The following is a 144,179-nucleotide window of genomic DNA, read 5'->3' as shown; positions in this document are numbered from 1 at the left end:
TTATATGTATATGTCACATGTGTGGTATGTTATTACACAGCAAGGTAACTACAGATAATAAATAATGCATGTTTCAAAAAGTTAGGAATTTTCTTACTTAAAGAAGTGGTAAGAAAGAATATATTTGTTTTAGCTGATTTATTCATTAAGCATTATATACATGTAGCACATCACACCATACTCCATTAATAAGAATAGCATTTATATATCCAATGAATTTTTAAAATATTTTATTATTTTTAATTCTATATGTGTTGGGGGAGGGGTATGCATGCATGAATACAGGTACCAACAAAGGTTAGAAGTGTGGGATCCACCTAGAGGTGGTGTCACAGGCTGCTGTGAGCCACCCAGCTGCCCAATATGGGTGCTAAGAACTGAACCCTGGTCCTCTAAAGGAGCAAGAAGCACTCTTAACCACTGACCCATCTGACTCCAGCTCAAACATGACTTTTTTATTCTCCTTATTCATTCAGGTTCTATTTCCTTTCAAGGAATCTTTTTTTTTTTTTTTTTTTTTTTTTTTTTTTGGTCCGAGTATTCTTTTTCTCCTGCCAGATCATCCATTTACTGCGAAAGATGTCTTAGAATAATTCATCCAATGAAATCTACATGAACGGACTGGGAGTGGGATGGTGGTGGCAGAGGGCAAGGAGTAGGGCATGAGAACATAGGGAAATGGGAGGGTCAAGCTGGAACAGGGATAGAGTGGGAGGGCAGGGAGGGAGATACCATGATAGATGAGGACATCATGGGAATAGGAAGAGGCAGGGTATCAGGGAGACTCTCAGGAATCCACAAGGATGACTCCACCTGGGAGTGCTGGCAGTGGTCTAGAGGGTGCCTTGGACTGGCCTACTCTGGTGACCAGTCTAGTGAATACACTAAACGTCATCACAGAGCCTTTGTCCAGTGACTGATGGAGGCAGATGCAGAGATCCACGGCCAGGCGCTAGGCTGAGCTCTGGGAATCCAATCCATGAGAGAGAGGAGGGATTCTGCAGGCAGGGAACATCAAGATCATGATGGGAAGACTTGCAGAGATGACCGGCCACACTAATGGAAGCCAATGAACTGTAGACTAGTGACTGTGGAGCCCCCATGGGTCTGGACTAGGCCCTCTGGATATAGATGATGGTTGTTTGGCTCGAACTGTTTGGGGGGCACCCAGGCAGGAGGATCGGGATCCATCTCTGGTGCATGGGCAGGCTTTTGGGAGCTCGGTGCCTATGGTGTGATGCCTTGCGAAGCCTTGGTGTGGTGGGGAGGGGCTTGGATCTACCTAGGCTCAGTGTGCTGGTCTCTGCTGACTCCTCATGGGAGACCTTGATTTGGGGGATGTGGGGATGTGGGGTGGCTTGGGAGGGAGGTTGGAGGGTGGGAGGAGGGAGGAGGGGGGAACCTGTGGGTGGGATATAGAGTGAACAGAAAATTTCTTAATAAAGAAAAATGTAAAAAAAGAATGATTCATCCAAACCTTTTCAGTTTTCACAATCAGGTGAGGCCCATGGTATTATCTGTTGCTTGATTTATTTGGAAGAAGTCCTTCTGTCAAGTGTGTGCAATGCACTAAAACCTAGAAGAATGCTGTAGGATATGAATAGGGCGCTATGTGAGAGGGAGCATGACTGTTTGGTCCAGAGTTTCAAGGAGCAGGTACTATATGTGCCCAAAAAGGAACTGAGGACTGGCGGAGTGACAATATTAAAGTGAATGGCCCTTGAACAGCAGTACCTTTAATGAGTCAGTCTGTGGCCACCTGCCCAGTATCCTCATTCAAGACAGAGAAACGCTGCTCCTTTTTCTCTTCTAAAACTGCATTTAAGGCCAGGAAAAATAGCTTAGTGGTAGAACACTTTCCTCCTATGCATCAAGCCTATAACCAAGCACAGAGGCACAGGTCTGCAGTCCCAGCACTGGGAAGGTGAGGCCGAAGATTGGGAGCACAAAGTCATCCTCAGCCATAAAGCAAGTTCAAGGCTGGCCTGAGATGCATGAGAACTTGTCTTAAAAATAAACAAATAAATAAATACTTCACTAATATCCAAAAATGATGATTTAGTTTAACAAATGAATTAAAAATTAAAGCATTTGGGGATTTACCACAGTGGTGGAGTTGACCCTGGGTTTGGTTACCAGGGGGGGAAAAAAAAAAAAGAATGCCGAATTTAAAGCGTGCTTGAACCTCAGATATAGATCAAGCAAATGCAAAAATACTATTATAATGAAAAAGAAAAGAGGACTAAAATATACCTTAGTGGAAGAATGCTTGGTTAGCATGCACAAGATCCTGAATTGAAACCCTGGCACTGCCCTTTCAATGAGGGAAGGAATAAAGCAGGAGGGAATTGCTAAAATGTAATATCTATTTCTATAGATAGGCCTTTCCATATTTCACTGTTGTGTGCTACTTTGGAGTACTTCAGTACCCACAAAATCTTAAACAAGGGAATTCTGATTTAAACTGATTTAATAAAAAGCTGATTAGCCAGTAGCCAGGCAAGAAGTATAGGTGGGGCAAGCAGACTAAAAGAATTCTGGGAAGAGGAAGGCTGAGTCAGGAGACACCAGCCTCCTGTCCAGGGAGCATCATGTAATGGCACACAGGTAAAGCCACAGAAAATGTGGCGACATATGGATTAACAAAAATGGGCTGAGTTTAAGTGTAAGAGCTAGTCAGTAGGAAGCCTAAGCTAATGGCTGAGCAGTTTTAATTAATATAAGCCTCTATGTGTTTGCTTGGGTCTGAGTGGCTGCAGACTAGGCGGGACACAGGAAAACTTTCACCTACACTAGAAGCTTTCCATCTTGGCTATCCTGGCTGGCCAGTCAGTTCTCAGTATTCACCTGTCTCTGTTGGGCATAGAACTAGTATATACACCCATGCTTGGCTCTTTACTTGAGTACTGAAGATTCAACTTAGGTCCTCATGCTTACAAACCATGTGTTTATGCCCAGTGAGCCATACCTACAAATCTTTCAGACTGCTTTTCTCACAGTTTCTGCCTCAAAGTGTGACATTTCATAGCTTCAGAAAATCCTCCTGTTGGGTACCCACCCCTCACTGCTGGCGATGTCAAGGGTCAGAGCTCAATAGTGTTTCTCTGAAGAAGTAAGACTTTGGTAAATTATGCTCAGCCTCTGGAGTCCTCTATTGGTTCTTCTTTAAACCTGAAACCAAATTCTGTAAGAATGGCATTTCGATTTTTAATTGCAGCCTCCTCTACTTTCTTGTGCTCAACTTGAGAAACAAATTTGGCATAAAATTTGAAAATCTATCCAACTGGCCACAAAATCTGCCTGATCTTCCTGCTATAAATGTGGAGGGTTTTTTATTAGTAGGAAAACCTGGCTGGCTGGCTCTTTTTTGAGATGAGTTGTCAGTCTCCCAGGAAATGTCTAAGTTTCATATGCAAATAGATTTCTGGCAGACACCCTATCATTCTGCCAGATCTACCCAAGAGATACAGGCCACATGAGAATAGACAGGTTAGATGCAAGCTGCTCCTGCCAAGTTACATTTGACTAATATACTAACGCCTTCCTGGAAAACCTTAGACAATACTACGTCAGAGTGTGTCTGAAACAACATGCAACAAGATTTAAATTTAATTTTTCTTAGTCTCTAAGCATCACATAATGCCTCAAGGCTGAGATTAACTAGACTCATGTAAACTCACAAGTCTAAAAAAATAGTTTATGGATAATTGATAGCATAGCATATCTACTGGAATGACCAAAATAAAACATGATGATGCCACATGCCGGTGAGAACTCGGAGAAGCTGTGTCTGTCTAGAAAGTAATGTTGGTAGTGTCTTTGTTTCATTTCTGTTGCTGTGATAAAATATCCTAACAAAATGCAACTTAAAGAAGAGTTTGTTTGTTTTTTACTATCACAACTGCTGGTTACAGCTCATCATTTGGGGGAATCTGAGACAAGGGGATCTTAAAACAATTCTTCACATCACATCCACACTCAAAAGCAGAGAGAATGAATGCATACATGCTTATTTGTGCTCATCTTGTTCTCTACATTTGTACAGTCCAGGATTCCCTGCTAGGTAATGGTGCCACCTGTGGTGGGCAGGGTCTTACCACATGAATTAATAAGACAACCTTACACACACACACACACACACACACACACACACACACACACACACGTCCTATAGACATACCTATAAAACAGCCCAATCTAAACAATCCTTCTATTGAGACTCTTCTTCCCAGGTTATTCTGAACTGTGTCAAGTTGGCAATAAGTGTGAAGAGATGGGAGGCCATTCAGATGGACACAGGAACTGGATTAATCCCTTCATCCCTCTCCAGACTGTGTGTAAAAGAAGGGGTATGATAAGAATGAAACTTTTAAAGAGAATTCACTTTTGAAAGATCTTGAGCAAGAAGAGGAAGGATTAGGATGTACATAAGAAAGTGAATGAAAAAAGTATTAAAAGTGCTCACAGAAGACAAAGGCCCATGCCAGAGGGAAGTCTCATGATTCCTTCCCTGTTGACACTTTCTGCCAATCCACACTGAATCACTCTGCTGAACCAGAGTAGAGCAGGGAAGAAATATCTCAGAACCAGACCAGAGGCTCAGGAGCACCCGATCCACATGTAACGTGTCCTCCAGGCAAGAGTCTGACTCGAGTTTTTCCTAATGGCAGGCCAGGAGCAGGGCATCTAAGGAGCCAAGGTACCCTTCCACCAAGAGTACAGCAGGAGCCCCAAGGGCATGGCTAAGAAAAGCAGTTGACCAGAAAACTGTCTCAAGGAGATGGTAGCACTCACAAGAGCAGAGAGGTGTGAGTCTTGTCCGTCACTTCAGGGTTGAGGTGCCAGAGGGAGACTAGAGAGCATCTGAATAGCAACAATGTGACTGCAGAGACAATATATCCAGTGGCCAGACCCAGAGTCTGTATACAGGGACAACATGGCCTATTTTTCTCATCACTGACCCTCAACATGTTCTTAGAAAGGCCCAACACAGCCAAGAGAAGCCATGAGCAGAATAAATAACAAAATGCAAACTGGCCAGTGTGACCTGCCCCACTTTCCTGCAGCTATTCAAACTTGCGTCAAATATAACTCAAGTTAGAATTAGGTAGAAAACGGGAGGATTTGGTTCAGATGGAATGAGGTTTTTAAACCTGAAAGCATCTCACTGAAAATGATCAAAGGGTGAAGAGATTTGCCTGAGACATCATCAGAAAAAAAAGGATGATGGGGTTCACAGGCAGATCTGAATGGAAAAATCAAGCTGGGTCCTTTCAGTAAACCACAGGTCCTTGAAGTTTTTCCTTGGATCCCTTGAGCAGTATTCTGCTTATGCCAAAAGCATCCACCACTGCTGCACTACATTGCCTGGTCCCATGTGTTTTGAAGGGATATATATCTCTCTTCAAAGATAATCTCGTTTCAGAATCTATGAGTCAGTGAATCCGGCATTGCAGTGTTACAAAATCTGGCTGTTTTTTAGTCTGACCTTTACCAATTAGTCTGATCTTTGGGTTTGCACCAGATCACACTGGTCTGGTGCCAGGCAATACTGCACAAATGGGAAACGTAAATATTTTATCTGGGGGGGGGGTGGGAGGTGGGGTCCTGTTTATAATATCAAGATCATAGAGTGAACGTAATTTCAGTAACATTTGAATCATTATCTATTATTCCTCTCTGGAAACTTCCTTTGTGAAACAAACCCTTTGCACTGACCAGAATAGAAACTGATCATCAGAGGAGCCTGATAGATCAATTATCCAAGAAAAGCAGTTTGCTGAACTCTTCTTAAACCAACCTGTTTTAATGAGCAAGCTCTTTGAAGATGACTCACCGCAAGAGCGACTTCACATGAGTTACTAGGAAACCTGGACCTTTCCAGAGTTGATTTCAGTGAGTAACAGAGGAAAGGCTTGGCAGTTCATTTCAACATGACAGACATTATTTACTGGATCGGGGCCCACCATGTCCTATTTGTAGCCTCTGCCTGCTTCTCCGGGCAGACCCACTCACATTCAAAGGGCATCGGAACTCGCACTCTCCCACCCAAACTCTAAAAACCCTTGCTTAGTCAGCTTTCTGATTGAAAATCGGCTTAAGGAGGAAACAGTTTTGAGTCATGCCTACAGCTCAGATGACCGTGTCCCTTTGCAGTTAGATTCAAAGGCCCACTCCACCATGTCTTGGTTTCCTTCCGGCAGCTATGATAAATGACTCTGAAAAAGGCAACTTAGGAAAGAAAGATTACTTAGCTCACAGTTCCAGGTTACACCCCACCATGGTGGGGGATGTCAAGGCAACGGGAACTTGAAGCAGCTGGTCATGTGACAGCCATAGTCAAAAGCAAAGAATGGTGGTTTCGTGCATGCATGCTAGTCCTTGGCTCCCTCCCTCCACATGTAACACAGTTCAGAGACCCCTGCCCAGGAAACAGTTGGCACCCACAATGGGCGGAGCTTCATCTGAACATAAAGACAATCCCCCACAGACATGCCTATTGCTGAAGACACCATACACTTCAGACACAGTGTTCAGAAGCCCCTGAGAGGGAACTGGACTGAAAGCCTCCTCCCTGAGGACTAATTTTCATGATACCAGGAGTGCCCTGAAAGCTTCCAGAGGGAAGAAGCAACCAACAGTCCTACCCAGCTATGGTGCCTGTGAACCTCAGCAATGTGGAGCATGGCACAATAACCATAGGGGTCCAGTAGTGGCATGCATATCTTGGACTTAAGACCCTCTCAACAAGTACCCCTCATCTGTCTTCCTATTGGCCATAAGACATTAACTCTCTATCAGTTGTCTTAGAGTGCATACATGACTTTTTGAATTTTTGAATGACTCTCTGGTCACAACATCAGTTGTGACCAGAGAGTCATTTTGACACCACAACATTTTGGTGTCAAAAACAAAACTCACTCAGGTGGAGTGTTAAAACCTATGTACATATACATTGTGTATATACATCATATACATATTACGCGTGTAACTGAAGAGGCCTAACTTAACGTTAGTGCAGCCAAGACAGGCTGCAGAGTAACAATACTGGGACTAGACCTCACCATTACAATAACCAGGAAAAACCACAAACTGTACCCTGCAGGGAACCAATCAGAATTGAGACAAACAAGTACTAGATGCTTGTGTAGTTCTTCTTATTATTGCAAAAAGCCTCCTGTTAAAGATGTATGTAGCTGGGGCTGGAGAGATGGCTCAGAGGTTAAGAGCACTGACTGCTCTTCCAGAGGTCCTGAGTTCAATTCCCAGCAACCACATGGTGGCTCACAACCATCGGTAATGAGATCTGATGCCCTCTTCTGGTGTGCAGGCATACATGCTGTATACATAATAAATAAATAAATCTTAAAAAAAAAAAAAAAGATGTATGTAGCTGAGTAGAACAAGGGAGAACAAAAAAGAATTAGAAGGAATCAGAACTTAGGAAGAACTAGAGCTGTGTATGGAGAGAATAGAGCTGTAACAGAAGAATAAAAGAGCATGACCCGAACAGTTTGTGCATGGATTTATTATAGATAAGAAATGTTTCTAAGTCTCGCTCCTGAAAAGCATTCGCTTAGCAAACTGGAAGCATCCTGAGAGCTGGTCTTTTGAGCTGTTATATTGATGTCTCTGGTTCTTGTTGCCACTGAAGGCTGTGCAGAGACCTGTGATCTGGGATGCCACAGGGAGCCATGTTGGTGTCCGAGGGCCATGCTGCCATGGAGACTATGCCAATCTGGGTGGCCTGTGCTGCCACCTGGGAGCATGGTGACATCTGAGTCCAGACTTCTGCCAAGGACCATGTCTATGTCTGTTTTCCTACCACAGCTGGGGTCTGAGTTGATGTCTCTGGCCTGTGATGCCACCGGGGGCCACACAGATGTCCAGAGTCTAGGTTGCAACCTATGACTATGCTGGTATCTGAGGGCTGTGCTGCCACCAGGGCCAAGCTGATTTGTGTGGCCAGTGCTGTCACCTGGAGCCATGGTGTCTTCAGGACCAGGGCTGCTGCTGAGGGCCATGTCTGGGTCCATGGCCCTGCCACAGCCAAGGTCTGTGTTGATTTCCATAGTTTCTGAGACCACAGAAGGCTGTATCAATGCGGGGGGTCTAGGGTGCCACCTATGGCCATATTGGTGTCCAAGGGCCATGTTGCCCAATGATTGAAGTGGCCTACATTGCCAGCTGGTACCCTGGTGATACCCAGGCCCAGGCTGCTGCCTAGGGGCATGTCTAGGCCCACGGCCCTGCAGTGGCCCAGGTCTGGGGTGGTATCCATGACTCCTAATATCACCAAGGGCTCTGCAGATGCCCAGGGTCTTGTCAGCTACCTGAGACCATGTTGGTACCTGAGGACCATACTGCCACCATGGCTGTACTGATCCAGGTGGCCTGTGCAGCCACCAGAGTCATGGTGATGTCCAGGCCTGAGCTGCTGCTGAGGGCTGTGTCTGTGTCCAAGGTCCTACTGCAGCTGGGGTCTGTGTTAGCATGGAGGTCATTGGAACCATGCTATACTGAGTCAACCCCACCCTTCACTGATCTTGGGATAGTGGCCCTGCCCCTTGCTGGATACTGTAGCAAGAGAGCTAGTCCCACCTCTCAGGGAAGAGATGCCCTTACTCCACACTCAGAAAAAATGGCCCCACCCCTCATCACAGATGTGCATCTCACCTGGGCAGCATACTAGAGCTGACCCTGAGGGCCTGAGAGCAGGAGAGCTAACCCCACCCCTTCTCATCTGCCATGTGGTGGCATGGACGAGAAAAAGATGCCCTCTCCCCCTCCCCCATTACCACCTGCAGCATGTGAGAGATCTGGCCCCAGGGTCCCAAGAGTGAGAGAGCTAGACCTACCCCTCACCCCCTGCAGCACACAGGAGAGCAGGCCCTGCACCCTGCATGGACAGCACACTAGAGCTGAACCTGTTGTCGGGTGTGTGGGTGAGCCAGGCCTGAGGGCATGAAAGCAGGAGAGCTGCCTCCTACAGCAGTAGGGAGAGAGGGCCCTGCCCCTTGCCTAGACAAAACAGCAGAGCTGGCCCTGGCAATACAAGTGAGGGGGACCCAGATCTGAGGGCCCGAGAGCAGGAGAACTGGCCCATCTCCTTACTACAGGCTGCATTGGATGAGCTAGCTGAGGCAGTGCTGGAGAGATCACCCAGGCAGTGGTGATGACAGAAAGTTGGCAGGCTGATCAACCCGCCTACCACCCAGGCCCAGAACCGGGGCTATGAGTTGGCCCACCCCAGCATCCACTGAATCTATGAACTGCTGGAGCATGTGAAGGGGAAGAACCTACAGATGCAAAACATCAGAATTTCCAGGACACAGGACAACAGGATATCCAAGAAGAGCCTCTGAAGGAGCTTATCAAGCTGTGGATGGGGGCAGGGGCGATGATTGGGGGGCGGGGCTGTGGTGAGACGCCTCTGCAGGAAAGCAAGCAAGAAAGCAGAATCAGAGCCCAGAGGAAAGCCTTCACCAATCCTCACCAACCTGCTGAACAAAGCTGCCCAGAGGGAAGCAGTAGAAACTTCAGGAAGCTCAACTCCTCACAGGACCAGAAGAGCCCACTGTGGAATTCAGGGGATCCAGAAACTACCAGGAAAAAGCCTTACAACCCCTTCCCACAGAACACCATGAGCACTGAGGCTGTAGAGACTAACTGCTCCCCTGACTCCTTCTCACGGCACCCCATGGCGCCTTTAGAGTCACATGGACCAGAGAACTCAATCTTTCCACTCAGCACAGTGTACCAACAAGTCCCTTCATCAGCGCTATTCTTTTATTTCTTACTTTCTATTATCATTTTCCACTCTTACATATATGTTCCTCCATGGTGATATTGTATTTGTGCTGAAATGTGATTTTATTTGTATGTTAATAAATAAAGTTGCCTGGAGATCAGAGGTCATAGCCCTTAAGCAGAAATCTGGCAGTGGTAGCACACGCCCTTAATCCCATCACATGGCAGCCAGAGTCTCTGTGTGGTCAAGGACACAGCCAAGCATGGTGACACACGCCTTTAATCTCAGTATCAACCATAGAGACCTAGAGGTCTTTATAGAAAGGCAGTGACGAGGAAGTCATGTGGTTGGGTTTAGAGCCAATGAGAAGGCAGAACAGAAAGGCAATAAAAATACAGGACACAGGAAGAAGGTCTCTCTCTCAGGGGAAGGATGGCAGTGACTGGTAAGCTAAAGGCTATTCACTCTGATCTCTTGGGCTTTTAACTCTGTATTTGGCTCTGTGTTTCTTATTTAATAAGACCATTGAGAATTTTGTCTACATTCCTTGATGGGTTTGCCTTTGTGTGTTGTACAGTTATGTTCGAGGATGTTTGCTTATGTTTTCCCATCCAGTTGACTCTAAGACATTCCCTATTGCACTTATCAGCCATATACACTTCCCCTCTTATTCCTACATGTTTTTCACTAATCAGTAGCCCTTCTTGATTTTTTTTTCTTTTAAAAATCAGCCTAATACTTAGTCCTATCCTTACCACTCTACTCCCCCGACTCCATCCTTAATACCTAGTATCTGAGAACAGGGCTAATTATCCTTGGTTTTTTAATGTTCAACAGTTATTAAAGTCCAAGGGACCACTGTTGTTATTCGGCTAGTACATCTGCATAGTGGCAATGTTCAGTAGCTGGGGTTGTTCTGGTGGCTAATATCCTCCTCAGGAGATAATAGAGTTTACACCAGGAATTCAGCCTCTAGACTGAGGAATTATCTTCTGTACTACATACTGTACCATGTTCAAGTCCTGCTCGGTTGTTGCTTCATTTGAAACAATTTAACTGCTTAAATAAGTAAATAAATAAACAAACAAACCAAGTAACAAAATAATACCATATGCATAAATCCCAATGCAGTATGATAAGGAACATGAAAAACCAAGATGTTAACTGTCTTAGTTAGGGTTTCTATTGCTGTAAAAAGACACCATGACCATGGCAACTCTTACAAAGAAGGGCATTTAATGGGGTGACTTACAGTTTCAGAGATATTTTTAGTCCATTATCACCATGGTGGAGCATGGTGGGGTGCAGGTAGACATGGTGCTGAAGAAGAGCTGAGCATGGAGAAGGAACTACATCTTGATCCTCAGGTAACAAGAAGTGAACTGAGTTACTGGGAGTGGCTTGAGTATATATGAGACCCCAAAGCCCACCTCCACAGTGACACACTTCCTCCAACAAGGCCATACCTACTCCAACAAAGCCATGCCTCCCAGTAGTGCCATTGTCTATAAGCTTATGGGGGTCAATTACATTCAAACTACCACATTAACTCATCCAAAAAGTATTAACCATGCAATAATGGCATCTAGAATGATTTAGATCAAATCCCAACAGAGAACTCAAAAGAGTGACTATGAGTGTATTTCCAGATAATACATGAATAGTATATCTGAGCTTGGAGACAAAGCAGAACACCTGAGCAACTCAACAAAACAAAGACAAAATAAGAAGTTGCCAGTGGGAATTCTAAGATAGTTTTGGCACACTGAAGATAACAGGGTACTTTGCTTATTAGGTGTCTTAGATTGCTTTCTGTTGCTGTGAAAAAAAAAAAAAAAAAACAAATTAACTTGGGGGAGGAAAGGGTCATTTGGCTTACATTTCCACATTATGATTCATCACTGAGGGAAGCTGGGGCAGGAACTGGAACAGACTGTAGAGGAATGCTGCTCACTTTCTCTGGGTTGCTGAGGTACCTTTCTTACACAACCCACTCATCTGCCCAATGTGTGCTGGGCCATTCTACATCAATTAGCAATTAAGAAAATGCCCCCACAGACCTGTCTACAAGCCAATTTGATGGAGGCAATTTCTCATTTGAGGTTCCTTCTTCCCATGTGTATCAGATTGACAGAAGCTAACTATGGCAACAGGCACAGAAGAAGGAGGAGAAAAAAAAAAAAAACTTGTCCTAAAGGCATTAAAAATCTTTAAAAGAGTCATTATAGAAAAACTGACAGAGTCAGTTTAAAAATGCCAATCTGATTTTAGGAGTCAGTTAGGATGCCAAATAGACAAGACCATAAAAGAACTTCTCCTCATTATATTATAATTAAAGCATAAAACATACAGAACTGACAGACTAGGAGAGTACAGTCAAAAGTTTCCTCAGGTCCCATCCAGCCCCATGGAACCATGTTTCTCTTGTCCCACCTGGGCTGAGGTCCCACAGCCACTTATAAAATAATTACTCAGAGGCTTATAATAATTATAAGTGCTTGGCCATTAGCTCAGGCTTATTACTGACTAGCTCTTACACTTAAGTTAACCCATAATTCTTATCTATGTTTAGCCAAGTGGCTTAGTACCTTTTCTCAGTTCTGCCTTGTCATCTTGCTTCCTCCGTGTCTCGCTGGTGACTCCTCCTCTGCCCTTCCTCTTCCCAGCATTCATTTAGTCTGCTTGTCCCACCTATACTTCCTGCCTAACTATTGGCCAATCAGCGTTTTATTAAACCATTGTACAAGAGCATTATCCCACAGGAGGAGAGTATGTTTAAAGCAGCATGAGAGGATACCAGGTCACATATAAAGGCAGGCCCAATGAAATAACAACAGATTTGTCCACTGAACCTTAAAAGTCAGGACAGCCTGGAAAGATGTATTTCTAATTATGAACAATATTAACTGCCAAATCAAACTATTATACCCAACAAAACTATCTGTCACATGGAAGGAAAAATAAAGACTTTCCATGGTTAAAAAGGACTACAGGAATTTATGACCCCTAAGTTAGTTCTTGAAGGGCTACAGAACATACTTGAAGGAATCCTTCACACTGAAGGAAAAAAATGCAGCTACAAGGCCACAGAAAAGAATAAACCATGCAAGAATAACAGTTAAGCAAGAGAATAGGGAAAAAATCCAACCATTACAAAAATCAACAAAATAGCAGGAACCAATATATTATTATTCAATAATAACTCAGAATGTTAATGGTCTCAATTTCTCAGTCAAAAGACACAGACGAGTAAATGGAATCAAAAAGCAGGACCTACAAGGAAGAGGGTTATGTGTACAACAACACCATGGTCCATGGTGGCAGGAGGCAAAATCAGTTACCTCCCTCTCTGGTCTTCATAATGACCCCAATTGTCTTAGTTACGTTCCTGTTTCTGTACAGAGATATCATGACCAAGGCAACTTATAAAATAGTATATTGGGGCTCATGGTTCCAGAGGCCTTTCATCCATAATCATCGTAATGAGGAGAATGGCAGCAGGTAGGCCAACATGACACTGGAGCAGTAATGAGAGTTTACACCTGATCCATGAGGGGGGGGGGGCAGACAGAGATTGAGAACTCTAACTGGGAATGGCATGGGCTTTTGAAACCTCAAAGTCCATCACCAATGACACACCTCCTCCAACAAGGCCACACCTCCTAATCCTTCCCAAACAGCTCCACCAATTGGAGACCAGGCATTCAAATATATGAACCTATAGAGGCCATTATCATTCAAACTATCACATCAACAAATTAAGAGTGTTTGCAAGGATCCAATCAAGAGACACTATGACTTAAAATGTTTCTTGACTCACATTTTAATGTGACCTTACATTTTAATCACAAATGTAGAAGATAAAAGATACAGTAATAACATCTATATTCCACTATATAAACCATTTTTGAAAAAAAAATATGGAACTTTCCCTAGAATTTCATTATATATCTGATGCCTCACTATCTATCATGAAACTCAGAGCAGGAGATCTGTACCATATTGTATTAGCTTGTTTTCTATTGTTGTGATAAAACATTGATCAAAAGCAACATGGAGAGGAAAGCCTATGTCCTCTTATACTTCCTTGTAACAGTTCATAACTGAGGGAAGGCAGGACAGGAACAAGGCAGGAGCCTGAAGGCAGGAACTGAAGCAGAGATCATGGCACTCTCATCCAAAAGGCATCCTGCAGTTCTCCAAGCCTCCAGTCAGGGTCTGGTGAGCAGTGACTCCTCTGGCAAGTTAAGTCAGCACCAGAGAAGGTCTATCTTGTCACTCTCTGTGTCCCCCAAGACTATGACTTGGCACCATCTTGAGAGGGAAGCTATTGTTTAATACAGAGCTACCAAGGGGACCTGATGCCATGGAATGATTCACAATTCAAAGGGCCTGAGAACTACCTGGATAGCCCCAGGGTAGGAGAGTCAGAGAGGCAGTTGTGGCTAGGATGGACATCCTCGTGGATAAGTTCATGTAGCCAGCAGCTGTGAAAGGTGCAGTGAGATGTAGCCCTATCCTGTTGCTAGTCACTGAATCCATCACGGGATGATGGTTGTGGAATGTGATAGCCGTGGGCCTGAGGTCACGGGGGCCAACCTTTAAAGCCATCTTTCATTATACACTCCACCAGAGGACTGAGAACTCTGAAATTCTAGCAAAGCACAAGACTTACATGACCTCATCCCTACATCAAGATGTTCCATGCTAAGCAGGTTTTGAAAGTATAGAGACTGGTCATCTCAGACAGGTCTGAAGGCTGTAGTGGCTCCCCCTACTTTCAAGAGACTTAGAAGACAGCCCCTGGCTAGGGCATTAGCCACCCCAGAGGGGTATAAACTAGAACTGATGGGAGCATGAAAGAACCTGGGGCTTTCAGGCTATAGAGTTAAGTGTGGCTCTGGTGGGCATCTAATGCTTGACTGATTAGGACTCAGCAACAGATTGAATGTACAAAGGGCACCCAAGGAGAAGCTGAGCCAAGCATTCTCCCCCAACCCTCAATTTCTGTAGAACTCATTTTTTTTCTGTTTATCTTATTTTTAGTAGTATTTTGACTTTACTTTTTTAAACAGAAATGTTTGTTTTTATTCTCCTTTTTCATTTATAAAATATTGTTGATATGTTTTTTCTTTATCAATCAATTTTTTGTTGTTGTTGTTGTTTTCAAGACAGGGTTTCTCTGTGTAGCTTTGGAGCCTGTCTTGGAACTTGATCTGCTGACCAGGCTAGCCTCGAACTCACAGAGATCCACCTGCCTCTGCCTCCCAAGTGCTGGGATTAAAGGCCTGTGCCACCACTGCCCAGCCAATCAAATGTTTTTATCTTGCCATTTTCTCTTGTTTTTATTCTTTTTTCTTTTTTAGCCTTACTTCTTTTCATCTTCCTCTTTCCTCATCCCTTTCCTTTATTTCATTCACTTGTTATTTTTACTTTTACCCTAAATAATTTTAAATTTCACAGCATATTCTATTTAAATTTTGACATTTTCCATTAAATAGTCATTGTTTAATGGAGGTGTATTGGTTGGCTTTAATCGATTAAAAGAAAAGAAAAAGGAAGAATTTACTTAAATTTATTAGAACTAGTGGATTGTTGAAAAGTGTGTGTGGTGATATTTCAAACAAATAAAATTTGCCTGAAGATCAGAGGACAGAACAAGCCACTAGATTAAACGTAGAAGCCAGGCAGTGGTAGCACACACCTTTAATCAGCACTCGGGAGTTAGAGGCAGAGATCCATCTGGATTTCTGTGAGTTCAAGGCCACACTGGGCTACACGAGATTAATCCAGTCTAAAAGAGAAACAGAGCCAGGCAGTGATGGCACACACCTTTAATCCCAGCACTAGGAAGGTTGAAACAAGTGGTACAGCTGGGCAGAGAAAGGAATATAAGGCAGGAGGAAAAAGGAGCTTAGACTCTTTCAGGCTGAGGAGTTGGTGAGGTAAGAGGTGGTGGTCGTGGCTTGCTCTGCTTTTCTGATCTTTCAGCTTTCACCCTGACATCTGGCTCCAGGTTTTTATTAAGACCAATTAAGATTCAAGCAAAGTGTGTGTGTGTGTGTGTGTGTGTGTGTGTGTGTGTGTGTGTGTGTGTGTGTATAACAGCATACATGTACAGGCCAGAGAACAACTTTTTGGAGTTGGTTCTTCCACCTTCCCAGGGTCAAACTCAGATGCTCAAGCTTAGGGGGCAATCCCCTTTACCTGCTGGGCTTTCTATGCTGATAGAAGTTTTTTGTGTGTGCAAATGCACTTAGAACAGTTTTAACTTCTACAACAATAAAGTGAAAAGTGTATTTGGTCAGTTCTTCATAAGTCCGGAAAATAACAGAGGAGCTGAGCCGATGTGAGAACTTAATTCTCCTTGCCATTTCCTCTGGCTGTGGGCTGAAGAGAAGTTTCCAGCAGCAGCTGTTAAGATTGTTTTCTACAGGGGCCTTCTCCACCACAAGTGAAAAAGAAACTTTGTCCATTACCATGGAAAAGAGCAATTGGGGAGTGTTCCCCTGCAGGGGTGTTGCCGTGTTGATGTTTAACTTAGTAGCTACTGTGTTTCATCATTCTCAGTTCCTGCAGTCTAAAGTTTTAAATAATCCAGTCTATAATTTTTTTTCTTACAGAGCTATAAGCTGATAATGCTGCTTCTCTTTCCCCTATAGTTATCCTGTTGTTCAAGTTAGAAACAGAGATGTAAAAACTAGGAACAGTGGTGCATGTCTGTAGTCCCAGCACTGGGGAAGAGGGAGAAGGGCCAGATGTTCAAGGTCCTCCTGGGGTACATAGCAAGTCTGAGGCTAGCCGGAAACACATGGGACTCTATCAAACACTGAGTGAGGACGGTTAGGAAAAATGGTTTTTTAAAATATCATTATAGGAAAAAGATATTTTTGCTTTCCAGCCAAAAATTAATAATGGAGAAATAGTCTGAACTATCTCAAGGCACAACCCAGTAAAGATATTTCTTTATCAATTATTTACTGAGCATCTACTTGCATGCCAGGTACTGTTAGGTCCTAAGGATAAACTGCTGGCACAAATCAGGCACAGATCCTGCCTGTTCTCACTGTTATGGGGTAGCAACTAGAGGAGACTGCTGGGACATGGGTCTAAGCCAATTGAAAGTCTCTATTAGTTGGACAGCAACCACACTAGGTATTGGGAATCCCACTGTAGCCCTGAGCCTTTCTCAGGGAGAGCTTTCAAGCAGAAAAAACATGCCCTGGGTTGACATGCTTCAGTTAACAAGAACGGCCAGAAGCAGAACTACAGATACCAAAAAGCAAGGTTAGTACATTTAGAGAGTTCCCCAGAATGAGAGACTTTGATGGATTAGGTCTTTGTTTTTGTTCTGGCAGGTGGTACTGTGTGCTGAGTTTTACAGCCTGAGTGGTACTTCCATAATAGAGTCAGGTATGCTAGTGTCTGTGGCCCTGTTACACTTACAAAGCTCACAGGAGAGGAAGTAGCTCCTAATTCAATAGTGAGATATATGGCTCTTAATTCAATAATGCCATATATATCAAGAACTAGAATCCCTAAATATCTGCTGTGAGGAAAATAAAAAGTGATCTCTGTACGATTTGATAGGCATGCAACTGCAGAATTGCCAAGTTCCCCAACCACCCCAGAATAGTCTCTGTATGCTTCTAAGGTCGAATAGCATAAAGGAAATTTTGGAAAGAGAGTGGGGGAATACAGCACTCCAGCGGGTGAGATGTGAAAAGTTTAGCCCAGTGTCAAAGGCTTCTGGAGTAGAAAAGTGAGAAAAGTTAGGAGGTGGACCATCGGGAACAGGTTTCTATGTGGTTCATTGTAGAAACTAAACATGTTGTACTCCCTTTTATACTGGAAAGCTTCGTTCTCTCCCACACATGTAAAGATGTCTTAATCTTCCCATGAATTCTTCATGCTAGGTCATACTTACTCAGATTTATTCACACGTGATTATATAATCATAATAATACTGTGAAGGGGGAAAATCTGGTGATAGTAAAACAGGTCAGGGAAAATACAAATTAACTCTGGGAATTCTAGAAGCCCCTCTCTGTGGAGCTGGCATTTGATATGGGGGCTAAAGGATGAGCCTGAGCTCCCTAGCTGAAGGAAGGTGATGATTCAATCCAAGAGAATATGCACAGATGCTCTCACTCAGCAAGATGACACTCTCAATTGGGTGCTTGGAGTAAAGAGAGTGGAGGGACTCTGAGAACACATCTTAGGAAAGGACAGACCGAGAGGAGCCAGAAACGGAAAGAGCCTTTACAATGTCAGAATCTAGGTATCTACCCCAACAGCAAGCCATGAAATGGCAGCCTAAGATTCAGGTTTTCATTTGCAAACAATCACAATAGTTTTTAGCTTAGATTAGAAAATGAAATGGAAAAGGGAAACTGTGGAGAGAGTTTTGCAATAGATCCAGTCGATGTGGGAGCAAATTACCTGAAATGGTAAGAAACTAGTGTCTGGAGGTGATGATGTTTATAACGAGATAAAATGTTTAACAGACCTTCTTCATGAAAGACCTACTTTGTCCTAGGGATTATGGGCAGTGTGAAGAAAAGGACAAACAACACTTGTTTGGAGCTTCAAGAACTGGGCGTATAGAAGTGACTCACTGAGTTCTGGGCAAATGGAAGAAGCCAGCTGGGATTCTTGTTTATGTACATAGCTGAAGGATATGGACCATGTATATAGTCCAGGTGTGGAGGCATGGGCCAGTAAACTTTGCTTTATTTTTTTTTCCTTTGAAGCTACATAGCAAGGCTGTCTCAAAAAAAAAAAAAAAAAAAAAAAAACAGCCAGGAGAGGAAGAGAAGCATATTGGACGTGGAAGCAGGAGGATCAGGAGTTCACGTTTAGTTCCAGCCACATAGCAAATTCAAGTTCAGCTTGGGATAGATGGGACTTGGCCACACACAGAAACACCCACCACTACTGCTGCCAGCAAACAGAAGCAGTGGTTTTTTAGTAAGACATTTAGTTATTTTTATACATTTAACTTCAAATAATTTAAAAACGTTTTTTCTTTTTTTCCAGTTTACTTCTTTTTATTTAATTTTTATTCTTCTCTCATACAGTACATCCCAACCACAGTTTTCCCTCGGCCACTCTTCCTCATCCTCTCTCTCCCTCTACCTCCCCTCCCTCCCGAATCAACTCCTCCTGTTTCCTTTAAGAGAGAGAGGCGGGCAGGGGTTTCTTGGGGATGTCAACCAAACATGGTCTAACAAGATACAATAAAACGGGGTACAAACCCTCATCTCACAGCTGGACAGGGCAACTCAGTATGAGGAAAAGGGTCCCAAGCACAGGCAAAAGAGTCAGAGACACCCCCCCAAGTCCCATTTTTTGGGAGTCCTACAAGAACATCAAGCTACACAACCATAAGACATATGCAGAGGACCTAGGTCAGACCCATACAGAGTCCCTGTTTGTCTCTCCAGTTTCTGTGAGCCCCTATGAGCCCTGCTTAGTTGATTCTGTGGCCCATGTTCTTATGGCTTCCTCAACCCCTCTGGCTCCTATAATCCTTCCTCCCCCTTTTCTGCAGGGTAACATTGGCTCTACCTAGCATTTGGCTGTGGCTTTCACTTCAATTTAGTATAATTCATTCATTCAGTAATAGCAAGGTACAACTAGGAAATTTACAGCCAATTCCTAAATGAAATAAAATACAGATTCTGTGTAGGGGTGTTTCATCTTTGTGGAGATAAAATTCTATAGCATAGCTGTGATCAAGCTATGCTACTTTTTTTTTTCCTTTCAAAACCAAGAGCCAGGCTTGGTGGCAGGCATTTCAATTCAAGCTCTCCAGAGGCTGAAGCAGGAGAATTGCCACAAGTTTGAAAACAATCTGGCTTACATAGTGAGAATCTATCCCCCTAATAATAACAACATGCCCCAAAAAGAACCACTACCAAGACTTATGCCAGTTACCCATCCAAGTTGGTATAAAGAGTAACTGTTATGATAAAGCCCTGTGTTGTTAATTAAAATTTTCTTTTGACAGCTGTTATTTTAATGAATTTTTTTGTATTTATTTATTCATTGAGTGTGTGTGCTGTGATGCACATGTGAAGGTCAAAGAACTTTTTCTCCTTCCACCATGTAGGTTCTAGGTATTAATTCTGGTAGTACAGTCTGTTGACAAGTGCGTTAGCCCTCCGAGCCATCTCGATGCACCACGGGTAACTTTTCATGTATCTCTTTATTAAATGGTTCTATTCAGTTTTGCTTCAACCTTGGTGACAAAACTGTCCTTCTACAAACTCTCCAAAAGGTAACTATGAATAGGGTACTTGGAAGGGCACTAAGGCAGGAAGAGTTGGTGCTGAAGGCTGTTGAGATTAGCTAGGATAAATACCACTTCTTAGCCTCTGCTACAGTCAGCTAATGCAGATTTCCAAACTGGAGGTGTCATCCTTAAGACCTGTAAATCCCATGGTAATTGAAAATGAACCCATAGGTTTTCCAGTTGTGTTTCAGGAGTCATTATTGTTAATGATCTGAAATTGCAGATAGCTGAGTTGAAAGTGAATGCTGGGTTAAAAGTTGGTAATGGGATGGGACAGCCTGTGGGCACAATACATGCAGAAGTGGTAAATGTCTACTAGCCGATCATTCCTGTCTTGAAATGCTTGCCACATGGAGCTGGAAACAAATATAACTGCCTATGCACTGTTTGAATCAGCGTTGCCTGCATGAGTCTCCATGTATACCTGGCCAATCTTTTTCTTATTGTAAACTTTGAGCTGGGTAGGAAGATATTTTCAATATTAAAATATATAGCTAATTCTTACATTCGACAAACTCATCCAAATTACTGGAAGTAAAACCTTCAGTTTTCAGCATATTCTCATATTTCAGTACTACTGGAATAGATGACTTATGTCTATGGCTGGGTATTGGAATTTTCCCAGGGGCCTGCCCTGAGAAGATTCCTCCCAGAGTCCTAGGGAAGATGCTATGGCCAGCGTGTGTGTGTGTGTGTGTGTGTGTGTGTGTGTGTGTGTGTGTGTTGGGGAGGTATCTGAGGGAAAAGAATCTATGTACACCATGCTGTCTGTCCATTTTATTTCTCTAAGACAAACTTCTATCTACACAGCTTCAGTTCTGTTCTGACACTCAGCTCCTCTCTGTCCCTTTTTTCCCTGTCCTCTCATAGCCCTAACTGAATTCTTATGCTTACAATGTCATCTTCATCTTCAGTTTCTCCATCCATGCTCATTTCTTCTTTTTTAACTCTCCTGGCCTGACCCAATCTTTACTCTCTGCTAAAGCTCTGCCTTATTCCTTCCTCTCAGGCCATGCACTCTGCTCTGACCAGGAATCCTGCCCCAGCCTTCACTGCACCTGGTTATGCAAAAAACCCTTTTGTCATGAGTCAATAGCTCTGGAATGCCACTAGTCCTGAAGGAAAAGGATGGTCTGAGCTTCATTTGCACAAGAAGCAAAGCTATGCATCTACATTCTGCCTGTCTCCTAGCCTCTGTAGGGGTGTTACCTAGTCCAGATCAGCAGTAGGTCTGAGAAGCTTAAACTGTTTGCTGTATGGTCTAGGAGTATGAGAATACAAGAAATTAATATCATCAGGAAACAGCTGATATATTAAAAGCTGAATAACATCAAATATTCCCTGATATTTGGACTTTCCTCTAGAAGGATTCCTTGACCCTTCAAAGTATAGCTTTATCATATATAGCTGAATCTCTATTTTATATACTTGCAGCCTGTAGCAGATGGGCAAAGATCAAAATGACAAAAACTACTTTCTAGTATCTGCTCTTTATATTGAGCCCCTGAAGGTAGTATAAATCAAATATATATAGATAGATAGATATAGATATAGATAGATAGGCTATTTAAAAAAGCTGCAATCTGTGTAACAAATGGCATCATATTGATATAACGGAAAATCAAACTCATAGCCATGTTCTAGACAGCACTTTTACTCCAGGGACTCTGACTCACACAAAATGTGTGCTGCTCTAAACTGTGATGGTATTTGTTATTTTGGTATATGTTATTTGGTATATGATGGTATTTGTTATTCATGCTCTTTGAGCATGGTCAAGAGGTACACACTGCTACAAAAGGGGATTTTGTTCAAGGTGCCTGTGGAAGACAATGGAGAAGAAAAGAGGCTTTCCAAAAAGGACAGCAGATGTCCTTTACCTGGAGATACAGGTGGGTGAGACACCTGCCATGGGTGCTGGAAATTGAACTCCAGTTCTGCGACAGGCCCCCAGACCCCTCTAGACCTTAATATGACTGACTCTATTAAGAAAGTACCATTCAGGCCATGAAATTCAGCACACATTCACTTGCCAAAAGTAAAACAAGGACCTAAGCCATCCAAGTCTATAGTTCTGGGAAGTCTCTAAATGTACTAATCTTGTTTTTTTGTTGTTGTTGTTTGTTTTTTGATTCTGTAGTTCTGCTTCTGGTTGTTATTGTTAACTGTTATTGTCAACCCAGGGTATGGTTTTTGTACTTAAAAGCTAAACTCTGTCTCGAAAAACCAAAAACAAAAAAAAAACAAAAAAAAAACCAAAAAAAACCAAAACACCTCACCCTGAGAAAGGCTAAGGACTACACTGAAATTCAAAACATCCAGTGTAGTCATTGTCCAGCTAAGAAAGACTTTCTATTGGTTTAAACTCATGTCCAAGTAGTCTTCTCTGGTTGATACTAGAGAACCCACAACAGCTCTCTACAACAGTAACAATCACCTTTTTTGAGATTATAATTATTACATCTCTTCCTTTATTTTCCTTCTTCCAAACCCTCCCATATACCCCTTCCAGCTCTCCTTCAAATTCATGCCTTATCTTTCACTAATTGTTACTACATGAATATATGTGTATATATATATGTATGTATATATGTATATATGTGTGTATATATGTATATATATATATAAACATATATGTATGTATGTATATATACATATGTATTCCTAAATATAACCTGTTGTCTGTATAATAATACTTTTATGTATGTTTTCAAGGCTGAGCATTTGCCACTGGACAACCAATTAGTGTCTCATCCCTGGAGAAGACCACCTCTCTCATCCTCAGCTTTCCTCAGTTGCCTACAGTTTTTTATGCAGGGCTGAGGCCTCCTGGGCTTTTCCTTGTCCACTTGGGTATGTCCATTGGTATTATCCTTGCTCAGCTTATGTTGGGCAGTCACATTGGTGAGACCTTATGAGTGTGGCTTCTGATATTACTAGAAGAAACAATCGCACAGCAAGCTCCCTGATCCTCTGGCTCTTAAAATCTTCTGCAATGTTCCCTGAGCCTATGTGTGGGAGTGTTTTGTAGGCATATCCACTGAGCCTCTCTCCAGCCCTCAAGATATATTTAAGAGAGATTTTGTTGGCAAAATTAAAGATGCACTTCTTCAGGATCCAAAAAAAGATTGGGTTAATTAATCAGAAGGACATGACATTTATAACAGAGATGAACAAGATTAGGCATGGAAGTTAACACTAGAGACTTTGCAGATTATGAATAAATGTAGTTACTTTGACAATCTTGTTATAATATTAATGGGGGACTTAGATGTTTCCTATCACCCAGAGTAGTCAAAGTGATGCATATATAGGCATATATATATCTATATCTATATGTATTTTATACACAGATATACTACATACTTGTAAATTGCAGCTAAAGATGAGACTTTAGTTGTCTTTCTTACATTTGATTTCTAAATATTTTTTTAGAAATATTATTATTATTATTTCTAATATTCTTTTTTGAGACATGGTCTCTCTACATAGCCTTGGCTGTCCTGGAACTCACTAAGTATACCAGGCTGGTCTCAAACTCACAAATCTGCCTGCCTGCTGGGATTAAAGATGTGTGACACCACACACAGCTAAATATGTTGCCTCAGGTATTAAGTTCCTTAAGTACTTATTCATCTGAGAAATTCAAGAATAAAATTCAGATAATAAATTAATGATGGATATTAGAAAAATGAAAAAGCAAAAATTCCTAACCAAGAAAAATTAATTATACAATGAAATGAACCCATATTATGCTGCTTAATTCACAAATGTGAATATTTTCATAATTGTAATATGGCAAAACTTGAAGGCAAAACAAAAAATATTGCATAACTAAGAAGAGGGAAATGGAGGGAGACTGAGCTAAGAGATAAATCTTTGTTTTTCACAGTAAGATAGCAGATATTGTCAGTATTTGTCAACTTTAAAAAAACGGCCTGTGCATGAAGACAAATGCACAAGAAATATCTAAAGGACTGAGTAGCCCTTAATGGTGCAGAGGGCAGCTGCTGTTTATAAAACCTTCCAGAAGACCTGACTTTAAAAACCATGCACCAACAGAACTGATCAGAATTAATGTTAAGCTTTACTTACATTTATTTTCAAGTCTAAAATCTCAAAATCAGACATAGGAGAGACTCTGAATAATGCCTCGGAAGAGTACTACACAGAGCTGCTCTGGCCTTCGATTGTGTTTTGTTCCTGGGGATTGAACCACATGCTGGGCAAGCCTCAGCTGATCATACAGGTCAGAGGACAACTGAATGCCAGTGGCAACCTGCCACTGACCTGGAGCACTGATGGGTAAAATAGGTCATGGTCAGAGAAGCAGCTTGTGAAGTTTAAAATAGAAAGTCTGTAATTGTCAACAAAGCAAATGAAGAACAAACGACACAGAAAAGTGAACACATGCTGAGTCTAGACTCCAGCCTGGGCAAACCAGCCAGGCAAAGGGGCAGCACTTCAATACTCGAGAGTCTGGGAAATTTTATCATTGCTCTATTTGGTTGTCTTTCTTTGGCTCTTGGTATTTTAATTACTACAGTCCAAAGGGGACATTTTAGACTGTGTTGAAAGTACTTTAGTCTACACTTGTTTGGTCAGTGTACAGAACTTGAGATACTGAGATACAGATCGATGTCGTAAAGGTTTTTCAGGAATTAGAGAGTTGGCTCCGTGGTGGAGCACACCAGGCCCTGCGTCCAAGCACAGTAAGGGGTAGGGGTAGACATGTATTTTTTGGCAGCTGGTACCCAAACCTCAACACATTTCCTGAAGTCAATGTATGTGTTCTGCGGAAGCTTTAGAAGGTTCAAGAAAACTGCACTTCCATACTAGACTGCATGTTCTTCCCCAGTTCAGCAAGCTCTTTCTTTGAACTAACACTTCCCAAGGGTGCTGAAAAGACCCCAAGGATTCACTGAATCTTTTCAGGGGATCAAGAATCCTCCCCTTTCCTAAAGACTCTGTGTTAAAACAGATTCCCCCACCCTGCTTTTCCTTTCGAGACAAGATCTCATTATGTAGACTTGAGTTGGCATGGAATTCACTATGTAGACCAGGCTGACCTCAAACTAAAAGAAATCCTCCTAACTTTGCCCACCAAGTCCTGGAGTTATAGGTATGGACCACCATATCTAGCTCTAGATGTATTTCACATAGTGTCACTTTTCCTTTACAAAAATATAAAATGTGGGAGATTAAGAAAACAGGGTAGCAAGACCCCATATTGAAGACACCACTCCCTTTAGATGCAGAACAGAGAAACCAACTTCAACTGTCCAGGGAACTTTCTCCCTGCTGCCTAGCTTCTATAGCGCTAGATGCAAGCTGCTGGGCTAAAAAAGATATCAATGGTTGAATCTACACTGGAATTTGCATGATACCATACTGAACCTCCAAGCAAGATATGCTCACTGGCTCAGTAAAGGCACAGTGGTTATGAGGATAACCAATCGTGTTCTAATTAGATATAAAGCTTACTCCAAAGGAGGAAATTCATGCCTGGTACTGTAAACCTAGTCAAAAGCCAAGAAAGGCCGCTAGCCCTAGGAAGGAACCTTAAGTTTTATTAAACAGCCATACTGTCAAACTCCTTCTCAATGTTTATACTCATGGGCTTGTGTTGCCCTCAAGGTTAAAGGAACACTGCAGAAAAGGGGGTGGGAAGAAAGAACTGGCCAATGGGGAGAAGTGGGAAATACTGAACTCAGGGCATGACATAACTGATGTATTTATCTATGCACAGCAGCTGTGATTATCTGCATAAAATCAAACCAGTCAAAATTGCAGCATAGATGACCCCACCCTTGGCAGAGAAGCTATTTGTAATTGATGGCTGATGACCTAGGGAGTCACTCTGCTTTGAGGACATGGATGCTGGAGGTACTAAGGGGGAGTTGGGAGGAAGGTGGTAGTGAATGGATATAAAATAAATTGTATGAAAAATATTTTTTTTTTTTACAAAATCAATGACATTCTTACTAAAATTAGTGTGGAAGCTACTTTTCATTTCATTTTTAAATGAGAGATGAGTCTCATATACCCCAGCTGGCCTACAACTCACCATGTTTCCACTCCAAACTGCTAAGATTACAAGGGTGCAACCTTTGTCTGGTTTATATGGTACTGGGGATTGAACTCCAGGTTTGCACATATTAGGATTAAAAAACAAAAACAAACAAACAAAAAAACCAACCGAGCTACAGGCTCACACAAATGCTGCATTAACAAATAAATGGACTATCACTAAAATAATTGATTACTAAAGTGCAAGGTGTTTACCCACCAACCCCACAGTTCCCCAGTTTTCTGGAGTGTGAGCAGCAGGGAATATTGGATAGAAGGATTTAGGTTGTGGAGATAAACAGATAGAAAATAAAGTATAGGCCGGCCTCATCGTGCAACGGTAGTGTGTCTGACTCCAGAAAATAAAGGATAGCCTCAAGAGGGCCTGGAACCTATCCCAATGAGCCCTGACTGTCTCTGCCCTAAGGTATTTATAGAAACGCCAAGGGGTGGAGCAAAAGACCTCTCCGCAGCACAGCCAAGTGCAGACCATCTCAGACACCTGCACTCAGGCCCGTGGTCCTAATCATCCTCTCTCTATGCAGACCTGCTGGGTAAGGCCATGAGGAATCTGAAAACGGGCTCCCACACTAAAGAATGCTAGAGATATAGCTCAGTATAAGCCTGAGTCCTTGCCTAGCATGGACAAGGCCCTAGGTTCAATCTACAGCAACACAAAAAGAAAAAAGTGAAGTTTTTCACTAAGCTTTGGTGATCTCAACAAGCTCCCCACAGCTGCAGTCTCACACTCAAATATCACTGCCTCCCACTATGTGGCAATCTCTGCCAGCTTGGGAACTTCCAATAACACTCAGTAATAAATTCCAAGTGCCATGCAAATGTCTGCAGAGCAGGTACACTACAAATATCGAAAAAATTAATGCTTCCTGGAGATGGCCCAGTAAATGGCTTGGTAACGTTCACTTTAAAACTCTGTACACTTGATGTAATCATGAACATGCCTTTGCTACCATGTAATGTAAAACAGGTACTATGTGAATATGCGTTGAAAGCATGAATAACTTACAAAAACTCAACATCTTCATTTTCTTCTATATTGTTGGTATTTACAATGACCTTCTTCTGTATTTCCAGGTTAACGATTCAACAACTACAATTTGTAAGCCCAGCTAGAATGGTTCTCTAACCTCAAAGATATCATCTTCGTCCTTGCAAAACCTGTAAATGTCAGATTAAATAGCTGAGAAATGAGGTCACAGGTGACACCCATTCAGCTTTCAAATAGGAAGGCTATCTTGGATTATTTGGGTGGGCAAATGAAATCACACACACCTTTAAGTGTAAGGGCACCAGAAGAGGTCTGGGATGGTAACATAAAACTGGGCCTCTCTTCTCTGCCTTTAAATATGGGGAAGTGACTACGAGCTGGGAGTGTGGGGGATGTCTTGAAGCTAGAAAAGGTTAAGTAGATACTCTAGTGTAATGGTTATTTTCGGTTAACTTGACTACATCTGGCTAGGTATACTTGTGAGGGATATTTTTTTAACTTGAAGGAGGAAGATCCACTTTTATTCCAGGTCTTTTGAGGTGGGAAGAAATATCTTTAACCTTTGCCACTCTGCTGGCAGCCTTTTTATAGCGCCCTCTGCTCGCTTGCTCTCACTATAAAGTCTACCCCTTCATTAGCCATTAGAGCCTACTTCTCTGGCAATTCTGACATCTACTAAAGACCAAGTGACTTATCTAGTCTTGTGGACTGACTGGATTCTTGAACTTTGCGTTGGTAAATAGCCATTGCTGGACTAGGTGGATCACAGCCTATAAGCTGTTCTAATGAAATATATATTCTTTAAGTTCCTTTCCTCTAGAGAACCCTAAAACATCTAGACTCCCCCAAGGGGCAGACTTGTGGCTGCCTCCCTCTTAGATGTGTATCCCTTTCACAGCAGGAACAACGGAGCACTGCAGTTCGGCCATGTGGTTAATGTACACTAGCCCGTCTGTATGGACAGATGTGCGGGTACAGTTGTCTTTCCTATTCCTGTTTGAGTTAGGTTGCTGAAAGGGGGTTCAGGAATGCAATGGAATGAATAGAAAGGCTATAAATGTTTTTGCTTCCCTCTCAGTCTCAATTTTCATAGCACAACTACTGAACACATGTGACGGTGAAGGAAAGCAAAGCTTAACCCACATGTTAGTAAAAGCCGATTTCCTGACACGTGGAGTAAATAACCCATTTCTTCACAATCACGTGAACAATGATTAGCCTTAGGATTCGTCTTGTGTAAGGACTTGTCTTTTCCCTAGCAAGTTAACTTCCAAAATAAAAGTAGACCAAAGTTAAAAATACTTTATTTAAATGAAAACCCTTCATTTTAGAACTTTCATGATGATGATAAACTTCAGAGGCAAAGATGAAAGAAGTATATTGTAATCCTTGCAATTCAGACAAAATGTTTGACTGCTATTTTTCTCTAGTGAGAATAGCAAGGTTAATTCCGTTTCAAAAACCTGGTAACGCCCCTTTATGAACAATTTTCTTAATTTTTGTGGAGTTACTGGCACTCTTCTTCACCGGTACACGTAGGTAAGAACACTGATCGCTCTTGATTGGGTCTCAAGTGTGAACATCATCTGGCAGCTACCGTAGCTTTATGTTTTAAACATCAGTACATGATGTATTTCAGGGTGTAGGTAAGTTTAGATCTGAAAGAACAACAGTCTTGTGTATTTTCTATTTCAAGTCAAACTGGCATATTCAGTTTTACAGTTGCCCTACAAACCAATCATTTTACAAAAAAAAAAAATTTTTTTCAAAATACATTTCACTTAAAAGTTCTGCAGTTTTACAATGATTACTGAGTCCGTATAACAAAGTTTGATCATATATAAGTGTTCAGAGTCATAACAGCAACTAAGCGGGCTACTGCAAAGCTCCCTGCTGACGGTCCTAAATACTAGCCCCTTTAGAAGTGGTAGCCTCTTTAGAAGCGGTACGTCTAGGATTGAAAAACATCCATTCCTCTTAGGTAATGTCTGACATTATGTCTCCGTATCCTTGCTGAGTAAAAGAATAATGTCTCAAGGAAAAGAAGATTTGAAGAACCTCTTTTACTACTGAATTTCAAATCACACACACAAAGTAGGTGAGAAATTCTTTTATCATATTTAGAATCAAAATATCCCTTAAAATATTTACATTTTACAGTAAAAAGGATAGCAAAACACAAGATCATGTACAAGCTTAAGTATTCAAGTTTCTGAAGAGCCAGAAAGGAAAGGAATATGGCCTACCACAAACTGCAGTACATGGTAAGAAATGCCTTCAATAAGTACAGATTAGAGCAATAAATGGACTCCTTGAGCTTCCGATTCATGGTCAAAAGCTGCCCAGCTAGATGATTAGTATGGTCTGATTAGGAAGTCGCCTGGCTTTTGTTGCTCCTCTACATTTTCTTTAAAAACAGTGCAATTGAAAACAATGTACAGAGCACAGATTACTTTCAAATTAGTCATTATATAAAGGACATTCACTAGAGGCAGTAAATATATTCCATAGTTAACCATATTTGCCAATTAAGGAATAAAACTAAAATTTCTAAGCCTTTATTGCATTAATAAAACAATCTTTGAATATACAGCATTGTAAAACTTTTAAAAATAGTAAATTCCTGTAAGTAGGACAGTGGTGTGAAGGATGGTGGGCACTGGTGCAGACAGAGCACGCTGCTCTGGCACAGTTTACTGCTCTGCAAACCACCAACAGTGGAGATTGAAAGATGGCAGTCCTACCAGGCAATCTTATAAAGATACATAACATGGAACAGTTTTTTGAATGTGATGCTGAAGCAGCCTGCAAACTTCACCTTTTGCTTTTTGCTCTGTCAGTGTGGTCCCTGTCTTTGTGGTACCTCTCTCTGTCCTTCTCCCCTTCTCTGTGTTTATTCTTCTCTCGTTCCTTCTCCTTGTCCTGGTCCGGTCTCTTGTCTGCGTTCTTACTCTCTCTGCCTGCTTTCCCATCTGTTGCTCGATCACTATGGGATGCCCGTGCCCTCTCCTTATCTTTGTGCCCTTCCTCCTTGCTTTTCCTATCTCTGTCTTTTTCTTGGCTTCGGTCTCTGTGTCTGTGCCTTTCAGATTCCTGCTCCCATTCTTTGTCATGACGCTCTCTTTTCACATGGTGGGAATCACTGTAAAATCTCTGACGGTCCCCTTTGCCCCTGTTAAACGGCCTGTCTAGTTGTTGTTGGTCTTGCCTACCCCAAGGGTCACTATGGCGCCTTTCTGGTCTCCGAATGTCTTTGACCTGATAAAAATTTTGTGGGCCCATATACCTTGATGCTTGTGAAAGGGGCCCCATCATCCGTTGTGGTTGGCCTGGGAGATGAACGGGTGGCCAAGGAACCATGGGATTTTGAGGAAAGCCAAAGCCTGGAGGGGGAAGTAACGGAGGTGGCAAATGTGGTGGAAATCCAAACACACTTTGGGGAGGGAAGTTTGGAGGGCCTGGAAATGGAAATCCAGGAGGACTAGACTTGAGATGCTGGAGACTGGGCTGCTGCGGCCTCATAGGTGAAAAGTTTGCACTTGCCCTGGGGCTGGTACTCCTAGAAGAAAAGTTGATGCTTTTAGAAGGAAATTCTGATTGGCATGTACTTCCAGCTTCAAATTGAGATGATCCTGTAGTCGATCCTCTTCTAAACGGGTGGATGGTTTCAATATTTTGTGTTAAAATATCCTCCTGTGAAGGATTGGCTTGCTCTGTCTGTGAAGAACTGAAGTTTTCTACTGAGGATGAGTTTTGTGCAACCTCAGGATCATCGTTCTGCTCTCCGCAGGAGGTCTTCTCTACAGAAGACAGCTTTCCCTCCCCACTGAGGGGCTCTGCTAAGAGCTCCTGGTTGTGGGAGGGACCAGGCAGAGCAGGCCTGTCTCCATTCCGGCAGCTCTCTGCGTCTCTGCTTTCTGAGGTTGCCTGCTGATTTCGGCCTGCTGCTTGCCTGGGGTCCCTTTTCAGATTGATAAACTGTGGGGACCTCGTGTTAGCGGCAAGATTTTCACTGCAACTCACATTCCCATCTATGTTTCCCTTTCCTGTACTAGGCCTGCATGCAGAATCACTTGAAGTCCGATTATCTTGCACATTACTCTCTTGATCTTGGAGCAACTGTCTTTTTAATGTTCTCTCTTTGTTTTCCACAGTTTCCTCTTGTTTTGATGGAATTGATAAATTTGTTAAGAATGCTTCTGTAGAAACATCTGGCGGTTTCCCTCTCAGACTAAGACTCACCAAAGGCCCTGGAGAATTGGAAGAGGATCCCACCAACGAAGATTCTTCTACTCCTGAATTTTTACCTGTAGATTCTGAACTATTATCTACTTTAACTTTTATCTCCTTGGCTTCACCTTCAGTTACTTCCACTTTATCTACTTTCTCTACTTTTGGGTTGGTTTGATCACTTATAAAAGGAATTTCTTTAAGGGTGCTTTGTTCTACAGCTGGCTGAGCCTGCTCATATACTTGACCAGTGGTGCCCAAAAGGCTCTGGAGTATATCATCCACAGGAAGAGGCTTATTGGCTAATTCCAGAGTAGAGGGTTGATTTTCCCAGCCTATGAGGACCCCAGGAAGGAACCTTAAGGGTTTTGGTGGCTCCTGCTTACTGACTTCCAGCAGAGGTTCGGCTGTTGTTGGCAGGTCTTCCTGAAGAGGCTGTGGGGCCTTGTTTCTCTGCTTGTGTAACACAGTTGTAAAGGAGTTGAAAAAGTCATTCTCTTCCTCGGCGGTCTCCTCTGTGGAGGACTCCATTTTACCCTTTTTGTCAGGTGGCAAGGCTACCGGGGCGGTCTCCGGAGTCTCAGCGGTGTGACTAGAGCCGACACTAGCACTATGCTGCCGCTTCAGCTTCTGACGAATGATTAGGCCCAACAACAGATTAGGTCTGTGCAGCTCAAGTCCTGGAGAAAATAAACAAACACCAACAGTCATTTTCGATTCTTTCATAAAAGGGCACATTTTACAAGCAGTTCATTCCAAGGTATTGAATGGTGGCTAGCCCTGTCACGCCGTCTCTAATGGTCTGGATTCTAAGACCAAAAGCAGCCATTCTTTTTACTCTGGACTGACCCCTCCCACTGTATTTCAATCTTATTCTACTACCAAAACTTATACCTACCAGGTCCATCAAAAGGCACAAGAGGGTGTGGAATTTTATCTGCAGCACCCAAAGGAATAAGGTACATATCTTTAACCTGCTTCATGTTGTTAGCAGCTACACCATAACGCTTTCTGCTACTGAAGTATGCAAACAGCAAAGTGTAAGAAATTTGATCTTCTTCAGTTACTGGTGTGAAGCGAACCACACAGATTTCCTATTCAAGAGAGTAACAAACAATTGCTTAGAATAGTAACCTAAAATGTGGCTTAATTTTAAATACAGCTTATTATTAATTAGTACTAATCTAGTTTCAAGTTTTATGATGGCTGTCAAGTAGCAGTCCCCAACTTAAATAGAAACTAGAATACTAAAAGGAAACAACCTCTAAGAAAATACAGTTCCTGGTTCATTAAGGATTCTGTACTATTTGAAGGCTTTCCATAACAAATTGAAACCTGCCAGAGATAGTGGCATATATCTACACACCTGTACTCCCAGCCACTTGGGAGACTGAGAGGCAGAAGGATCCTAAGTTTAATGCCTGCCTGGGCTACAGAGTGAGTTCAAAGTGAGTCTGGGCAGTTTAGGAGATACTGTCTCGTGATAAAACTGGTCTGTGGAAACAGCTCATCAGCAGAACATTTGCCTAGCTAGTATGGGTAAGGTAGGGACACAGAAGAGGAAAAGAGAAGGGAAGGCCCAAGGCATTTGGATACAGTGAAGCTGTTCAAGGCCACACAAATTATCAGTGGCAAAGACAATGTTGAAATCCAAGTCTTTTTGTATCTGCACAATTCCTGATTTCCAAAGACACAACCTCCGGAGAGCAGGCTGTGTTCTAAGTAATAGTGCCCCACACTACTATCCAACCATGTCATAGAAAATGACCCCATATTGTGGGAGATACATCCCAAGATCCCAATAGATGCCTGAAATCACAGATAGCACTGAACATTATATATTCATTCCCTATATGTACCTATGATACCAATGATAAAGCTTATTAATAAATTAGACACAGAAAGGCATTAACAGTAATGGAAAATACAATGTATTAAAATTGTTAGTATCACTAATTTTATGTTTTGAGGCTATTAAATAAAATAAAGATTATCTGATGATGGAGATGGCTAGCATGTGGGTAGCACATATAGTCTGAAAGCTAGACAGACTGGACATGGTGATTCACATCCTTGATGGACAGAGCAGCATGGAAAAATATTTCTTTCATCATACACCTTAGAACTAAAACCTCAGAGAGTGGAAATCAATGATAAGCGAGGGCTTACATACACAAAAACACACAAGCCTTGTAATCCAGCCTACAGAGCCTAGACACAGGAATGAAGAAGACTTGGTTCTGACAAGACTCCAAAAACAAATACACTGTATAACGTTGATCCTGTTTTTAAGGTGATTGGCTAACTCAATCATTTTGTTGCCCATCTCTGGAGTTCTTGGCTTTATTTTAAATAAAAAGATACTCATAATTTTGTTATTTCTTTAGTAATGGAGGTTTCTTCCTAAAGGTTTTCATTCAAAATGGCAAAGGCCTGCTTCACTACAAAGTCTAATACAACACAAGAACAAGAAATATTAGTGAGCTAAGCTATGGCTCTGCCTCCTAGAAATTATACACGGGTTTTACATCTCCAATCTGAAGACTCAATATAATATAAATGCTCTCAACTCTAAAACTTGGGGGGGGCCAACATTTAGAAAATTCCACACCTGCCTACATGTGATAAGATACAATCAAAACATGGTTAGCTAAAAATATGGCATGAAATTACCTTGAGTCTACGTTTATAAGGTTTATGTAACCCATAAATGCACTTCCCATTTTACTTAAATCTCCACTCCCAAGGTATCATCTTATGTATATGCTAACATTCCAAAATTCAGGAAAGTTCAAACTCTGAAACATTTCTGATCATAAGAATTTTGGATAAGGGATATCCAAAATGTCTTAGTAACATCACAATACATATAAGCTAACTATTCTTATGTTTAAATCAGTTCAATATGAATGCATGCTATAAAGTACTGGGCAATAATATATATACATATGTATATGTATGTATGCATATACACACATATATTCCATCCATATATATATATATATATATATATATATATATATATATACACACACACACACACATATATATGGAAGTGATAGCAAACAATGTAATAACTGTTTTGTTTTATTTTGCTATGTAGACCAGGCTGGCCTCAAGAGATCTGTCTGTCTCTACCTCCCAAGCTTAGTAACCTTTTAATTGTCTCAAAGTACTGTAACATTATTATCAGTTTAATTTAAAAACCTATATTGGAAAAAGAGATCTTTCAGGGTTTAAGACTTTCTATTTTGGGACACTCTAAAGAAAAACAAGAAACTTCTACAAAGAAATTATTTAAATTATTTCTGTGCAGTACCATTCTTTATGAGTTTAAGAAACTAAAGAGAACTATTACCATGATAGAGGCTGATTATTTCCCAGTTTACAGTCTCCTCTTCCTGTCACTAACAAATCTTAATTTTTGGCTGGCACATGGCCATCCAGTAGAGATTACATTTACCAGTTTCCTTTATAGTTACATATCACTGTTTGACTATGCTCTTGCCCATTAAATTAAATAAAATTAAGTGATGATTGTCATTTCTGGGGTTTGCCTTTAAAAATAACTTGACAAACAGCCCCCACTTCTCCCCATCAGTTGCTGATAAATGAGCTTTAAATGTTTTTGCCTGATGAAGGCGAGCACTCTAGGAAACAATAAAGTGACAGAAGTAGCCTGGTTCCCAAATGATCCTCCCAGACCAGAGCCCCAAGCCTCATAGCATCCTAACTGGCAAAGGAGGACAAGCTTCTGCAGTATCTGAACCACTGGACTCAGAGTGCAGGGTAGACCTCAACATTGACTCAGACACCTTTTCTTCCACAGTGCTGACAGACAGGGCTAGGAGGATACACACCAGCAGCAGAGAACGAAGGGAATGTCACATGGCTCTGAGCAAACGGCTGGACTTCAGTGTGTGTTCCCATGTGCAGTCCACGGGTCAATCAAAGTGTCATTTCTAACAAGATGCTCCATATTGTTCTAAAAAAGTCTCTAGCTGGGACCTGGGCTCTAATTAGGCTTGGTAACTGGCCAAGCACCAAAACTCCACACCTCTGTCTCTCTAGTGCTGAGATTATAAATGTGTGTGCATCTCCACACCCTAGATGATTATGTGTGCTGGGAACCAAACGAAGGTCCTCACACTTGCATAGCACCCGCTTTATCAACCGAGCTGTCTATCACCTCCCAGGCTCTTTACCTCCATTTTGTAAGACAGATTATACACATTTCAAACTTTTATTAACTCCCTTTTCTCAAGAAACACTGGATCCTTGTATAAGACTCTAAGCAGTTTGATTCTGTAAACATTTCACATATTGGTATTGTTAAAAAGTTTACGCACCTTGGTTCCTGATGCTTTTATTTTTTCCACGTAATCCCAAACTGTCTGTGGTGATATCCTGCCACCTACTTGAATACTATCTGGTAGATCCTATGGTTAAAAAAAAGGAAAAAGAAAAAAAAATCAACAAATATAGGATATCTTCATTACAATATCCATGATTCATACATATTCAGCTTTGAGAATAATTTGAATGATAATACAAACAAGTAAACAGGGCTAAGAGCACAGTGGTAGAACATGTGCTTAGCATGTATAAGTCTCAGGTTCAGTCAGTCTCCATCAGAACACACAAAGAGTAAACAATTGCAACAGAAAATGAAACACAGCAGACAGATAGCAACTGAGCTCATCTCAAATGCCAACTTCAAATAAATAATATTGAAAATGTAATTTACTAAGGAGGGAAATGTTAGGCTGGGTGGTGGTGACACATGCTTTTAATCCCAGTACTTGGGAGGCAGAGGCAGGTGGATCTCTGTGAGTTCAAGGCCAGCCTGGACTACAGAGTGAGTTCCAGGACAGCCAGGGCTGTTACACAGAGAAACCATGTCTCGAAGAACAAAAAAAAAAAGTTAGATACAAACATAAATACAGTCAACACTAGGAAAAATATCTGAGGTCATGCCAGGTCAGAATAGACAAGCACAGGAAAAAGAACCAGCAGCCAACCCAGCACAAAGCAATTAAAGAAGAGCAGCACACTCCGGGACAGTCAGAGGCAGGCTCTCTGCTCTTCAGTGGTTGTCAGGGGTAGTAGGCAGGGGGATTCTTTTGTTTTATTTTTCAAAACAGGGTCACACTATGTAGCTCTGGCTGTCCCAGAACTCACTATGTAGACCAGACTGGCCTCAAACTCATAGAGATCCTTCCGCCTCAGTCTCTTAAGTGCTGGGACTACAGGCATACACTACTATGCCTGGTGCTTTTTTTAAACTTTTTTTTTTTGAGGTATTCTTAATTATTAACAGCTGAAGTTCAGATATTAGGCAACTTAATTACAAAAATATTTTTGCAAAGAGAAAATTATACACACATATATATATAATTATTTAATAGACATTTATTCAGCATATTCCTTTTTTCTCTGAAGACCAAGGAAAATCATAAAAGTAGAATTAAGTTTAAGTTTATTTAACTCCTTAGTTGCTTTCAATATTTTGAGATTTTAGCTCTAATAAAACTAAGTAACTAAAAAGCAGAGATGAAGTTCAAGAAAGTAATAACATAGAAACTGTGGCACTGAGAAAAATAGCTTCATTCAAAGTCCAGGACCTAATTATCCATGTAAAAGAATTACCTTCAAAATGATCTAAAGAAAAACTAAAAATCCAAGACTTTTTTTCCAAAAGACCATCACTGGCCCATGAATTTTTCTCTAACAAAATTCACATTCCTAAAAAATGATTAGCTGAGTAAATCCTGTAACAATAGCATTGTGTATTAACTAAAACCACTGGCAATGTAAAGGACTATGGCTGTAGCTAGGTGGCAGAAAGCTTGCCACGCACACAGCGCCCTGGGATGGGCACCTAGGACACTAGAAGGAGAGAGAAGACTGAGACAGACCCAGTACAATTTCAGCCTAATCACAAGAAAGCTCACCTTAACATTACAGAGAATGGTCATGACTTAGGCTTGTGAAAATCCGAAATGAATTGTTTAAATAACTTTTGTTTTTTATGATCAGAAGACTAAAAATAAATGAAAAGGCTAATCTAACAAACCAACAAAAATAAAGTCTATAATACATGTACACTGGTTTTGTCTCCTTTGATGTAGTTGTTTAAATGTCATACTTGGTCCCTAATTACAGTATTATTCTACTACTGTTTATTTTCTACTAGTTAACATTTTCTTCCTTTGGATATACAATCTACCACAGGAACCACTACAATGATTGGTCAGTGGTCTCCTGAGACTGCCAATTAGATGTAAGCTTTACTTTCCAGTCTAAACAGTGACAGAGACAGTACTATGGTCCTGAAACATAAACAATTCCATTTTTTTAACAATTAAGACATCTTTTCGATAGGCTAACTCTGCCATAAACATGGCAGTCTTTTACATAAATCTCTACTTAAAAACAAACTTGAATAATCATGGAAACACTGGTTTTTATTCTCTGTCTCAGTGAAGTATGTTTTAGAAAAAGTAAGGTATCTAAGTTTAAAACTTTCAGAGTACAGTTTTCTACTAGTCTGCAAATTCATTTGTGAATTAATGATTTCATTAATTGAGCTGTTTTAAGGCTCATTAATAAATGGGTTTACAACTTTTTAAATTATTATTAACCATATGTCTCCCTGCCTACTGCTTTCAGAAACACATGAACCCAAGCAAGGAAAGGCAGAAAAGTTCACAGTACCTCTGTCAAGTACTCAGGGGATCCAGATACAGGGTAGGCTTTAGTAACAAACTTTGCCACCGACGGCATATTGATAAAACCTTTCCAGATAAAGTTCAATCGAGCCAGGAAGGTAGACTCAACTTCAACAGTTCCAGGCATCTCTGGACTAAAAAAAGGATACTAAAGTTAACAAGGCAAGCCAGATGGCTCAGTGGGTAAAGACACTTGCCACCAATCCTGAGGGCCTGGGTTCAATCCCTGGAACCCACATAAAGGTGGAAACAGAAAATCAACAAAACCAAGTTGTCCTCTAACCTCCACCTCAGTACTATAGCACACATACACAAATAAATGTCGTAAAATATCCACAAATCAGTCAATTTCTACATAGTCATTCAAAGTATTTTATGTCAAGACGACTATCAATAAAAGTATAAATAAAGATCAATAAAAAGTTTACATTTTCAATTTATAAATTACAATTACAACCACACAGTCATGATTTACAAATCATTCCTCTGGGCTGGTAGAAGTAGACTACGATCCACAGACGTGCAAGCATACAGAAAGGGCTGTATCCCCTACATTGTGGGAGCAGCGTGTTTAACTCACTTGTCTCTGGTGTGGTTATAAAGAGTTACTTGTTCTTATTCCATGGGTCTGGGGTTTTGCCTGCATGTTTGTCTGTGTATCATATGCATGTCCATGGAGGCCGGGGGAGGGCGTCAGAGCCTTTGGAACTGTAGTACAGATAGTTACGAGCTGACCTGGGGAAAGCAGACCTCTGGAAGAGTAGCCAATGCTCTTAAATGCTGAGCCATCTCCCCAGCCCATAATTAAGAGTTTGAAAGTTGTTACTTCATCTCTCAAATCTCTTAACTCTAAAATCCACTCAAAATAAAGTAACTTTCAGAGTCCTATTCACTTATCTCAAAGGGCCTGTTATAATATATATACATAGTTTACTTTCTGGAAAGTCCCTAGTATGTCACTTATCTTTCTGCACACTCGTAAGTACAAGTAAGCAATGGTTATAGAATTATGACTGAGAGAAAGCTACCGTGGCGTAGGAGAGAACGTTGATTTGGGAGACTCTTGTTTCTCCTCCTCAAAGAATTCAGAAGCCAGAATATTTGTAGTTGAAGACAATGCATCTGCTAAACTTTCTGCTTCGTTGTCTGAATGTTTACGAGCTCCTCCAACAACAACTTTCACGTTTTTTGGAGAAAGATCATCTACAGGTGGTGCCATTCGACCTGAAGCCATAAGACACCAAAACAAACTTGTTACCTGCAATTTTAAAATCTGCATTCATTTTTACTTTCTAAAGTGATTTCGTTTCTCTGGTTCAATTACTAAGTAAAACATTTCCTGGGGTAATATCTACCTATAATGTTTTCTCACAGCAAGCTGTTACACTAATTCTAAGAACCAACAGTAATTGTTCCACAGAGAACAATTCCATCTTCCAAAGAGGCCTAAGCTAACTGAAATGCAATTTCTAGGACACTCTAGGGTTCTACCTGTACTAACTTAACACCCCCTTTGACCATTTTGTAATTATTACCAATGTTTAAATAGAAAACATCACATTTGTAAAAGAGGAGATGAAGGTGTTTGTCCTCACTTATTAATGTGAAAAATCAGCAGAAGAATGTTAACTAGCCAAGCATGGTGGCATACACCTTTAATCCCAGCATTGGGGAGATAAAGGCAGGTGGATCTCTCTGCGTTTGAGGCCAACCTGGTTTACAAAGCAAGTTCCAGGACAGCTTTGGGGGGGGGGGGGGGGACCACGAGACTAAAACAAAAACACTGTAATAATCTAAAGTAAATCTGATTCCCTGATCAATTTCTATCTAAAATACTGAGAGTTCAAAAGTAAAACAATTCTGTATCCTACCTGTTCCTAACAGTAAACACATAGTGCAATGTTAAGTTACTAAACAAGAACAACACTGTAAAGTATAGAAAATGACGCTAATTTGGGCCTATAGCATCCAAAAGGAGAAACACACAAATAAAAAAACTCAAACATTCTGAAAATGGGCAAGTCTAGTAGTCTTTAACAAATGTTTCCTATATGCTACTGTTAAATGTATATTCCAAATGTATATTCCTGTAAACATGGAAAAGCACGGCTGTGCCTGCTTTTACATTTGTAAAAAGGATCTAATTTCATAAAATAGGAGCAGGTAGATGCTGCACCATACAAACTGGGAAAACAAAACCAACCCAAATTACAAAAACAAGTAAAGAAATACTCTTTATACAATGAGCGTTAACATTAGAGTGAGCAAAACTCCCAACCTATGCATATCTTGCAGTTCAGATCAAAAAGATGCTGTCTGTGTTGACTAGTGGTATCTTTAGATGTGGAGTCAACCTCTTCTTTTTGTTTTTCAGTTCCTTCTGGCTTCTCCAATGACTTATTAGCTGAAGGTTCCTAACATAAGTGAGAATAAAAAAAAGTTTTAGCCAATAAAATCTGGCATCAATTTTAAAAATCAACTTGTTATTTTATAAACATATTTTCCAAAGTAAAGCCATTATGTTCATAGTTTTTTACTTTCTTTAAGAAAAAAATAAAAGCCAGGCATGGTGACACATGCCTTTAATCCAGGCCAGCCTGGTCTACAGAGTGAGTTCTGGGACAGCCAAGGTTATTACACAGAGAAACCCTATCCTAAAAAATAAATAAATAAATAGATAAATAAATAAATAAAAGATAGATAATAGATAAGTAAAAATAACAATTAGCATTTATTATTTAGAGCAAAAACTCAAAACAACTCATCAAAGCTTTTAATGAGTCTTCAAATTATTGTTTTTACTGGTATTTGAAAACAAGGAAACTTAAAATAGACTATCTCCACCTTGTTCTACTTATTTCTCATTTTTCTATTATACAAGAGAAAGCAAATCTTAAGAAAAGTTGCAATTGTTCTCAAATTACACTATTTACAAAGCACCGGGGAATTACTCTATCAAATACCCTCAGGATTCTAGCAAGTTTTTCAAAAGGAGCCTATAATGAAGACAATTTTCTGCACACTGAGAAAAATAAGCTCATAACAATCAATCCAATAGAAAACAGACTACTTTAAAATACACGACTTAAAAATAATGTTCTGCTTTAAAAACACGAAGAAAGCTTTCCTTCATCTTCATGTTCTAAGCTGCAAAACAGGACACATCTGTTCTTCACCTGTATTTCCATGGCCGCTTCCTGTTCTTTCATTGGGGCGTCACTCTCAATTTCTATTTCACCTTTGTGAGTTATTTTTGTGATTGGTCGTCTTTCCACTTCTCTTTGCTCTTTCTCAATCATCTCTATGGTCTAATAGAAAATATTTGAAGAAAATATTTAAAGTATGTGCTTTAACTAATGAGGACTTACTTACCTAATAAATTATTATACATAATTAATTTATAGCTTGTCTGTCATATAAAATACAAATAAACTCTATTAAATGTTGACAAGTCTTAAGAATTCAACTCTATGCCTGAGCCAGGAGAGGCTCACATTAACATTCTGCAAGGAGGCACCTGAAAGGCAATGTTCCGAGTAGGAATCACAGTATTTATACTTGAAATCTGCTTGCACACCTGTAAGTGCAAAAGGAAGCAAGAACTAACTGAATTCATCTTCCTCATTTGATGTTCTAGTATATTCCTCCAATACCAGCTTATTCAATGATAAAAACAAAAAAACTGGTAGCCCCTTAGTACTGTCTCCTGGCCTGCTTAGTAACACTAGTAATTAACAGCTATCATAAAGAAACTCAGCAACAACATATGAAAGTTAGCAAGTATAACAGGAATACAAGATAGTGGGGGGGGGGGATGTCAAATAGAGCAAGGAGGAGTAAGGATTATAAAGAGCTGGGGATGCTGTGAATGTGTTGCTTTGATTGATTGATAAATAAAATGCTGACTGGCCAGTAGCCAGGCAGAAAGTATAGGCAGGACAAGCAGAAAAGAGAATTCTGGGAACAGGAAGGTTGAGTCAGGAGACACTGCCAGCCGCTGCGATGAGTACCAACATGTAAGATACTGGTAAGCCATGAGCCACGTGGCAAGGTATAGATTTATAGAAATGGGTTAATTTAAGATGTAAGAACAGTTAGCAAGAAGCCTAAGCCATTAGGCCAAACAGTTTAAATAATATAAGTGTCTGTGTGTTTGAGTCTGAGTGGCTGCCGGCCCAGGCGGGACTAGAGATAGCTCCAGCTACAGTAAAGGTCTGTCCATTCATCTCTTGTTTGTTAGTTGTAAAATATACACTAAAAAAGTCACATAGGACCAGTGAGATTGCTTAACAGGTAAAGGCTCTTACCACATAAACCTGCAAACCTGACTTTGATCCCTAGAATCCATGGAAAGGCAGGTGGAGTGATCTGCTCACAAACTTGTCTTTTGACATTCACAAATAAATGTGCCATGGAATAACGCCAACTCCCCATTATCACAGCAGAATAATAACAAATAAAATAACTTTTTAAAAAATCAAGGAGGGCCGGGTGGTGGTTGAGCACATCGTTAATCCCAGCTCTTGGGAGGCAGAGGCAGGCAGATCTCTGTGAGTGAGGCCAGCCTGGGCTATAGACCGAGTTCCACGACAGGCACCAAAACTACACAGAGAAACTCTGTCTCAAAAAAACCAGGGGAAAAAAAATCAAGGAGAATGTCCAAGAAAAGAAAAACATGGGCTCCAATGCAAAATGACACTGGTAGACAATTTTTAAACTTCAGTTTGGCAAGTGTATATTTGGAATGTGCAGAGAAAGATAATGTTAAGATTTTTTTCAAAATAAAAATGAGGCAAGATTAAGTAAGATCAAAGCAAAAAAAAAAAAAGATGTACAAATAGACATGATAGATGTACAAATAGACATGAAGACCTCTTGACTTTGAGACCACCTCTGACACAGACCAAGGAGGATTAATGTCTATGATGGAAGCAAGCATCATTGGCAAAAGAATCAGGTAAATGAGGCAGGGCAACACAAACACATATAATCATTATTTCTTAAAACAGGCAGCTAATATTGGGCACTATGGCTAAGTCATATATTCCCTGAGTGCAGGTGGCCATGCCTAGCACTCAGGGAGTGCTGGGGGAAGGGACTACAAGTTCAAGGCCAGTCTGGGCTATACAGTGAGATCTTTCCTCAAAAAGAAAAGAAAAAGAAAAGAACTTTTTAGTTAATCTTTGAAGATTGACTTTAAAGACACTTCAAGTTTAAATTGCAACTGAAAATTCTTGGCACCTGTGACTTTGAGAAATTTTTAATTTCAAAATGAGGTACGGTTCTCATATTACAACACTCCAGTTCAGTCTGCGACAGTTAACACATAAACATAACAACATCTCTGTATATTTACACATGGCTATTCAATTTATATCTTCTCAATAATAAATTAGTTCTAAAAATTCTTGACTTTCTTCAGAAAGTTTGCCCATGGAACTTGATAGTAAAAGATTTTAAACTTGTACCAAGTTTTAGAATTAAACCAGCTGATTCTTTAAAATTTTAATGTTCATAATACATTTGAACTGGTTACAGAGAGTATAGATTGGTTAACACTTATTTTCCAGTTCCCAGAACCTACATGGAGGCTCACAACTGTTTGTAACACTAGTTTCTGGGACCCAAAGCAGTGCTGGCTAGTTTTATGTCAACCTGACACAAGCTACAGTCATCTGAGAGGAGGGAACTCCAACTGAGAAAATGCTTCCACAAGATCAGGCTACAAGCAGACAAGCCTGAAGGGCATTTTTTTATTAGTGATCAATGGGAGAGGGCCCATCCCATTGTAGGGACACAATGTGGGGACACCCCTGGCCTGACAGTCCTGGGTTCTAGAAGAGAATAGGCTGAGCAAGCCAAAAGAAACAAGCCAGTAAGCGGCACCTCTCCACGGCCTCTGCATCAGCTCCTGCCTAGGCTTCTCTCGGTGGACTCTGACTCGGGATATGTAAGCCAGACAAACCGTTTCCTCACCAAGCGCTTCAGCTCTAGTGTTTTATCACTGCAAGAGAAACCCTAAGACAGATGCCCTCTTCAGACACTGCATGAATGGGAAACACTTACATACAGGCAAAACATGATACATAAAATAAAAATAACTGAATCTTAAAACAAAGACTTTGATAGCCAAGCCAAACACAGAGTTATGGATGTCCTTACGTGTCTGTTTTCCCTTCGTCTCCACGCAGCTAACTCTTTAGAGGCTAGTTCTTCAGGACTCATTCTTATAAGATGATCAGGGGTTACTTCTCCTTTTAGGACTTTTTTAAATAATATCTACAGGATTTTAAAATGAAAAGAAAAAGAAACACAAACATTTAGAAAGAAAAGAGAGCGGTGATATGTGAAATTCTAATAAACTTTGAAGCATCTTTTAAGCCTGATTTATAAACACTCATAATTTATATATAACTTAGCATATGCAGCCTAACAGCTTTATGTTCTGGAAGAGTAAAACACTTCCTATATAAAATTCAACTTGATGTCAATATGGCGGCCACACCTGCAATCCCAGCAATCCAGCACTCAGGAGAGTGAAGCAGTAGGGTGGAATGTTCAAGGACAGCCTCAGCTACAGAACGCAGTACATTCTGTTAGGCTTCTGCTCCACCCCACCCCACCCTACCCTACCACCAAAAAAGAAAAGAAAATCCACATAAAAATCAACATGAAAAAGCAAGTGCAATGAAACCATCATACACCTGGTTCAAAAATGATATTAAGTCTATCCCAGGACAAATTATAATAACCACTCCACGGTATAGTTAAGGCACTGAATAAAACAGCTTTTATCAATGTAGTAACTTCTCTGTTTTTAAGATTTGTACATTTGAATCCTGGCAGGCTTGAGTGGAAACCATAGCAAAGAACTAATTGCAAAGAAAAATAATCTTCATTTGATTATTGAGAAAGTTTCTAGATTATATATTTCAAAAAGTTCTTGGTCCATGATGGACTGTACAATGCAAACTTTTTTTCAATAGGTGTTAATATCTTGAAAGTTCTTCAACCAAATACAGTTTGTCCATAAGCATTAGGAAGAATGGTCCCAGGAACTCACCCAAACACCAAATCATCGGATATAAGAATGATGTACTATTTGCATATAACCTATATACATGAATCCATACATAGCTCTGTGTGACATAACACTTCATTCCACAATAGCCTAACCAAACAACAATATACAGCTAAGACTTTATTGCTTAGTGACAGAGAAGATGGCTTGGCTGCCTTAGTCTATGTAAATACATTTCGATGTGTACACAATAGCAAAATCACCTAATGATTACTTTTTTATACCGTATCAGCATTGTTAAGTGTCACACGACCGTAGTGACACTATCTCTATATTTACTTATAATATATAATACAATGTTAAGAGGTGTGTACACAGTTGTTACACATACTACATAGGAAATGACAACTAGAAAAATAAGCCTATACATGTTCAGTACACATGTAATTTTTTTCCCCAGTAGTTTTGATCTGCTATTGGTGGAAAAACAGATGCAGAAATGCATGAGTACTGAGGGATGACTATGTTGCAGCAAATATTACTATGTGAACTTACATCACCAATGTGAAAGCTTTTATATAAAGAGATTTAATTTAATCTATAAGCTAGAGTCATCTTTAGTCAAAAATTTTCAATGAACCTAAGTAAATTTAACACACAAAAATAATCAATCTTATTTACATTTGGAACTTTGAAAGTGTTCACTACCTGACTTTTGCTTAGTGTGCACAGCATAGAACTTTCTGTGTATAAACACACACAAACACATAAATACACTTACATGCATAAATACAAAACAAACACACACACAGCTTTAAGATTTTTTTGTTAAGTCTCAAACAAGAAATCACAGATAATTAAGAGATCAATAATGTTTAATCCACATTTAAAACATACTCTAAAATAAAGTTCTATTTAATTTCTTGGAGAAAGGGCAAAGTCTCACTATGCTCAAGCTCTCTGGGAACTCACAGCCTAAGCGAACTTTTTCTGCCTCAGATTCCCTAGGTAGCTGTGATGTCAAGCATATGCCACCATGCATGGATATTTGTTTTAGTTTAGAACTACATGTGACTTAGGTTTTCAGTGGGCACAGTTCTACTTACAGATTTAGATTAAAATGCTTAGGCTTAACAGAGTCTGAAGAATACTGAAGAATGAATTTTTTTTCAACTGGGTTTGCAAGAGAGTAAAGGAAAGAAATGCACATAAATCTAGACATGTGGTTCAACAGACTCACAATACTACTCACTAATGTATAGGAATCATAAAGTAGCAAAAGACCTTACTAAAATGTTATGTTCTAGGGCTGCATACACAGCTCAGTTGGCAAAGAGCTTACCCACCATGAGTGCAGCTCTGGGTCTGAGCCCCACAACATGTTAAGGTGAGCAATGTGGCTCAAGCCTATGACCCCAGTACTCAAGAGTTGGAAACAGAAGGAACAGAAGTTTAAAGTCATCCTCAGCTACATCTAAGTTCAAGACCCTGTTCCCCTTCTCTGACAGTGAAAACTGACATGTTCTTAGTGAGTGTGGTAGTTCGGATCAAAAATGTAAGATTCTCAGCTCCTTCTCTAGCACCATGTCTGCCTGCACGCTACCATGTCCCTCTCCATGATAATAATGGACTGAACCTCTGAACTATAAGCAGCCCAATTAAATGTTTCTTTTGTAAGAGCTACCGTGGTCATGGTGTCACTAAGACAGTGAGGAAAGGATGTCAGTTGTAGAGAACATACTTCATGACATGGGGTCAAATTCAATCCCTAGCACGACAAGCAAATAGCCCAAACAACAAAGAATATTGTATGAGCTGCCCAGGGGTGCTAAACATTTTCACAATGTGACTCGATGTCATCTACAAGTGTGCTGGATCACACCAATAGCTATTCGGGGAGGCACTCAGGCTATGGACCTCTTGCAGAACGTATTTGAGATAGTCTCACTTCAAATAGTAAATTGAAGAGCTATTTCATTACAATCTTGGATTCCTATTCAGGAAAGAGGCAAGCATAAACATCTATAAGACTGGTGAGATGGTTCGGTGGGTGAAGGTGCTCACTACCAAGCTTGATGACCTGAGTTCAATTCTCTGACTCACACTGTAGAGAGAACTGACTCCTGAAAGTTGTCCTTTGACAAAAGAGCCCAAGTATACGCGTGCCCACCAACACACATGCACACACTTACAAAATTAAATAAAATTTAAGAAAATTCAGAGACAAAACAAGTTACTTACATTGTTTTTAGGATCTTTTAGATTGAACATCAAGCTTCTATATTTATTCTTATACTTGGAATCCGTGTCTCGAAAAAAAGAGAAAAGCTCTTTTTCAATTTTTGTGGCAACCTTTGCTGCCTTTTCCTCTGGAACCTTCAAATTTGAGTCTATAAGTCTTAAAATTAAAACAACTCAATTATTTTCAAATACACGGAATAAATGCCATTCAACCTTTTGTGATAACAACATGTTACCTTCTCATAAGAATGTCTTTAAGGGAATGCCGGACGCTCTGTCTGATCTGATCTGCAGAAGGTTTGGAAGCAGCAGCAGGGGGGTGCACATGAGGTCCTCCTTTTTCAACTTTCTTCTTTTTCATCTCTTGCTTCTCATGAGTACCTAATTTTAAAAAGTATCTAAACTCATTAAACTGTTTTAAAGAGACACTTTCTTTTATAATACATGATTTAAGTTTAAATCAAGGCAGACTAAGTCACTATTTAGAAATAACATGAGAGCCCAGTCCATTATTCCAATGACCTGGTACGAAAATGCTAATTAAAAGTCCAGTGATCAAGAGCAATCCTAAAGCCATAAATTGTACGCACTTGCACTCTTTGCCCATTTCAATAAGGGTTTCAGAGACAGTTACTCTTCATATACTATTGTACTTTTTTTGTTTGTTTGTTTGGTTGGTTTTGGTTTTTCGAGACAGGGTTTCTCTGTGTAGTTTTGGAGCCTGTCCTGGAACTCACTCTGTAGACCAGGCTGGCCTCAAACTCACAGAGATCCACCTGGCTCTGCCTCCCGAGTGCTGGGATTAAAGGTGTGCGCCACCACCGCCGCCACCGCCACCACCACCACTACCGCCCAACTATTATACTTTTAATAAGCTACTTAGAAAATCTGACCCAAATTTACAAGGTAAACAAATAATGTGATGACTTTATTAATAAGTAACAGAATCAACTGAGCTTTTTCCTTGTGTTTGACATTAGCTGAATACTAATGCACTCCACTGGTTTTTCTTTCTTCCATTACTAATTCTCACATTTTCAAAATCTCAATGTCAAACAATCTACAACTTTGACAACAGCTCATTTATTCTAGAATCTTCTTAGATCAATAATTCTTTTCATTTCTGTTTGTTCGCATTCAAAAAATTATTCCAGGCGGATTGAAAGATGGCTCTTCTAGAATCATAGTCCAGTTCCCAGCACCCATGTCAGGCTACTCACAATCCCTTCTAACTCTGACCTCCAGAGGCACATGCACTTACATGTACATACCCACACACTGACATGCACACATACACATCATTAGAAATAATAAAAGTAAATCTTCAAGAATGAATTTGACAGGGCTAGGGGGATGGGAACATGAGGTTGGGAGTGGGACGGAGGGGGAGAGTAAGGAAAGAGATATTTTGATGGGGAGGGTGCAATTCGTGGTTAGGGAGAAGCCTGGTGCCAGGGAATTTCCCAGGAATCCACAAGGATGACCCCCAGCAAAGACTCCTAGGAATAGTGGAGAGGGTGCCTGAACTGTCCATCTCCTGAAATCACATTGGTAACTATCCTAATTGTCATCAGAGAGCCTTCATCTAGTAACTGATTGAAACAGATGCAGAGATCCAGAGCCAAGCCCTGGGCTGAGCTCCAGGAGTCCAGCTGAAGAGGGAGGAGGGATTGTACAAACCAGGGAGTCAAGGTCATGACACAGGAAATTACAGAGATAGCTGTCCTGAGCTGGGCAGAGTTCATGGACTCTGGACCAACAGCTAGGGAGCCTGCATGGGACCAATCTATGGGGGTGACAGTTGTGTAGCTTGGTCTCTTTGCGGTACTCCTAGCAATAGGATCAGGACCTGTCCCTGGCACTTGAGCTGGCTTTTGGGAACCTATTCCCCATGCTGGGTTGCCTTGCCCAGTCTTGATGCAGGGGGAGGAGCTTGGTCCTGCCTCAACTTGATGTGCCATGCTTTGTTGACCCCCATGGGAGGCCTGCCCCTTTCTGAATGGAGATGGAAGAGGAATAGATGGGGGGAACTGCAGGGGTGTAGAGAAGAGGTGGGGGGGAGGGAACGGGAAGGAAAACTGCAATCAGGATGTAAAATAAATGAAAATATTTAATTATTTTAAAAAAAGTGAATTTGATATATTAAAAACTATACTCACTAATGGAGTATATTGTTATGATACAGATAAACACCATGCAATGCATAAATCACCTTAAATTTATCTCATCATTTATCACTTTTATAAATGGTGAACACATTTAAACTCCTAAATTTTTGAAGCATACATTATTACTATCTACAACCACCTTGCTATGTAATAATATACCAGAATCTCTTGCTTCTAACTTAGCCCATTTTATAAAATTTCCCTATCCAACTCTCTCCAACCTCTGGTAGCCACCAGCTGATATAACTGCACATCTATTCTCAGCTTCTAGGAAATCAGCATTTCAGACTTCACATATAATAGACTCGCCACATGCCTTTAATCCCAGCACTTGGGGAGCAGGTGGATCTCCGTGAGCTCCAGGACAGCCAACGCTACACAGAAAAACCCTGTCTGTAAAGACGGGGGAAAAGAAGAAAAAAAAAAAGAGTAGACTCTATGTGTACACCATGCACCAGGTGGCAGACACTTTGGTAGTGTCATTTATCTTCCGTCCTTCCCATAATAGTCATTGCTAAAGAGATACACTGATATCCCACTGTGGTTTGATTTGGACTTCCTAGATGACTAATGATATTTTTCACATATTCACTATTCTAAAACTCTTTATTTTAACTATCTTCAGAACCCCATTTCCAATAAAAACTGAACGAGACAGTGCACCACTGTTGCTCCTAGTCTACTTAGCACTTACTCTCTCTGTTAGACAATGCCCTCATCTACTAATTCTGTCTTCCTAGGAACTCTGATATCCCCTCAGACATCTCACACTTTCCCTTCTCTTAACAAAACACTTCCTTATCTTCCAGTTTGACTTATTTCACATTTTACTGAGAAAACAGAATCTCAGCTAATACCTTTTTCTATCACAAAGTCACCCCTACTTAGTTTTTTCCTCTTACTGCACCCAACATTCTCTACTACTGACTGAACATCCCTAATCAATTTTTTTTTGAAACACGATACTCAAAAAAAAAAAAAAAAAAAACCTCCAAATAAGAGACATTTAAACAGAAAAGGGGAGCTCAAATTATCTCTCTTGCAGGAGATATGATGTCATATATACGAAAAGAAATATTCCATAAAATAACACAAACAACAAAAACCCAACCCTCTTAGGAGTGATTAAATTCAGCAAAACTGCAGAATATAAACCCAATATGACAAACTCAGTAAATTTTAAAATATACATCAATAATGAAATTCCTGAGAAACCACGAAATTAGCTTCACTGCTAATAGCCACAACAAAATAAAATACTTAGGAATAAATTTTTCTAAGTGCAAATTTTAAAACCATGATAAAAGAAATTAAAATACAGAGAAAGTTATCCCTTATTACAAACTAAAAAATACCATTAAAATGTTCATTCTATTCAAAGCAATCTATGGTCAATATAATTCCTATCAAAATATTACCACAAAAATAGGAAAGACATTTCTGAAATGTGTAATGAACGACAAAAGATCTTACACAGGCACAGCAATCCTGAGCTAAAAAGCTGAAATCATTACAATATTACTAGCCTAAGCAGCATGCTACCAGCATTTAAAAAGAAAATGCACAGAACAATGGAAAAAAACAGAATACAGAATAGATCAATAATTTACAAACAACTGATTTTCAACAAGACATCAAGAACTTACATCAGAGAACAAAAACATGCTGTATCCCAAGTAAAATTCCTTAACCCTACCACCACCTCTACCTACTACTACATTCCTGCTCTCTTCATCAGCAGATGCCCTACAAGAGTTACCTGCACAAGAGTTACCTGTAATGAATCCTTCCAGTTCCTCCATCATATTCTGCCATAAGCTACAATTGTTTCTACCTGACTGTTCTCTGAAAGTATTCTTGTCAAGGTCATCAGTCACCTACTTTGCTAAGTTTTCTAAGAGGTTTAACACCCAGGTGGCACTTGACAGTTTATCACTTCCCTTCAAGCGCTGCAGCACCACAGTACACTTCTCCCCATCTCACAGGCATCCACCTCTCAAGTTACCCTCGCTGGACCCTTTCCTATTCCCAGGCTGTTTAAAAAAAAAAGCTGGTATTTTAAGGACTCTGCTTCTGCCTTGCTGTGGAATATTCCTTTACACTGTGTAAATATATGTCGCTATGATTGGTTTGATAAGCAAACTGACTGGCCATCAGATGAACAGAAGGAGGTTAGGCAGAAGAGCCAGACTAGGAGAATGCTTAGAGGAAGAAGGGCAGAGTCTGGAGTCGCCAGGCAGAGGCAGAGGGAGCAGGAGATGAATGTGCCATGTTAATAGTTACCGCCATGTGGCAGAGCATAAATAAGGAATATGGGTTAACTTAAAAAGTAAGAGCTAGTTAGTAATAAGCGTGAGCTATTGGTTGAGCATTTATAATTAATATAAGCCTCTGTATGAGAGCGACTACAGGACAGGAAAACTCTACCTACAAATGGCACCCAAACATTCAGTGAGAATTTCCACATAAAACCTGAGAAAGTTTAAAAAAGGTTCTAAACTGCACAGAAACAAATGCAGCTTCTTAGTCTCAGTCTTATGCCAGCTGCAGTGCAGAGATGTCTCCCCAGTGAGATGCAGCCGGCAGCTGGCAGCCAACCGCCAATGCAGGTTCCTGCAGTCTCACACACAGGTGGAGGTACAGAAAGGCTTCTCCCAGCTGCTGCCTGCTAGCTTAAGCTGCCAGCACAAGCTCATGCAGACAGAAAAGGATTACAGATACACAGTAAAGACAGATTCAGACAGAAAAAACCTCTAAATGGGTTATAGTCTGTTTAAAAGAGTACGAAGGCTTGGGAGAGAGAAGAGAAAGAGTATACACAATCTTAGACTTTAAAAAAATAGCTTTAAAATAATACAGCTTTTAAAAAGGGAGTAAAGTAATAATTTATATATATATATATATATATATATATATATATATATATATATATATATCCACATAAAGATGGAAAATACAGCTGGGCGGTAGTGGTGCATGCCTTTAATTCCAGCACTCGGGAGGCAGGGGCAGGCAGATTTCTGTGAGGTCGAGGCCAGCCTGGTCTACAGAGCGAGATCCAGGACAGGCTCCAAAGCTACACAGAGAAACCCTGTCTCAGGGTGGAGGGGAGGATGGAAAATACACAGAGAGTCTGGATATTATATGTTATTGTGTTGTCTTTGAATTTTTTGACTGTTGGGGAAGGAGCAATGGCTGCTAAGAGACATAGATTAAAACACTAGATTAAACCAACCTATATATTTTTAAAATATCTTAACTTCAAAATTTAAGTCAAAAGGTATGTTGTTTTGGGAGAGAGGTTATGCCTTTATTTCCACAGGAAATGGGAAGCTGAGAATTCATTCCAGATTAAAGAAAATCAGGTTTGATGGAGAAGACCCCCTGAAAATCGTGAATACAAACACAAAGAAATAAATCTAAAAGAACTACATGACACATGATGTACATTTTACCTGCTCGAAACATAACAAAAAAATCATCTTTGGCTGATTTATGTACAATGCACAGTCTATACTTGTATTAATACAGATATGTATGTGATAAGCCTAAGCTACTGGCCAAACATTTATAATTAATATAAGCTTCAGTATTTATCTGAGAGCAGCTACAGGACAGGAAAACTCCACTTACACTGCCTGTCCACTGTGGAATTCTCTATAGCTGTTTTTTTACCTAAATCTTTGATTTTAAATAACAGCTATGGACTGTTGAGTTCCAAATTGACACAACAGCCCCAACATCATCAGCTCCATATTCATCAGCCAAAAATTTACTCAAATATCTCTACCTGGATGTCTAATAACATTTCAAATTTCTAATGATGAAAGCCATAATTGTTTTTAAATATTCCTTCTCAAGTCTTTTTCTTTCTCATCTCATTAAATGAAACTAAAATTCTATCCAATCATCCCTACTTCCTTCATCTGCCTATAACTAATCCACTGTCAAGTTCTGCACTACTGTAAAAGCAATTTCAATTTGAACATCTTCACTGTGTCCACTGTACCTATGCAACAAGGTACTCATTACTTTTACAGGATACTGCTGTGCACTCTTAATGAGAGCACTCTTTTCTTCCTACTAGCCTATCATCTAAAACTACCAAGGTTATCTATTACTCCCTTGCACAAAATCCAAAGGATTCACTTATATTCAGAATAAACTACATCATCTTCCATAATTTCCTTGAACCTGCCTTCTAGTATTAGTCTCTTCCTCAGCCTTCATACACTGCTCCTGACCTCATCTCTCCTTCAGTGTTTTGTATTCTCCAAATTCCACAAGTTACTTCCCTCCTTCTACATCAGTCTCTCCCACTCCCCAACCGTGACTCTACACCTCATTTTCACTTTTTCTTAAAGCCTGATATCATTTCCTTACTTGTTAGTTTACTGTCTATCTTCTTCCACAAAGACTTAAGTGCCAAGAAGACAGGGTTAAGGTCTAACTTCACTAACTAGCCTCACCAGTATCCCATAAATTTAAAGCTGTAGCTAGAGTTTTCCTGCCTGGCCCACAGTCAGGACAAATCTCTTTCACCTGCCAGTCCCACAGCTGCTCAGACCCCACCAAGTAAACACAGAGACTTATATTGGTTACAAACTGTATGGCCGTGGCAGGCTTCTTGCTAACTGTTCTTACAGCTTAAATTAATCCATTTCTATAAATCTATACCTTGCCACATGGCTCGTGGCTTACCGGCATCTTCACATGTGGCTTGTCATCATGGCAGCTGGCAGTGTCTCTCTGACTCAGCCTTCCACTTCCCAGCTTTATTCTCCTCCTTGTCCCGCCTACACTTCCTGCCTAGCCAATGGCCAATCAGTGTTTTATTTATTGACTAATTAGCAACACATTTGCCATACAGAACATCCCACAGCATAAAGCAATGTTTTTCATTACAAATATAGTCAATTTATTTTAACTGCCATTTAAATGTTCATTTTTTTTTAATTTCCAAGATACACTAACCTGTGAAATAAACTAAATATATAGCACATAATTCTTAGTAGTCTCACTACCTGATTTGGATGCTTTTTCTACTGTGCAAGTAGTAGTTGTAGATTCTTTGTGTATTTTTTCACTTTTTTCTTCTGATGATCTCCGAGGCAAAACTGGTTGTCCCAACTTCCGAAGAGGTGCTAGCTGCCATTTTTTAATTTCATTATCTCTATTGTCAGATGAAGTTTTTCCCTCACCAGACTCCTGGAAAATAGAATTTATTTCATTAAAATGAAAACTACTATATAAGATAAACTTCAATAATATGTAAGTGAAAGAAACTAAATCTAATTAACAGTACAAACTGTTGAGATGAAACAATTTTCAGTCATCATTTAAACGATTTTAAGATATACAAAAATATATTATGATTATTAAAAAACAGAGGATTCATTCTTTCATTCAAAATCTATTTGTTAAGCACCTACTCTGCACAGAACACATAACATCCCATGAAGGAAGAAAACAAGACAGATCAGTGGTGAGGTCCTTAGTTGCTGACAATGAAGAAGGCAGGTACTGTGGAGCACTGAGCTTCTGCATTTGCAGTGCTTCTAAAGAACAAGTCAGTCACACTAACTTCGGCCCAGGGATCAGTTAAGTTCGCACTACGACGACAAGAGGCCATTTTAACTCCCTGTGTGGACCATCAATGTACTTGTTACTTGGTTCCTAATTGAAACCTACAAAGAATTCCTAGTGAAAGGAGATTTCTCAGATGAGAGAAATTAAATCACATTACACAAATCTTGAAAAATGGAGAATAACTATACACAGATAGACAAAGTATCAAATATAGAAACATGATATTTAATGTAGGAATCCTCTCATTTTTCAGGTTTTTTTTTAGTTGTCTAACTAGATGTAACATTGAGTTTGTTTTTAAGACGTATTTTTGTTCTCTTTGTATGAGTGCTTTGCCATGTATGTAAGTACACCACCTGTGGAGGCCTGAAGAGGGCATCAGATCCTCCAGCTCTGGAATTACAGACACTATGAGCCACCATGTGGACACCAGAATTACACCTGGCTCCTCTGAAAAAATAGCCAGAGCTTTTAACTGCTGAGCCACCTCTACAGCCCCAACATGTTTTACTATCACAGGTCTAGTAATATTCCTAGCACACAACAAAAATACAATGACTATTTCAACATAGAAATCGGTGATAGGAAGTCATATGTGAAAGCAGACATCATAAATTACCACCAGATTGACCAAAAGATTCAAGAGTTCACCATTGGCCAGGCATGGTGGAGCATGTAACAGTACTTGGGAGCAGAGGCAGGCAGATCTGTGTGTTTGAGGCCAGCCTGGTTTACATAGCAAGTTCCAAGACAGCCAGGGCTACATAAAGACCCTGTCTCAAAAACTTAAAAATAAAACAAAAGGGGAAAAAATAAGAATTCACCATCAAAAAAGAAAACCAAGCAATGACAGGCTGAATGCTGCATGCATCTAGAAACTCAGACCAACTTGTAGGATTTCTAAAAACATCAACAATGTTAACGTTTTATAATGTCTTTTCAGGTAAGAAAGAGACAACTCAGCCAAATGACAATATAGTAAGATAGTTTCCAAATAGACAAGAAACTGTACACAAAATTTAACAACCAACAGTTAATGACATACAGAAGTTTTCAGAGAACATACTGTAAAATGTTAATATAGCACTCAGACATAGCATCAATTAAATTTATGTTAACCAAAAAATCTAACTCTCCAAATATCTTGTCAGACAGAAATGCTAAATGTCACAAAGATTTGACAAAATGGAAATCAACCAAGATTGGCCACAAAAGGAGTGTCTGAGAGAGCTGAGTTAGTAAATAATGGAGGAGTCCATCACAAGATACTCAGATTCTGGTGAATTATTTTCCCTGCACAGTAGAAAGCCCAGCTGTGCTTGGGAGCTGTAGAGGGTCAATGCCAGCTCACCTGGAGACCTTCCTAACAGAGCTGTGCTCCCTCACCATCCTTTTACACAGAGGCTACAGCTTCTCCCCCAGCAATGTGTGGCTTACTAACGGATCCGAATGGCTGGACCAAAAGCTTCCAGGGTTTCTTTCAGCTTCTAAAATCAGTGTTCTCAGTGCCTTTTAGATGACATATTTGCTTATTCTTATATACTTACTGCCACTACATTTTTTCCTCTCCAAGATTCTACTACAAATCAAAAATGAGAAAAATCACCAGCAATGAAAGAAAACTTAATTGGAAAGTATAATGCATCCTTTCTATTTTTTCTTCTTTTAAAGATAAAATATTTTAAAATTTGTTTAGAAAATACTTTTAGAAGGTGGTTTAAAATGTCACATCAGGGAAAATGAACTTTTAGAAGTCTACAGTTCAACAGTAGAAAGTGAGAGGAGTGACTGCCAAGCAAATGAGATCAAAGGTTACAATTTTTTTTTTAATTCTTAAAGAAAATAATACAAAATGGTTCACCTAAAGAATTAGTAGATATCTGTACTTAGGTTACATAGACACATGAACATTGTGAAACAAAAAAAAAAAAATCAAATATAAAACTACAGCTTAGAAAGCACAAAAAAGCTGCTTATGCCAGAGTCCCTACTTTTCAGCAAAATTGCTCCCAAAACTTAAATTCAACTCATTCTTATGAGAAAATAAGAGCATACACTGTAACAAACCTGAAAGAGAAATTTTTGAATCACATTTAGGTCCATGTAAAGCTTTTGAAATAATGAATGTACTTTCTGGAAAGCTTACCCGTTTTAAAATTTTGACCTTGTGCTTTACAGTATCATCCACTGATTTGTTTTTATCATTGGCCACCATGTGCTTCGACGACCCAAGCTTTTCACACTCCATTGTTTTCTCTTCACTGTGGGCTTCAACTACAGTTTGGTCTTCCAAAATATCTGCATCTAGTATATCAGTCTTTTTATCTTCTTCAGCACAACACCTTACACAAACATATTCTTTGTCTTCCTCTCCCATTTGTTGTGCTTGGGAAAGACTTAATCCAACACAGTCACCATGAAACCAGTCATCACAGCGCCCACAGCCAACCATAAACCTGGAAGGGGGCGGGGAGGGGAAAAGTGATTTCTTTAAAAACAGTATTTATTCTCAAGTGAAAACAGTATTTAATGTTCAGATACTTTTCATATTTTCCATTTGTGCAATAGTTCAACATGGAGCAAGTTCCCCAGGAATATTCCATGCAAATGAAACTTCTAAATCACGAGATTCTCCTCTCTAGTTGTAGAATTGGTCGAAAACACTAGGGGAAAACAGGAATGAGGACACAAGGTGGTCTCAGATGAAAACTGGTCCCCCATAGTACAAAAAAACATTAACAGTGAGAAGGGTAATGTGTGAGATCTTATCCACAATCTACCCTAGAGCTGAGATCATATAGAAAACTGGGGGACTAAAAAAAAAAATGCTTAAAGGGGGGAAAAAGAAGCAAAGTCTCTTTCACACACTTACTAACCAGTATGTAACCTGAATTGTTCTTCATTCTGGTTCAAGGCGTCACATTGATTCAGCTGAAGAATGTGCTTACTATTGGGTGTGGGCTTTCTTAGTTAATGCCTATGTGTTTCAGGTTATCAACTTATTTTCCCAAAAAACAATGCTCTATCTTAACATGAATGCATTCACATTTAGGTTTTATTTCTAATATTCTGTTGAAGTTTTTCCTTTATTGCATTCTACCTAAGAAAGTACCTCATGAATCTGTAGTCAAGTCCAGTGCAAAGTTTCAATTTAAAAAAAAAAAAAAGCTGTCATTCACCTAAAAAATACTTGCAACTACTTAGAAATAAAGTAGCAAATAAGGCATGATCATATGATCAGCAATATTACCAGCTCACTTGGATATTCAGATTTCATGCCCCTTTCCCTTTCAGTCTGGCAATTCAAGGCATTTGAAAGACTTAGGGATAGCCTTTTATCACGCAAGCACTTCACAGCACTGATGTTAATAGTGGCACCACCAAACATGTCCTACTCCTTTTAAAATGTGTGGTCTAACAGATGGAATGTTGAAAATTATTAGCCTAGATGGCATGGCCCAACTCTAAATACACCTGAGTTCCTATTTTCATGTTGGAAATATCAAAATTAATACTACATTTAGGAGGTGTTTTTAAAGTGGTGCCGCATCCATCACTCTTCTAAAGTAGCGCTTTACTCTTTATCCTGTGTGCATTTCTGTCTGCTTAACTACGACTGCGACTGCCAAGTCTTTTAGGTTTTTCAAGACAGGGTTTCTCTGTGTAGCTTTGCGCCTTTCCTGGAACTCACTCTGTAGACCAGGCTGGCCTCGAACTCACAGAGATCCGCCTGGCTCTACCTCCTGAGTGCTGGGATTAAAGGCGTGTGCCACCACCGCCCGGCGCGACTGCCAAGTCTTAAGGAAACGAATACAAACGGTCATTTATCCTCAGTGGTGTATCTATCTGCTCCAGTGTTGCCAGTCTTCAGCTTCCCTATCATACTCTTGGTTTGAGAAATAAGGACAGGTAGGGTTTTTATTCACAAGTCGAGAGATCATTTAAAACAATGTAACATTTGTTTATAAGAAAAGTTTCTGTTTGAGATTTTTGATGGTTTTGTGATGTTTCAAATGACAGAGCTGTTCTATGGGTAGGAATTTTGAAGAATTCTTTCATGCTCAATACCTTAATGTTCTTTCCTTGCTCCGTACAAAGTACACACATTGCTATTTCCTGAAACCAACTGTCTAGTATGAACAGCTTTGAGATTCTGCAGGGAAACAACTGGTCACTTCTCTTCTACAACCACAGCTACATTGACTCAAGGCAAGTCTGCAATGGTTCCATCTTAAATGTCAGATTATGTAACACTGTAAAGTGTTTTCAACTTTCCATTTGATGTAACCAGGCCACCTCACTGATCGATGACCATAAAATTTATCAAATTATTTCATCATACCTGATTTCAAATGCCTATACTCAAATGTTGACATACTCTGAAAAACAAATCTCTTGTCATCTAAGATGTCATCTTAGTAGTTTAGGTTTGGTTTTAAAACAATGTATTTAGATAAAAACTTTCTACAAAAAAAAAAAATAGTACAACAAACAAACAACCTCCTCAGGATCTGGGGGTGGGGCAATCTACTTTAATATAGTCAACTCATAACTGTTAACACCAGTTTCTCAAGTCAACCCTTCTAAGTACCATGAACTAAAAACCTTCTGAAAAGACAGGACACAGACACAGGGAATGGGAGAGAGGAAGCAAAGGGAAGGAAGGAGAGACACACAGAGAGAGAGAGAGAGAGAGAGAAGAGATGAACAAAGGACCTTATCTTCTTTCTGGCTATCATACTGCTTTAAAGACCAAGGACAGCCAGGCAGTGGTGGCGCACGCCTTAATTCTAGCACTTGAGAGACAGAGGCAGACGGGTCTCTGTGAGTTTGAGGTCAGCCTGGTCTACAGAGCAAGTTCCAGGACAGCCAAGGCTACAAAGAAAAACCCTGTCTCAAACAACAAAACAACACAAAAGATGCAAGGCCAGGAGGGCACAGTTGGGAGCAGAGCACAGGATTCACAGCAGTGGACAGCCAACTAGTCCTCCATTTCCTACCCTGTCCTTGAATTTCTGATCAACAAGAAGAGAAATTTCTTCATGGAAAGTATTAAGTCTCTGCGTAAAAATAAATAAATAAATGCTGTGTAGAGCTTCTGAATCAGTTAACTCAAGCAAATCAATATGAATTAGTTACATGAAAAAATGCAGCAATACTCATGTCCTTTCTCACTATGTTCACATACAAACTAACAGTAAAAACAAAAATTAGTCTACTGAAAAAGAATAGAAAGCAATTTGCATTTCTAATCTTAATTCTTTTTGGTATGAGTCTGAAAAAATTCTTAGAAAACTTCAGTTGTTAAAGTAAACTATAGAGTTAATTCTAAGAACACTTGCACAGTCACACACACACACACAAAAGAGGGGGAGTCACCAATTAACACCGAAGGTATTACAAGTTCTGTTAGTTTTACTAGGTCTACAGTTCTATTCGGTAATTTAAGTGACAGCCCAGAACGCACTGTCATTACACACGAGCTCACTCTTCTATATTTAAGATTTTATTTCACATAATCATTAAATCTTAATAGTTAACCTAGTCTGTGAAGAAAAATAGTCTATAAAACTTACAATGAGAAAACCAGAACTACTTATTCTAAAGAATTATGTCCTCAGAATTAAATGTTCTTTTCTGAATATACCACTATGAATTAATGCTGCTAAGGAGACTTTTTGCTTCTCGGTTTCGAAAGTTTGTCCAATCTAGAATTAGGGTCAAGAAAATGCACTACAAATTAAAGATACAAACATCTTCCTAACAAAGGAAGAAAGAGAAACCCAAGGTAGATAATATGAAGAGACTAAGAAAATTTCCATTCAAAATGCCTGCTGGTGAAAAGGTCACATTTATGTAAAAATAAATAAAGGTCTCATTTTTAAAATATACTGAATAATTATGATACATGTCTGTATCAGGAAAATAAATTTAAGAAAAAATACACTATATTAAAAGACTTATTGTCTCTAGGACAAAAGAATTTTAACATGTTATGCCAAAATGTAATACAAACCATAATGTCCAATTGGATATATATACAAAATATATACGTCCAGCTGCAATTTGTGTAAGATACTGATTAACTCTACTGTCACAAGTACTATAAACAAAGAGATTCCAATGTGACTAACATATAAAATCAGACAATCTCTACATATTTTTCTCATAAATCTGTACTTATATATGTACATTAAAAGCGGAAAATTACAGATTGTGTGAAAAGCATGCTTTAGATAGTCAATGAATGCAAGGACAATGTTAGCAATATAGCAGTGAGTTAATAATATATAAGGAAAAAAACTCAACCAATTACTTAGGCTTCTTTATTCACAGACTGAAAAAAAAATTACTGAAGGTGTCTGAAAAGCTAATTTAGAAACTAATTGTTTCCAATGTATATCATCAAGATCAATTCCACAGGGTCAATACTCCAGTCCCCAGAGCTAATATTCTAAGCTGTATTCCAGACTGTAGCAGAAAATGTCCACATTTTATATAGCAGGCTCAAAAAGTACGCTAAAATAAGTATTAAGCAGAATATGTAATCTTCACTTTACAAAATAACTGCTGGTGTTAGGAAGTGACAGTCACCACTAAAGAGTCTGGGTAAACTCCTGAAGACGAGGCCATTAGAACAAAATTTATCTATTAAAAAGCTAATTTTAACATACTGAACCTGAGTTCTGAGTCCTATGCCAAAGTTGTTGTTAAGGTTCCATGATTCTTAAACACAATAGTGCCATGAATTTTTGAAAGATACTAAGAGACAAAGGACTGGCTTTTATTTTTTATTTTTCCGAGACAGGGTTTCTCTGTGCAACAGTCTTGGCTGTCTTGGATCTCGCTCTGTAGACCAGGCTGGCCTGGAACTCACTGAGATCCGTCTGCCTCTGCCTCCCATGTGCTGGGATTAAAGGTGTGCGATACCACCATCCAGCAGGGCTGGCTTTTATGAAATTTAATCCTTAGGTCTCTGAGATATGAAAAGTAAGCTCCCTTTAGAACATGTGAATATATCATGAATGCAAAAGTCATTAAAAGTATGTAACTACGATAAAGGTAGCATTATATTCAAACATTACAAAATTTAAAAACAGGAATATACTTTTTTATAAAGTAATTCCTCACATTAAAATAGGATATAAACAGTTTCAGTCCTTTAAAAGCTGAGGCAAGAGGACCACCCCAAGGTCAAGGACAGCACAGGTTACATACTGAGCTTCAAAACAGGCTCTGCTACAGTCTCGGTCTCAAAACAAACAAACAAATTAAAAACAACTCTATGGCATAAAACTTAGTTTAACAACCCCTTAACCTCCTCCTTACTCTCCCAATTAAAATGATGTATACAACACCATTTACTGACTGCTTCTCTCTAAATTTAGTTTCTTTTTTATGTAATCTAATAGAGGTAGAAAAGGTAACTGCCATTTAATTTGTCCAAGTTTTCTTTTCTTTCTAATGTATAATCATTGACAGAAGTCCCAACAGCAACATGAATACTTGATCAGCACCATCTGCTATTTACTTCCAAGATCAAATCTGCTGGTTCTGAAATGGCAGTGGTTGGGTTTAAAGTGCATCATTAAAAAAAAAAAAAAAAAAAAAGCTTCAAAAGAAAAAGAGCAATTCCATTACGACCTTCACATTTATTACTAGTTCTTCTGCAGTCAAATACAGTGACATATAATCTCCAGTCCTGAGGCAGCATGACAATTCTGATTAGCATAAGGGTCTGGGTTTTTATCAGAAGCAATGACTACATTAAATCATAATTGGTTACAGTAGCAAAACATGTCCATGCACATCAGCTATTGGTCAGACTAAGCTTTTTAAAAACATCCTAGGATGATCTAGTTGTAAATTCAGTGGCTCCAAGTTTCTATCATTTATCCAGGATTGGTATGGGGCTTTTGGAAGTCTTGTAAATCAAAGAATTTCTTTTCACATTAGAAAGTTCTCACATTGGTCTCAATCCTCATCCTACAAGTTTATCAGTGTACACACCCATCTACACATACACACGCACACACACCTGTTGCCATGTGGTTTTTTACAAAACCCACATTGCTTGCTGGGAGTCCACATATATTTGCTTTCAACTGCGGAGGTCTGGTCTGACCCTTCTCTTTTTACAGTGGCTATGTTGTCTGGAATGAACAAAGGAGGCTCATCCAGAGAAAAACTTCTGCTGCTTCTCCTTTGGCGAGGCTGTAGGTTTTTCTCAGGTCTTTTTAGTTTCAGTTTCTCCTCCTCCTTCACATGCTCACTGCCTGGATGTTCATGTTCATCCTTGACATGGCCAGTGACCTTCACTGCTGGTGCCTGTGGCTGAGGCTTATGGCTCTGTTTCTGGCTGGAATGGAGTAAGTGTCCAGTTTGTGCAGGATGATGCAGCTCCTTAGAGCAGCCAGAGTGACCATGAAGCTTATCACTAAGAGAATGAGTTACAGGTTTGGAAGTGTGCATTACATTTTGATCTTGTGAGGTTTTTTTCAATACAGAATGAGCTTGGCTTTTCACAGATTTAACCCCAGAATTACAACTCTGATTTTTCAAATCCTTATCAAGCTGACCTCTCCTCACTTTGACTGGCCTCTGAAAACCATGCTGTGGATCTGGCTCATCAGCATTTCGCTTCACACTCTTGACATTAGATTTAGTTCTGCTAGGAACTACATCATGCTTCACCGAAACAGTTTTTCTTGGAGTCTCTGTGGTCATGCTTTGTTTAGAATGAGTTATGGATTTTGTGTGTTTAGATTTTATATTTTTGGTCTCTAAACCACTTCTATCATCCTGAAGATCTGCTGTTTCACGAGAATCCATTTTACTACTTTGAGTTATATTCAACTGCTTTGAATTTTGATCAGGAACATCACAAATAGTATTTTCAGAAGTACTAGTTTCTGGTTCAAAAGCACAAGTATCAACCTCCTCCAAATTTGATTTATTTAACTCTGTGCTCCGTAAGTGAACATCATTAGACTCCATGTCCTCACAATATCCCGATGTTTCTATTTGATTTCTTTGAAGAGAGTTCTCAGCTTTATCTAGAGTATCTACGGTACTCTTTAATTCCAAATTACATTCAGCCGCTTCATTTTTTTCTGTCTTAATTTTATCTGTACAAGCAGAGTCACTGGATACATCAGAAGACTCAGGTTCCTCGGTCATCTGGTCACCTTCACAGGGGAACTTTAGCTCCTCAGATTCTTGTTCAAGTTTTCCCACTGCACTCCTTTCTTCAACAGCATCATCCATTTCACCTGAAACAAGATCATTCTGCTCATCTTCCTTATCTGAAAACTTAAACAATGGGCTACTGTCAGTCTTAATTTTACATTCCATCAGAGCTTCATTTTTCTTTTCTTCCAGACTAACACAAGTCTCTGCAAGAAGTGAACAATTTAACTCAGGAGATGGCACGTTTATTTCACCCTGGTTATTACATGCATGTTTGGGATCTAATTCAGCTTCCTCCTTCATTTCAACACAAGATGACAATGAAGTATCAACAGAAGATGCTGAGACTTCTGGTACCACATCGACTGGTTCAGCATGTCGGCTACTCCGTCTACTCTCCTTAGGGTAGTCGGACTTCAAGGATGTGTATAGTTCTTCTTTACTCTGACACTTTTCTGAGGGTTTCGCCCCTACTTTAGGGGTGGGTACGGTCTTCCCAGAGGGCTTTTTTGTGCTTAGAGGTGCTGCACTTGAACGCTTGGCAATAGTGCTTTGTCGCAAACTTCTTACTTGTTCTATCATAGGGGAAAAAATAAAATAAAATAAAAACTTAGCTACTTGCTGTGTGCTTTTTATTTTAGTAGAGTTTAGAATATATCGCTTCCTTACTCTAAACTATGAAACTTACCTGATCATATCAGTAAAAATTTACTGACAGCTACTCATGATGATCACACACACATTAATATATATATAATTGAATATTAATTTACATTCATTAGAGTCTCTTGAATACTGGCAAAAGGGATAGAAATGTAAATTTCAGACTCATCTCATTTATAAGAAATGTTTTCAATAAATACCTTTTCTATATAAAAATAAAAGATGGAAATCAAATTAAGCAAAATGAGCATCCATTACCATTAATAACTGTCTTAAAAAAGATTACCATACATTCCTAAACACCAAATATATCTAATTATATAAAACCAAGTTAAGTCCACTTGGCATTGTAAGTTCAAATGCCAATGAAGTCTTAAATGCAAAGGAAACCATGTTTTTCTAACATGGTTTCTAAACATTCCTAAACAATATCTGTTGCTTCAAGATATAACCCTAAAGACCTCCAATCTCCACTTTAATATATTTCCCTTTTACAATGAAGTTATTGTTTTTTAAAGTGAGACAGGTCTCATGTAGCCGAGGCTGGCCTCAAATTCAAGGACATCTTGAAGTTGATCCTCTTGCCTCCACTTCTCCATGCTGAGATTTGTAGGCTGTTAGCACAAGCAGAACCCACGTTTGGTTCTAGTACAGGCTAGGTAGGTAAGCACTCTAAAACAATGGAGCTACAAACATCTCTAGTCTCTATACTATTCTTATGGAAGAAATCAAAGCTTGCACCAAGAGTACCACATACTGACTGCCAAATGAACCAGTAACTTAAGCTGAGAAAATGCACAAGGAAAATAACAACAACAAAAAAAAAGTAACTTCCTTCTTTTAACAGTGCTCATAATGGAGTCTACAAATAGGGCTTTCCCCCCCCTTTTCCCCCGAGCCTAATAAATCTTGTAGAGAAAAGAAAAACACATAGAAAAAAGAACTGAAATTAAACTTTAAAGATTCACTAAATAGAAAAGCAATTCATAAATTAAAATTCAAAATACATGTCTGATGCTATACCTATCTTGTTCCTCTAGATCAACTTCACATGAACACATCAATTTCTTTTAAAGTTACCCATTCAAAATAAAATCCTACAATGCTACTGCTTTGAATCTTTCCCCCAACTTGTCACTATCATCAGAGGATGAAACTATTAAAAAATGTCCTTCTTACATCTGGAACAACCCCAGGTGATACTTCAGGTCCTGGTATAACTTAATAGCACTCTCACTCTTCAATGTCCCACTGGAAAATAAACTAGAGTTATCCCAGTCTTTGGGGACCTTTCTACTCCCCCCAGGCCTCGCAATCTCTATACATTTGGGACACACTCCACAACTTTAAAAACTTACGAGCTGCATAGATGGCTCAGTCACTAAAGTGCTCACTATGCACGCACAAGGATCTGAGTTTAGATTCCCAACACTCAGACAAAAGACGGGCATGGAAGCACACACCCGGAACCCCAGTGCTGGAGGTAGGACGGAGTGCTGAGACAGGATCCCTGCAAGTTACTGAGCAGCCAACCTACTTCAATCAAGGAGCTCCAGGTTTTTTCTGTGAGAGATACTGACTCAAAACATAAGGTAGAAGATGATGGAGAAAGACAACTGACATTGACCTCTGGCCTTCATACTCACACACCTGGTATGCTCATGCACACATATCCACAAATGTACATATACAGCACAGAAAGACAAAATCAATAATAAAATATTAGTTAATGCATTATGAACTGTTCATCATATGCTCAGCTTATTTTTAAAACAACTCCTGAAGTCTTATTTCTGTATCTAGTTGATGTTTAAGCTCTAAACTCTACACATCTGTGAAATGAAACCACTGAAAACAAAAAACTTTTAGCTTTGAAGTGGTTGCTAAAGAAAGAGTGGCAGTTAGTTGACTCAGAAGGTATTCTGATGAAATTATTTTCTAATAGTAAATTATCTATTAAGCAATGGAAAAAGCTACTTTTGCTTCTCTAAATATAAACTGCTTTTTTTTTGCCTTTCTATAGCCAAAAAACTTATTTTTCTACATTAATTCAAGCATACATGTCAAGTAACTGATTTTTAAAAACTGATTAAATATATATTTTAATACAACCTTTATTCCCTTAGATACAATAAAGGATCTTTTTGAAAAGGTATGAATCCACAGAAAGTAAAGAACAAGAGAGGAAACAATGACAAATTTTGTAAATCAAACAAGGGACAATTATGAAGTACTCTCCTTAACCTGGGCTCATAGGAACTCAGAGACTGAACCAACAACTCAGAAGCCAGCCTGGGACTAACCTAGGCCCTCTACAACTGACATGTGACAGTTGTGCAGCTCAATCTTCTTATGGAACTCCTAACTCCTAACAGTGGGAGCATGGGCTGTCCCTAATGCTTCGGCTGGCTTTTGGGAACCTATCCTCACACTGGATTGCCTTGCCCAGTCTTAGCACAAGGGGAGGTGTTTAGTCTTACCACAACTTGATAGGCCATGCTTTGTTGATACCCATGGGAGGCCTGTCCCCTTCTGAACAGGATTGGATGGGGGGAGGGGGAGGGGAGGGGGAAACTGTGACAAAAAAAAAAGTAATATCCTTGAGACAAACACTAAGCTGGCAAGTTTACCAAATCTCCCACTGAAACCCTGCCCAAAACTGGTAGCTGATCCCCCAGAGTAAGAAGGGGTTTTTCAAGACTAGGAATGTCACAGTTGAGAGTAGAAATACAAGACACTAATGATAGTTGTGAGACAGAGCGAATTTATATGTACTGAAAGTTGAGATATTCCAATCAGCTTCCTTCATAGGGTACCAAATATGTTAACAGACTGCAGAAATAATCTGAATTCTGATGAGAGCTTTGTCAAAGAACAAGTAACACTCAGTTCATAAACTTACAAGCTCAAGTTCCCAGTGCTAGTTTGCTGAAGCAGGAGCAAGAGTCAAGGGTCAAACATCTTAAGAAATCTGGCAGGACACACTTATTGCTCCTGTGTACTAGCATTTCCCAAGCCCTGTCCACTCCCCTTTGAAATACAAGCTTCTGACTTAGTGATCCCTCACAGCCTGTCCCTCACCGTGTCACTGTAACAGCAGGCACTTGCTACTCCTTGGAAACAAGTATGACAACAAAATGACTTCTGTCCTTTCAGGCTAGAAATCCTTGCCTGAGTCCTACTCACTAGCCCAAGCAAACTCCATCTTCTAATGCTTAAGTCTTGCTGGCAGCAGCCAATGACAAGCCCTGTGATGTACAGATTTTGTACATCTGAAGTTTGCTCAGATGTACAAAATGAGGGAAGGAAGCTTTCTAAATGAAAAAGACTAAAATTTTTCTCTTGTAAAGCAAAATGGAGAAAACAAACTATTAAAGGAGATAAAACATTTTGAGTATCTTACAAAAGACAAAGGTATCAATAACTTAAAGACAAAAGCAATTATAGACATTTAAAAAAGACAACGAATGCATTGCTACCATCACAGCCATTCCCCAAACAAAACCAAAAAATATTGGAGCATTAGAACAGAAAGGTCAGAGGAAAATAAAACAATTTCAAAAGATTAAGTAAAAAAGATAATATAGGAACGTATATGAAAAATAAAGAAAATGAAAGGCCAGCATCTTTTACCAGACATGAATTCAAGAAAGCAAGAGTTGACCAACTAATGAAAATGAGTAAAAGTAACTTAAGAAAAACTTCCAGGGTCGAACAATAGTTTTCAGACTCTGAATCTAACCAATGCTAGCTAACTTTAATACATAAAATATACCAAATACCAAGATTTCATGTCATAAATTTTTTTTAAAAAATAGTGGAAAAGATTCTACAAGCTTCCCACATATAGCACTGCAACACCTTCCCCTGCACCAAAACACAAACAAACAAAAAACAGAGAAGCGTCTTAATAAGTCAGTGAATGAAGTCATATTTTCGAATCAGTTCCTATGGTAATTAATCCTTGCTAAAGCAAATTTTTCCCCAACTATGTCCATGCAAGCAACCCTAATTAAATGCTGTGGACACACCAATAGAGACATTAAATAGAAAAAAGACTAGGCAAGAAGTATTTGCAGCAGGAGTGGAAGGAATTAATAATAATAATAATGAGATGACTAATGTATATAATGTATACATACATTTGTGAAATTGTGAAAAAATGTTTTTAAATATACATATATTGTTTAAATAAAAATTTCCCTCCTAGAGTCAAAGACAATCTAATAAAACTCCCCCAACACAAGGCCTGAGAAGCCCTCTTTTGAGTTGTTAGTCAGGGTTGTCAAGGAGACTCCCAAAATATTATAGCCTATTGCTACTACCTTAGGTTACCACCCAAAAGTAGAAGGTAAGTCCCTACTGCTCAAGGTACCATGCACTTCAGACACAGGGCCCAGAGGCCCCTTAGCAGGAATGGACCTGAAAGCCTCCTCCTTGTGGACCAGCTTTCATGATACCAAAAGGTGCCATGTAAGCTTCCAAAAGAAGGAAGATGCAACCAACAGTCCTACCCAGTTACAACAGCTATGATCCACATCAACCACCTGCATAGCACAATAATCGTAAGATGCAGTACTGGCACATGTAACTTGACAGTAACAAACAAACAGCTCTCTCACTGGACTTAACACCCAGGTAACAAAAGGGTAACTATGTCTGGTACTAAAAACCTAGCCAACTACCCAGGGCTAGTGAAGTCATGGATCTTGCAGTAGAACCTACAACTACCACTTTACTAAACCCAGCATCATCCTTAACTACATTCTAAGCATGTGTCCTTATATCCACAGCTAAGTGTGGCACTCACCCCTCAAACCTCTTTCTAACAGATGGAGACCGCTACAGAACACAACCAATCAAAATGCTATTGTGGAGCCCAGTCCCAATGGATACACCTACAAAAGAATTGCAGCACTTAAAGGCTCAGGAATCACTGCAGAAGAGGGGGAGGAAAGACTGTAAGAGCAAAAGGATCTGGGAGTTTGTTCTAAGATTGCAATCCTAGTAGTATCAGAAGCTACACCCATAAAATCTCATGAACATGACTGCCTAAAAATGAGCTGAACAAGGACAGCAACAGTAGACATGCTAATATGGAAAGGGGAAAGCCCAGGAAGCCTCAATCCTACACAAAGAACTAGAGACAACTGAGAATGAGAGAAATAGTCTTCCCTAGGGAAAAGCTCACCAATTGGTTATCCACTACCAAATGGTCAGCCCTGAAAACACATACAAGTAATATTATATAGACTGAGCAGGCTGTATGTGTGTATTTAGACATACACACACAACACAATTAATGAAAAAGATGCCATGAATTTGAAAGAGATCAAGGAGGGATATATGGGAGAGTTTGGACAGAGGAAAGGGAAGGGAGAAATGATGTAATTTTATTATTACAATCTCAAAAAAACAATAATTAAAAATGCTTACATCACAAAATACATTTTAAAAAACAATCTTTCAAGCCAGACATGACTAGAATACTCCTGTAATCTTAGTATTTGGAAAATGGAGTTAACAAGATAAGGAGTTCAAAGCTAGCCTTAGCTTCACAGGGTGTCTGAAATCAGCCTGGGCTGTAAGCGACCATACTGATCAGCTGGTTGGTAGGTAGATAGGTGAGGGGATGGATAAACAGATAATCTGCACAGAATGTGTACAACCTAACATCCATGTTTTATGCATCTGATTTTCTAGCTTAACCTCTTGGGAAGGATTACCTTGTGCCATTAAACGAGGTGATTTTCTTGGTGATCTCACTGAATTGTCTTCTACTCTGTCCCTCAAATTCCTGTTAGGTAAAATCAATTCTTCTTCATCAATGGTATCATTACCACTTTCTTTAACAACTCCTTCATCCATAATATCGTCAAGACCAACAACTAGAAAGAGACAAAAACAAAAATTATTTTAAAAAAATATTGGGTGTATTATAAATTTAAAAGGGAAAAAAATCAAAATGTTTTAATGTGATACTGCATAGTCATAAAAATCTATGTCTATTGATAATCTATGTGATCCTGTTACTAGTAAGCACCCACATCAATTCCATTTGACAAATGTCTACCCTGTGAAGTTATTACTCAGAGAGAATTAGCAATGACCTTTTCTGATTTGATCTCAACTACTGTTCTGCTATCATCTGCTTCCCCTTGAGACTGTCATAGGCAACTACACCTGGAATACTCAGTTATCTCAGTTCTACTGAGGCAGTATAAAAGTGTTCTATGTCTTGAGACATTATGCTGCATAAGTGGGAATGATATAGGTCAGTTATAGATGGTAAAATAAATAAGGAAGACCAGACAGAGAAAGAAAATCAAAGTTGTATTTCTTCCCCCAATGGTGAGGAAAGCAGTGGGTAGTTATAGTTAAACAATTAAACTACTTTCCCCTAACCAGTAAGACAAAGCCATTGAACTCAGGAATGATGGAAAAGGTCTGGGGGACACTGAAGAAAACAGTTAACAGTATTCATATTGTTACTAAGTTTATTTCTACACAGAACAAATGTCACCTTAAGAAGTCAATGTGTATAAATAATCTTAAATGCACACTTGCTGAAATCTTGTACAAAGAATGTTACTATTTTCATTAGATGGTTTGGATGCGAATCTCTGGCAGAACACGCACATGAAATGTGACTAGGGCATTGACCCTGTCTACTACTTTCCTCTATCTCTGAAAGGAGAGTAACAGTACCTGTCCTACCTACCTCACAGGCTTGTTGTGAGGATCAAGTGGGATGATGTATGAAAACTCACTCTGTAAACTTTAGAGTACTATAGAAATGTTAGTTAGTCTCTTCATCCTAGGGGTTAGAAGGAACCTCAAGAAGTTATCTAGTCCTCATCTTTGTATCCAAGTAGAAGAACTTCAGTTAAAAGAGCTCAACAAGATAGTGGTCTATCCTAAAATTTAAAGAGAACAAAATTCTTAATAAATATATTTTCAAATAACACAATATTTTTTGAAGAGCAATTCAGCAATCAATAGATTCACAAAACTGCTCAAACAACCCTTCCCCCAAAACCATAAAAAAAAAAAAAAAACCCACCACAGAGGAAAAGAATGAATTGAGAAAAAAATGTTGGCCAGAAAACATTCTAATCTTTGTTCAAGAAGTCATATAAACGAAATGCATATCCATGTACATGTACATTTAGACAGGGAAAAAAGACTGACAGGATACAGATGAAAATAACATTAACAGTAATATTAATTCTTCTCTATAAAAGGTAAGATTCACCTTTCATCTATTTTCCAAGTATCTTAATACAAAGCATGCACTACTTTCAAAGAGTTCACAGTCTTAACCACTATGCTATGAACTACAATACACTTCAGGAAAATTAATCAGGACTCTCTTAAGACAGAATTTGAATAGAGAGAGAGGTGGGAAGTCCAGTGAGGCTATTCTATCATGACCAAATATTTATGTTACTGCACATACTCAAAAAAGAAAAAAAAGTTTACAGTAAGTACTTTAAAAAGTAAATTAATACTACTTTTTCCTCAATTCTATATAAAAATCACTTAAATTATCTATACATGCACTGGGAAGATGCATAAAAGGCACAAACTGTAACACAGACTATTACCACCAATTATCTCTAACAGTTAAGGTGGCTAAGGAAAAGATGTTATTCTAGTATCTGAATCTTTCCTATACTTTGTCAGCAAATGTCAACAATAAGCACATGCCTTAGATTGTTATTAGGAAAAAAAGTGGGGGAGGGGAGACGACAACAATCTAGAAGAGTAAAACTGTCCAAGAGAAAAGGCTAATTAAACTGGTTTGGGAAAATTTAGTAACTCAAATCCACAGGCTAATTCATGAGTCTTGCATATTGTGAGTATGTGTGCAAATACTATAGCACAAAAGTATGCAAGTCAGAAGACAACTTGCAGAAGTCCATTTTCTCCATTCACCAGGTAAGTCCCTGGGACTGTGAACTGAGGTCGCTAGGCTTGGCAGCAAGAACCTTTATTGGCCATAGCTCACTGGCCATTAATGGTACCTCCCATGCTACACCTGTCTACTAACCTACCTATTATACCAATATAAATGTTTTACTTGACTCAGCAAGTCTTTGAGTTAAAGTTAAATGTAATGATGACACTGAAAGGGGATACAAAGAGAAGTATATTTAGCAGCATTACTTTTATCCTTATTTATATTTAGGAACATAATAGTACCTAAAAATCAAATTCACTCCAAAGAAGTTAATTTAATGTATGTAAGATACAACTTGATAAAGCCAAACTGGTAAGTCCATACATATCTCACAGAGAGAGACTCCTGTCTCAAAAACAAGATTAATGGCTCCTGAAGAATAACACTAAGGCTGACCTCTGGCTTCCAAAGGCATATACCACCCCTCATACACATAAACAAACATACTTGAGAGCTGAATCATAACAGTTTTAATTTTATTTAATTAGAAAATCAAGTGACATACCACAAGGTGAGTATAAACAGAAGAACTGTTTAAAATGTGAACTCTGTGACACTCCAATATTTAGAAGTCAGTAAATGAAGCATAAAAAGAAACAGACAAACAAGCTGGAAAAATAAAGAGATCTGAGTAAGAAATATGAACCAGACAAGTGAAAAAATATTTCAAAAAAGCAGAGAGAGATCAATTAAGTTAAATGTCTTGACAGGTGAAGAAAAGATAAATGGCCTTGATCTGGTATCATGATAGCTACTGGTGCAACCTTAGGAGTGGAAATAGTGATGTAGACTTAAAGGAGAAATATTTTGGTAGCAGGACAGAAAAGTGAAATATAGATGTTGAAAAAAATAAATACAAAGCAGTGTGTGTTGACAATGAAATTCAACAGTAAAGGCCCAGACAAAAAAGAATGCACTTTCACACTTCAATTCTTCCAAGTATAGAAAGGGAAAAGAAAAGACAGGCATATTCTGCAAACCACACACCTATGGAAAACAGATGTGGAAATCTAATTTTAAAACACCATCCTACAGCAAATTTCATGAAATGAGTATCTAACTATGGGACATCACAAGAAAGGCTAAACGCAATGCACCAAAGGGTGTTTTTTTTTAACCTACTAAGCAACATTATGAAACATACAAAACTACACACTGAAATTTTTCATTTCAATTTGTACTCTGCCCCATGCTTCTGAAAACATGCAGGTAAGAGACACATGTATTCACAGGCCAATTCTAAAATGCCTAATGATGAGATAAACACCCTTGAGTGGTAGCTTTTGGGAGAGGAATACAGGGAATACTTAAGGGCTGCTTCATTTTATTTCTATTATTCAGGTTTTTCTTTTCCACTAAGATAGATCATGTGGAGATCAATGTCCTAATTCATTTGAACAGCCTGACTGTTACACTCATATAAGTGAAAAGCTGTAAATGATTATAAAAATGTAAGAACTCTAGGCTTGACTAAAATTACTGATTTACAGCAAATTACTTTAACAAAAAAGCTGACCAATCACCTCTTTTCATATGCTTTTGTTACAATGTACTTTACTTGCCCAAGATCTTCAAAAAGCTGGCCACTACATGTCTCCCCCAATATGACTACTATTTGTCCTTGTTTTTGTATGTATGCTTTGTACGGTTATGTGCACCCATATGCAGAGGCCAGGGGAAAAAGTCAGCAGTTTTATCTTCCTTGTGCCTTTTCTACCTAGGAGACAGTGTCTCTCACTGAAGATGGAGATAACCAAAACAACCAGTTCCACGAGAACAGCAGGACTGCAAACTCTAGAGATCCTCTTGTCTCTGTCTTCCCAGAACTGGGATTATTGGAGTACACCACTGTACCCCGCTTTTTAAAAAGTTTTATTGAGTGATTGATTGGGGGCGGGGGTGTGTTGGGGGTGGGGGCCATGTGCATTGCCTGGCCCATGTGTGGAGATCTGAAGACAATTTGTAACAGGCTATTGGGGTCCAGCCCGAACAGCCCTAAGTCCACAGGAGAATCTACAACCAGCTGGAGAGCTAATCTTAGGAATGGTAAAGAATCTATGCACACCGTGCTTTCAGTCCATCACTTTATTGTTCTAAGTTAACTCTAATTCTACAGCTTCTTTTCAGCTCTCTCCTACATTTTATGACTCAAGGAGCGGTGGCTTGTAAAAGCCTCAGTGAACTCTTAAAGGGAACAGGTTAAATGAGAGGGAGGGAGACCTTGAATCAATTAAAATCTAAGAAGGGAAAAAAGAATCTGTGTGTAATACTGTATTCCTAAGCATGGTTAGATAATGAGCTGATTCGTAAACCAAGGTGAAAGGAAAAGGAGTTAGGAATTTGTTAGTGTGAGGTTAACTTGGGGCAGGCAGCACTTTCCTATCTGCAGGTGAGGTGAGCCCAGGGCACACTTGTTCTCTATCTATCTAAACACTGTGAATCAAACAAACTAGACATGTTGTAAATCTATGCCTTTGGGTGTCTGAGAATGTCTCAAATGAGATACTTTTGCCCGGACACTTAACACTGACCAAATGCCTGTCAATAAAGATAACTGCAGGAGGAAGGCAGACCTCTAAGTTTATACTGGAGAAAGGAACAAAGACCTGGTTATGGGAAACAGGTTTTGACTGTGTGACGACTGTCTTCACACATAGCTGGGGGATATTATCCAAATACCCCAAATGTATAGGGGAAGTTGTGCCCAATAAACGATCAATCACACTGTTAGAAGTTCTTGAGAAAACAATCAGATGGGAAGGCTACAATAGCACACAAGAAACTCACTGCAGGAAAAAGCTAATAAAAATCAATATCATCAAAACTCCTTGAGTTTTGGCTTCAACCTCCACTAATTTTGGCTCTAATGGGTCAGCCTTGTCAGTGCCAGCTGAGTTCCTACTTCACATTTCTGTGGCTCCTGGCAAATTTGCAATAAGCTGTTCTCTCTTCCTAACAACGTGGGTTCCAGGGATCAAACTCCGGCAGTCAACATTGGTAGCAAGCATCTGTATCCGCTGAGCCACCTCACCAGCCCAAACCTGGTTTTTCATGTAAATTCTGTGGCTCTGTGGTGGTTTGAATGAGAAAGCATCCCATTGCCAGATGATGGTGCTATTTGGAGGTGTTTTGGAGGGGTGCCTTGCTGCTGGAAGTATGTCACCAGAGGCAAGTTTTGAGGATTTAGACTCTGGCCACATCCAGCTTGCTCTGTTTTGTGCTTATGTTTGAAAGTATGAAATCTCAGCTTCTGTTCCTGCCACAGTGCCTGCCATTTCCCTAACATGATGTATCCTTATCCCTCTGAAACAGTAAGACTAAATAAACCCTTCCTTCTTTAAGGTGCCTAGGTCATGTTTTACCATAGCAACAGAAAAATAACAGGATCAAAAATACTGGATCAGGCAGGTCTTCATGCTTGCATGGAAGCATGCTACCAAATGACCCACTTCCACAGCCTCCAAATGCTGCTCTTCTTAATAGAACACACTCAAATAAACCATGTCTTTCACTATGTAAGAAAAAACTATACAGAATAGATTTTCAGGTGGACTGGGTGGGGAGCAGGTGGGGTCGGGACCGGGGCGGGGCATTTCAAAGACAAGGTGAAAACCTAGTGCAATGGGAACTCCATGGAATCTACAAAAGTAACCCTAGCAAAGACTCCTCCTAGTAATGGGGGACACAGAGCCTGAACTGGTCATTTAAGGTAACCAAGTAGAGGGATTGAACACCAAACCAGGCACAAAACCTCTGACCTAGTTTGTCCTGCCTGCAGTGTTCTGGGACTGGTTATGGAAGAGACCAGAGAGACTTTTTCCAGCAAATGATGGGAGCAGAAGTAGAGTCCCACAGCCAAACATTAGGCAGAGTATGGGGAGTCCTGCAGAGAAGAAGGATCAGAGGAACCAGAAGGGTCAGGGACACCATGAGAAAACAACCCACGGAATCAACTAACTGACCGGGACCCACGAGAACCTGGAGAGATCAGGGAACCCGTAGGGGTCTGACCTAGGTCTTCTACATACATGTTATGGCCGAGTAGCTTAGTGTTTGTGGGATTCCAAAGAGTGGAAGCTAGGGCTGTTCTGACTCTTTTGCCTACTTGTGGGATCTTTTTCCTCCTCTTGGGTTGCCTCATCCAGCCTTGATGTGATGTCTGATCTTATTGTAGCTTGTTATGGTGTTTGATTGATGTCCCTGGGAGGCCTACCCTTTTCTGAGGGAACTGAAGTCAGGATGTAACATATGAGAGAAGAAAAGGAAAAGGAAAAGAAAGAAAGGAAGGAGGAGGGGAGGGAGGGAGGGAGGGAGGGAGGGAGAAGGACAGAGAGAGGGAGAGAAACAACTGTATAATTTCTTATTATCTTACAATAATAAGCTCCATGAGGGCAGAAACTTGTATCAACTATCACTGCACCCCTAGCAATATAGCACATGACAGGTATATAGCATTTTAAAAAAGAGTGAGCGTATAGTATCAACCCCTTTTAAGTCAAAGTAAACCTTAATTCCTTACATAGAATTTCCAACCATGCAGTATATTGTTAATGCTTGGAATGATATGTAATCAGACTCATGCTACCGTAAAATAGGAATAGGCTTTTAAATTTAAAAACTCAGCCCTCTTGTTGAAACATAAATCATTTTTATTCATTGAGTGTCTCATTTCAATGAGTCAGTTCTCAGATTCTGTTCTGTAATTGCTGTAGCTTGGATCATAGATGGTTCCCTACAGTCCATGTGTCAGGCTTGGTCTCCAGGAAGGCTCTAATGGGAGGCAGTAGAAACTTGAAGAGGTGGAGCCTGGTGGAAGGTCTTCAGGTAATTCTGAATGTGTTCTTGAAAGGTGTTTGGGGATGAAGGCCCCTACCTCACCCTACTCCTTCCCAGCCATGAACAGAGCTCTTTTTTTTACTACAGTACACACTCTAACCACGATATGCTGCTTCTCCAGATCTGAAAGTAAAGGGGTCAACTGACCGTGGCCTCAAACTGACAAAACTGTTAACCAAAATAAAGCTTCCCTGTGTTATTGGTTACCTAAGATACTTGCCATAGTGATGAAAAGTGAACTATAACATAAACAAAAGAAAACAAAGACAAACAAGAAAGGCTTCAACTTCTTAAAGAAATGTATTCTTCCCCTAGGAAGTAAAGGCTGAGCACTGAACACCACCCCAGGAAAGAACTTTGGTGGTTGTATACACACACAGCTAAATAAAATATAAAATTCATGAGGGTAAAAATTTGTGCTTATGCCTTCTGATATAGTATCAATGTCTAAACAGTTGCAGAAGTATGCACTGTTCAATCTTAAGGACTAACAGGCACAAAACATCACAGATACCAATTAACTACCTAAATAACTTAGAAACTTCATGTTCAACTAGACTTAGTCAACTCAACTTAATACAAATAAAATACCTCTACTAAATTACAGAAGTGTTGAGTAGTCCTTCATAGAGCACAGAGTTAAGATGCTAAAAGTTTAGAAACACATATTAGAAGGCATAGACACATGAGGGAAAAAAAATGACAAAAAGCTGCTCTCAAAAAAAAACAAAACATGATTACTATTTTTAAAAATGGATGTCTAGAAACTAAATCCACTTTAAAACTACAATTGAAAAGACTAAAGACAGACAGGAGCCTTGACAGAAAACAAATCCAAGTGTGCATTAAAGTTGGAGCATGTGAGAAACATGTTAGAAAATGGAAAACAAGAAAATCCTGATAATTGCAATAAATATACTGATAAATATGCATGGGCATGGGCCACAGCTTCATGAAGAATAGGTAAGTTATTCAATGTATTTAGTTGTGAAGCAACTATACATACACATCTTGTACCATCCATTCCATAGGTTTAGAAGTCAGTACTTCTTGATAACTTTAGTACTTTCTCTGACTTTTTATGTGTACCACAATAATAATCCTATCTAGTTCATTTCAGTAAAGATGCTCAATTCTATAGTTTTAAATGCATACAACTTACTTTTATTCTACATAATTCTATTAATCTCTGTTTCCTGGCCTCTCAGCTAGATAAATGGATGGAATAAAAAAGATACTTGAGGTTCTAAACTATTAAAAAGATGAAAAATGTATCATTCAAGAATTATTCTCTTCCTCAAGTATATTTGTCTCAAGCCCAACTGAGGGACCAGAAGCCTTACTTACTAAAACAGTAGTTGACAATATCACTAATAAGGACTGATGCAAAAGCACTGAGGATATAGCTTGGTGGTAGAACACCTGTGGTGATACCGTGTTCCCCAAAATATTGTGTACCTTAATAAACTTATCTGGGGTCAGAGAACAGAAAAGCCACTAGATACTTAAGATAGGCAGTGATAGCACACGCCTTTAATCCTAGCATTCCAGAGGCAGAAATCCATGTGTTCAAGGATACAGACAAGCATGGTGACTCACGCCTTTAATTTCAGAAAGCAGCCTTTAATCCCAGGGAGTGGTGGTAGAAAGCAGAAAGGTATATAAGGCGTGAGGAGCAGAAACTAGGAGCATTTGGCTGGTTAAGCTTTCAGGCTTCTAGCAGCACAGTTCAGCTGAGAGCCATTCTGGATGAGGACTCAGAGGCCTCCAGTCTGAGGAAACAAGACCAGCTGAGGATCCAGGAGGTGAGGTAGCTGTGGCTTGTTCTGGTTCTCTGATCTTCCAGTTCATCCCAATACCTGGCTCAGGTTTGATTTTATTAATAAGAACTTTTAAGATTCAAGCTACAAACACCTGCTTCACATGTATAAGGATATGGGTTTTATCCCCAGCACCACTACCATGGCGGGGGGAGGAGAGATGTATTTTCCAAAACAACAGTTAAAAGCGAATTTTTCAATATACTGCTTTATAAATGAAGAGCTGTTTATTATAACATAAGTTTTTTTAACTCCCAGTTTTATTTATATGGAATAATTATTTTCTAAACTGTCACAAAAGCATTTCCTTATTGAAGCCAATGAACACTATGTATTCACTAATCCAGGTCACCTGTCACCACTGTGCATCAAATCTGTTTTATTGATTGGTCCTAATGCTAGAAAATATTTTTGAGCAAATCTTACCAACAATTTAATTTTCAAGCTAACCTCTTTTTATGTATTTAACTTTATTTTGGGGACACTGCATAAAAGGAAATCTTTCATACTGAAATTGACAGTAACCATACCTGAAACAGAGAAAAAAAATGGCTGCAGCCAAAGCGAACACAAAAATCCTCAGATTTTAAAATAATCAGGAAGTCAAAAGACACTTTAAAAAGTACTGCCTCTACAACAGTAACACACATACAACTAGACATTCATCTCAAAACAGTATTAGACATATATCTTACTGACTACTTGTGAGATCATTTGTATATAAGAGAGAAAAAGAACTTGGAACATCAAAACCAAGTATGGTGATGTATGCCTATAAAAACAAGTACTCAAGGAGCAAAGGATCACGTAACCACAGATCCACAGACTCCTTGTGACAATCCAAAGGGTAATAGTAGCCCCTCCACGAAATCGGATAGAACTACTTCACCAACATAAACTCTGAAACTGCTAATTAAATGCCAGCTTTGCCCCTTTCAGCAGTCTCACTCACAGGAATTGTCTCTACCTTGCAGGTGATGGGACAAATTTAATGTCACTAAAGAACGCCAGCAAATAAAGATGAATTAAAATAACTAGAAAATAACCAATGGTCACAATTGATGCCAGCAAGCATTGCCAATGGTTACATGAAACCCACTAAAGGAAAACCTGATGAGAAACTGAGCATTTCAGGTTGGCAAAGTTATGGTTCTCTAATGGCATGTGATCTTAAATCCTACAAGATTTATCTCTTACTACCTTAACCTGGGAATCAAACTCAACATAAAGAGTTCACATGCAACCATAATAAGATTTCTGACATTATACAGTATTAACTGCAAAGCTTCACCTATGAAGAATTCTTGTAAATATGTTTAACCTTAACTCTAATCAAGCTTTTAATCCACACTTCCAATGTGGAGGAAGTAAAGGAACAGAAGAACAAGCCAGGTGACCTTATCAACAATTTAAAAATACCTGTAATTTAGCTCATTCTTGGAATAGGCGGTCTTACTATTTCTTCAAAAGTATCAATTTGAAGGCTAGCTAGGGATGTAGTAGCTCAGATGATAGAGTTCTTGCCTAGAATGCACAAAGCTCTAGATTTGATTACCAGCAACACATAAATGGAGCATGGCCTATAAAATAAGCCTGTGATCCTAGGATTTGGAAGGTGGAAGATTATCAGAAGTTCAAGGCCATCCTCAACTATAAAGAGAGTTAAAGGCCAGCCTAGGCTTGCCACAAAAACGGGGGGAAAAAGTCATCCATGGGAAAGAGTGACATCAGAAACGTTATACCTACATCCTGATTTTAAAAAACCAGATGAAAAGTCTAACTTGGGGACAAATAGTACATTTGAATCTAGATAGGTAACTAGATAATATTATATAACCATCTAGTGTAGGTACAGAGTAATTGTGCTTAAGCCCTTTGTGTGGAGGTAGCTCATAGCTGGAATGGATAAACTAACAAATTTCTTACATGAGTAAAGAAAGCAGAACCAAATAGTAACAATGCTGAATCCCAATGGAAGGCACATGTGTGTGTACACACTGTATTATCATTATCATTATTGTGAAAATTCCAAAATACAAAATTAAATTTATAATGAAAAAACTTATTTTTTAAAACTAAAAGGTATCTTTACCCAGATATCTAAATGAGATATACTTGATTTCCAGTCCATTTTATTCTAAAACACATTTAAAATGTCTTTTTAAAGATATCCAAGTAGGTATATTTTAAAAGTTGAAAAGCTAAACAAAAGAAAAAAATAACTAACATGAAGCCAGATTTGGTGATATATGCCTGTAATCCTAGCATTTCCACTGCAAGACGGGAAGATGGGTGACAAGCAACAGCTAACAGCTCACGTGCCAGCTAGCTTAGAGTCTGGAAGCAGAAGAAACAGGTTCCCAAGTTGTTCTCTGACCTTTACAGGTATACTCTGGCACAGATGTGCCTACACTCACATACTCAGTAATAACTTTAATTAAAATCTTAAAAAGGCACAAGAACAATAAGAACTTAACATGGGGAAGGGATAATGCTCCCATGCAGAATGAGGTGGAAACATGTATCTTCACCAAGAGTTCCTCATTTTGTAAGGTGTACAAATCAACATGTTGGGGTGTGTTTAATCTCAGCACTTGGGAGGCTGAGGGAGGAAGATTGCCATGCCTTTGAGGCCATTCTGGTCTACAAAGCAGGAGAGGTCCTGTCTCATAAAGGGAAGGGAGCATGTCATGCAGGCAGAATAAATGGCTCAGTAACTTAAAGTGCTTCCTCCAAGCCTGATCACGAGAGTTCAATCCCTGGAACACTTACGATGCAAGAACAGAAGCAACTCCTAAAAGTTTTTTCTCCAGCCTCCACATGCACAGTATGCATGCGCGCACGTGCGTGTGTGTGTGTGTGTGTGTGTGTGTGTGTGTGTGTATAAATAAACTTTTTAAAGTCAATGTCAATCAAGTATTTAGCAAAATTTAGGGGGATAATATATGAAGTCAGTATATTAAAATCATATTCTAAATAATATGTCATTTTTAATACAATGTATTTTATTTTCTGTGCATGCACTGTATGTCTGTGTAGGGAGCTTCAGATCCTCTGGAGCTGAATTTACAGGCAGTTACAAGCGGCCTGACATGAGTGCTGAAACTCAACTCGGGTCCTTTATGAGCAAGTGCTCTTAACTGCTGAGCCAACTCTCTACTCCGCTATACAGCACCTTTAAAAGTATACACAAGAAGCTGTTTTTGTTCCCCCAAGACAGTATCTGCAAGTAGATAATCAATGACCTAGAAAAAAAACCTCATATTAACTTACCTAAAATGTAAAACAAAATTAACTTTACCAATATTCATTCAAACTAACACTAACATCCTTGGTGGATGAGAGACTCTAAGAATCAGAACTTCCTAGAAGAGAGAAATTGATACCTAAAAATATGTTTGCCTTCAGTGTTCTGCATTACAGTGTTATTAATACACAGTTCTCTATAGTTTAAAACCTTAAACCAGTAGAGTGCTTGCAATAATAGAATAAAGTGACTATAAAGATATATCACATCAAGTTTCTGTATTAATTCACAGCAAGGGCTTTAAAAGTTATTACATTTAAAGATGAGTTAAACATTTTGATTTACAAAGCAAGCTAAGTGTTCTACAAATAAGACAGGTATTACAAATATAATTGCCTCTTTTATTATGAAAAGGTCTAAGCAGTAAGTCATATTAAAAAATGAATACCCTTAGTCTGTCCCTTCCATAAAGATGACATTTTAGTAATATATAGCAAATAGGGTATTACAGTGAATGCCTATATTCCCAACAGCCTGAGAGGCAGAAGCAGAAGAATCAGGAATTCAAGATCGCTAGGCTACCTAGTGAATTCAAGGCCATCTTAGGCTACATGAAACCCTGACTCAAAAAAACGAAGTGGGATTAAAGAGATGGCTCAGCAGCTATAAGAGAACTGACTGCATCACCAGTGGCCCTGGGTTTGGTTCCCAGCACCACATGGTAGCTCACAACCAAGGGATCAGCACCCTCCTCTGGTCTCTGGGGGCACAGTGTGCTTACATTCAGCAAAAGCACCCATCCACATAAAACTTAAAAAAAAAAAACACGAAGTGGAGAGTAACCAAGGAAGATACCTGGCATGCACATGGTCTCTCTTCCTACACACACACACACACACACACACACACACACACACACACACACACACTCATACCCACTGTTGGAGTCCATCTGGGTTTCCTGGTGGCTTTATCCAGCAGGTCTGCATAAAGAGGACAGTTGGACCACGGGCCTGAGTGCAGGTGTTCGGAAGAGTCTACACTTGGCTGTATTGAGCAAGGGGGAGGTCTTTGCTCGTCCCCTTGGCATTGTGATAAAAAGCCTTTTGGAATAAAGTTCTGGGCTGGTGGGTTCAGACCCAGGCCCTCCCGAGACTATCCTGTGTTTCTGTCTTTCCTCTCATCGTCTAGGTATCTCTTTCTAGCTAATATTTCTCTCTTCTCCCTACTCAAAAGTACCCTGGGTCCTAAAAGTGGTGGCTGGTCCACCACAACCCACAATGATAAAAGTCAAACTAAGAAAGAAAATCATAGACTGCTCGCTGCTCTGCCTAAGAATGCCCATCACCTACATACATGAACACGGGTTCCAGATTCTTTTACTGTTCTTCCTGGGGAGTAGTTTTATTTGGAAGAGGTAGGTTTTTGTTTGTGTGGTTTTTGGTTTTTGGTTTACTATGAAGGCCAGGGTGGCCTCTAACTTGCAGCAATTCTCCTGCCTCAGCCACCAGTGATAACAAGCACCAAGTTCAGTGCCCATAAAACTTTTTATCTTTATTACATTTATTTATCTTGTGTGTGTGTGTGGGGGGGGTTTGCAAGTAAAAGTCAAAGGACAACTTGTGGGAGTCTGTTCTTTCCTACCACATACGTTCATTCCATGGATTGAACTCAGGTCATTAGGCTTGACCAGTGAGTATCTTTACCCATGAGCTCTCACTAACCCCCATAAATGTTATAATTTCCACACGAAAGTGTATAAATATAAAATTATACAAAATTACCAAACAATTGAGTTAGAACATTCTCTCAAAGTAGTATAAGCAAATATGATAAACTTACTTAAAATCTAAGTTGAGAATACAGAGCATAAAAATAAATTTTGGGGAGTTAGAGAACTAGTTCAGGGGTTAAGACCAGCACCGCTCTCCCAGAGGCCCAAGTTCAAACCCTAGTACCACATCAGGTGCCTCACAACCACTTGTAACTAAGCGCCAAGAGGATCTAACAGCTATGACTTCTTCAGGCAGCTGTACCAACATGCAGATGCAGATATACACACGCACACACGAAAAGTAGCAGAAAAAAAGAAAGAATGAGACCAAAGCCAGGTGCTGTGGTGCACACTTGTGACCTAGTATCTAGAAGGCAGATTCAGGAAGGCTGTGGGACAAGTAAGTATTTTTCTTACTAAAAGAGTAAGACCATCAAAATATAATCATTTTACATAAAATAATTTTAGAATATGTTAATATTGACTCCTCTGCACTAGTATTAGCTGCTGTCCATTCAACACAAGGGAGTACTTTTTGCATTTTATTACTGGAGTTGGCATCTAATGCAGTACAACCACACCAGGAAAACGCTTCATCTTATCTCAAGAGTGGTAACAGGAAATTGGCTTTACCAGGAAAAGAGGGCCTACATCAATTATCACTCAACAATCTCATCATTTTAGGTATCTCAGACTTTAACAAACGTCTATATATGACTTTATGGCAGTTTTCCTCTTCTAAGTACACATTTAATAACTATCACAATGCACTTACAGCAAAGATTAAAACTCTGCAGCAAAACATCAGAACTAGCAGAAGGTAATATTTGAGAGAGGAATGGACAGCAAAGCACAGTATTCACACCAGAAACTTCAGCTGAGAAATCTATGGACAGAAACTCTAGTGTCTGAAATAATTTTCCCTGAGGCATCAGGTTTTGCTGCTTTACAGTGAAGGTTTATATACTTTGGTTAAAATCTGCAGCAGGGCCAGATGCAACATACCTACAGTACACCTGCTCACTGTCTGGCCTCTTGGTCCTACGCCCTGTCTTTTCTCTGGTTTATTTTTTCCAAGTCAAGATTACTAAGTGCCAACTTCTCTACTGCATATATGAATAACATACATTCATACTGCATATATGAATAACATAAAATAACCCTGCTTTCATAGAAGCAAATTTTTTCATTTAATTTTTGTTGTCTTTAATAACTATTTGAAGTAGCCATGGAATGTATTATATATGGGATTAAACACAGAAATGTTACAAAGTGTAAAGGGGCTAGGATTTGACTCCACTTGCAAACAAACCAACCAGATCCTTCCTGATTCATGGTTGCTGGCCAAATCCACAAAACTACCAGGACAAAAAAAGTCTTCTTTGTAGCACAGTAAGCATCAAGGATCATAATGTCAGTCAGTGCCTCTGACCTCTTCCAGTTTCACAGGAGTGACACACAAGTATGCCTATCTAAATGTCTGCATGCTCAGTGAACTACAGTAAGAAACTGGAATGATATATTATATGAAGAGTATTTACTGCTTTTGTAGTGAACACCGAACATCTTTGGGATAAAAGATGGGATAACATACTTTTATTTCTTCATTCAAAGTAGTTTGCTGAAATCACAATCCTGAGAAATAATCCAACATCTTGGCATAGTAACACAGCTCAGGAACATTTAATGCCACTACTACACTATCTCTTCCAACAAATGAATGCTACATACATAACTAGCCTTATGAAATATACTCAGACAATTCATCAAAAACTGTTATTTCTATATTAAATGCAAAGCTCCATGATAACTGAGGCAAATTTTGTTTTATTCACCTTTGTATATTTGTAGCCTGGTACATGGCTAGCACAAACACACATTCGGTAATGAATACAGCTCAAAATACTTCATTTTAAACAAAAATGCTGTCCTTAGGAGGCTGAGGCAGGGCTATGACAGCTGCACGGACAGCCTGGACCACACAGTGAGGACAAGGCCAGGCAAACTCCACACAGCAAAATACTATTCAAAATATACAGTAAAAGGATTTAAAAACTACACACACACACACACACACACACACACACACACACACACACACACGAAGGCAAAAGTGAGGGGTTTCTCCTCCGTATAGCTAACTGAATTCTACTCTGAAATAATAGGTCTGCCTGATGCAAATGTTTAAGGCAGCTTGTAGTATACTTCTATCCACCGGTACTTATTAACTGCATATATTTAAGAGCATCTATTTGCACAATCAACTGAATCACTAGCCAATTGTTTTATGTCACTCCTCTCCCCACCTCCCTTTCTGAACCCCTCAGTCTTTTTAATAATTATGAGCCATTACAGAGCCTAATAAATCTCCCCTAAACCCACAGTCTTAAAAACAAATCTAGCGCCGGGCGGTGGTGGCGCATGCCTTTAATCCCAGCACTCGGGAGGCAGAGCCAGGCGGATCTCTGTGAGTTCAAGGCCAGCCTGGGCTACCAAGTGAGTTCCAGGACAGGCGCAAAGCTACACAGAGAAACCCTGTCTCGAAAAACCAAAAAAAAAAAAAAAAAAAAAAACAAATCTAGCCTCTTTATTCTTCTAAAAACAAATTTTAAAACTTCATCCTCACTGAAAATAAAAATAAATGGAATTTGGGAAAAAGCTTTAGAGCCCTGAATCCAAGAGCATTCAACTACATAAGCAGCAGAAAACTTAAGATACTATTCCAATCTTAGTACTGTGGCATTTTTATTAATGAACTTGGGAAATTAACTGCTGTGGGATGGTCTGTATGTCAAGTGTGTTGCTGATTGGTCAGTAAATAAATCACTGATTGGCCATTGGCTAGGCAGGAAGTATAGGCGGGACAAGGAAAAGAATTCTGGGAAATGGAAGGCGGAGAGAGAGACTGCCAGCCGCCATCAGGACAAGGAAGATGTAAGGTACCAGTAAGCCATGAGCCATGTGGCAAAGTAAAGATTAATAGAAATGGGCTAAATATAAGAGTAAGAGCTAGACAATAACAGGCCTGAGCTAATGGCCAAGCAGTTTAAATAATGTAAGAGTCTGTGTGTTTATTTTATAAGTGGGCTCTGAGACTGGCGGGACTTGGTGGTGGGAGCTGGAGAGAAATTCTCCAGCTACAAATGGCGTCCAACGTGTTGGCAATAGTTCCCACCTAAAACCTGAGTAAAAAGATTCTAAAACGGAGCTAAAAACAGCTCCTAGTTGTCTCTTTCAAGCTAGCGGCAGCCTGCGTGTTTGAGCTACTATGGCGGGTTCCTGGTGTGCATGCTCGACCTGCAGTATGGCGGGAATGAGGCCTCTGCAAGTAGCACATTAAACTGTGTGGTGAATTTAGCCTTTGCTAGTACAAAACAAAAAAAGAGGTTTCTGGGCTACACGCTACTTTGGTAAAAGTGTAGACCCACTATTTCTGAGAGTTATGGCTCCCAGAGCTGGCGGAAAGCGGCCCGCCGCCATGTTGGGAAGCTGAAATGGGCGGAGCCAGCAGCCACTGTGCCGTTTCAGGCTTAGAAGGCTGCAATTTAAAGCAATAGGTTCAAGCTAATATAAAAAAAAAGCCACGTAAAGATGGCTACCACACAGAGAATCTGGATTATGTTCTCTTTGATATTCGTAACTGCAGAAAAACATTTGATTGTAAAAGCTGTTGAGTTATGCCAAAATGTATATTTTAAAGGTACCTTGACTTCAAAATTTGGATATAAGGATATGTTGCTTTGGAAAAGAGTCTCTGCTTTTGTTTCCACAGAAAGCCAGAGACTATGGATTTGTTCCAGATTAAGATACATCAGGTTTGACCAGCCAAGACCCCCTGAAAGGTCTCCAATGACACCATGGCCCAGATGACTCAACGTCCAGAATGGTTCCAAGGCAACTGGCTCAGACGATACAGCCTCATGGACTACTCCATGATCCTAAAATTTTCTTCGTGTCCCCATAAGATACAGCGCCCCCCTCCAGCAGGAAGTAGTAAGAGAAGCTACGCCCAAATTCCCAAATATACCAAGCTGGCTTTAGAGATGGAATTGGCTCACTCCCCCTCTAAACCCAGACATATTGCTCAAAAAAAAAATGGTTAAGAGATTCTTCTGTCCCAAATCAGAAGAGCCCTCTGGTGTGGGACAGAGAAAAAACAATATTTTTATTTAAATCAGGTTGATTATAAATACAATCTCTTTCTAAAACAAAAAGGGGGATAGTTTAGATATGATAGGATGAAAGGGTAGATTAATGAACCTACTTTGAAAGAGTAACAACTTGTTTAAAATGTTTTACATTGCTATAGATTTTAGTTTATTGATACAAATTTAAACTTAATTTTGTTATACTGTATATATATTTCTATTCTTGTTTGAGGTATTATGTTTATGTAACTCATTTAAAATTGTAATGGATAATTAAAAAATAGATTAATAGTTAGTCATCTATGATAATATTTGTAGCCATGTTAGTTAAGTCTTCTAGGTATACATAGATATATTTCAGATAGATAGGTAGTCTTCAAACACTTCAAAGACCTACAGAATATGGCATTTAAAATGTTTTAAAAGTTTAGACTTTTTGGACAGTGAGACATGTCTGCTCCTGACAGCACCGATTTACTTCAGAGAGGAGGATGGGCATCGAAGACACTCCATACGGAGTTTATCTTCACCTTGACAAAAATAGCCATTTGGGCAAGAAACTGTTCTTGCCTGGACTGCTTGATCAACTGGACATGCAGGACCCATAGAAAGGTGACCACTGAACTTTGCTTGACAAAACGGTCCTTCAGGTTCCTGCTTTGCAGAGAAAACTGCCAGACATTCTACAAGACACAAAAAAAAGTGAATAAGAGACTCTAGGCCTGTGGGCTGAAGACAGATGCCCCAACTTTACAAGAAAACTTTGCATGACTGTCCAGGCTCAGCTGTCTCTGTCTACCCTACAAGACTCCTAAAAGTTGCTTATATCCTTCTCCATTTCTCAGGTAATAGTATATCCTTCTGAGGTCTTTGATATGGTTAAAGACTAGATACTTACAATTTTCCTTAGTTATAATAAAAGATAAGTTAGATATAAAACCTTAAACTTACAAATATAAGATAGATAGGATCTCTTCTTTAATATTGTAACTGTAATTCTTGCTTGATAATTGTTTTGTTATATGTAATTTTACTATGTTAAAGTTAAAACCTTCCTTTTTAAGAAAAGAAAAGGGGAAGTGCTGTGGGATGGTCTGTATGTCAAGTGTGTTGCTGATTGGTCAGTAAATAAATCACTGATTGGCCATTGGCTAGGCAGGAAGTATAGGCGGGACAAGGAAAAGAATTCTGGGAAATGGAAGGCGGAGAGAGAGACTGCCAGCCGCCATCAGGACAAGGAAGATGTAAGGTACCAGTAAGCCATGAGCCATGTGGCAAAGTAAAGATTAATAGAAATGGGCTAAATATAAGAGTAAGAGCTAGACAATAACAGGCCTGAGCTAATGGCCAAGCAGTTTAAATAATGTAAGAGTCTGTGTGTTTATTTTATAAGTGGGCTCTGAGACTGGCGGGACTTGGTGGTGGGAGCTGGAGAGAAATTCTCCAGCTACAATTAACCATCTAGAAACCTGTTGGTAACTGCTGTGGTCTGCATGAAATGCGCCCTAGAGGCTTGAGTATTTAAACCATTGGTCAGCAGTTGGCAATACTGTTTGGGGCCGGGAGATTACAGAACTTTTAAGACTGTAGCCTTGCTGGAGAAAGTACATCACTCCGACCACGAGTTATGAGGGTTTAAAGTCTCAGCCCTGCTTCCTGTTCTCCTTCTCTGCTTCCTGTGTAGACTTTGTATGATAAGCCACCTTCCTACACTGGCCCTCAACTGCCTGCCATGCCTTTCCTACCATCACAGACAGATACTCTGAAACCAAAATCAATCAATCTTTCCTTCCTTAAATTGATCTTGGTCCTGGTACTTTGCCACAGCAACAGAAATGTAACTGACACAGTTACTATGTGTACAGCTACAGCTCTGAAGATGTAATAAGGCCAGTTAATCACGTCTACACAGTATCTGGTACATTAACATGCAAGCACTAACCATGTATCAAGTTCCTTCATAGACATCCTCTGTGCAGAAAGAACTAAGACTTTCTTCATAAGCTGCCTCTGCCTGCAAGCTCCCTTTGGAAACAGTGCCCCCAACTTCTGAGACTGAAATGACTCTCCTGACGACAAATACAAAGCAGTAATTCCAGAGGAAGTTACCATGTTTGCCAAGTTTGGTGCCTTGATGATTAATTTTATGTCTAGAATATTATACCTAGATATTCAGCTAAACAATACTGAGTGTTATTTTTTTTAAAGAGAAGATTAACATTTAAACTTTGAGTAAAACAGGTTTCTCCCTCAACTTCATCACATAACAAGGCCTATCTATACCCAAGCACTGACTTATAAGGAAATAAAAAGCCTTTTCCTAACCTGAAACCAAGTGGAGGAAACAGGACAGATACTACTTACTAGTAAATATTTCTCAACCTGTTATTTAGTGTTTCCCCCAAATAATTGCATAGTTATCTGGCTAACAATCAATTATTCCACGTAAAACAGCACTAAATTTCCTATTTAACCATCAAAAGATCAACAACAAAATAACCCAACTTTTGGGAAATGTTCACAATACTACTGGAAAGGAAAAATAAAAGGCAGAGAAAAACTGCTTTGTCCCTATGACAATAGAATGCCATTGTAAAATGGTACACACAGAATGCATTAAAAGTTCTTAACAACTTCCACAATTAAATTTTCAGACAAAGAAACTATGGCAGTGTATATTAAAAAAGCAAAACTCTAAAACAAATTTCTAAAGAAATAAAACAAAAAAGATGTAAAAAGTAAACAAAAATGATGCTGAATACAAAGAGAGAATATGGTGATATGGAGTAAAGTGAATAAACCTGTCAGCACAAGTCAGTCTTTAAAGGGATGCATCTGATTATCATGTGTACAAGTACCCGTGAATATGCATAAGTATGTTAACTGTAAAAGGAAACTGCCTAGAGTGGTCCTGGAGTGCACACTGCTGAGGACATCACTAACATCACTGTGACTAGCACTCTGCTCAGAAGGAAGCAGCACAAGCAAAGGTTCGGACAGTCAGCAAACAGCGTCTGACTCTGTTTCCCTAACTAGACTGGAGCTCACTATCTAGCCCAAGCTCGCCTGGAACTCTTTGACAATCCTCCTGCCTCACCCTCTTAAGAATTCAGATTGCAGGCATGAAGTTTCTAGAGACCACAAAAATATAATACGAACCATCCAACTATGTCACCAATAAAAGAAACCTGTAAATAACTACAGAAACAACCTGGTTCTGCAGAACAGAGAAAAGACTTACTCCATTTGCTAAGTTTACAGAACTATTAAAAAAAAGAAAGAAAAATCCGAAGTTATAAAATAACCACAGTATATATAGCCTTCACTGTCCTGAGAAATACAGACAAGAACATTTCTCTGTTTAACTCCATTCAAAACCATCAGTAAAAACCTATGGAGACAGGTACAAAAATCTGGATAGAAACTACGTCACGCTTATAACAAAAACCCAAAGTAATTTACAAATAGCTGGAAAAGTTACTCTCCACAAAGTATTTTCATTAAGTTACAGTAAAATTTCTTCTTTGAAACGCTCTTAAATCTAGTATTATTCCAAAATAAAATTAAAAAATGTTTTTCCGTTTTGCAGTCATTAGAAAACAAGTGAGCTTTTTTACTATCTCAAAAGACAAAAAGAACCATGAATCACATCCACTAACTGACTGGCAATTAATGAAATTTAAACAGTCCTAAACAGGAGCTTTAACGTTATTGTAAGTGTCCCTTACACATTCTCTTGCATGTCTTAAAAGAGTATATACCATACAAATATGGATACAAAAACATCATTGACTAAAGACCTAAGATAATTACAGCCAACAAATTAATGAGAACATTTCCACTCAAAACAGAATCATTACAATCATTAATAAATAATCCTCAAAAATAAGTATTTCAATAGAGGAATTTTAAGTATTTAACTAGAAATGTTCACCAAAACTGAAGCCGTTTTACATCAGTAAAAACTTTTACATCAACAGAAATTATCTTTTAAAAAGTTTTTTTTAATGCCAGTAGAAATATTAGGATTACCAATGAGCCAGAATTTTGTAAGTAAAAAAATGTCAAGCAAGATGCTAACCATGCTGATTCCAGACCCTTCAAAACATTATCAGTGGTGACTGTAATTCCAACAAGTGCACAGGGATGAAATGTTTTTCCTGAAAGTGGACTAAACCAGACGACAGTGTGAGGACAAGCAAAGGCTACCAAAGCATTTAACAACAGGTATGTACAACTACCTACAGACACAGGCACCAAGAGGGGAAAAAAAGAACAAAAAAGCAAAAAACTTGCACAACACATACAGAAAACAAGTGTAAAGTTTTGAAACATTCAGTAATACAAGCAACAACGTGACCTATGTGATAACACAACACAATATGAATCATTTCAGAGATACACCATTAACAGCAATTCAAAACACTTCAGCAGTAAGGAGTGATTGAAATCAGAGTCCTAGTAGTAATCAGTGTTGAGATCTTCAGGCAGCATGATCTGAGTCAACAGCAATCCAGATATTCCAAACCTTCAGTTACTATATAAATTTAAAATATTGGACAAACAATATTAAAAATAAATAATAAATATACCGAAAACAGTATTTTAGGAGCAGTCTAAAGTCACTAGCAAACAAACCAGCATCACATAAACCTGTGAATTATTCTGGGGATCAGTCAGGTGTTTCCCAGCCTTTTTTTCTTCCTTGACTTTGAGACAGGGTCTTGATATGTAGCCTAGGCTGGCCATGAACTTAAAATCCTCCTCCTTTAGCTTCCCAAGTGCTGGGATTATAGGCATGCACCATTATACCCCATTCCAAAGACACTTTAAGAATACTTTAGCCTCACAGAAAGGTACTCTCTCGCCTTACTCTTTCAGCGACTTCAACTACGAATATTAGAGCAGTGCCTTCCAACAGTTCAAGCCACATGAGTGATTTCAAATGTCAAGTAGTCACTTGTTTATAAACAACAGGCTAGGCTTACACCTGACTAGTGGCAGATTATTCGTCTGGCATGTGCAAGGCCCTGAGTTCAATCTCAGCAAATAAGTAAATAAATATCAGCAGAAAAAGTAAGTCAGGCACAGAAATCCTCTACTCCGGCAAAAGGATTTCATGAGCTGAGGAGGTGGAGGCCAGCCTGAGGCAACACTTGAGACCCAGACTCATAATGAGGAAAAATTAATTTTCATAATTTATTTAACCACGGATCTTCAAAATACTGCTTTAACACATAATCAAGAAGTTAATGAAATAATTTGCAGTCTTTCATATCAAATATCTAAAATTTAATGTGCATTTTACAGCATATCTCAACTAGAACTAAGTTAGTTTGGGGTAATAATTATGTATGGCTAGTGGTTACTGTACAGGACAGCACAGACCTAGAGTTCTTTGTCTAGTTTTGAAACAGACATATAAAATATATCTGTAATTCCAGCCAAGAAAATCATGAAAGCTGAAGACATACATCAATTCAGCTTTTGTTCTTGACTCTAGCAGGCAGGCCAAGGGTGACAGTGTCCCATTTGCCAGGCAACCTCTATTTCTAGCATGAGTCCCAATTTTCACATGTTATTGAAATAATTATTAACAGCAACCCTTTAATCCTCATAAACATCCCATCTGACATGACAAGTTACATGGTCATTCTACCTAGATCCATAACATCCTTGAAAATAACTGTATATACTGCTTGGAAGAAAACTTAGTTGAAATTCTCTATCTAATTCTGATGCCTGGAAAAGAGACTCTAAATTTAAAAGAAAGAACCCTAAATTCACTACACTCATTTTTAAAAAAGAAAAGGAAAAAAGATGCTGCTGAAAAGTCTTTATTTTAAATTGCAGACTTAAAAAAAAAAAAAAAGTAAGAATTACCTGTTGAACAAGGCATCTGGAAATTGGGATCATTGCTATCCAAAACAGGCAAACAGAACTGGTTACTTGCAGATCCTAGCATAGGATCCTTATCGCTGAGCATGTTCTTCAGCGAGTCCTCTAAGACAGTTTGACTTGTACTAAAATCCTCACAGACTTCATTCTCCAGGTTGGATCCTAGAAATAGGGCATCATCTAAGTGTTCAGTAGGAATTAAATGATTAAATGTATCAACTATATCCATGAAGACTTCTGTGTGTCTTTCAACCCTATAGAAAGACAAAAAAAATACCATAAGAAATAAAGCTATCAATTGAAAATCACCTAATACCAAATTATTTTAATAGTTTTGAATCTAAGAACACACTTCTGAATTTGTTTTTTAAAAAAAACCTTCACTGTTTTTTAGAATATACATTTGGAAATGTGGTACAAATCTTTACTGAATGATCTTTCTTTACCATGCATGTAGAATATTATTTTACCAGAAATTCTACTAAATGTTTACTCAATTCATTATTTTAGAAAAATAATTATATAGCCCATTAATTTGACATATCTGAAAGAATTACATGGTTTAAACCACAAAGCTGTATGTTTTTAACCATAACATTTTCATAAAGAATCAAACAATGCTTTTACAGTAAGTCCACATAAAAGAACTAAAATTCAATTATTTAAATTGTGGTCCCATAACTACAAGAAACCACAGATAGCCTTGTTTTATTTACAAAGCATTTAAATTATTCACATATAACAGAGAAAGACAAGGTTTTCTCCCCCCCCACCTCCCTCATTGAATCAAAGCAACTATCAACTAAACCCAACAGATCACAAGTTTACACATGTACACAAAGCTGTGCACATATACACATATTCTCCTAGGGTCTTCTTTTAGGAGAAAACAAGATAAATAACAAGAAAACAATCACATCACATATTCAGATTTATTTTAGTGAGTTATGTGTGGTTTACACAGATGTTGAATTAGTCTACCCGAACTGCACCTACACACTAGCATTAAACAAAAGGTATCTGAAGCTCTCAAGGTTTATCAAAAACTGAATTATTTTTATAAATGGTTTTAAATAAAAGTGAACCAGTTAAGAAACCACACTGATCACCTAGATTATCTTGTGCTCCGTATTTTCAAAATTTTACAAAACACCAAATCTACCAAAACTTTCTTAACCTGGCTTAAGCTTTTCCCCCTTAAAAAGAAGAGGGAGGCCGGGCGGTGGTGGCACACGCCTTTAATCCCAGCACTCGGGAGGCAGAGCCAGGCGGATCTCTGTGAGTTCGAGGCCAGCCTGGGCTAACAAGTGAGTTACAGGAAAGGCGCAAAGCTACACGGAGAAACCCTGTCTCGAAAAACCAAAAAAGAAGAGGGAAAGCTGTATGTGATGTTGTGCACCCATCATCCCAGAATTTAGGAGGATCAGGAGCTTGAGGCCAGCCTGGGCCACATGCTAAGATACTATCTAAAAAAAGGGAGTCAGTGTAGCATTCCCATATATAGATAACTACTGGATATAAATTATATGAGATACTTTGGTGAGCATTTTATCCAAATATGTATGACTTAATCCTTGATGATAAAAATGATTGGCTAATATGCTTGTTTTACAAGGAAAATGCATTCAAATAATTTAATTTCCTCAAAGTCATCCAGCTCCATAGTCCATGTCTAATACCTATTCACCCTTTAACACTGAGCTTAAGGGCTTGAAAGACTTGAAGGCTACTGAAAAACAATTTCCCAGCAAATTAGTGATTGCCTGGGGCTAAAGAGAAGGAAGAAATGACTCTGAAGAATAAATGGAAACTTTAAGGAATGGCGGAATGTCCTAAATCTTAATTATTTAATAGTTTCAGAAATAACCCATCACGCCGGGCAGTGGTGGCCCACACCTTTGATCCCAGCACTAGGGAGGCAGAGGCAGAAGGATCTCTGAGACTTTGAGGCCAGCCTTGTCTACAGAGTGAGTTTCTGAACAGCCACAGTTGTTACACAGAGAAACTCTGTCTGGGGAAAAAAAAAAAGAAAGAAAGAAAAGGAAGGAAGGAAGGAAGGAAGGAAGGAAGGAAGGAAGGAAGGAAGGAAGGAAGGAAGAAAGAAAGAAAGAAAGAAAGAAAGAAAGAAAGAAAGAAAGAAAGAAAGAAAGAAATATACCACCACTCTTCAAATGAAAAGTCATGAGTTCAAGGCCAGTCTTGGCTTACATAAAGAAGAGCTTGAAGCCAGCCTGGGTCAATAAGACCCTGTCTCAACATATTTTCCTCTGCCAAAAATAAGCAATTAAAAAAAAAAAAAAAAAGGAAAGAAAAGAAAAGAAAGCAGTTAAGCATATTGAACTCTTAAAGATAGGTAAACTTTCCAATACGGCTCTTTAGTCCAAACTGTATGACTAATCATTTCGCTGGATTTAGAAAGCTAGCTTATCAAGGAAAAGATTCTATGATCAAAAATTGAGAGAGTGGGTATAATAAGGTTCCATATCTTTAACAGTATTTTCTGTTATAGTCATCGAATGTTTACTATGCAGCCACCACTGCATGAGACACCTCAGTAGGTCAGTAAGAATGAAAATCTTTTAAGACAGAAAAGAAAAAGATTCCCATATTTATGGGTCCAAAAAAGATAATTTCCATAGGACATATCACAACACTAGTACTCTGGGGAACATATTTTAAGGAAATTGATATAAATTAATGGGGCTGCTTTTTTTTTAAGGTGGGTCCTATTAGATTTGCACACAATTCAATAAAGAAAAAATACCACAGTGTACTGCCATCCAACATTCAAGCTATGTGGAAAGTAACATTATCACAAGTATAAAGAAATATAAGAAACTAGTTTCAGGTAGTAAGTACTTAGTATCAAAACTAACTCATGCTAGGGTGGAAGAGGTGGCTCCTGGCTAAAAGTATGTGCTGCTCTTACAGGAGAAGAAAATGTGGTTCCCAGCACCCAGGTCCCACAGGCTGCAGAAAGATGGGATCTCCATGAATAGTCAAAGACTGACATAAAATTTAAAATGCACCTTAAAAAAAATAATCCATGCTAAATAGTAAAATAAGTGTTAGTTAATTACAGAAATATTAACTTAAAAAGACACATTAATAAGTTCAATGTGGACTGACAGCAGAACAGAAAACATATATTACTGGTAAAGCTTGTAAAATCTGAATAAAGTATGGGCTTCAGTTAATAGTTTTCTGTTTGCTCTGATAGAGGCACTATTATTACATCACAAGTCATAGACAGGGTATGTAGGAACTCTTTTCCTGCTTTACGGCTTTCCTATAAATCTAAAATATTCCAAAATAAGGCAGTTTTAAAAAGAAAGAACATTGGGGATACCAAGTAGTGTAAAAGACAAAGACAAGCAGGTATAATTAAAAAGATATTTCCAGTCTCTTTGTTAACTATATAGCTGCTTGATATAAATAAATTTCTGTCTCTTATACTAAAGTTTTACTTAAGAACTTCCTTACATTTGGTATTTTAAGCAAAACACACTATTGTCTATTTACAGTGTCTCATGGAATTCATACAATTAAATCATTATCAATAATTTGAGGTTATACACGTTAAAATATGAAATTTTTTATGGGATCACAATCACACCTAATATTTACAAACAGTAAAATACACATAGTTGTCACAGAATTGGATAATCTTAATTCAAACCATTCATTCACTCACATATTTACTAAACATCTACTACAAAGAGAAACCAATTATGGTCTCAAACTTAAGAAATTCACAATCCAAGACTGGTCACAGACAAACAAATACAATAAAATATAAATATCAACACACTACCAATATTTTAGGGCTGCTAATAGGGTCAGAAATGAAAACTCAGGAGGTAAGTAGATATGTGACCTGAATCCTAAAGGTTCAGAGGGTAGACCAAGAGAAGGAAAACAGTGCTAATTAAACAGTAAGTAGTGTTCTATTCTACTGAACCATTTAAAGACTCAGAACATAATTAAAAATATAAGTATTAAAGTTGTAAGTAATGTTTAATCTTATAATTAAATTTAATGTTATAAGTAAAATTAAATATCCAAGTATATTTCCAATTTTAAAATACTTAACTTTGAGAATTAAACTGTAGTTAAATTTAGATTATAGTAAATAAAACCAAAATATGTTATTCTGTTTCAAGTATAAACAGAATGGGGGACAAAGTGCCACAAAAATTACTTTAAAAAACTAACTTGTATGATTAGATTTTAAATGCCTCACTTTTAACTGGGCCTGGTGGCACAGGACTATAATCCTGCCTACTCTTGCAGGCAGGCACAAGATAATTACACATTCAAAGCCTGCCTGGCCTACAGAGTACATTTGTGTTCAAGGCCAACCCAGGCAACTCAGTGAGACTCTGTCACCAAAAAGATATAGGTCAGTGGGAGAGCTCTATCTCGATACCATATACTTTAAAAAAAGTCTCAAACAAAAATCTCTAAAGCAAACCTACATAAAATATATTTTATCAGCCAGGCGGTGGTGGCGGCGAACGCCTTTAATCCGAGCACTCGGGAGGCAGAGCCAGGCGGATCTCTGTGAGTTCGAGGCCAGCCTGGACTACCAAGTGAGTTCCAGGAAAGGCGCAAAGCTACACAGAGAAACCCTGTCTCGAAAAACCAAAAAAACAAAAAAAACAAAAAAACAAAATATATTTTATCAAATATTACTTTTTTAAAAATCTAAATAAATACATTGCTACCAGTATCAAAGTTAAGTCTACAGAGCGAGATCCAGGACAGGCACCAAAACTACATGGAGAAACCCTGTCTCACAAAACAAAAAACAAACAAAAAAACAAAAAAAACCCCAAAAACAAAAAGAGACCAAGAGCTGGGTGTGGGTACTGGCTTATAATTTGAGCACTAGGGAGAAAAGGGCGAATACAGAACACAAGGCTAGTTTTGGCTAAATATCAAGCTTCAAGACAGCTTGGGACCCCCAGTAATTAAGGGGGGGCTGAAAAGACTGAGAGACTATATAACGAGCTTTAACTGTCTCATATAGTGTACACATGTGCATGCACACATATAATGGGTAACAAGAAGAAACGAAAAATATCCAAGATGTCTAAATGAGAATGGCCCCCACTGGCTCATATACTTGAATACGTGGTCCTCAGTGGACTGTCAGGGAACGACCGACCGGGTGTGGCAGTGTTGAATGAGGTGCGCTTCAGGTTTCAAAAGCTCATACCATTCCCAGTTACCTACCCCTCTCCCTCTCCGCCCCCTCCTTCCTGCCTCCTGCTTTTGTATCAAGATGTCAGCTGTTCCTGCACCATGCCTTTTTTCTTCCATCGTGGACTCGCAAGGCCAATCAAATGCTTTCTTTTAGAAGTTGCCTTGGTCAAGGTGTTTTGTCACAGCAAGAGAAAAGTAACTAAAACACAAGTAATCATAAAACCTATGAAATTTTAAACAAGGTAATAGTAACTGGGTGGGAGCATTTTATGTATGCTAGTGAAGGTCTTACTACTAGGATAACGTGTTAGTGAAAACCTAAAGAGAAGTAGTGATCAACTATGTGTAAGAGAAATCCAGGCAAAGCCCTAGAAAGGGACTGTACTTTGTCTTCCAGCCCTGACATAACAGTTTAAATTTTAAACTATCTAAACTTGATTTAAACTTTAAATCAAGCAATTTGATCAGGCATATTTAGCAAAAACAAATTTCTAACAGGCAGCTGTAGTAGAAAAAAAGTACTACTGCTATTAGCAGTAAAACAAAAAACTTAATGTCTAGCTGCACAGAAATCACACCATTTCCCCACCCCTTGATGATCAGATAAGGTCTCCTGTAGTCCACCCTGACCTCACTTAATCATCCTGCTTTTGCCTCCCAATACTGGGGGTTCCAGGTGTGGATCATCAGGACCAAATTATTCTTAATTGGAGGCAGTTATACCCATCCAACGAACACTTGGCTATGCTTAGTTAGATGCCTTCACTGTCATGACAGTTGGAAAGGGTACCACAAGTATCTAGTAAATACATTATAATGCATTTAAAACAAGTCCACATTGCACAGGGAGAGGGAGGCAATGGTATGGGCCAAGAAATGCTCCTCTATAGATATTCATTTAACAAAACAACTCTATATTATAGTGCCAAATTTTAAAAACTGATTAGCAAAAACCAAACTGCTTGCTAGAGTAAGCAGTGGAGCAAAAAGCTGAACCCAGAGAAATAGCTCACTCAAGATTCAATACACTTACCACTACACTACACTGTTTTTATAAAATTAAATTCACTGAATATTTACTAGTCCGGACGCTGTAGTAAGTAGCTCCTTGATATTATTTCATTTAATTATCACAATTATACTTTCAGGCAGGTACAACTGTTATCAACAATCTATAAGAAAGGTGCTACAGCTTACAAGTTACAACTCTGGTTCAGCAAATCAAGAACAATACTTAAACTCACTTATATGGCTTCAAGGTCTTTTCTTAAAGACTGGTATAAAAACATGATAGATAAGGACTAGAGAAAAAGTTCAGCAGTTAAGAGCATGGCTGCTTTTCCAGAGGACCCATGTTCGATTCCCAGCACCCACATTCTTGCTTAAAACTATAACTCAAGTCCCAGGGTCATCTGAGGCCTTTTTCTGGCCTCTGTGCAAACCAGGCACACATGTGCACAGACATACATACAGACAAAACACCCATACAAGTTTAAATTATTTTAAAAATTTAAAAAACTATAGATGAACCCTAGGTTATCTTTCTAGGACAGTCAAGGAAAATGATGGAATGCTTAAATATAGTCCCACAAGTAACTGTCCACACACATTCTGTTCTAGTTCCATGAGTTAGAATCTACTAGCAAAACCTCATAAAGGAAAACAAGGATCCTAAAGTGTTTGTGAACTTATCCAGTAAAAGGCACCCTGCCTACAATGACACCAAAGACTCAAGCAGATTTTTGAACTTAGAAAAAGAACTAACAGGTAGAAGCTGAACCTGCAAATGCAGAATTGGACTAGTCAAAGGTAGTAAAAGGAAAAAATTCATCTCAAAATCTAGTCATTTCATATTCTAAGAGCATTAAACAGCAGTGGAATTTTGAATTAACCACTGAAGTGTCGCCATAGCATAGGCACTAACAGTCAAACAACAACTCTTAGCACTTACTGAATATCAGGCATTGTAAAGTAGGTGCAATTATTATCTCTTCTACAAAAGAGCAAATTAAAACTCAATAGTTATTTAGTTGTCCAAAGGTCACATACCCAATATCCTCAAATCACAATCAGGCAGTATGATTTCTGAGCCAGCACTTCTAAATTTTATTTTATGCACTCTATTTACAAACACATTATTCTTATAAATTTAATTCAGAATAATAAAATCTGTAAAAATGCTGAAGTATCTCATTTTTCTTTCAAATTAAGCAGAGAATATATACTTTGTATAATGTATCTGTATCTGTATAATGTGGCTACATTATACAGATAAAAATAAAATAGCTATCCTCAATGTATATGAACATGTTATCTGGAGGAAAAGTAAACTTACCAGCTAAAAACTTTGCAGTGTAGTTCTCACAACCTACTGTTTTGTTTCACGGGTTCACCTCATACAAACTGTGAATTACAGTATTATGCTTAGCCTTTCTGTATCATCTACCATGCCGTTCAAAATGTCTGATGAACTTAAGATTATACCAACACATTAAAACTTCTGGGTAATATTCAAGTCTCTACTACTTTCTTAGAGCCCTTCCTTCACTGTGTAAAAGGTCAAAAAAAATTTAATTCCTGAGCCAGGTGTGGAGGTACCCATCTTTAATCCCAATACAGGAAAAGCTCTCTGTGAGTTCAGGGCCACTCACTCTTCAGGCCAGCCCTCACTAAATAGTGAGACCCTGCTTCAAATAATAATTATCTCTGACAAAGAACTACCTGACATTAAACACATAAAGAATGACACTTATCAACTCATACAATGCTTTCCTAACACTTGAATTCCCTTCTAAACTTTAATACAATGATTTCCTATCTAATGTCTCTAAATTCTGTTTTTCAGTCAAAGCTCCATTCCCTCAGAGCACTTTGGTTTCAGATACTTTTAATCAAATCAATGTCCTGGTATCTCCTATGTAATCAAACAGCAACAATTAAACAGTATTTTTCTTTCCTGCTCTCAAAACTGTAAATTTTTAATAGTTTAAAAGTCATTTTTGTAGTTTTAAAAAATAAGATCTCTTACATTTCTATAAAGGTATCTCTGATTTCTCAGAGGATATGCTCAGGCCCATGCACAGGACAGAGTATTAAGCCCAAGATATTTTGTTCCAATTTTTTAAAAAAAGCTAGCAGCCGTTTGTCAACAAAAAATTCCTGAAACGCAGGTGAATAAACATATTTAGCACTCTACAAAATTTCAACCTCTTGAAACTAAAGTAATTATGTACATTAGAAGAGAAAAAGGACAGCCTAGAAAAAACTGAAATACAAAAAGTACTTTAAGGGAAATAATAGAATTTAATCTGGATTTTCTTCAAAAGTGTACTTTTAAGAAAGCAAAATGTGCCCAGTGGTGGTGGTGCACACCTTTAATCCCAGAGGCAGGCGAATCTCTGTGCATTCAAGGCCAGCCTAACCTATATAGTGAGTTCCAGGACAGCCAGGGCTATGGGTGAAACCCTGTCTCAGAAAAACCAAAAGGGAAAAAAAAAAAAAAGGCATCACAAAAATAAACACTGAATACATTATTACTGAATAAATATTACCTTGACATAAAAACTGTAAGCCTAATTTTCATACAGCAGTTTTTCCAAGTATGCCCCACACTAAATAAATGCCTCTACTCTTTTTTTAGTTTCTGTCTTGGACCACATTTGCTGCTTTCCTTAGCCATATGCAGCCTATGTGGTCACATCTGCCAGAGTGTGAGTTGTTACTTTCCTGCCTGAAAACATGGCCTTGGGCTTCTACATTCCTTTCACATTTATTTGCAAGTTCACTTTCACCCAGGGACTGAGGGAGCTGCTTCCTTGGGGACCATAAACAATCACAGCAGAGCTCTCCAAAGTAGTGCTTTCCAACTTTTTGGCACAACATCCAATGTGCATGTCTGAGTGCTGAGTGTCTGTGTATATGCTTATGTGTGTGTGTAGCTCTCCAAAATCTCAAATTCTTATGATAATTTTATAGCAAACCATTACTTGCTGCCTTCCAACTTTTATCAATAATATATAGATCAAAGACTATCAAACTTTTCTTAGATAATTCCAAAACAGACTATGTTAAATTTTAATAATGAGGCTTTAAATGATTAAGTTGCAATTTCTCTATCCTAAAATTACTAACTAGGTCAAATCTAGTTCCCAATTATGCTTATAGACCATTTTTCTCTTAGAATGCATGAGAATATCCAGCATTGTGTACAAGAAGCTTATACATATATAAATTCGGTGCAACGGATAAACTCACTGTTCTTCCACTAGGATGCAAGAGCATTGTAACAAATTACACCACTCATGCTCCTCAAGAAACACCCACAGCATGTAAAAGCGACCGGAGAAAACTCCAGTCCCACCACTGAGTCCTTTATCATCTTGACACATCACTAGTACAACTATAAATTAAAGCTTAACATTTCCGGTCTTAACTCTTTTCAAATAGTCCGTTTCATCTATGCAACAAGTCTTTCTGCTGCTAAAAAATTATCTGAATGTGTGACTTCATCAGAGCTATGACGACTTTCTTGATATCCTGTTTACATTACTCCTATCATTGGAAAATAGAGTATTCATTTTAAAATAAGTGATAATGGTAATGATGATGAAGGGAAGAATCATTGTAAATATAAATGACCGGCAAAGAGAACAGTGGGGGAAAAAAAAGGATCTAAGTATAGCAAATGCTAAGGAGTACTGATTTTTCCCTCAACATCTTTTGTGCTCTGGAATAGCGCTATAAACGAAAAACATAAAGATGCTACACCGGAACACTTTTCTTTCATCTGTCCTTTTCTATAAACACACATCATCCACATTTTCAAAATACCAAACACTTCATTCAAAAATTTTTAAAAAGGTAGGAACTGAGATGTAGGTCTGCACACTGAAAACACAAGACCAAGTTTGAACCCAAATACTAAGTAGTGCAATAATTTGCTGTGATCATTTTAAAATTTTAGAGTAAAATAAGGTGGCAAAATTCATAATGTGGGGAAAGTCTTAATTGTTCCATCCTTTTTTAAAAGATCTGTACGAAGAGTGAAGATAACATCAGGTAGACATTAAAACATTGTTGCACTTCCCTGGAACCACAATCACGCTCTACTAATGACTACTGACTAGCAATAACAAACACACATTCGAATTGTAACGACTAGGAAATGGCATTTAGCTGCCCAAAGACAAGGAGAGGGTGCATCCCAGGGAAATATGGGCCATCTAGGGAAAAGAGCCTCGGGCTGGAGGGCGCCACAACACTTTCTCCTCTCCCTGGGTCCCCTCCCGCCGCCCCGTGTCAGATGATCGGTTCTTTAGCACCATTAACACGTACTTATCGACTAGTGGTTCATTAAATTACAAGTCCTGTCGGCAGGCAGGACTCTATCTAGGCTTCCCACTTCAAAGTAGGCAATAGGAGTCCACTGCCTGGGTCCCCAGCACAAAAGCGCGCGTCCGTCCCCCCCCCCCCCCCCCCCCGCCCAAGGTCTGCAGCGCCGGACTCTCCCCCCCGGGGCGGGGGCAGGGACCGGCCTCGGGCGCAGGGTCGGCCTCGGTGCGGTCCGGCCTGCCGCCGGGCTCCGCGAGCCGGCGCCGTCCGCAGCGCCAGGCCCAGGGGCCTTTCGAACCCGGCCTGGCCCCGCGACGCCTGCCCGCGCGGCGGCGGCCGAGACCGGGCACGCTCGCCGGCGAGAGCCGAGGCTCGGCGGTCGCGCCGAGGCCGCACCGCCACCGCTGCTCCGGGGCCCCCCGCGGGCCAAACGGTGGGGCAGGCCGGGGCGGGGCGGGGCCAGCCGGGGAGGCCCCGGAGGCCGAACGGCCCGGGAGGGGCGAGCGGGCGGGCGGCCGCCGCGCGAGGGAGAGAGGACGCGGGCCGCCCGCGTGGGGACGAGCGGGGGTGGGGGGGGGGCAGAGGAGAAGGAGGCCACCGAGTGCCCGTCGCGGCCGGCGCCGCCACTCACCCGCTCCGCAGACGAGCGCTGCCACCGGCAGCCAGAGGAAGATGGAGGCCGCGGGGCCGCGGAGGAGGGGGGCCGCGGAGGGGGGGGGTGCGCGCAGGGCGTCGGCGTTGCTGCCTGGGCTCGGGGGGCTCCGGAGCCCGCGCCGCCGCGGTGACGACACTACGGCTGGCCGGCGCGCCGCCCTCCCGGTCCGAGCTGCCGTCGCTGCCTCCCTGAGCCCTGGGGTCGCTCGCCTCGTGGAGCCTGTGCGGCGCCGCGAGAGCCCGCAGCCATCGGCGTGCGACGGCGGCGGCGGCGGCGGCGGCAGCGGCAGCGGCAGCGGCGCGGGAGCCAGGAGCGGGGCCGCGTCACGTGACGCTACTGTTTACCGTTCCGGGGGCCGGGGCTGCGTGCGCCGCGCCTGCGCGCTGCGGCCTGCGCGCAGCCGCCGGGAAGGCTCGACCTGGCAGGCCTCTGCGGCGGCGGCGGCGGCGGCGGCGGCGGTGATGGTGGGAGCGAACGCCGGTTGCCTACCAGGATAAGCAGGAAGCCAGACAGTAAATGCAAAGCTTGACCCCTTTCCCCGCCTACTGCTTGCTTACCTCCTGGGTGTGACTTGAAAACGGAACCATGAGGCCTGACTGTACCGAATGGTGCTGCCCTCCCCAACACTGCGGGGCCAGAGGAGCCAGGACCATCTCAGAACTCGAATTGCCCCATTCAAGAAACAGTCCTGGGAGCTAGGCGTGGTGCTGGAGGCCGGGGCAGTCGCGTTTTCATGAGTCCTAGGCCAGCGTGGTCTCCTAGAGCGAGTTCCAGGCCCGCCAGTGAGACATCCTGTCTCTGAAAAAGAAACATTCCTGGATACCAAAAAAAAAAAAAAAAAATCTTGGTAAGCAGTTTTCAAAATATGATCCGCAGCCCTTGGACGCCACACTCCATTGCTACCTTTCAGAGAGACCTCATTCCTCTGACAATAGCATGTGTCTAAGTTTCTTGTCACCTTAACAAAGAACTAATAAATACACTTAAAATTTTTCAGTCTTCATTATTTTACTGCAGAATCTATCATAACATTTGTGACATGCAATGGAACTTGCGGTTATTTTTTATTTTTTTTTCTTACGTCTCCTTTCCAGAGTATCGATAGATACAACTATAAAGTAAGACCCCTGGAGTTCCCTCAATTTTTAATAGCTTGTAGAAGTCCTAAGAGCAAACACTGAGACTCCACAACACTTTGTAACCCATCCCAGCCTTTAGTTAAGTGCTATGGTCTAACTGTTGCCTGTCAGTCACTGTAACCAAAAATGAGCCCCTTAACCGCGATTGTGTTTTCAGTCTGCAGAGACAATTACAGTGTTGGCCGGACCTGCCGAGCACCTTACCATAAGGTCTGCACGCTTCCTTTTAAAGCCTTTGTTAAGTTAAACCTCACACCAAGCACACTTCACATAGTAAGGTCAGCCGGAGGTAGAACAAGCCACAGGCATGTGGTGACCTGCTCTTTACTTTCTCTGTCTTCTGGTAACTTCACCGCTAAAAACAAACACTTCTGCAAAGGAGGCTGGGGTTGTCCAGAGTGGAGTTCTAGGATGCCACCCCTCTGCTGTAATGCATCAATCTCTCAAGTCTTTGTTTCACATTCAAAAAAAAGAAAAGGAAGGAAGGAAGGAAGGAAGGAAGGAAGGAAATTTTCACTTGAGTTGTTTGGGAAGGAATTGCAAAAACTAAGTACTATCCTAACTCTTCTTAACCTCAGTGTAAAATAGGGGGAAGGAGAATATTAAGAGTTGAGGAAAACTTATCTTTTCAAATCTTAGTAAATTTAGGACAAAACACAAAATGAAGATAAAAATATGAGTCATAGCACTGTCGCAACAAAGATTTCTGATCCAAGAAGAGTCAGCAACCTTGCCATCAAGCATGGTACTTTGAGCCTGTTATTTCAATCAAGCATCCAAATCCATATTTGTCCACTCCTGGGCTTTTCTTGTTGCTTCTAAAGGTAAACAAGAGTATTTGTCTTTTACCCAAGACACAGGTTACAAGAAAAAAAAAAAAAAAAAAAAAAAAGAGCCCTGGGAATGGTTATAACTGCCCACGGGTCATTTTTAAGTAAAATGTTTAAACACTTGTGGGAAAAAATCAGATAATACTGGTAGCATTAAAAGTCCAAATTAACTTGGGGAAATTGAATTTAGTAGAAGAGCAACAAAAAACTAATAGTGTGTATTTATATTTGACTGAAATTATGGGGGGGGGGGAATGATGCAGTTTGGATCTTGCAAAAATGTGGACTCAGGAAAACCAAAGTCCACCTAAAATAAAGCCATGGGGGACAGTATTAAATGCAAATATCAAGATCGGTTTTGATTGCCAAACTGAGGAGCCTTCTGGGGCTCATCTACTACCTTTTGAACAGCTAAGCTGCAGGCAGGGGACTGGGCTTGCCCAGCCTTAGGCAAATGAAGGTTATGTTTGTCTGAAACACCATTGTTGCCATAGATAGAACAAGCTCCTGCAAGTCCCTGTTGGCTGTCCTGTTTGGTATCCTGTCCTGAATCCTGGAACTATCTGAGGCCTCTGGGGGCCAGAGTCTTGCATCACAGTGGTAGATGTGACCCTTGCTGCTCCTCCTGCAACTGAGACTCTCATTCTAGGGTGAGCTCTGCTCTTGGCTTCCTCCTATTGCTGACCTCCATCTAAGGCACACTTAAGACAGAGAGCTCATGGTGCACGAGGGAGGCCAGGTAAAGCTGGGGACGGAAGACACTGGTGTCAACTTTCCAGTATCTTGGTGCCGTAACACGGAAGGTCCCAAGTGCCAGACCCGGTTGTCTCTGTTGGCATCTTGCCACTTGGACACTCTCTCTAGGTCAGCAGCTGGCACTTTCCAAGGTCTACCTGCACCCAGGGGTATCCATCATTCAGGATTATTCGAAAAGTCAGATTGGAGAAGGTTCAGGTTTCATTCCCTCACATGTTTCTCCAATATTAGGACTCAGCTTTTCTAAGAATTTCATTGTGAGCTGGAAAGATGTATCAGTGGGTAAAACTGCTGCTCTTCCAGAGGAAGACTGGAGTTCAGTTCCTAGCACTATCCACAGCAGGTAGCCACAACTACTCATAATTCCAGCTCCAGGTGTCCAATACCCTCTTCTGGTTTTGTGGGTACCTGTACTCATGTACACACACCTACACACAGACACACACACATATAAATAAAAATAAAAATTTTAAAACAATTAAGTTTGATATAAAAAGAATCTTCACTGAAACACTGGTCACTATAGTATCAGATCAGTCAAATGGGAAAAATGGGAAAATTTTGAGTTGCCCATTATGAGCAGATAATTTGGCATTTGGGGCTGGCAACAGATGGCTCAGCATGAAAGGCACTTGTCACCAAGCCTGACCACCAGAGTTCAATCTCTGGCGTAACACAAATCTTAAAAGGTCTAATAGTTTAAAAAAAAAAACAAAAAACTCAGAGCCAGATGTTTGGGGTGAAAGCTGAAGATCAGAGAAGCAGAACAGCCAGCCATTAGCTTACCTCTATGAAATCCTCAGCCTCAAGAGAGCAAATTCCTGTTTTTTCACGCCTTATGTACCTTTCTGTGTCCTGTTATATTACTTCCTGGGATTAAAGGCATATGTTACCACTGCCTGGGTCCGTTTCTTTCATGTAGCCCAGTGTGGCCTTGAACTCACAGAGATCCATACAGATCTCTGCCTCCCAAGTGATAGGATTAAAGGTGTGTGTCACCCCTGCCTGACCTCTATGTCTAATTTAGTGGTTGGCTCTGTCCTCTGATCCCCAGGTAAGCTTTATTGGGGTATGCTATATGTCACCACACCCTGAGGTCCACATAGTAGAACAGTGGTTTTCAACCTGTGTGTCACAACCCCTTTGGCAAACTTCTATCTCTGAAAATACTTCATTATGATTTATAACACTAGCAAAATTACAGTTAAGAAATAAGAACAAAAATTATTTAATGGTTGAGGGTCACCACAACATGAGGAACTGTATTAAAGGGCTGCAGCATTAGGAAGGTTGAAAACCACTGTAGTAAGAGAGAACCAGCTCCTGCAGGTTGACCCCTGACCTCCACACATATGCCATGGCATACAAGCCTCCCTCTTCCTGCAAAACAAATAAATGTAATAAAGTATTTTTTTTAAAAAAATGACATTTATGTAGTAGAATTTTTCCTAGAAACTGTGTTTTAGAGATACAGTGTCCTGTTGGTTTAGAAAAGGTTGAAGTATTTTTATGTTTCACCATAGGCTGAAAACAGAGTCAAAATATCCAGAACTCTTTTTCAGTGTGATTGCCATTGAACGTCTAAGCCTAGCCCAGAACACTGTATCCCTTATACTGACGGGCTTTCTGCCATCCATACATTCACTTTTCTCCTGAACACAGCAGGCCGTGTGAGCCTTCAGCATAATTAATGGGCAAAGTGCCCTCCCTATTAAGAATGAATAATTGCTATCACATGTAGTGGTATTGTGTTCCCCAAAATATTGTGCACCCTAATAAACTTTTCTGGGGTCAGAGAACAGAACAGCCACAATATTAAACATAGAGGTTAGGCAGTGGCAGCACACGCCTTTAATCCTAGCATTCCAGAGGTAGAAATCCCTCTGAATCTCTGTGAGTTCAAGGCCATGATGGAAACAGCCAGGCATGGTGACACACGCCTTTAATCCCAAGAAGTGAGCCTTTAATCCCAGAGAGTGATGGCAGAAAGCAGAAAGGTATGTAAGGCGTAAACTAGACCAGGAACTAGAAGCATTTGGCTGGTTAAGCTTTCAGGCTTTCGAGCAGCAGTTCAGCTGAGATTCATTCTGGATGAGGACTCAGAGGCATCCAGTCTGAGGAAACAGGACCAGCTGAGGAACTGGCAAGGCGAGGTAGCTGTGGCTTGTTCTGCTTCTCTGATCTTCCAGCATTCACCCCAATAACTGGCCTCAGGTTTGATTTTATTAATAAGACTCTCTAAGATTCCTGCTATAATCACATACTAGGGGTCAGGAGAGGGTAGCTAGGAAGGCTGGGTCAAATAATAAAATAAGCTTCCATTTACCCGAGGCCTTTGTAGGCCATAGGAACTTTTTAAAAACTACAATCATAAGGCCATCTCCTCTGCATTAGTTCCCTTACCTACCCCACAGCTTTTTTCATTTGCTCGTTTGTTTATCCATTACATACACCAGGAATGAGCACTACTCCTGCCCTGGAGGAACCCAGAAGAGTGGGAAAGATGAGCAGTCAGCAATTACGTGCAGCATGGTGCAACATCAGCAGGCACAGAAGACAAATGCTCCTGTTTTCTGGGACATTCCCGGGGTCTGATGGCGAGGCTGCCCTCAACAACGAAAAAGGAGCAGAAAAGTTGGTGTATTTCAGTAATTGTGAACGATTTGCTATCTAAATTGTACATATTGCCACTGCGTTAGCAGGGTTCTCCAGAGGAACAGAACTAATAGAATGAAAATTGGAGAAAAAAAAATGTTTAGGGGATTTATTAAAATGGCTTACAGGCTGTGGTCCAGCTCATCCAACAATAGCTGTAACCAAATAAAAGTTCTAGAATCCTATAGCTGTTCAGTCCACCAGGCTGCACGTCTCAGCTGCTCTTCAGTATCTGCTGGAAGCCTGAAGAAGTAAGCTCCAATTCCACTGAAGGAATGGACTGGCCAGAAAGAGTGAGGGCAAGCAGGCAAAGAACAAGCGCTTCCTTCTTCCTCATGCTTTACACAGGCTTCCACTGGAAGGTTTGGCCAGATGTTAGGTGGATGGTCCCACCTCAAAAGAGCCAGATTTAGGGTGGATCTCCTCACTTCAGATAATTCAATCAAAAACTCCTCACAGGTGAAAACAGCAACTCTTGGGTTTTAGTCAATTCCAGATGTAGTCAAGTTGACAACCAAGAATAGTTATTGATATAGGTACGAAGAGCCCAGGAATATAAAATCGGTAAGCCTGCGCATTCTAGGGAGATGGGTGCTTACAGCCAGCAGTCACTACCATGGACTAAGGTTAACCTTTAACAGTTGCTGGCTTCTCCATGACTCCCTGTCTCAATATTTCTTTAACCTTTAACTGCTGCCTCTACATGACCTTCCGCCTTGCATTGTCTTGTGTTCTTCCCAGCTATGGGGGAGAACAGCTGTGTCAAGATAGCTCAAGGCTTTTTGCAAATTTCTTAAACTGCCACCCTGTAAGCAAAAATTGTAAATCTTAAAGTGTAACGTGACTCTAAGCCTAACCTCAAGATTGTAAGAAAGCTCTCTGACCCAAACCTGATACTTAGTTTTCACTCTAAAAAGAGGCTCGAAACCTGTCCCCATTGTCACATTACCAGAAGCCAAACTCCGACTGCGGCCCCAGCTTCTTTTTGCCGAGCGGTGTCTTCTGGTTTGCCTCTGGTTCATAGACGTCGGTGGTCTGTTCCCCATTATTTGCACGTCCCCAGGACCCAACAGGTATTTTTGGATCCCTGGTAGTGGGTTTCTCCGCCAATGAAATAAGCCAGATCAAGCCAAATTAAAAGTCCAGATTTAATGAGCCAAGCAATCTCGGGTGACTCTCAAGCCCCCCAGAAATGAGGTGGGGGAAGGAGGAAGAGAAATCACATGACAGGTCTAGGGACTAGAGCTTAAATACACTGTAGGCACAGTCTTGAGCTTCAGGGAGGGGCCTGGACTTTTGGTGGTCTTTCTGAGGGGGGCAAGGTTTGGAGAGGGAGGAATCAGACTGAGGGGGAGCTTCCAACTGAACAGCTATCACAGCCACCATAAATATAACTACATTTTAAAACAAAGTGTTTTTATAATGTCCCTCCATGACAAGCTCAATGATACTATTTCCTCCTACTAAAACTCTCCATCGTTTTCCAAAACAAAGTCCAGTAAATTTCTTTGTATTGTTTCTCTTGGTTTTGCTTTTGAGGCAGAATCCTACTGTGAGCCTAGAGCTCCAGGTCCTACTGTCTTAGCCTCCAGAGCACAGGTGTTGCAGCTAAGCATTCACCATCACAGCAGACTCCAAACTTAATGTAGTAGCCAAAGCCTTTAGAGTAGGTCTTGCCAATCTCTTCAGCTTTCCATGTCCCAAGATACTGCAGACATAAAAAGGTAATTTAACAGGAAGTTTGTCAATGTACAGCAGGAGAACATATACCTTCTAAGCAAGACAGCTTCAAAACGAGGGTTAGAGGCCGGGCGGTGGTGGCGCACGCCTTTAATCCCAGCACTCGGGAGGCAGAGCCAGGCGGATCTCTGTGAGTTCGAGGCCAGCCTGGGCTACCAAGTGAGTTCCAGGAAAGGCACAAAGCTACACAGAGAAACCCTGTCTCGAAAAACCAAAAAAAAAACAAAAACAAAAACAAAAACGAGGGTTAGAGAATTAACTTCTCAGGGGGATAAACATGACCTAGGTTGCCCATGCATAGTTCGTTCAAATGCTATCTCTGAAGCTAATAGCTAGGCCATCTCCTAGTAATGTCATATTATAAATCTGTCAAGGGATTAATCAATATTCTTAGGTCAGAGATGTGAGAATCTAGTCATTTATCCAAAACCCATCTGCCAGCAACCAAATCCCAGCACTTGAGCTTTGGGGTCGGAGCATCTGAGATTCAAACTGTACAAGTACAAAAAAAAAGGATGACCCAAGTGCTTGCTTCTTACCCTGTTGGGTACAAGACATAAGTAAGCATGTGATGCCAGGCAAGCTAGCCCTTCCTGATTATATCTTGAAAGGGAGACTAAAAGGATTCTACTTCTGTGATGTGGTACAAAATGGGAGCTTGAAAAATAAGGCCAGTGGCTACTTACTGGTCCCTGGAATACTGTTTCAGAGAAAGAGCAACAGATGAGTTGCCTTTATTTACACAGTAACTAATTTGTAGAGTTGGGGTTTTGTTTTGTTTTTTGTCAGTGTCCATGTGTCCTGTCTCGTGTCCATCCGTCCCCGTTCCCTCCCTCCTCGTACCCCCCCATCCCCCACCCCCACCCATCCCGGGCAGATTCCCACTGTGTATCCCCGGCTTGAATTTGTGATCCTCCTGCCTCTGGTTCTCAAGTAATAAGATTATAAGCATCACCATGCTGCGTGTTATGGCTAGCATCTGAAATATCCCCCACAAGCTCAGGAGATGCAGTGGGTGGTGCTGTGTAGGGAGGCTGTGGAGTCTGGTATAAGGCCTGGCTGGCAGACACTTGCCACTGTTGGTAGGTTTTAATGATAATAGTCCAGCCTTGCTTCCAAGCTAAACAGAACAGTTTTGGTCTGCTACACTGTTGTAAGGCATTTTCCTCCTGTTTGCAACATGCTCTCCAAATTGAAACATCTTCTCCCAAAGGAAAGAGGGGGCTTTCTGAGCCTCTGCAGGCGAACAAATGGTTACATGTGAGAAGAACAAAAACTTGGAAGAATCTTTTTTTTTTTTTTTTTTTTTTTTGAGGCAGGGTCTCACTATGTAGCCTGGCTGTCCTGGAACTCACTTTATAGACCAGGTGGCCCTCCAACTCACAGAGATCCGCCTGCCTCTGCCTCCCAAGTGCTGGGATTAAAGGTGTTTGCCATCATGGCCAGCACTAACTTGGAGGTCCCTTTCCTAGAGTATAAAAAGGAGTAAACAGAAGGGACTCTAGCCTGCCGGCGCATGGCTCTGGCAGGCCTTGCCTTTCTCTCCCATTCCCTCTGCCTTGCTCAAACCAGTTAGATTACATTCCTGAAGCTAGCCCCCGGAAGTCCATTTCCTTATTTGACCAATCCTCCTCCTGAGGCTGACTACCAAGGTTCAAGTCCATTCCAACACTGACCTCCCGTTTCTCGTCTTAAAAATTACACCTGCGAGGTCATTAGGGGCTGTTTTCTGCCTGGGTCAGAAGTCGACCACTTTAACTTTCTTCTCCTTCTCCTTCTCCTTCTCCTTCTCCTTCTCCTTCTCCTTCTCCTTCTCCTTCTCCTTCTCCTTCTCGTCTCTATGGGCACCCATATGCACACTTTAACTTTTCTTCCCCACTTAATAAAGGGCCTCTCTGTGAAAATAGGTGTAGTTTGTGCCTCATCCCGGGTCCAGGAAGGAGTCCCCTCTGTGTGTGGGTTCCTTCATAAATATTGCTGCGGGTAGAGATTCTGACCAGCCAAACTGCAGAAATAAAGGATAAATCAGTGGATAGAGAGCTGTGTTGGGGTGAGTTTTCGGTGATATACAAGCTTTTGAGATCTCCCTGCTCCTTGAAAATAACCTCTCACCCATACTCCTGCTAGTATTGTTAGCATTTGGCCATCTGTACTGGCCTGCCCTTAGGGTCCTTACGGGATATCTCCCCAGCTGCGGCCACTAAGGGCACCTCCTGTGCGAATTCGCTACATACCCTTATAAAAGGCAGGCCTTGCCCACCTCCCACCTTTTCCTCTTTCTCTTCCTTCACTCTCATCCCCAGAGACTGGTCTCTGCCCCCTTCTCTGCCCCTTTTTCTCCTTTCCCCTCAATAAACCTCCACGTGGGCCCTGTTGTGCCGTGTGACTCCTTCCCGCCATTTAAAAAATACAACAAGTATCACCAATAAAAAATTCATGGGACCGGGCGGTGGTGCACACTCCTTTAATCCCAGCACTGGGGAGGCAGAGCCAGGCAGAGCTCTGTTGAGTTCGAGGCCAGCCTGGTCTACAGAGCGAGTCCAGGACAGGCACCAAAAACTACACAGAGAAACCCTGTCTCGATAAACCAAAACAAACAAACAAAAATATTAGAATCCAGCTCAAACAAAAGGCAAGACCATGCCCCTTCCTCTGCCACCTGGCAATCAGTGAAAACCAAAACAAACAAAAAAAAACACCAAACAAAAAGTGAGTTCACTAAATTGGACACTGGTGCAATTGCTACTCTGGTCTGTCCTAGGCTCCCTTTTGGGGTGAGAAGGCCTGTTGTTTCTCCCCAGAACATCCGTCAGACAACACAGGTTGTAACCAACTGCATCATGCTGCCACCACCATAGCCTGAGTTGATTTCACTGTTACACCTTCTCCCCTATGACTGACTAGAGTCCCCTGCAAACTTCAGCCAAGGTAAACCTTTCTCTCTCGAATTGTCCCTGTCAAGTCTTTTGTCATGGTGTTGAGAAAAATCACTAATATCTAGGTTGGATTTTCTTGGAAACCTTCAGCTTTTTCCTAGCTCTGTCTACTTGTAATTACTTAACTAATCAGGTACAAATTAATTATTTAATCTTTTTTTTTTTCTCTTACAGCTTGTAAACTGTAAGGCCAGCCACTTAGCAGGTAAGCATTTCTCGCCAAGCCTAATGACCTGAGTTTGATCCCTGGGACTCACATGGTGGAAGGAGAGAATATATGTGTGGAATATTATTTTAACTAGGCAAAGGTGTGTTACATTTGTTTAGGCTGAAGAATATTACTTCAGCTCTATAAAGGTGTGTTACTTTTGTTTATGCTGTTTTTGTTTAATGATGTGAGGATGTGTGTTTAATTATGTAAAGCTGTGTTACATCTGTTTCATTTTGCCTGCCTAAGGCACCTGATTGGTCTAATAAAAAGCTGAATGGCCAATAGCTAGGCAGGAGAGGGATAGGCAGGGCTGGCATGCAGAGAGAATAAATAGGAGGAGAAATCTAGGCTCAAGATGAATGAAGGAAGAACTAGAGAAGAAGACGGAAAGAATGAGAGACACACCTGAGGCAAGAAGCCAGGCAGATGACAGACAGACATAAAGAAGCAGTGAAAGTAAAACATACAGAAGTAAGAAAAGTAGATGAAGAGAAACAGGTTAAGTTAAAAGAGCTAGCCAGAAATGTGCCTAAGCTAGGCCCAGCATTCAAAACTAATAAATGTCTGTGTCACAATTTGAGAGCTGGTTATTGTTGGCCCAAAAGAAAAAACCCTGATACAAGAATAGACACCCAAAAGTTGTCCTCTGACCTCTACACACAGGGTATGGCATATCTCTACCCATCACACACACACACACACACACACACACACACACTCACTCATCAATCAGTAAAGCTTATATGCTTTAAAACAGCACAGACCATGGATTTTGTTCAAGCTTTTATCCCATAAACCCATTATGACACATGGATTTACAGAAATTCAATAAACATTTCTCATCTTGATGACCTATATTTGCCAACGATGGATTTGCAAGAAGACTTTAGCCTCTAGGAATTTTTTTTCCCTATGTTTCAAAGAATAGAAGCTAAACAGCATAGATGTTGGCTTAATGCAATTTTGTCCTAACATTTTGGTAGGCAGAAGCCTAGATTTATGTTCACTGAAAGAGTTCATTAAACATGCATGCAAAACACTCACTTGCTCTATTGTACCCAGAAGGCTGAGAATGGTATAGAAAAGGAAGTGTACTGGCTGGCTTTGTGTGTGAACTTGACACAAGCTAGAATCATCATCGAGGATGGAGCCTCAGTAGAGGAAATGCCTCTATAAGATTCAGCTGTAAGGCATTTTCTCATTTAGTGATCTATGAGGGAGGGACCAGCCATGGTGGGTGGTATCATCCCTGGGCTGTTAGTCCTGGGTTCTATAAGACAGTGGTCTGAACAAATCATAGGAAACAAGCCAGTAAGGAGCTCCCCTCCATGGCCTCTGCATCAGCCCCTGTGTCTGGGATCCTGCCCTGTTTGAGTTCCTATCCTGACTTCCTTCAGTGATAAACAGCAATGCTTAAGTGTAAGCCAAATAAACCCTTTCCTCCCCAACTTGCTTTTTGGTCATGGTGTTTCATCGCAGCAATAAAAACCCTTACTAAGACAGGAAGGGTGCCTTTTCCTGTTTCTACAGTAGAACAGAGACAGTGGTAGCAGCTACCAGATCTTAGGAAATGTGGTATTCTGTTGGCACCTGTCTTAGGGTTTCTGTTGCTTTGATAGAACACCATAGCCAAAAGCAACTTGGAGAGGAAAGGATTGATTCAGCTTACAACTCTCAGGTCACAATCCACAGCTGAAGGAAGCCAGGGCAGGAACTCGGAGCAGGAACCTGAAGTCAGACACTGAAGTAGAGGTCATAGAGGGGTGCTACTTATTGGCTTCCTCACTCATGGCTTCCTCAGTCTGCTTGCTTGTAGCCACCAGGACCAACTGCCAGGTAAACAACCACAATAGACTGAACCCTCCTACATCAATCACTAATTAAGAAAATGCACTGCACACTTGTCTACAGGCCAATATTATGGGGCTATTTTCTCAAATGAGAGCCCTTCTTCCCAAATGGCTCTAGCTTGTATCACATTGACATGAAACAAGCCCGGAACTTCAAGAGTTGACAGTTTGGGTAGCTCTGAGAGACATGATAATTCAGTCTGGCCATCACCACAGTCCTCTTCCTACCTACCTACCTACCTACACACACACACACACACACACACACACACACACACACAGAGAGAGAGAGAGAGAGAGAGAGAGAGAGAGAGAGAGAGATTTACTAATTGTTGAACATATGACTAAAGGAAAGTTGGAGCAGAATAACACAAGCAGACTTTGAGTTCATGAGAAAGAGTAATCTTCCAGTTAAGGGACACATGGAAACAACAACCTGAATAGTGATACTCCTCATGTGATCTTTGCAGTTACCCCCCCTTTTACCAGAAAGGTGTTGGGCTTTAAAATGGTAGCACTGACCTGAGCTCAAATTGTTAAGACAATTTGGGGCATGCCATCTCCAGCTGGGGTAGGTAGAGGCAGGCACCCTTACACTATAATGAAACAAGCAAAATACATATAAACAGATTTGACAACATTACAGGCTGCTTAATGGTAAAGTTAATATCCAGCAAAACTAAAGTCAAACAAAACGTTACTGATAATAGAATAAATTTCTAGGTGTGGTTGTTTGAATATAATTGGCCCCATCGTCTCATAGACAGTGGCACTATTAGGCGATGTGGCTTTGTTGGAGTGGGGATGGCCTTGTTGGAGGAAGTGTGTCACTATGGGGGCAGGCTGCGAGGTTTCCTATGCTCAGGATATGTACCACCCAGTGTCTCAATTGACTTCCTGTTGCCTGCAAGATGTAGGGCTCTCAGCAACTTCTCCAGCACCACATCTGCCTGCACACCGCCATGCTCCCTGCCATGATGATAATGGACTGAACCTCTGAAACTGTAAGCGAGCCACCTCAATTAAATGTTGTCATTTATAAGAGTTGCTGTGATAATGGTGTCCCTTCAGAGCAATAGGAAACTCTAACTAAGAAGACACTAGGGCGTAATAATTCAGTTGAAACTTCCAGCAAAATTTATTATTATGAATTCATTAAAACTATCAGGAATCCATCGTTTTGGGCTAAGAGCAAGTGTAAAAGTATCAGGAGTCCAAATTTAACAGTTAAATGCACAAAAAAAGGTGTTCAATGGTAGTACCAAGTTTTGTGTAGCTGCTCAAGAAGGCATTGTTAAACATTTCCAATACTCTCTAGGGTGTTGGACTCTTTCCTACAAATATACAGACAAGCAAGCTCAGTATGTGGAAACTTCTAAAATTCAGATGGCCTAGTTTTTTCAACAAATCAATAAATTTTTTTAAAAAGAAATATTACCAGGTGGTGGTGGTGGTGGTGGTGGTGGTGGTGGTGGTGGTGGTGCATGCCTTTAGTCCCAGCTCTAGGGAGGCAGAGGCAGGTGGATCTCCATGAGTTTGAGGCCAGCCTGGTGTACATGAGCAAGTTCCAGGACAGCCACAGCAGTTACATAGAGAAACCCTGTCTCCAGAAACTAAAAAGAAAAGAAATATTATTGATAAAAGGAGACTTTAAACACTCATGATGTTGGGTATGTTGTCATACACCTACAGTCTCAGTACTTTGGAGGTGGAGGCAGGAGACTAGCCTGGGCTATTTGAGACCCTGTTTCAAACCAATCAAACAAACAAACAAACAAACAAACAAACAAACAGAAGAACAAACTACCGTTGAAGGGAGAGTAAATTTTACTTTAAAACTTAAGCTAGAATGAAACCAGTAATGGTGACTCACACCTGTAACTCCAGCCTAGGGGAGGCTGAAGCAGAGGGATTACTACAAATGCAAGGCCATCCTAGCTGTACAGTAAGACCATGTCTCAAGAAAAAAAATAATATAAGTACATGAAACAAATATGTATCAATATTCACTGGATTTTGATTTGAATAAACAAGATAGAAAACCAATAACTGACCAACTTGATAACTGAAACACAAAGATATTTTAAGACAATCACTTCCAAGAACAGAACCTAGCTCTGAAAGATAGTTTATGGTTTTTGTTAGTGTGATACTGAACTTTTTTTTTTAATCTAATGTAGGGGCTAGAGAAATGGCTTAGCAGTTAAGAGCACTTTCTGCTCTTGCAGAGGACCCAGGTTCTGTTCCTAGCACTCACATAGTGGCTCAAAACCATCTATAACTCCAATTTCAAGATATCTGAGACCAGACCCTCTTCTGACCTCCACAGACACCAGGCATGCACATGTTGCACATACATACATGAATGGGGTCTTAGGATTTTATTGCTGTGAAGAGACACTATGACCATAGCAACTCTTATAAAGGAAAACATTTCATTTCAGCTGACTTACTATTTCAGAGATTTAGTCTACTGTCATCAAGGCAGGAAGAATAGCAACACGCAGGCAGACATGGTGCTGAAGAAGGAGCTGAGAATTCTGCATTTGGATCCACAGGCAGCAGGAAGAGAGGAAACCACTATGCCTGGCTTGGACATTTGGAACTCCAAAGCCCACCCTCAGTGACACATTTCCTCCAACATACATTCTAATAAGACCACACCTCCTAATGCCACTCCCTAAGCATTCAAATATGAATCTATGGGGCCATTCTTATTTAAATCACCACACAGGAAGAACAGTAATACACATGAAATAAAAATCTAAAAGCATTTTGCAATCTAATTTAGACATACATATAGAAATGCATATGGATTAAACTATGAGATCTGGAAATTAAACTATATGAGATCTGGAAACTCTCATCCCTCTTTGTGTGTGTGTGTGTGTGTGTGTGTGTGTGTGTGTGTGTGTGTGTATGTGTGTGTGTGTGTGTGTGTGTGTGAGAGAGAGAGAGAGAGAGAGAGAGAGAGAGAGAGAGAGATGCTTGTATGAGCATAGGTGGGAGGTTATTTCCTGGAGCTTAGGCACCCTTTCAGTGACTACAGGACTGAAGAAGTGTGGTGATATATTGTGTACCTTAATAAACTTACCTGAGGATCAGAGGTATAGAAATCAGGCAGTGGTGGCACATACCTTTAATCCTATCACTTGGGAGGCAGAGATCTGTCTGGATCTCTGTGAGTTCAAGGCCACACTGGGCTACATGAGATTGATCCAGTATAGGAGAGAAACAGAGCCAGGCAGTGGTGGCACATACCTTTAATCGCAGCACTTGAGATCTCATACCTTTGCTTGGGAAGGAAGCACACATGCCTTTAATCTCAGGAAGTAATATGGCAGGGCAGAGAAAGGTATATAAGGCGCGATGAAACAGGAGCTCACTCTCTGTAGGCTGAGGATTTCGCCGAGGTCAGAACTAGTGGCTGGCTGCTCTGCTTCTCTGATCTTTCAGCTTTCACCCTGATATCTGGCTCTGGGTGTTTTTTTTTTATTAAAAAACCATCTAAGATTTGAACAACAAAGAAGGTCACCACAGCCACCACCAGCAGCCCCACCCCCACCCTACCCCCTCACAGTGTTTCAGTTACTTTTCCTGTTGCTGTAATAAAAATACTCTGATAAACTCAGATCAAGGAGGAAGGGGTTATTCTGTCTCATAGTTCCAGGGTGCAGTCCATTACAGCAAGGAAGTCAAGATAGCAGGGGGTTGGAGCAGCCATCTTGGAGCATCACATGGCTGCACAAATGGAAAGCAGAGAGTGGGAGATACACAGTGCTCTCTCTTTCTCCACTTCTGTAGTCTAGAATTCCTGCTCAGGAAATGGTCCCACCAGAAGCTGAGATGGGTCTTCCCTCATCAATTAATTTAAGATAATCCCTCACAGGCATGTCCAAAGGCCCATCTCCCAGCCGGTTCTAGATTATGTCAAGTAGACACCTAGCACTGGCCATTGCATTCAGCAACCATTAACTGCAACACAGTCCCCCAGGTTCTCTATGTGGTGTAAGAAGTCATTTGTCCGCATCTTCCTAGGGATAATGTTATAAAACAATTGTCAAACGTGAGGGGAAAGTCATGGGGACTAAATTTATAGCCAATTGGCCAGAAGCACAGGTGACAGCCTGGGCCTTGTGATTGGGGCCTAGAGTGGGGTAGTCCCATGGAACTGAGCTTTTCATCTGGGGAATTCAACTCTTCTGGGTAGATAGTGTCAGAGTTGAGTTGTAGGGCGTGCAGTTGGTGTCTACCGGAGAGCTGGTTAGTATGTGAAGAAAATCCTGTGTCACAGTTTTCTGTGTTCTGTCAGGTACATGAGAATAAGAAAAACAATGTGTTCTTTCCTATCTCTTACATTATGTTTTTGTTAGGGAAGTCCTAGAAGAATAATATAGTTGGAATACAGTAAAAGTTGAGAGTCCTGCCAGGTCTTTATTAGCTATCATATTCCAAGCCCCAAGGGACTATTACCTCTCCTGTTAGACTCTCCAGATTAAAAGGCTGCTACATTCTTATACCTAGCACTACACCGGCCATTGCTTTTCATATTCTGTTTCCTGAAGATATGCTCAGTCTTGTTTTTTTAAATTTTAAATGGTCAGTCCAGTGTTTTTAAACCTGCGTTTGGTAATTCACCAATGTCTCCAAGAGTCTGCTTTTTGCTCATGGAAGCTAATTTGTGGGAGTAACTGACTATCTGTTTACTAGTCATTGTGTTTTAAAATGAAAGGCTAAGAAGAAAGAGCAGCTCCTCAACTTATAATGGAATTATGTCTCCCCCTCAAAAAAAATCTACCATAATTGAAAGCATGACAAGTCAAAATGTATGTAACTTATCAAATACTGGTAATGGTTTGGCTATAAAGTTACCCTCCAAACACAAGGGCTTCTTTTTTGAATTGAAGGAAGGTTTGGTTTCTAGCTAGTGGGTTCAACCATTAAGAGTTGATTGTATCACGAGGACTTAGACATCATCACTAGGTGAATGCATCTGAAGTTGAAAGAACTAGACCATTAGGAATGTATCGGTGGGAGATATATACTGTCTGGAGCCCCTCTTTGGTTATCTCTATTTCCTTATTGCCCTAAGGTTAGTGTCTATGTTCCACCACATATGTTCCTTCTTCCATGATCTTCTGCCTCACAATAGGTCCAGAAACACTGGAGCCAGCCAACTCTGGCCTGTAACTCCTAAAGCGGTAAACCCTAATAAGCATTCCCTCCATTTATTTATTTATTTATTTATTTATTTATTTATTTATTTATTTATTTATTTGAGATAAAGTTTTACCATATAGCCAATGCTGGCCCTAAGTTTGTGATCCTCCTGGCTCAGCCTCCCCAGTAAGAGGATTAGAATCATGCACCATCAGCATGGCCAGCATTTTTATCGCTCTAAGTTTCTCTCTCACACATATTTATCACAGCAAGTGATACTGACTACCACATAAATTATTTGGCTACCCAGAGCACTGTGGAACATCTGTTGTTTACCCTCATGAGCTCATGGCTGGCTGCAGCTCGTGACACTGCCCAGCACCTTGAAAGAGTATCATAGTATGGATCATTAGCACAGGAAAAGATAAGAATTCAAAGTGATGTTTCCTCTGAATATGTGTCACATTAACATCCTCATCAAACTGAAAAATTGTAAGTCATAGACCATCTGTATTTTCCTCCAGAAAGGATCCACATTGGTATCTGAGGCTGTTAAAAGTCTTGGCCCACAGAAAACCAAGTTCAAGTTTTAGGTTTTTCTAGATAGTCCAAGAGTCAGCAGGGTTATAATTCTACTTAGGTCATTTCGTTTCCAAGTCATCTTTAGTTTATTTCAGGAAGTATTGACAACGCTTGTTTAAGATATGAGCTGGTGTATCTCCTCTGTAGTTCATAAATACATTAAAATCAGCAATATTCTTGACCAATGGGAACATGTCATTAGCCAAAAGCAGTACTTACATTAGAGCAATTCTCTAGGCCCTTTTCATATAAGTGTGGTCTAGTAATTCCTTAATGTTTTATCATCTAGCCTTTGCTCTTAAAAGTATGTAACAAACCAAACTGGAAGAAAGGGGGAGACTGAGAGAAGGATGAGAGCCTTAGGAGGAGGTGCAGAAGGAGGAGGAGCTTGGCTTCTGGCTGGCATTCTGCTCCATATAATCTTCCTCCAGTATAGGTGTGGTGAGGGTCTGGGCCCCAAGGTCATGAGTCTTACATATATGAAATAAGAAGAAAAACAAAGTAGCTTTGCAATATCTCCATTCTTAGAATGGAGGCTATTTCTAAAGAAATAGAAGAACTATTTCTAAAGACTTTCTAATGGGCTAAGGTTTCTACTGCAACAGTTACACCCAGGAGCAAACGTTTCTGTGGTTCTCCAAGTTGTCATCTTGCTCTTTGCCAGAAAAGCTTGCAGAAGGTTAGCCAGTCAATGCTCCTTACTAATTTGTATGCACACTACTGCTGGTTCCAGGGTAGGGAAAGACTACTTGAAAAAAATAACAAAGAGTGCAGACACCTACTCTGAATAACCCATCTTTTATTTTTGTAGGTATAAATTGGTGCACACATATACCAAAGATTTTGAAGAAAATTAACAATTTGAGCGGAAAAGACCAAGATGAGCAAAACAAAAATAAGTGGAAGTAAAGCCAATTTGAGAAATAGAAAAGAGCCTGCAACAAGGATAAAATGATATTTTCTGAAGAGTTCAACACAATGTTCTAGCTGTAAAACTATGTTAGATATTCTACCAGTAACTGTGCAAAATAAACCATGGGAAATGCAACAGACATCTGAACACACACACACACACACACACACACACACACACACACACACAATGGTTAGAGAAAATCCATTAGTAGTACTAAAAGGTTCTGTAGTGGGGCCCATGGCAGGTTGCCCACACTCCAGGGCATGGCCTCACATCCATGGGCATACAGGCCGTACCAATTGGACTTGTGAGTTATAAAAAAAAAACAAAAATGAAGAAGAAAGCATAAACTTGGGGGCATCTGGGAAGAGTTAGAGGGAGGAGTGAGTGAGAGATAAAATCTAAATACATTGGATTCAAGCATGAAATTACCAAAAGACAGGTTTAAATATTGTAAGGAGTCTCCTAGATCAAAGAAGGAAAGTATGAAAGGGAAGGTGATATAGAGACAGAGAAGGTGTGCCATAGAGAAGGGAAGCATGAATGGGAAGGTGGTATAGAGACAGAGAAGGTGTGCCATAGAGAAGGAAAGCATGAATGGGAAGGTGGTATATTTGTTTTAAGTTGGGAAACTCTCTCTCTCCCTCCCTCCCTCCCTCCCTCCCTCCCTTTCCCTCTCTTCCTTTCCCCCTTCCCCCTTTTATTTTTTTAATTAATTATTTATTTCATGTGCATCAGCGTTTTGCTTGTATGCATATCTGTGTAAGGGTGTCAGATCCGCTGGAACTGGAGTTACAGACAGTTGTGAGCTGCCATGTAGGTACTGGGAATTGAACCCAGGTCCTCTGGAAGAGCAGCTAGTGCTTTTAACTGCTGCGCCATCCCTCCAGCTTCCTCGCCCTTCCCCCTTTAATAATAAAACTTTTCACATGAGTGCTCTTGGATGGTGTGAGTGACTTCCCGTTCTGCTCCTTGGTCCAACCTGCCAAGGCCACTTCGTGCTGTTTTTAAAGTACAACAATAGTAGCATGTCATATTATATACTCTATTGTATAAAATTTAGTTTTAGTTATGAGCCTAGCCTTTAATGGCTGAGCCATCTCTCCAGTGCCTTTTGTATAAAATTTCAAAAATCATTCTACACAAAATGCCTAAATTTAATTTCCTTCCACAACGGATTAAGTAATTTTAATGTAATGAGTTCACTTAATTAAATTATTTATTTTTCCTAAGTTAGGAGGTTAAAGATTGGGAGGAAAGGAGAAGGAAAATGCTTCCTTGCAGCACAGGAAGTCATTGTATACTATCTAACCCAATGGGATGCTCAAGAATATGTTCATTTACAAATGTAACCACTTGAAGGAAAACAGCAACAGTGGTATTACATTCCACCTGTAATTCTGAACAGTTACATATCTTAGTCTTCACCACAGTCCTTCAAAGTGCCAAGACCTTTTCCATTTGAAAGGCAGAAAAACTAGATCACATAAAGTTAAGTATTTTGTGGCTGATGACTGGAAATCAAACAGCTCTTTGTTTAGAATATATGGGTATGAAATGTAGAAAATATGAAAAAATGTTCAGATTCGGCATTAGTATGTAGTATTTAATATCTCAAATTGATAATCTATAAACTATGTGCTACTTATACCTGTACAGCTACTACAGTAGTTAGTAGGAAAACAAGACACAGGAGGCAGACGTGTTAGGTATCGGCTGAAGGTGGGGCCACATTCCGAGAAATGCCTGGTTGGGCAGTCCTAACTGTGTATAAACATCACAGTTACAACTGTGTATAAACACCACAGATTCCTCTGTATTTGCTATGGGTCCTCATAGACTTTGGGTAGTCTCATTTGCTTCAATGGAGTGGATGCCTAAACCAATTACATAACTGCATTCTTGTTCTTTATGATTGTAGCTAGGACTCAATGGGACATGCTTGACTGGCAAGAAATAACCAGCACTGATGTTCTCACCTTTGTGGTTTTCAATCATCTTACATTTTTTTTTCTAGGCGTTACCTCTCTTATTTTCAACATGAGCAGTAGATTTTGCATGCTCAGGAGCTATGCCAAGAAAATACAAGATAAAACTGAACATAAGGGAAAAATTTTAAAAAATGGTGAACAAAATATTTGAGGTTGTTTTTGAATAGCACAGCATATTGTTTCTAGTAAACATTTAAAACACTTATTTTATTTGATTTCTTATTTTTAAAAAATCATTGTCAACTAATATAAACCTCAGTTTAACACACCTTTAAAATATTTATTTTTATTTATGTGTATTTGTGTTTGCATGTGTGTCTGGGCATACACACACACAAACACACACACACACACACACACACACACACACACACACACACGCACACAGTGCTCCCAAGAGTCCAGAAGAAGGCATTTTATCCCCTGGAACCAGAGCTATAGATGTTTGTGAGCTACACGTAGGTGCTGAAAATCAATCTTGAATCCTCTGGAAGAGAAGCCAGGATTCTTAACAGCTGGGCCATTTCTCCAGCCCCCATAACTTGATCTGAAGACAGAAACCCAGAGTAACTGTAAGGCTGAGAAACAAACATCATTCTGGTCATCTATAACCTGTCAGACTGGGGCAACAGCAACCAAAGAACCGAACACCTACCCAACAAAGGCAAGACCAGTTATTCACACCAAGAAATACTGCAAATGATAAAACTCCAGATTCCTAGATCCCAGCTCAAAAACACAAACATGAGCAACCATGACTTAATGCCTCCTCCAGAAACCAGCACACCTATTGTAACATTCCTCAGAGAAACAATTTATCTGAAGAACAAGACAAAGACTTCAAAATGACAATTATGAATATGTTCAAGGACTTTAAAGAGGATAGGAAGACCATGAAAACACCAACAGTTGAAGGAAATGTTGAAAACAATTCAAGATATGAAAATAGAATTTAACAAAAGAAACAGAATCACCAAAGAAAAGCCAAACTAAAATAAAGCTCAGAATGAGAACTTCAGAAAATCAAACAAGAAGCTCAGAGGAAAGCCTGACACACAAAATTGAATGATAAAGTCTTCAAGATAGAAGAAATGGATTTCTCAGTCAAAGTAAATGTTAAATCTAAAACAAACAAACAAACAAAAAACTCTGGCAAAAAACATCTGGAAATGAAAATGGGAAAAAAAAATCTAGAACACTATGGAAAGACAAACCTACAAATAATAGGTATAGAGGAAGGAGAAGAAACCCACGTCAATGGCACAGAAAATTTTTTAAGTGAAATCAAAGAAGAAAACTTCCCAAATCTAAAGAAAGATGCCTATCAAGGTGCAAGAGGCATACAAAACATCAAATAGATAGGACCAGAAGAGAAATTTCTGTGACATATAATAATTAAAATATAATAATAATTAAAATACAAATACATATAATAACTAAAAATACAGAACAAAGGAAGGATAGTAAAACCTGCAAGGGTGTATTTGTCAGGGTTCTCTAGAGTAACAGAACTTATAGGATGAATCTCTATCATCTAGATACGCAAAGAGAATTTATTGGAATGACTTACAGGCTGCAGTCCAGCTAATTCAACAATGGCTGGCTGTGAACAGAAATTCCAAGAATCCAGTAGTTGCTCAGTCCACAAGACTGAATATCTCAGCTGGTCTTCGGCATATGCTGGAATTCCAAAAAAGTAGGCTCCAACGCCAGTGAAGGTTGGCTGTGCTAAAACAAGGGCAAGCAGACAAAAAACAAAAGCTTTCTTTTTCTATGTCCTTACATAGGCTTCCAGCAGAAGGTATGGCCCAGATTAAATGTGTCTTCCTATCTCAAGATCTGAATTAAAGGTGTATGTCTTCCTGAAGGGCACTAGCAGGCCTGAGCACAGCAAACATGGCACTGGTGGGTTTTGCCTTTTCCCATTACCTCTCCCTTGCTAAACAGTTAGATTACATTCCTAAAGCTAGCCACCAAGGTCTAGTCCCTTATTTGGCCACTTTGTTAAGCCTGACTCATTCCAGAGACTGATCACCATGGTCCAACTATCAAAGCATCAAAGTCCAGCGATCAAAATTCATTATTTGACTAATTAAATATCCAATCAGAAACATTTCCTAGCTCATTCTAACACAGACCTCCCTTTTTCCTTCTTGAAATTAACACTTACAAAGCTAGATTCAGCCACCTTGCCTCTCTGCTTTGCTTAATAAAGGATCTCTTTGTGTTTGGTTTGTGCTTGGAAATTGGTGTTCGGGTGTGGTCTGTGCCTAATTGGGGGTCCAGAGGGGAGCACCCCACAGTATGCCAGTTGCTCCCTTCACTTTCTGACTCAAGATCTAAATTAAGAGTGTCTTCCCACCTTAAGATCTAGACCAAAGATATGTCTTCCTACCTCAAATATCCAGAATAGAAGTAGATCCACCTACTTCAAACCAAGTAACAAAATCTCTCACAGGTGTGTCCTTCAGTTCATTCCAGATATAGTCAAGTTGACAACCTCTAATAGCCATCACAAAGGGAGTAAGACCAAGTCACATATAAAGGCAGACTCCCATAGAATAGTACCTGCCAGTGGAGACTTTGAAAGCCAGAAGTACCAGGACAGATGTTCTACAAGCTCTGAAAGGCCACAGATGCCATCCCAGACTACTGTACCCAGGAAAACTTTATATCACAATCAAAAGGCAAAGGGAAAAAATTATGAGAACAAGTTTAAACAACTTCTATCCACAAATCCACTCTACAGAAGACACTAGAAGGAAAACGTCTGTCTAAAGAGGTTAACTACACCCAAGGCGACAAAAGAAACAATCCCAGAGTAGTTAACCCCCAAAGGTTCAAGCAACAACAAAATAACAGGAATTAACAAATACTGTTCAATAATAATAGCTCTTGGGGTTGGGGATTTAGCTCAGTGGTAGAGCGCTTGCCTAGCAAGCACAAGGCCCTGGGTTCAGTCCTCAACTCCGGAAAATTAAAAAAAAAAAAAAAAAGCTCTCAACGATTGAGTATAAACCAGAATTCCGGACCTTAGTTCTCTTTCCCATCTTGCAAGATGGCTGGTGAAAAGTAAGAAGCCTGACGCCAAAGAGAAGAAACCTGTAGCCAAGAAGGTTGGCAGTGCTGCTGCTTCTGGTGAGCCAAAAAAGGTGACCCTGTGCAGTGATATTGTGTTCCCCAGAATATTGTGCACCCTAATAAACTTATCTGGGGTCAGAGAACAAAACAGCCACTAGATAGACGTAGAGGCCAGAAAATGGTGGCACACACGCCTTTCATCCTATCACTTGGGAGGCAGAGATCCATCCGATCTCTGTGAGTTTAAAGGCACATTGGAAACAGCCAGGCATGGTGACTCACACTTTTAATTCCAGGAAGTGATGGCAGAAAGCAGAAAGGTATTTAAGGCACGAGGATGAGGAACTAAGGCCTGGTTAAGCTTTCAGGCTTTTAGCAGCAGTTCAGCTGAGATCCATTCTCGTGAGGACTCAGAGGCTTCCAGTCTGAAGAAACAGGATCAGCTGAGGAACTGGCAAGGTGAGGAAGCTGTGGCTGGTTCTGCTTCTCTGATCTTCCAGCATTCACCCCAATACCTTGCTCAGGTTTGTTTTTATTAATAAGACCTTCTAACAATTCGTGCTACAACCTTGAGGTTAAAAAGTCCAAGAAGGGAAAGCCTCATTGCAGCTGAAACCCTGTCCTGGCTAGAGGAATTGGCAGATATCCCGATCTGCTGTGCATTCCAGAAAGACCGTGTACAAAAGGAAACACTCAGCTGCAAAATCCAAGGTTGAAAAGAGGAATTAAAAAGGAGAAGGTCCTCGCTACTGTCACAAAACACAGTTTGTTGGAGGTGACAAGAATGGTGGTACCCGGATGGTTAAGCTTCACGATATTATCCTACCAATGACGTGCCCTGGAAGCTGCTGAGTCACTGCAAAAAAAGCCCCTCAGTCAGCATATGAGACGGCTGCGTGCCAGCGTCACTCCTGGGACCATGCTGATCATCCAAACAGGAGTGGGGGGTGGGGTGGGGGAACGTAGGGGTAAGAAAGTGATTTTCCTGAAGCAGTTGTGCAGTGGTTTGCTACTTGTGACTGGACCTCTTGTCAGCAAGGTTAAAAAACCCCAACACTTGACTGGTGCTTATTTCAAGAAGCACCATGCGAGCCCAGGAACTAGGAGGGTGAGACCTTCCACACGGAGGAGAAATATGAGATTACAGAGCAGCATAAGGTGGCGCAGAAAACTGTGGACTTGGAGATTTTACCAAAGATCAAAGCTGTTCCTCAGCTTCAGGGCTGCCTGTGATCTCAGTTCTCTCTGACAAATGGGATGTATCCCCATCAACTGGTTTTCTAAATTGCTAACAACATAATTAAATAGCTTCATATGTTAAAAAAAAATAGCTCTCAAAGTTAACAGTCTCAATCCCCTAATAAAAAGACACAGACTAACAAATTCAACTAGAAAGCAGAGCCTATCTTTCTGCTGCCTCAAGAAATATACCACACAATCAAGGACAGATACCATGTTTGGATAAAACGATGGAATAGGTACTTCAAGCAAACAGAACCAAGAAATAAGCAGACACAATAGACTTCAGACCAAAACTAATCAGAAGAGATAGAAAAGTACACTACATAGTCATTAAAGGAAAAAAAAAACCCAAGAGGTCATTACAAGTCTAAAATTTATGTAGCAAATACAAAAGCATCCAGTTCCATAAAGGAAACACTAAAATACCTAAAATTGTATTTGTCTTTTACACAATGATGGTTGGTGACTTTGGTATTCCACTCTTGCCACTAGACAGGTTGTCCAGATAAAAACTAAACGGAGAAACTCTGTAGCTAAATAACATTATAAATCAAATGGACCTAACAGACATCTACAAAAAATTCCATCCAAACTCTGAAGATATTCTTTCTTCTTAGTAACCAATGGAACTTTCTACAAAATTTACAATATTTTTATAGAAACCAATTATTTAAAAATATAGGGAAATTGGGGCCTGAAGGGATGGCTCAGAGGTTAAGAACACTGGCTGTTCTTCCAGAGGTCCAAAATTCAATCCCCAGCAACCACATGGTGGCTCACAACCATCAATAATGAGATCTGGTGCCCTCTTCTGGAATACATTGTATACATAATAAATAAATCTTAATTAAAAAAATATAGGGAAATTGAAAAAAGATTCTGCATCCTACCTGACCACCACGGCTTAAAGTTGGATATCAGCAACAATAGACACAAGTAGAAAGCACACACATTCATGGAAACTAAACAACCCTTCACTGAAGGAGAACTGAGTAAAGACAGAAATCACAAAGGAAGTTTAAAAACTTTTAGAATTGAATTAACATGGAAACACAACACACCCAAACCTGTGAGACACAATGAAGGCAGTTCAAGAAGGAAATTTCATAGCATGAAGTGCCTACATAAAAACTAAAGAAATCTCATATTGACAACATTATGATACATTCAAAATCTTTAGAAAAAGAAATAACACCTGAAAAGAACAGACAGAAGATAATCAAATACGGATCTGAACTAATGAAATAGAAATGTAGAAACATGCAAAGAAACAGTGAAATAAAGAGTAGGTTTGGGGGGGGGGGAATCCATATGACTGACAAACCTTTAGCCAAATTAACCAAGAGAAAGAGAAAGGGGATCCAAATTAATAAAATAAAGATTAAAAGGGAGACATTAGGAAATTCAGAGAATCATAAGCACATATTTAAAAATCTGTATTCCAGCAAACTGGAAAACCTAAATAAATGGATAGATATTCTGATACATATACAACCAAACAAACTTGGGTCAACAACAACAATAATAATGACAACAAGTTAAACAGACTCATAACTCCTAGTGAAATAGAAGCAGTAATTAAGAATCTATAACCAAAAAAACAGTCTAGGGTCAGAGGGTTTCAGAGTCAAATTCTACCAGATTGTCAAAGAAAAAACAGCGTCAATACTCTTCAAATTATTCTGCAAAATAGAAGCTGAAGGAACGTTTCCAAATTCTTTTTATGAAAGTACTGTTTTGCTGATACCAAAACCATAGGAAGACTCAACTACAACAAAAAATAAAATTATAGACCAATATATCTTATCAATACACATGCAAAAATAACAGTAAAATACTTGCAAACCTAATTCAAGAACACATCAAAAAGATTATCCACCACGATCAAGTTGGCTTTATCCCCGAAGTGCAGGAATGATTCAGTAAGCATAAATTAATAAACATAACCCACCACATAAACGGATTAAAAGACATGATCATCTCATTAGGTACAGAAAAAGACTTTGACAAAAATCCAACATCCCTTCATGATAAAATTCCTGCAGAGACCAGGGAAACAAGGGACATATATCAACAAAATAAAGACAATTACAGGAAGCCCACAGCCACCATCAACCCAAACACAGAGAAACTCAAAACATTCCCATGAAATCAAAACAAGACAGTATGTCTGTTATTGCCATACCTGTCAAATACAGTATCAAAGATAGAGCAGGAAGACAACTAAGGATATCAAGGGAATACAAATAGGAAAGGAAGAAGTAAAAGAATCCTTTTTTGCAGACAATATGGTTTTATATATAAAAGACCCAGAGGTTCAGTCCTTAGCTCCAGGAAAAAAAAAAAAAAGACCCAGAGGACTCTACTAGGAAACTTCTACAAATGATAAATGCTTTCAGCAAAGAAGCAAGATAAAAATTACCAAACAAAAGAAGCTAGCCTTCCTGTATACAAATGACAAACAGACTGATAAAGAAACTAGGAAGACAATACTTTTCACAATTGCCTCAAAAAGTTTTTGGGAATAACACACACACACACACACACACACACACACACACACACACACAAATGAACAAAAACTAACCAAACAAAAACCTTGCAGGACAGCTAAACCCATCCTGGAGAGCTGGAGGTGTTACCAACATAGATTTCAATTTTTCCTACAGAGATATTGTCTTAGTCACTGTTCTATTGCTGTGAGGAAACACCATAATCAAGACAACTCATATAAAAGAAAGCTTTTAATTGAGGGCTTGCTTGCAATTTTAAAGGGTTAGTCCGTGATCATCATGGTGGGAAGCAGACAGGCATGGCACTGGAGCAGTAGCTGAGAGCTTTACATCCTGATCCACAGGCAGCAGGCAGAGAGAGCGAGAGAGAGACAGAGACAGAGAGACACAGAGAGAACCCATTTCCAGTGATACATCTCCTCCAAAAAAGAAACACCTTTAATCCTTCCCAAACAGCTCCACTAACAGGTGACTAAACATTCATATATATGAGTTTATGGGGGTCATTCTCATTCAAACCACCACAACTATAACAATAAAAACAGCATGGTGGGGTTTGGGATTTAGCTCAGTGGTAAAGCACTTGCCTAGCAAGCACAAGGCCCTGGGTTCAGTCCTCAGCTCCAGAAAAAAACAAAACAAAACAAAAAACCCAGCATGGTATTGGCATAAAACCAGCTATATTGATCAATGGAATAGAGTTGAAGACCCCACATAACTCCACACACCTATGGGCACCTGGTTTGCTTTCCTTTTTTTTTATTTTAATAAGAAGTCAAAACACATGAACACAGAACTAAAAGAACATGATATCAAGAAAACTAATAATCCAATTTCAAAATTAAGCATACAACTAAATAAGGTTTTCAAGAAGTAAAACACAAGCAGATGAGAAGCACTTAAAGAAATGTCCAACATTCTTAGCCACCAGGAAAACTCAAATGAACATTACTTTGAGATTTCATCTTACTCAAATTAGTATTTCCAAGATTAAGAAAATAAATCACAACAGATGCTGGTGAGGATGTGTGGAAAGGGGAACATTCATTCATTGCTGATGGTAGTGTAAATGGTATAGCCATTAAGGAAATCAGTGTGGGCCTACTTTTAAAAGCTGAAAATAAACCTACCACAAGATCCAGTTACACTATTCTTGGTAATATACCCAAAGGACTCTACATCTTACTACATAGTACTCACTCATCTGTATTCAGTGCTGCTATATTTATAATAGCCAGAAATTGGAACTAGCCAAGATGTCCATTAACTGCTGAATGGATAATGAAAATGTGGTGCCTTTACACAGTGGACTATTATTCATCTTCTAAGAAAAGTTAAATTATGAAATTTGTAGGTAAATGTATGGATCTAGAATCATTCATCCTGATTGAGGTAACCCAGAAACAGCAAGAAAAGTATGACACATTTGCTCTTATCTTTGTGTATCAGCCCTTAAGCTTTAGATATGTATGCTTCACTCAGAATATTCACAGAGGTTAGGTAGCCAGTGAGGGACCAGGGAAGAGGGGCTCTTCCAATGAAGTGGAGATAGAATATAGTATTATAAATGGACAAAGCATAAACTAAAACAAGAAGATTAACTGGAGAGGGGTCTTGGAAGGCAGGATAGAGGTGGGGATATGGGGAAGGATAACTAACACTAAAGGCCTTTTGAAAATGCCTATCAAGACCTTCTACTATCAAAGCTTCCTAAATATACCTACATATAAAAGGAACTTAAATGGAATTACCATATAATGGAGAAGAAAATTCCCCAGTTAGACATCATATGCCACCAAATAAAACCCCCAGTACCGGGAATGGGTTACAAATTGTTGAGTTGTTCACCAAAGGGATCCCATGGACCAACCAAACATCACAGGCTATTGCCAAGACTATTGGTTACCCTCCACAACCTGGTGGTAAGGCCCTATTGCTGAAGACACCACTAACTTGTGTCATCAAACATGGAGAAATCAAGCTGGCACTCAACTAGAAGATTCACCCCTATTGACTAGTATTTATAGTGTTGGAATGTACTATAAATGCTACCAGAGGAGAAAAGTAATTATCAATATCACAGAGCTATAAACCCTGCCTACAAGATATATCCATCTGTGCAATAGTGGTACATGGGAGTGTTCATGGGAGTAACCAAACACTTTTTAAAAATTGGAGTTAAGATCCACTCACTCCATGAGACAGAGCCCATATCTGACACTGTTGATAAGGCCAAGAACATGAGACTAGATAGGTCATAGGCCCGAGTATTATTCTACTAAATAAATGTAGCAATAAAACAACTTCTAATGACATATTGCTATATCCACAGATTGGGGCATTGTTCATCCCCCATCAGATACGCTTCTTCTTGCAGATAATTAAAACACAGGCCCAGCCGGTTGTGGTGGCACACGCTGGTAGGATTTGCTGAAGGAGGCGGAGGCAGAAGAATCACGAGTTCGAGGCCAGCCAAATAAAAAAAAAAAAAGAAAAGAAAAGAAAAGAAAACCCCCACAGGCCCACAACTGGACATTGTGCAGAGAAGGAGAGTCTTTTGAGCACTTGGCTCCACCAGTGCTATGTTTATTACATCCTTTCCCTCAAGGCTGGCTGGAGAAGCTGCAGCACCTCAGAAGCTCAACATGTTTATTATTGTCTTAGTTAGTTAGGGTTTCCATTGCTGGAAAGAGACACCACGACCATGGCAACTCTTATAAGGAAAACATTTCATTAGGGTGGCTTGCTTACAGTCCATTATCACCATGGTAGGGAGCATGGCATTGTGCAGGCAGGCCTGGTGCTGGCTACTTCTTGATGAGAAGGAAACAGGAAATGGACTGTGACACTGAGTGAAGCTTAAGCAAAAGAGAGCTCAAAGCCTGCCGATACAGTGACACATTTCCTTCAACAAGGCTACACCTACTTCAACAAGGTGACACCTCCCAAAAGTGCCACTCCTTATGAGCTTTATGGGGAACAATTACATTCAAACTACAATTATATAGAGTTGAACATAAAGATGGGGTATTGCATATAGCTGAATAAGGAGGTAGGGTTATTACATACAGATAAACAAGGAGCAGGATGCATGTTGTACACCTCGATCGAAGAGGTTTAGCAAGTCTTGGCAGGAGCAGTCTGTGAAGGGCATCAGTCTTCACACTATGAACATCCAGGGGGAGGACACTCTAGTGGATATTTTCTGCACACATTGTCAACACCCACACTTGGATTAGAGGATAGTTTTGCCATGCTTCAGAGCCTTGCCATAAGTCAGGGAGGCTTTTCCCTTCCTCCATGGGTCTGAGGATCTGGATTTCTTGACATGGCTAGCTCATGTGAACAACACACATTCACCGTTCACTCAGGACTTCACTTACTCAGGATTTCCTCCACTCCCAACCATAAATACTTTAAGCGAAGTGGCAGAATGCTAACTTAACATGTTAAAATTGGCGGCCTTCTTATATATCAAGGACAAACACACTGAGAAAGAGACTAGGGTAAAATATCTCACTCACAAAAACCTCAAAAAATATCTTGGAATAACCCAACCGAGCAAGGAAAGATCTCTAAAATGAAAACTTCACAATGCTGAATAAAGAAATTGAAGAAGACTCTAGAAGACAGGAAGACCTCACATGCTCATGAATTGGAAGAACTGATATTGTAAAAATGGCCATCCTACCAAAAGCCACCTGCAGACACAATGCAATTCCAATAAAACTCCAACACCATTCTTCACAGAAATAGAAGAAAATCTTAAGATTCACATGGAAGCACAGATCAAAACAAAAATTCCAGATGACCAAAGTGACCTTTAGCAAAAAGAACTATACCAGATGCATTACCATACCTGATTTCAATCTATACTAAAAAGCCATAGTAACGGACAATATGACAGCGACACAAAAAGATATGTAGATCAGTCAAATAGAGGACCAAGAGTCAAGTTGATACAATTGCAGCTACCTAATTTTTTTTCCAGAAAAACTATATAATATTTGTGTGTGTATGTGTGTGTATGTGTGCGTGCGTGCGTGCGTGCGTGCGTGCGTGTGTGTGTGTGTGTGTGTGTGTGCGCGCGCGCGTGCGTAATGCCCACAGAAGTCAGAATAAGATATGAGAGTCTCTGGAACTGGTTACAAGTTGTGAGATGCCTAAGACGAGTCCTAGGAACTGAACTCCAGTCCACTGAAAGAACAGGAAGTGCTCTTAACCACTGAGCCATCTCTCCAGCTCCCAGCCACCCGATTTTTGGCAAAGGTGCTCCGTGGGTTATCTTTTATCAACTTGACGCAAGCTAGACTCCTCTGAGAAGAGGGTGCCCCAGTTGAGGAAACCCCTCCAACATACTGACCTTTGAACAAATCTGTGAGGACGTTTTCTTGATGAATGATGGATGTGGGAGGGCCCAGCCCACTGTGGGTGGGGCTATCATTGAGATGGTGGTCTCCGGTTGTATAAAAAAAAAAAAAAATGCAAGCTAAGTGAGCCATGAGGAGGCAGCATTGCTCCATACCCTATGCTTCAAGTTCCTGCCTTGACTTTCTGCCCTGACTTCCCTTGATGATGTAAACCAAATAAGCCCTTTCCTCCTCCTAGTGTTGGTTTGAATGAGATGTCCCTCATATTCTCAGGTATTTTAATACTTGGTCCCACTTAGTGATGCTGTTTGGGTATGTTTAAAAGGTGTAGTTTGGCTGGAAGAAGTACATCATTGAGAGTGGCCTTCAAGATTTCGAAAGCCATGCTCTATTTCCAATATGGTCTCTCTGTTTCTTGTTTGTAGTTTGAGATGTGAGCCCTCAGAGTTCGGCTTCCAGCCACGTCTACCTTCTGCTGTTATGCTGTCTCCATCACTATGGACCTTGACCCTCTGGAAACATTAAGTCCCGAGTAAACCCTTCTTTCTTTAAGTTGCCTTGGTCATGATGTTTTATCACAGCAACAGAAAAGTAGCGAATAGACTTCCAAGTTATTTTCTATCACAGCATTTATCATAGCAATAGAAACACGAGGCAAAAATTGGTACTGGAGTGTGAACTGTTGCTGTGGCAGACCCGACCATGTTCTTTTCAGGAGGACTGTGAAGTGTTAAGAACTTTAGCCTGGAAAAGCCATTGGGTGCTCAGAGCTTAATGAGCTGCTCTTGTGGGAGCTTGAAGATAATTCTGAGAAGAGGGCACACACTGCAGGCCTTCCTTATGAAATTTCAGAAGGAAGTTTGAAAGTCTCTCAAATACTCTGGTAGGACTATTTGTGTGATATATTGGAATGACAAATCTGTGGCTTCTGGTTAGCTGGGGCTGAAAAATCAACTGAGATTAATAAGAGCTCAGCATCATTGAGATGAAATCTTCTGGGGAGTATTTTCATAAGGTCAGCACATAAAGTTGTGGTCCAAGGGGGCCATTGCTGCATCTTAAGCTGGTAGCCAAATTTGGTGACACATAAGAATGTTATACATGGTACTGGTTTTAGAGAAATGAAGAGATCATAAGAAGAAACTGAAGCTTTGTACCATGTGTCAGGGTTGTCATGCCTGAAGAGAGCCCAGGAGGAAAGGCCATTCATAAAAATGAAGCCTCTGTTGCAGTGCAGGTCACAGCATGTGACTGAGGAATGACTACCAAGGACATCAGGTATGAGTGAAGTTGGTCTCAGCCTATGGTTCAAGCTGGGTGTACTGTGAATGGCAAAGCCAGAAAGATGGAGCTACCCAAGCCTTTTGGATCCCAGACGATCATGAGGGAACCCCACACGTGGGATATTGAGCTACAGGATTTGGTTTACACTGATGAATACTGGCTTTGTTTTGTTTTGATTGTATCTGTGCCCTGGCTCTTCCCTCTTGGACTAAGAAGTATGTAACATCTTTTATTTTACAGAAGGAGCCCATCATTGAGAGACTCTGGACTTTTAAAGAAACCTGGATTGCTGGGTGGTGGTGGCGCACGCCTTTAATCCCAGCACTCGGGAGGCAGAGGCAGGCAGATCTCTGTGAGTTCGAGGCCAACCTGGGCTACAGAGTGAGTTCCAGGACAGGCTCCAAAGCTACACAGAGAAACCCTGTCTCGAAAAACGAAACAAAACAACAACAACAAAAAACAAAAAACAGAGAGAGAGAGAGAGAGAGAGAGAGAGAGAGAGAGAGAGAGAGAGAGAGAGAGAGACCTGGATAGTTTAAAGAGACAGAAATTTTAAAGTGTTTGGGGAAAGGTTAAGGCTTAATAGTGATGGACTTGTGTATCAAGTTTCCAGGAGGGCAATTATGCTGTTTAGGTTTTTTGTTGTTGTTGTTGTTGTTGTTGACTTGACACTAGCTAGCATCATCTGGTAAGTGGAAACCTCAATTGAGGAAATGTCTCCATCTAAATGACCTGTAAGCAATTTTGTGGGAGAATTTTCTTGATTAATGATTGAGGTGGAAGGACTCAGTCCACCGCTGGTAGTGCCACCCCTGAGCAGTTGGTCCTGGGTTGAATAAAAAAGCAAATCAAGTAAGCCATGAAAAAAAAAAAGCCAGTAGGCAACATTGCTCTGTGGTCTTTGATTAAGTTCCTATTTCCAGGCCCTTGCCTTGAGTTTCTACCCTTAGTTCCTTTGATGATAGACTGTGACCTGGGAATTTTAAGATGAAATAAACCCTTCCTTCCCTCAAGTTGCTTTTGGTCAGTGTATTTTAACACAGCAACAAAGAAACAAACTAGGAATGATGTTGCACACACACTGGAGAACAGCATCGTCAATAAATGGTGTTGGAAAAACTGGATGACCAAGTGGATCATAATCTCAATGTAATAACTGAAAGTCAGAAACTGCCAGATGAAAAGGTAGGGAGCACTCTGCAAGCTATAATCATAGGTAATGACTTTCTAAATAGGTCTTCAGTTGCTCAAGAAATAAGGCCAATGATTGACAAATGGACCTCATGAAATTAAAAAGCTGCACAGCAAAAGAACCTTAAACAAGGAAGTAGCCTACAGAATGGGAGAAAAAAATGCCAGCTATATATCTGACAGAAGGCTTGTTGTTGGTTGCTTTACTCTTTATTCTTTGAGAGGCCTGCTACCCAGCTCCTGAATAAATCACACACAAAGGCTTATTATTTCTTATAAATGCCTGTTCTAACCTTGGCTTGTTTCTAGCCAGCTTTTCTTAAATTATCCCATCTACCTTTTCTTCTGGATTTCTTCCTTTTCTTCCTTCTGTAATCTTACTTTCACTCTTACTCCCTGGCTGGCTGTGTGGCTGGCCCCTTCTTTTCTCACTCTTTAATCTCTCTTATTCCCAGATTTCTCCTATTTATTTTCTTTGCCTGCCAGCCCCACCTATCCTTTCTCCTGTCTTGCTATTGGCCATTCAGCTCTTTATTAGACCGTCAGGTGTTTTAGACAGGCAAAGTAACACAGCTTCACAGAGTTAAATAAATGCAACATAAAAGAATGTAACACATCTTTGCAACATTAAACAAATGTTCCACAGCATAAACAAATGTAACACATCTTAAAATAATATTCTATAACAAAGGCTAATATATAGGATACACAGAGTACCCCCAAACTAAACTTCAAGAAAATGAACAGAACAATAAAAAAACCAGGCTACACATTTCTTAAATTACTTCAGGGTTACCTCTTCAAAGAGAGGAATGTTACAGTAGCATTGAGAGCTTATTTAGAGAAAGCTGTTACCTCCTATCCAAAATAATAGAATCTGCCTCTGGGTGGAGGCATGCCATTGCTTTCTGCCTATGTGAGTCAATCAATCCAATTAGGCAGATCTATCACCAGGATACAGGGACCACCCCTTCAGGAGGCAGATTCACCTAAAGCTATGCTAGAGAGATGGGAAGAGACATAATTAATTGTAATGTGATAATGTTCTTTTCCTTTCCAGAAAATATGCCCCTGATGAAGTTGCTACAGAGCTGACTTGTGATTCTGTTAGGTGCACCTGCCTTTCTAAGTCCTAATTAAGAAAAGTATAGCTGGGCGGTGGTGGCACATGCCTTTAATCCCAGCACTCGGGAGGCAGAGCCTGGTGGATCTCTGTGAGTTCAAGGCCAGCCTGGGCTACAGAGTGAGTTCCAAGACAGGCTCCAAAGCTACACAGAGAAACCCTGTCTCGAAACACCAAAAAAAAAAAAAAAAAGAAAAGAAAAGTATAACTTTCCCCCTTTCTTCTCACCTGTTCTTTTCTTTTGAGGGCTGGCCAGAGCTCAAGCGTGTTCTTTATGTACTTTGGGGTTTTTCACTCTTTCTCTGAGGCCCTCCTCCCTGTCGTATGGCTGACTTCCAGGCTGGCTTAACTCAACTGACATGGCTTCTTCTCTTTTTCTTCATCACCCCTGTTGTCTAGGCAGCTGCCAAGATTTACAGCTTGACTTCCCTAGGATTCTTCTTTTAAACTCAAACGAAACCGTCCTTTCATACGTACAAAGAGCGTGGCGGTGGTGGCGCACGCCTTTAATCCCAGCACTCAGGAGGCAGAGCCAGGCGGATCTCTGAGTTTGAGGCCAGCCTGGTCTACAGAGTGAGGTCCCGGACAGGCACCAAAACTACACAGAGAAACCCAAAAAAACAAAACAAAAAACAAAAAACTTAAAAAGAGAGGAAGCGGGTATAAATCTGAACAGAGAGTTCTCAAAAGAAGAACTACAAATAGTTCATAAACATTTTAAGAAATGTTCAACATAATCAAGCATCAGGCAAATGCGAATTAAGTCTGCACTGAGATTCCATCTCGCCCCAGTCAGCATTGCTGTCATCAAGAAAATAGGGGGTACATGCCGGTGAGAATGTGGGGAAAGAGGAATGCGTGTTCACTGCTGGTGGGAAAGTAAATTGGTGCAGCCACTATGGAAACCAGTGAAGATTCCTCAAAAAATCTCAAATTAAAAAACGACCATATGACCCGCTCTACCACCCCTGACCATATACCTCAAGGATTCTATGTCATACTAAAGAAATAATTGCTCACCCACGGTCATTATTGGCTTATTCACAATAGCTAAGAAATAGAATCAACCTTGATGTGCATGAACTGATTGGCAAATAACAAAAATGAGGTTCATATACGCAAACTCAGCTGCAGAGAAAAATGAAATTTGCAAGTAAATGGATGGAACTGAAAAAATTATACTGATTGAGGTAACCCGGGCCCAGAAAGACAAATGCCGAGTGTACTCTCTCATACGTGCATCTTAGGTCTGAAATTTTAGTTGTGTGTGTGTGTGTGTGTGTGTGTGTGTGTGTGTGTGTGTGTGTTTAACTTGGTGTAGCTGTAGAGGCCAGGAAGCTAAAATGAGGCCATGGAGAAGAACCTTAAAGGAGATGGGTAGTAGAACTTGGGTAACATGCAACTTGAGATGGGGATGCAGAGGCTGGAAAGGTTTAAGTAGGGATGGGAGTGGGTTGAAGGGGATCTGTGGGGTGGGGATAGGGCTTGAACAACATAAATGGTGCACGAGAAAAGTTGTATGGAAACCTAATACTTTGTAAACTAATTAAAAAAAAATTTTTTTTTTTGGTTCCCTCTGCTCCCCTTTCTGGATAATGTCATCCTAGAAAGCACAGAGTGTTACAAAACAAACCACAGAGCCAGATTTGGGAGACCACCTTATGCGTTGTTTGTACGGGAGGCCCCAGAGGGTTCCAGAATAATACAGGCACTTCCTGTTCCTCATGGTTGCACATCAGGACTAGATAAGACCCTTTTGCTGGTGAAACTTCACACTTCGGTGCCAAGATACTGAGAAATCAGGCTGGAATTGGGCCGGATGCTTCCTCCCTGGCTTTTGTAGTGTCAGAAGGCGCTACTGGGGGAAATGTCAGCAACAGTCTTACCAAGCTCTGAACCCTGTGAACACAATCATAACCTGCCAAGCAAGATGTGCTCACTGCTGTAATACTGGAATGGTGATTATAGGGGAAACCAACCACATTCTGATTGGATTTTAGGCCCTCTCCACAGACAGAACTTCTACCTGCTATAGTAACCCTTGTTAACCCCCATGGCTAGGGAGGCCTTAGGCACTAAAGAAGGCACCCACTACTATAGATTTTCCTGAATGGGCTGTTATTAGTTATTTTTCTGTGGCTGTGATAAACCACCATCACCAAAAAGCAAAGGGAGAGAGAGTTTATTTTGGCTAATGGTTCTAGAAAGATGAGTCTAAGCCAGGCAGTGGTGGTGCACGCCTTTAATCCCAGCACTCGGGAGGCAGAGCCAGGTGGATCTCTGTGAGTTCGAGGCCAGCCTGATCTACAGAGCAAGATCCAGGAAAGGCACAAAGCTACACAGAGAAATCCTGTCTCGAAAAACCAAAAAAAAAAAAAAAAAAAAAAAGAAAAAAAAAGAAAAGAAAAAAGAAAGAAAGATGAGTCTATCACAGTGGGAAAGCAGGGCATCAGGATGCAGACATCACAGCAAGGACCAAGTGTAGTACTAAATTGTAGCTTTATTCTGACATTTTATACACATATTATACTTTACTCATACTTGCCTCCCTTTTATATGTGATTAATATATATCAAGTGTTTAACTGCCGGGTTCAATCACAAATTGAACATGCAGCTTGAGCTTAGCTTATAGTATGACAGCAAACATAAAGGTTACATGCAAATGTCTATAATATATGAGAGAAATTGTTTAGCAAAATTCAAATGGTGAGAATTCGGTATAGTTACAAAGGAAAAGTTCTAGAGAAATTTAGTAATTGTGTTTTGTGC

At 40.0% G+C, this 144,179-nt stretch overlaps 1 protein-coding gene across 3 annotated transcripts; it reads right to left on the bottom strand.

Moving 5' to 3' along the window:
• Positions 1-29,169: 29,169 nt before the first annotated feature.
• On the bottom strand, positions 29,170-105,938 carry Phf3 (PHD finger protein 3). 3 transcript variants are annotated; one of them, XM_059244175.1, is made up of 16 exons: positions 105,815-105,938; positions 94,630-94,898; positions 70,685-70,846; positions 63,145-64,870; positions 57,253-57,562; positions 54,542-54,725; positions 47,586-47,730; positions 47,350-47,506; positions 44,250-44,366; positions 41,264-41,395; positions 40,366-40,501; positions 39,116-39,311; positions 38,074-38,221; positions 35,706-35,795; positions 32,255-32,450; positions 29,170-32,036 (listed from the first exon to the last, which is right to left on the bottom strand). In XM_059244175.1, exons 2-16 carry the CDS (start codon positions 94,871-94,873, stop codon positions 29,941-29,943), a joined length of 6,039 nt encoding a protein of 2,012 aa, XP_059100158.1. In that variant the 5' UTR covers positions 94,874-94,898; positions 105,815-105,938; the 3' UTR covers positions 29,170-29,940. The 3 variants fall into 3 exon arrangements, with proteins under 3 accessions (XP_059100158.1, XP_059100159.1, XP_059100160.1); XM_059244176.1 differs by lacking the exon at positions 70,685-70,846; XM_059244177.1 differs by lacking the exons at positions 63,145-64,870; positions 94,630-94,898; positions 105,815-105,938 and having other exon boundaries at positions 70,685-70,796.
• Positions 105,939-144,179: the final 38,241 nt, after the last annotated feature.

The sequence above is a fragment of the Peromyscus eremicus genome, chromosome 16_21 (genome assembly GCF_949786415.1).
Source record: "Peromyscus eremicus chromosome 16_21, PerEre_H2_v1, whole genome shotgun sequence".
NCBI classification, from domain to species: Eukaryota; Metazoa; Chordata; class Mammalia; order Rodentia; family Cricetidae; genus Peromyscus; species Peromyscus eremicus.
Note: the sequence above shows the minus strand (reverse complement) of the source record. Positions and strands in the feature narration are given on the sequence as shown.

Coding starts and splice junctions, on each gene's coding strand:
- Phf3 (XM_059244175.1), bottom strand. CDS start 94,873: ATGGATATAGTTGATACATTTAATCATTTAATTCCTACTGAACACTTA. Junction 54,726..57,252: donor AGGTCAAAATTTTAAAACGG/GTAAGCTTTCCA, acceptor TCTATTTTCCAG/GAGTCTGGTGAGGGAAAAAC. Junction 41,396..44,249: donor GACGAAGGGAAAACAGACAC/GTAAGGACATCC, acceptor ATTTTCTATTAG/ACCATAGAGATGATTGAGAA.